At 42.0% G+C, this 144,179-nt stretch overlaps 2 protein-coding genes across 8 annotated transcripts; one reads left to right on the forward strand and one right to left on the reverse strand.

Annotated features, from left to right (window-relative positions):
• Nucleotides 1-21,393: 21,393 nt before the first annotated feature.
• Nucleotides 21,394-54,266, reverse strand: LOC116274437 (translation initiation factor IF-2-like). The gene is made up of 6 exons (XM_031664953.1): nt 54,126-54,266; nt 53,070-53,987; nt 47,490-47,598; nt 43,139-43,334; nt 41,937-42,088; nt 21,394-22,305 (listed from the first exon to the last, which is right to left on the reverse strand). Exons 1-4 carry the CDS (start codon nt 54,264-54,266, stop codon nt 43,312-43,314), a joined length of 1,191 nt encoding a protein of 396 aa, XP_031520813.1. The 3' UTR covers nt 21,394-22,305; nt 41,937-42,088; nt 43,139-43,311.
• Nucleotides 54,076-114,011, forward strand: PAXIP1 (PAX interacting protein 1). 7 transcript variants are annotated; one of them, XM_031664981.1, is made up of 22 exons: nt 54,224-54,345; nt 58,375-58,509; nt 64,106-64,149; nt 66,777-66,840; nt 71,701-71,863; nt 74,547-74,660; nt 81,456-82,091; nt 88,875-89,619; nt 90,114-90,268; nt 94,003-94,098; nt 95,306-95,443; nt 96,023-96,144; nt 96,579-96,763; nt 97,715-97,758; nt 100,160-100,230; nt 101,728-101,830; nt 102,920-103,088; nt 109,220-109,320; nt 110,407-110,541; nt 110,633-110,708; nt 110,790-110,850; nt 113,035-114,011. In XM_031664981.1, the coding sequence occupies exons 4-22, from the start codon at nt 66,782-66,784 to the stop codon at nt 113,048-113,050; spliced, it is 3,189 nt and encodes a 1,062-aa protein (XP_031520841.1). In that variant the 5' UTR covers nt 54,224-54,345; nt 58,375-58,509; nt 64,106-64,149; nt 66,777-66,781; the 3' UTR covers nt 113,051-114,011. The 7 variants fall into 7 exon arrangements, with proteins under 7 accessions (XP_031520840.1, XP_021792161.2, XP_031520845.1 ...); XM_031664984.1 differs by having other exon boundaries at nt 90,114-90,208; XM_031664983.1 differs by having other exon boundaries at nt 71,701-71,824.
• Nucleotides 114,012-144,179: the final 30,168 nt, after the last annotated feature.

Here is a 144,179-nt window from a genome sequence, read left to right on the forward strand (position 1 = left end):
GGGTGGGTTTCATGGAGTCCATTCATGCTAAGACCCCAATCATATCCTAAGGAGTTGGCCATCTGCATGCGCATATCACACACGCAAGGGGGTGATATCTGCCTAGTTCTTCAAGGCACCCTGACCCCTGACAGCACAACCTGTAGGCTCTTCTACAGGTTGAGCTTCTAACATCACAGACATTAAAAGCAGTCATCCAGACTCACAAGACTCCCACAACGCTGACTGCCTCACCTGTCTCAACTGCTTCATTTTAAATCTTCCCCAGACTCAAGACTTCACTTTTGCCCTAACCGCAGTCTCTGTCCAGTAAATGTTCCTTCCCATGCTCACATGTTGGCTTTCCCACGAGAATGCCCATTTCATTCTCCCCTGCCATTCCTGGCATCCTTTGTTGCCTTGGTGTCCCAGTTCAACGCTCAACCTGGGCTTCACTGGTGCACTTCCATACCCAGACGTTAGGCAGCCGGGTGTGGAAAATGTTGGAGCCAGGAGCACTGCTTTGGGTGAGCCGGCTCTCTTATCCAAGAGGACCCAAGTTTAACCATCTCTACAAGTAAAGTTGGACTCCAAGAGTATGTTTCAGATTGTTTTCTGAGGGTCCCTAGTGTCCAGATGTGGAGATTCTGATCAGAATAGCCTTCAAGCGAGCACTCTCACCGTCAACAAGAGCATTTTAGTTTTTGTCCGTCCATATAGGAGTTCTACATAAGATCTTGTTCTTAAACTAATTGAAAACCATTTTCTGGCCGGGCGTGGTGGCTCATGCCTGTAATCCCAGCACTTTGGGAGGCCGAGGCAGGCGGATCACGAGGTCAGGAGATCGAGGCCATCCTGGCTAACATAGTGAAACTCTGTTTCTACTAAAAATACAAAAAATTAGCCAGGCGTGGTGGTGGGCACTTGTAATCCCAGCTACTTGGGAGGCTGAGGCAGGAGAATGGCGTGAACCTGGGAGGCAGAGCTTGCAGTGAGCCGAGACTGTGCCACTGTACTCCAGCCTGGGGAACAGAGCAAGACTCCATCTCAAAAAAACAAAAACAAAAACAAAAAAAACCAAATTTCCAAAATAATCTCTTGTGTCTCTTCCATGGTCAGTGCCATGAACAAGGTTGACCTCACTATCACCAAGCTTCCCCCAGCCATGCTGACTGGCAGGAACCACAGCCCTGATGCTGACTGTGTGTGACAACCTTGAGTGGCCATCACCAACTTGGGAAGAGCTGTCTGAAGACCTGAAGACCTAGCCATAACCACAAGGCAAGAACAGCCTCCTTAGGCAGGAAAAACCTGCTACACCCGCCAAGTGCAGGCCCAACTGGTGGTTCAGTTTGGAATTGGTTCGAAAGACTAATTAAAATAAGAAAGAAAATAAACACTGACTCGGCCCATGGCTACCATAAGTAGTGTCGCCCCACCAACATTTGGCCCCCACATAGGCAAGAGGATAGCTAAGATTTCTATCTAGTAGAGTATTTCTCAACACCTAAATCATGCCTTCCTCTGATGACTTTTACATGTTGATTTTCATTTCTTATCCTCATCCCAAATAGGAACATCACTCCCCCTTCATCAATAAATGACTGAGTTCTGACTCTTGAGCCAAAGAAAGACATTGCATCTGTATCTAACGTTCTAACCTTATTTTTGTCTCATTTAATCTTATCCCATCTTTTCACTGTCCCGCAAGACTACCATCCCCTCATTCATGACAAGTATTAGGACAATAGTAACTTTCTTATTTTTGCCCCTAACTGTCCCTTTTATCTAGATCTTCCAGGAGGAAGCAAACTACATTCTTTGAGGCCCATGAAGCAGTGACTAATGCTCATCTGAATAAAAATGGAGTGAAACCATGAGACTGGGTCAAGGCCTCATATTCTACCCCTGAGAATTATGAGATTTCTCCAAGGTTAAGCTCAGTCACTCAGGAAAATAATGTAATGGCATAGCTAAGTGAGTGCCGTATATGCTCTGAATGTATGTATGCAACAACCATCTGCTGCCCTGTGTATTATTTTGCAGTCATTTTTAACCAAGAATGCAGTTGGCTGCAAGGATGGCAGGTGAGCAGTGATTCCAAAACCAGATAATCTGGCATAACAAGAAGCCTGGGGACAGAAGGCCTAGGGCTAGTGTAGGGGCTTGGTGGTACCATCGTGTGTGTGTGTGTGTGTGTGTGTGTAAAATCCATGCAAATATACATAAAATGCTTGAGAAACTGAATTGTGGAGTATTTAGGTTCAATGTCTCCAGAGTCCCCAGAACTAATGTATTTCTCATAATACTGTATTTCTCATGTATTTGAAATGATTATGTATTATCATTTCAAAAATGCACTTTTTATAGGAAAAGCATTTGAGGTTTCCATAGTTCTTTTATAGAATTTGGTGTGCTTCACCTAGAAAAATAAACCTATGTAAATGAAAGCAAGGCCAGGTTCTGTAGCTTATGCCTGTAGCACTTTGGGAGGCCAAGGCGGGCTGATCACGAGGTCAGGAGATCGAGACCATTCTGGTTAACAGAGTGAAACCCCGTCTCCGAAAAAAAAAAAAAAAGAAAGCAAGCAAGCAATGGCATTACTATGGAGAATATGACATCTCAAACTTTAAATTCCAAGTGCTTGATGTTTTCCCTGCTAGTTCTACCCCGGAATCAATTGTAAAAGGGAGAAAATACTGTGGATCAAGGTCAAAGGCATTTGAACCAGACACAAAAATGAAATAGAGGCTCCGATGCCAGGTAAAGAAAATGTTAGGGGAAAAAAGATTCAGGTGAAAATGTGTCCTGAGTCCCTCAGAAATGTGACACCCAGAAGGTGACACGGACTGAAAACTTCAGCAGCAGTTGCTAGGCCGGAACCCCCAGGGAGAAAGTCAGGTTAATCAAGAAAGGACAGGCCCCTGTCTCCATGCCAGGAAGCTATTAGAAAAAAAGATACTTTTTTAAATGAGCAAAAATACAATAGACACTTCATGTGTGACATGTATAAATATATGGCAAAGCCCTCAACCCCATGAATCAAAGAGATGCACATCAAAATTACAGTACAATCTCACTATTTATCTGCCAGAATGGCTAACATGGAAAAGACTGGCAATACAACTCCCATGGTGGCATGAAGCAGTACAACCACTTGGGAAAACTGGCAGCATCTGTCAGAACCAGACATGCGCATATCCTACAACCCAGCAATCCCACTGCCGGATCTATATCCTATAGAAATGTATACATCCATGCACCAAATGGTACATACGGAACTATTTAGAATCACATATTTGTAATAAGGAAAAACTGAAAACTGCCTAAAACTGAAGAATCATGTATCTGTAATACGGAAAAACTGACAACTGCCCATCAGTAGCAACATGGATAAACCACCGAGGTACCTTTACTCTACAGAAGGCTGTGTTATAGCAGTGTGGATGGAGAGGCCACACCTGTGCAGCAATATGGGTGGACCGCACAGACATCATTTTGATCAGAGGACGCCAGACACAAAATATGACCTAATATGTGATTCCATTTGTATTAATTCAATAACAGGGAAATGACCCTAAAGTATCAGAAATCAGGACAGTTTGTTATCCTGTTGGGGAAACGGTGACCAGAAAAGGAGGCAGGTGAGGTTCTAGTTCCTGCTGGTTACACGGGTACGTTCTCCCTGTGAAAATTCTTTGAGCGGTACACTTATGATTTGTGTACTTTGTTATATACCATGCCTTATCATTATGTCCTGCTTTATATATTATACTTTCATAAAAACTTCAGCAATAAATGCAGCTCAGTAGTGTCCAGTTTAAAATGGTTTCATTCAGATTCATGACCCCCTCCAGCAACCTTTAGCCAAATGAGGAACTCGTGATTATTTTCAACCACTTATTTTAAAATATGAAGAATACTTTGGGAGGCTGAGGCAGGCGGATCACCTGAGGTCAGGAGTTTGAGACCAGCCTGGCCAACATGGTGAAACCCCATCTCTACTAAAATTACAAAAATTAGCCGGGCGTGGGGGCATGTGCCTGTAATCCCAGCTACTAGGGAAACTGAGGCAGGAGAATCGCTTGAACCCAGGAGGTGGAGGTTGCAGTGAGCCGAGATCACACCATGGCACTCCAGCCTGAGCAACAAGAGTGAAACTCCATCTCAAAAACAAAACAAAACAAAACAAAAACAAAAACAAAACAGAAACAAAAAAAAAGAAAAAATTTCAAGCTTCTCGAAACTTTGAAATAATAAAATGAGAATGTGAATATCATAACTCAAAACATTTTGCTACACTATCTTTCTCTCATTTTCACACACACTTGCGTATGTATGTATGTATCTTAGTCCATTTGGGCTGCTATAGTAACATACCATAGACTAAGTGGCTTATAAAGACAGAAATTTATTTCTCACAGTTCTGAAGACTGTGAAGTTCAAGATTAAGGTGCCAGAACATTCAGTGTCTGGTGAGAACCTGTTTCCTTATTTATAGCTGTGCCTTCTTGCTCTGTGATTACACGGCAGAAGAGTTCTCTGGGGCCTCTCTTCCAAGGACATTAATCCCATTCCTATGAGTTCCACTGTCAGGATCTAACTACCCCCCACTACCATCACCTTAGGGGTTAGGATGGCAATGTATAAATTTTGAGGAGACACAAAGACTCAGACCATACCATTCTGCCCCTAGCACCCCAAAATTCATGTTGTTCTCACATGCAAAATACATTCATTTCATCCCAATAGCCCCAAAAGTCATAACTCATTCCAGGATCAACTTTAAGGTTTAAAGTCTAAAGTCTCATCTAATCATCACCTAAATAAAACATGGTAGTCTCAAGGTAGGATTCATAACGAGGCAAAATTCCTCTCCAGCTGTGAATCTACAAAATCAGTGTATGTGCTTCCAAAATTCCATTGTGGGACAGGCCTAGGACAGACATTTCCACTCCAAAAGGGAGAAATAGGAAAGAAGACAGGAATAACAGGAATTCTGTCTTATAGAAATAAAAGCACCAGTTCTTATGGCAGTACAAAAACAAAATGTTTACTGCAGTGTTTGTGGTGACAAAAACTAATCAGCCCTATTGGTGAGCTTTCAGGTTCTGGTTCAATTAATTATGGCAAAGCCATGTTGTGGAATTTGTAATTATTATTTGTTTGTTTATTTTTGAGACAGAGTCTTGCTCTCTCATTCAGGCTGGAGTGCAATGGCACAATCTCAGCTCACTGCAACCTCCGCCTCCCGGGTTCAAGTGATTCTCGTGCCTCAGTCTCCCAAGTAGCTGGGACCACAGGCACCTGCCACCATCCCCAGCTAATTTTTGTATTTTTAGTAGAGGTGGGGTTTCACCATGTTGGCCAGGTTGGTCTCAAACTCCTGACCTCAAATGATCCACCCATCTCGGCCTCTCAAAGTGCTGTGATTACAGGTGTGAGCCACTGTACCCAGTCTATAATTATTTGTAAATTTAAATATATCCATATTGATTTGGTGACATGCCATGATATTATACGGGAAGAAAAAAACAATTTTCTCTTTCACCCTTCATGTGTTCTTAGCTGAGGTTCCACATAACACAACACAAAAGAAAAACAAATGGAAGTTTTAATAACATATATCCCTCCTATACACATGGGAGATACCCAAAGAAATTAGTAAACCTCTACTGATGGTCCCCAACTTATGATGGTTTGACTGAAAATTTTTTTACCTTGGCCAGGTGTGGTGGCTCATGCCTATAATCTCAGCACTTTGTAAGGCCGAGGCGGGTGGATCACCTGAGGTCAAGAGTTTGAGAGCAGCCTGTCCAACATGGTGAAACCCCGTCTCTACTAAAAACACAAAAATTAGCTGGGTGTAGTGGCAGGTGCCTGTAATCCCAGCTACTCAGGAGGCTGAGGCAGAAGAATAGGTTGAACCTGGGAGGCTGAGGTTGCGGTGAGCCGAGATCGTGCCATTGCACTCCAGCCTGGGGGACAGAGTGAGACTCCATCTCAAAAAACGAAAGAAAGAAAGAAAGAAAGAAAATTTCCTGACATTATGATGCTGTCGATGCTGTGAAATCATTCTGTTTTTTACTTTCAGTACAGTGTTCAATAAATTATAAAATATATCCAACACTGGCCGGGCGCGGTGGCTCAAGCCTGTAATCCCAGCACTTTGGGAGGCCGAGACGGGCGGATCACGAGGTCAGGAGATCGAGACCATCCTGGCTAACACGGTGAAACCCCGTCTCTACTAAAAAATACAAAAAACTAGCCGGGCGAAGTGGCGGGCGCCTGTGGTCCCAGCTACTCGGGAGGCTGAGGCAGGAGAATGGCGTGAACCTGGGAGGCGGAGCTTGCAGTGAGCTGAGATCCGGCCACCGCACTCCAGCCTGGGCGACAGAGCCAGACTCAGTCTCAAAAAAAAAAAAAATATATATATATATATATATATATATATATCCAACACTTTAGTGTAAATAGGCTTTGTGTTAGATGCGTCTGCCCAGCTGTAGACTGATGCAAGTGTTCTGAGCAGGCTTAAGGTAGGAGAGACTGAGCTATGATGTTGGTAGGTTAGGTGTATTAGATGCATTTTGGACTTATGATGTTTTCAGTTTACGATGAGTTTACTGGGAGGTAACTTCATTATATGTCAAGGAGCATCTACAGATTTCAAAGAAGTGGCATTGACTTCAGATTTAAATACCATTGTTCTCTGAAACAGAAAAAGAAGGTTGCAGTGGATGGGAGGGAAGCCCACTTAAAGCAATCTGGCTAGGAAATGCACCTTAAACAAGGGAAAGGTTTGTTCTGCGTATTTAAGGTGGTGCCTTTTCAATTAATAAAAAGTCCCTAGTGATTTAGTCATCCTTCTCTTCCTAGTGCAGTGAGGAAGACACCCTTACAACTGGAAGTTTCCTTTGCAGACACAGATATCTCTTACAAAAGCATCACTTCTATTCTGCTTTCCAGTGTTTCCTGGGTCTGCTGCTACTCAAAATGATCAGCTCCATATAATCTGTAGGCATAAAAGGCATATTTTGGGGTGGCACATTCTGGTCTCCTATAGTCATATTTTTGGGTGGAATATTCTGGACCTCATCGTTGTATTAACTGGGGAACTAGTTGTATATTTTTGTAAATAAAAGGGAGCCAAAATCTTTATGTTTTACATATCTGTATAAACAGGAAGAAAGGTATAAAAGATACATACACACACACACACAGACACACACACAGACAAATCGCAGCTGTTGCCTCAAACCACTAAGTTTGACAAATCAGATGATCTTTCCAGTGACTTTGAATCTTGAAAGCTTGAGTATGGAAGAAATGCTGTATTTTATTTAGGCCAGTGTCTCCAGTACTGCTTGTGTAGTTGAGTCCAAAGCTCATACCATGCCCTGCACAACAGCAAGTCAAGGGACAAGGTGCTGGGGGCAAGGAAAGGGACTTTATGTTGGAGAGTGAGCAAGCTGAGAAGATGGCAGATGAATGTCCTAAAGAACCGTCTTAAAAGGCAGGAATCTCAAGCTTCTTTTTATATTGGGGAAGGGGGAACAGGTAGGAGGTTGAGGTCAGGAGACGACTGGTCACCACACACACCTGGGTGTCAGCAGGAGTCCAAGGAAGTTGCAAAATTTGTCTTTGGTCAGGTCACAATGCACCTTACCAGCAGCAAATCCATACAGGTCTACAGCAAACTCAATCCTTGCCTCCTTGGAGGAAAGAATTCAGCCAAGAGGCAGAAGTATGTTTAAGGCAGAGGGAGGGACCAAAGCAAGTTTTAGAGCAGAAATGAACGTTTATTAAAAAAATTATAGGGCAGGAATGAAAGAAAGTAAAGTACACTTGGAAGACGGCCAAGTGGGTGACTTGGGAGATACAAGTGCCCTGTCCAGCCTTTGATTTGGGGTTTTATACACTGGTGTGGTTCTGAGGTTTGTGTCTCTTTTTCCATGATACTTCCCTTCCGGTGGGCTGTCTGCATGCACATGGCCTGCCAGCACTTGGGAGGGGCCCCATGTGCAGTGTGTTTACAAAAGTCGTGCACATGCTCACTTGGGGCATTCTTCCCTTACCAGTTGAGCTTTCCTAGAGGAAGGTCATATGCTGGTTAAGCTCTGCCATTTTGCCTCAGTTCACATGCTTCAGCCTGCTCCTCTAACTCCTGAGATTATACTGGGAAGCCGCTGACCACCAGCTCCAGGTGTTTGCTATCTATTGGAGACTGTCTTTCCCTGGTGCCAGCTGCTACCACTTACCATTTTAAAGAGAGGCAGCTTAATAACCAACTGACCATCACCTAATGGTCGCCTAACATTCTTGGGTGTGGGGGCCTCCCCTGCCCTGCTCTTGTCTGCCTAACTACCTGCTCTAATACACTCCTATACATTTTTAACAGAACATTGCTATTTGTATGTATAGCCTCCTTATCTCCTCGGGGGTTAGTTTTGGGAAGAGACTATAATATGGTTTGGCTGTGTCCCCACCCAAATCTCATCTTGAATTGTATCTCCTATGATCCCCACATGTCGTGGGAGGTAATTGAATCATGGGGAGGGTCTTTCCCATGCTGTTGTCATGATAGTGAATAAGTCTCATGAGATCCTATGGTTTTAAAAAGGGCAGTTCTCCTGCACACACTCTCTTGTCTGTCGCCATGCAAGACGTGCCTTTGCTCCTCCTCCACCTTCCACCCTGATTGTGAGGCCTCCCCAGCCATGTGGAACTGTGAGTCCATTAAGCCTCTTTTTCTTTATAAATTGCCCAGTCTTGGGTATTTCTTCATAGCAGTATGAAAATGGACTAATACAGCCTGTTATCATTCTTGCTTTAAACTATAAACTAAATTCCTCCCATAGTTAGCTCAGCCTACATGTGGGAATGAGGAAAGGCAGTTAGCTTGTGAGGTAAGGAGCAAGATGGAGTCAGCTATGTCAGATTTCTCTCACTGCTACTCTTGCATGCTGGCAGGATCCGTCCCTGGTTAGTTTTCCTCACCTATTGAGAGCTGGCTTTTTTCCTGTTTTTTTTTTCATGCTTGCATCTCCAGTTTTGCATTTTGTGGTGAGATTACATTGCAGCAACAGCTTGAAATCATCGTGGCTTACAATCTCTTCTGACACACATTCCATTTCCATCATGAGCTGCTCCAGGTAGTCACTCAGGGATCCAGGCTAACAGGGGCTCTATCTTCACACATACTTCAACAGTCACACAGGCAGGGAAGGACAGCATGGCAGCCCCTGCACTGGCTCTTATGGGGCCTTCCCAGCAGTGACATGTGTCAACTTCTCTCATTTTTCATTGGCCAAAGAAAGTCAGGGGGCTACACCTGAGGTCAATAGGGTGGGGACATATTCCACAGGGAGGGACAATGATTCCTGGGAACCAGTAACAGCTGACCACATCACCCCATCCATATGATCTTCCTTGATTTGTATAACAGCCACAACATTTATTCCTGATCAATAGAGACCTGTTATGAGCTATCCTAGGAGTCATGACCAATCGCTTAGTTCCCAGAAATTATTGAATTTGCCCAACCAAGAAGTATTTAAATAAAGGGGCAGTTAGGTAAACTTAAAGAGACTCTCTGTTTTAATAATGCCAGAGAACTATGACTCTTTCTCTTAAATTTCCTCCAAAGGAAACTGTGGATATTGGTTGAGTAACTTTGTATAAGGGAAGGGGAACTAGCCACAAAGTTAGAAGGGTTCTGGGATACTGCTTCTGAGCTGACACTGATTTCTGGGGACCCCAGGAGCCAACAGTGGTTCACTAGTCGGAATTGAGCTGTATCGGTAATCAGGTGATAAGTGGAGTTTTGTACAGAATCTGCCTCAAATTAGGCCCCAGCGGGCCCCTAAATCCATGCCATGGCTGTTTGTCTGAACACTGTTCCACTTCAGAATCCCCAACATGAGCTCCTTGGCTGATGTCAAGGCTGCTTAGTTAGATCAAACAATAGGTTCTGGAGCCTGCCTACTTTATTTAGACAGTAAAATAGAGCAGTTCCACATCCTTGGAGAGTCACACAATTTAATGTCACCAGCAAAGCCTTGAATAATGAACACTCATATTTTTATTAATGAAATTTAAAAAATGAAATTCAACATATATACCGAAAAACATACATCATAAGTGAATACCTCCACGTAACACCACCCAGAGCAGAAAATATCACATTACCATCACTCCAGAAACCACCATAATGATCCCTCCCAGTCACTATACCCCAAGAAGTAATCACGATCCTGACATCCAACAGCAGAGATGAGTTTTGTGTCTGGCTTCCTTGTTTAATGTTATGTTAGTGAGATTCATGGATGCTGCTCCACATAGAAGTTGTTTGTTCATTTTCATCATGATATAATATTCTGTGGCACAAATGAATGCTATTTATCCATTCTGTGGCTTGTGGACATTTGAATTATTTCCAGTTTATGTCTACTAAGAAGAATGCTTTAAGAAAATTTGTGCATAAGTCCTTTTGTGGACATGTGTAGAGAGTTCTGTTGGGCACTTGGCTGGGGTGGAATTGCTGGGTCACAGAGTATAGTTACACTGGGCTTCAGGGACGTGCTGTTTACAACAACTCCAGCAGGGCACAAGAGTTCCAGTTCCTCCACATCCTCATTAGCACTAGGTAGTATGATTTTTTTAAAATATCAATCATTCAGGTGGAGGAAATCATATTGCATCTCTCACTGTATCTTCTTGATACCTGATGAGATTGAGCATGTTTTCCTTTGCTTATTTCAAATCTGAATATCTTTATTTGTGAAGTGCCTGTTCAAGCCCTTTTCCATTTGCTGTCTTTTTCTTTTTAAGTGTTCTTTGTATATTCTGGGTTAAAGTGTCCTCTACTAGTTATAGGTATTATAAATATATTATCCTGCTGTGTAGCTTGTCTTTTCATTCTCTTAATAATCTCTTTTTCTAAGTACAAGTTCCTCATTTTAAGGTATTCCAAATTGTCTACCTTTTTCTTTACAGTTACTGTTTCTTTCTTTTTTTCTGAGATGGAGTCTTGCTTTGTCGCCGGGGTGGCGGCAGTGGTGCGATCTCGGCTCACTGCAACCTCCACCTCCTGGGTTCAGGAGACTCTCCTGCCTCAGCCTCCCAAGTAGCTGGGATCACAGGCATGTGCCACCACGCCCAGGTAAGTTTTGTATTATTAGTAGAGATGGGGTTTCGCCACATTGGTCAGGATGGTCTCAATCTCCTGACCTCATGATCCACTCGCCTCTGCCTCCCAAAGTGCTAGGATTACAGGCGTGAGCCACCGCGCCCAGCCTACAGTTACTGTTTCTTGTGACTTGTTTAAGAAATCTTTGCCTGTTCTGATATCATGAAGATAGATTCTGATCTGCTAGTCACTTTATTACTTTACCTTTTAATGTTAACATCTAGAAATCCCCCGGAATTAATTTTGGTGTATATGGTAAGAAATAAGGGTCAAGATTTAATTTTTCCCAAAGGAATATTTAATGGACCTAGTACCACTTATGAAAAGACCACGAACAGCATGTAACCCAACAGGCAGCCGTGTCTCCTTCATCACAGGTTAAGTGACCTGCATAGAGAGTTGTTTCTGGAATCTCTCTCCTGTCCCGCTGGTTGTTATCTATCCTTTTGACAATACCACACTGTCTTAGTAACTATAGCTTTCTAATATTTCTCATTATCTAAGAGCATTAAGTCCTCCAAACTTGTTTTTCTTTAAGATTGTCATGGCTATTTTTAACCCTTTGCATTTTCTTTTCTTTTTTATTATACTTTAAGTGCTAGGGTACATGTGCACAATGTGCAGGTTTGTTACAGATGTATACATGTGCCATGTTGGTGTGCTGTACCCATTAACTCATCATTTACATGAGGTATACCTCCTAATGCTATCCCTCCCCCCTCCCCACAATAGGCCCCAGTGTGTGATGTTCTCCTTCCTGTGTACAGGTGATCTCATTGTTTAATTCCCACCTATGAGTGAGAACATGCAGTGTTTGGTTTTCTGTTCTTGCGATAGTTTGCTGAGAATGATGGTTTCCAGCTGTATCCATGCCCCTACAAAGGACATAAACTCATCCTTTTTTATGACTGCATAGTATTTCATGGTGTATATGTGCCACATTTTCTTAATCCAGTCTGTCATTGATGGACATTTGGGTTGGTTCCAAGTCTTTGCTATTGTGAATAGTGCCGCAATAAACATACGTGTGCATGTGTCTTTATAGCAGCATGATTTATAATCCTTTGGGTATATCCCCAGTAATGGGATGGCTGGGTCAAATGGTATTTCTAGTTCTAGATCCTTGAGGAATCGCCACACTGTCTTCCACGATGGTTGAACTAGTTTACAGTCCCATCAACAGTGTAAAAGTGTTCCTATTTCTCCACATCCTCTCCAGCAACTGTTGTTTCCTGACTTTTTAATGATCGCCATTCTAACTGGTGTGAGATGGTATCTCATTGTGGTTTTGATTTGCATTTCTCTGATGACCAGTGGTGATGAGCATTTTTTCATGTGTCTGTTGGCTGCATAAATGTCTTCTTTTGAGAAGTGTCTGTTCGTATCCTTTGCCCATTTTTTGATGGAGTTGTTTGTTTTTTCTTGTAAATTTGTTTGAGTTCTTTGTAGGTTCTGGATATTAACCCTTTGTCAGATGAGTAGATTGCAAAAATTTTCTCCTATTCTGTAGGTTACCTGTTCACTCTGATGGTAGTGTCTTTTGCTATGCAGAAGCTCTTTAGTTTAATTAGATCCCATTTTTCAATTTTGGCTTTTGTTGCCATTGCTTTTGGTGTGAATTTAGTGTTAACTGGTCAACTGTCATCTCACCCCCCCAAAAAAAACTTCTTCTGAAGTTTGTATTGGGAATGCATTGAATCTTAAGATTAGTTTGAGAACAATTTACATCTTTACAGTATTGTTTTCCAACGTAAGCATAGTATAGTGCATATGTTTAGAGATCTTTCTACAGGTATGTGTTCACGTATTTAATAGTTTCCCTTTTTAAATTCAATTTTTGAATTATTTATTGCTGGTATAAAACATAGTTAATTTATTATGATCCTCTATCCAGTGAAATTGCTAAATTTCCTTACTGGTTCTAGTAGGTCATAGATTCCTCTTAGTCTTCTGCATAAACAACCATGTTATCTGAAGTTAATGACAATGTAATTGTTTCCATGCTAATTCTTTTGCTTGTATATATCTCTGTCTTGTGTTAATCAGTGCACTAGTGGCCAGGTGCGGTGACTCACGCCTGTAATCCCAGCACTTTGGGAAGCTGAGGTGGGCAGATTGCTTGAGCCCAGAAGTTCAGGAACAGCCTGGGCAACATGGCAAAACCCTATCTCTACAAAAAATACATAGTCTGGGTGTGGTTGTGCATGCCTGTAGTTCCAGCAACTCGAGAGGCTGAGATGAGAGAATTGCTTGAGCACAGGAGGTGGAGGACGCAGTGAGCTGAGATTGTGCTACTACACTCCAGCCTGTGGAACAGAGCCAGACCCTGTTTCAAAACAAAAAAATACATAAATTAGCTGGGTGTGGTGGTGTGCACCTGTAGTCCCAGCTACTTGGGAGGCTGAAGTGGAAGAATTGCTCGAGCCTGGGAGGTTGAGGCTGCAGTGAGCCATGATCCTGCCACTGCCATCCAGACTGGACAACAAAGTGAGATCCTATCTCAAAAAAAAAAAAAAAATTTAGTGCACTAGGACATACAGCATAATGTTAAGAACCTTCCCCTCCCCTCCACACACAGCTTGTACAGTCAAGCTACTCCCTGTCCAGTTTACTTCCTGAAGAATGTGACCCAGAGGGACTCCTGATTGGGGTGGGGACACCCTGGAAACTGAGGTCACGGGCAGGAGAGTACCAAAGTGTCTGCAAGGCCTCCTTGTTCCTTGTGTACCTCAGTTTTGTAGCCCAGCAAGAATCTGTCCAAATCTGTGCTTGCAGGAAGCACCTTATGACACTGAGAGTCAGAGGAGCCTTCGCTTTCAGGAGCCTCACTCACAGAGACTCCAAAGGCATTTGAGTGCTCCATGGTGAAATACGGGCCGGCAGCCAAGGATCATCAGCTACCTGGACAAAGTCTCCAACCCCTAAGAGAGGAGCACAAACAGGAAAATACAATTGATGATCAAGAAAGATGATGCGGGAAAAAGAAAAGTTAATGAAAACTCCATTTTGATATTTACAAACAAGAGAAAACATTGTATCCATACAAACAATAATAAAATGCCATTTTACAAAAGGAAAAAAGCTGGGTACATTGGCTCACACCTGTAATCCCCGAGGTGGAAGGATCACCTGAGGTCAGGAGTTCGAAACCAGCCTGGCCAACATGGTGAAACCCCATCTCTACTAAAAATACAAAAATTAGACAGGCAGAGTGGCGCATGCCTGTAGTCCCCACTACTCAGGAGGCTGGGGCAGGAGAATCGCTTGAACCTGGGAGGCAGAGGCTGCAGCAAGCAGAGATCGCACCATTGCACTCCAGCCTGGGTGACAGAGTAAGACTCCATCTCAAAAAAAAAAAAAAAAGGGAGAACACATGAAAATGGTATTCTGGGTTGTTTCAGTCTTTATCTTTTACAGGTACATACTGAGGTATTTACAGATGAAGAACTTTCAAGTCTGGCATTGGCCATGAGTTGATCATTGTTGAAGCAGGATAATAGGTACCTGGTGCTAAAGATTTTAATTATGTCATTTTCTCTACTTTTGTATATGTCTGGAAATTTCCACGATAAAATTTTAAAGGAAATTCAGTAGAAGACAAGTTTTAAATATGTCTGGAAATTTCCATGATAAAATTTTAAAGAAATTCAGTAGAAGACAAGTTTTAAAAAATTCTCCAAGAAAGTGGAATAGGGACAAAATTAGAAAACAAAAGTAGGGCCGGGCACATTGGCTCACACCTGTAATTCTAGCACTTTTAAGAGGCTGAGGCAGGGGGATTATTTGAGGCCAAGAGTTAAAGACCAGCTTGGTCAACATAGTGAGACCCCGTTTCTACAAAACAAATTTTTGTAAATTAGCTGGGTGTGGTGACATGTGCCCATAGTTTCAGATATTTGGGAAGCTGAGGTGAGAAAATGGCTTGAGCCCAGGAGTTCAAGGCTGCAGTGAGCTATATCACACCACTGCACTCCAGCCTGAGAGAGAGAGAGAGAGAGAGAAAGTTAGTTCAGGAAAAAGAAAGATGGTGAAGGGAGAGTCCAGAATGGCAGGTGCACATCAGGCCTAGAAGGCAGCAAGTTCAGATTGGAGCAAAAGCTCCAGGCTCTACGAGAGAGGTATCAAAAAAGATGGCCCTGGTAGAGCACTGGATATACTCACAGGAAAGCTGCACAAAAGACAAAGTCAGGGAAGCAAATTAAATCCAGGGGAAATAATGTTATACAAGAAATGGAGGCCAGGCACGGTGGCTCACATCTCTAATCTAAACTTTGGAAGGCCGAGGCGGATCACCTGAGTTCAGGAGTTCAAGACCAGCCTGGTCAACATGGTGAAACCCCATTTCTACCAAATACATACAAAAATTAACCGGGCAAAGTGGCAGGCACCTGTAATCCCAGCTACTCGGAAGGCTGAGGCAGGAGAATTACTTGAACCTGGGAGGCGGGAGTTGCAGTGAGCCAAGATCGCGCCATTGCACTCCAGCCTGGGTGACAAGAGCAAAATTCCATCTCAAAATATTTATATATATAGAGAGAAATGGAATGGAATATAAACCCAGTATATTTTGTGACCCAGCTATGAATAATAATCTTTACACAGCTCTAATAATAAAACACTGAATATTTATTATATAACTATATTGAGAAGTGAATGGGGGGGGCGGAGTGAGGGAGGTATAATCTGTCTTCATTTTCCATAGTTAGGAGTCAATAATAAAAGTGAAAAATTGAGAAACAACAGCATAAGCATGCTATTTAAAAATATACAAGTAGGCTGAATGTGGTGGCTCATGCCTGTAATCCCAGCACTTTGAGAGGCCAAGGTGGTATCAGAAACGTTTGAATCAGAGCAACTCCAACTTGAATAGGAGCTGGGTAAAATGAGGCTGAGACCTACTGGGCTGCATTCCCAGACAGTTAAGACATTCTAAGTCACAGGATGAGACAGGAGGTCATAAAGACCTTGCTGATAAAACAGGTTGCAGTAAAGAAGCTGGCTAAAACCCACCCAATCCAAGATGGTGACAAGTGGGACCTCTGGTCATCCTCACTACTACACTCCCACCAGCGCCATGACAGTTTACAAATGCCAGGGCAATGTCAGGAAGTTACCCTATATGGTGTAAAATGGGCAGGCATAAGCAATCCACCCCTTGTTTAGCATATCATTAAGAAATAACCATAAAAATGGGCAACCAGCAGCCCTCGATGCTGCTCTTTCTATGGAGTAGCCATTCTTCTATTCCTTTACTTTCTTAATAAACTTGCTTTCACTTTATTCTACAGACTCGCCCTGAATTCTTTCCTGTGGGAGATCCAAGAGTCCTCTCTTGGGATCTGGATCGGGACCCTTTTCCTGTAACAGTGGGAGAATTGCTTGACGGAGTTTAAGACTAGCTTGGGCAACATGGGGAGACCACGTCTCTACAAAAAAATTTAAAAATTAACTGGATGTGGTGTCATGCACATGTGGTGCCAGCTACTCAGGAGGCTAAGGTAGTAGGGAACACTTGGGCCCAGGAGGATGAGGCAGCAGTGAGCTGTGATTGTGCCATTGCACTGCAGCCTGGGTGACAGAGGGGGACCCTCACTCAAATATATATGTATGTGTGTGTATGGATAAGTGTGTGTGTCTGCATATAGATACCTATAAACACACATACACACACATACACTCATATGTACACTCAAAATATATATGTATACAGATACATATACACACATATACACACACATACACATAGATACATATATACATGTATATAAGTATATATACACACATACGACTATATATACCAAAAATATATATGCGTATAGATATATATACGCACATACATACACACATATATATACTCACACTCAAAAGTGTGTGTGTGTGTATATATATATATAGCCCAGCACCTGTAATCCCAGCACTTTGTGAGGTTGAGGCAAGTGGATAACCTGAAGTCAGGAGTTTGAGACCAATCTGGCCAACATGGCCAACGTGGTGAAACCCCATCTTTACTAAAAATACAAAAATTAGCTGAGCGTAGTGGAAGGCGCCTGTAATCCCAGCTACTTGGGAAGCTGAGCAGGAGAATTGCTTGAACCTGGGACGCGGAGGTTGCAATGAGTCAAGACCATGCCACTGCACTCCAGCCTGGCGACAGAGTGAGACTCCGGCTCGGAAAAAAAAAAAAAAAAAAAAAAAAAAAAGCAAGATGGAGTTGGTTAAATCAGATCTTTTTCATTGTCATAATTTTCTCACTTGTATGAATTTTGGTATTTACAAGTAAATGCCAAAGGAAATAACTACCGGAGTTTTTTTCTTTTTTTTAATAGATTGTCTTTCAGATCGGGTAGACTGCTCATTTTTATTGTACATCTTGTACAACTTATTAAGCTTTAATAAAACATTGATTTTCAAAAAACGTTCCAAAGTATGGATTACAAAGCCATCACCTGAAAACAAGCAAGCAATTGATTAAGAAACATTATCAGAGTCAAGAAATTGAAGGCTAGGTGCGGTGGCTCATGCCTGTAATCCCAGCACTTTGGGAGGCTGAGGTGGGCAGATTACCTGAGGTCAGGAGTTTGAGACCGGCCTGGCCAACATGGTGAAACCCCGTCTCTACTAAAAATACAATAATTAGCTGGGGGTGGTGGTGTGCACCTGTAATCCCAGCTACTCAGGAGGCCGAGGCAGAAGAATCAGTTGAACCTAGGAGGTAGAGGTTGCAGTGAGCTGAGATCCCACCACTGCACTCCATCCTGGGGAACAGAGCAAGACTCCATCTCAAAAAAAAAAAAAAAGAAGAAATTAAGAAATTGAAACCACCTTGGCAAAATTCATAACAGTGAGAAAATAATGACAGTGAAAAAGATCTGATCTAACCAACTCCTTCTTGCCTTTAACCTCCAAACTGCCCTTAGTCATTCCTGAGCGTGAGCCAAGCTAGCTTTGGGAGAAATTGAGTTACAGTTTACATGCTAATAGCCATTCCCAAAAATAAACCACCTTTGTAAAACCAATGAAAAGCCACCAGGTGAGCAGTGGGAGGGGGGCCTGAATTCTGCTAAGATGTGGACATAATTAACCAATTACCAGCCATTGTTCCAGAGGTCACTAGATCTGTAACTTCTCCAACTACCCCTATAAATAACGTCACTACTGTAGAACCTAAGATTTGCCTTTTGAGATGTCTTTTCAAGCTTTCGCATTTCTGAAGACCAGATGGTCCCACCCGGACCAGCGACTCCTCTGTGGACCCCACCCAGAAGCAGCTGGCGCAGAACGGCCGTTTTCCACACCTCTATGATTGGAACCCCAACCAGTGAGCATTGCCCCTAACCCCAGCCCCCTGCCCACCAAACTATCCTTGAAAAACCCTAGTGTCTAAATTTTCAGGGAGGCTGATCTGAGTAATAATAAAACCCCAGTCTTCATTTTAACCAGCTCTACGTGTATTAAACTTTTTCTTGATTGCAATTCCCCTGTCTTGATAAATCGGCTCTATCTAGGCAGTGGACCAGATGAACCCACTGGGCAGTTGCATAATTTTAAAATTCTAGTCTTTGCACGTAGACATAATATAAGTCTTCAGTATTAACAAGTAGAAATAGCACCAAATGAGGAGATTGGAAAGCCAAGTTACAATCCCAATCTATGGAAAAATTTATAGAAACTGAAACATACTCTGATGACTATTAGCTGGCAGAAAAGGTACAATTTCACTTTTCCACCCAGCCTAAGCTCTATGTTTAGGCGGAATTAGTGGCTGACATCAATGTGATTTCAGAAATAGCAGTGTAGCAGGCAGCAATCTCATCAACAAATGCAGGTGCTTGAGAAATGAAGCTGTTTTAAAAATTCTTTTTTCTCTCATCGGTGGTATAGCAGAAACTTGAGAACAATCATTCAGGTTTTGTGCCCCTTATGCCATGTCTAACCTTTAATGGTGGGTGGCAGGGTGGGAGTCAGGTAAGGAAGTTATCTTAGCGATTGTTCCCTTCTGGTTTTTTACTGTAAGTCTGAATAGTTAACTATTGCATTATGCTCTTTTCCTGCCCAAATCCACTTAGAATCTGGCACCTTTTTTTTTCTTTTATTGACAAGGTCTCGCTCTGTCACCCTGGCTGGAGTGCAGTAGCAGGATCACAACTCCCTGCAGGCTTGACCTCCTAGGCTCAAGCAATCCTCCTGCCTCAGCCTCCCAAGTAGCTGGGACTACAGGTGTGCACCACCACTCCTGGCTAATTTTTTTTTTTTTTTTTAGAGATAGGGTCTCACTATGTTGCCCAGCCTGTTCTTGAACTCCTGGACTCAAGCAATCTTCCTGCCTTGGCCTCCCAAAATGCTGGGATTACAGGTGTGCTGCACAATGCTTTTTCCTTTGCATCTTCCCTATCACTCTTGGAAACATGGCTAACATCTAACTGCCCCATGGCCTAGGGAACTCTAGGAAGGTGTTTAAGACACAATCAGGGCCAGGCGTGGTGACTCACACCTATAATCCGAGTACTTTGGGAGACCGAGGCAGGTGGATTACTTGAGGTCAGGAGTTCATGACCAGCCTGGCCAATATGGTGAAACCCCATCTCTACTAAAAACACAAAAATTAGCCAGGCATTGCAGCATGTGCTTGTAATCCCAGCTACTCAGGAGGCTGAGGCAGGAGAATCACTTGAACCCGGGAGGCAGAGGTTGCAGTGAGCTGAGATCCCACCATTGCACTCCAGCCTGGGAGACAAGAGTGAAGCTTCGTCTCAAAAAAACAAACAAACAAACAAACAAAAAAACCCACTATCGCCCTATACCTGAAATCATCGCAGGTAATAGTCACAGGGTATTATCAGGTAACATAAAAGAGGGAAGCAGGTGAGTGTTGACTGTTGTGAGCTGGAGAGAGTGTTGGCTCCACCTAGAGGGGTGACAACTGCTCAGCTCCAGACGAGCACTATACAGCAACGTCCCAGATGTCCCAGTTGTTCGAGAAAAGCCAAACATTCAGGTGTCTGTGTAAAAATCCATTCTTTTTTTCTCTTTTTTGTTTTCTAGAAACCATATCACATTTATTCATCATTAAAATAGACCATTTGAAAATACAAATCAAACAGGTGATTACACACGTGTCCAAACCCATCAAATGTACAACACCAGAAGTGTACGCTAATAAAAGCTATAAACTTCAGGTGATAATGATGTGTCAGTGTAGGTTCACTGCTTGTAACAAATGGACCATTCTGTTGGGGGATGTTGAGAATGGGGGAGGCTATGAATTTGTTGGGGTAGGAGGTATATGTGATATCTTCATACCTTCATACCCCTCTCAATTTTGCTGTGAACCTAAAACTGCTCTAAATAATAAAATCTGTTAAACAAATACAAATCATATCATGTTACTCCTCTGCTCAATCTCTTCCGAAGACATCCAAATCATATCTGTTATTTCTTAAAACATAAAAAACATTTATTAGTAGAAACTGCATATGGAGATTAGAAAAACAATAGCCATGTTTTTGAGGTAACTTGTTCACAGTAAAAACTGAATCTTTTATCATTTAAAAAAATCAACTTTATTGGCCAGTCTCAGTGGTTCACGCAAGTAATACCAGCACTTTAGGAGGGCGAGATGGACAAATCACCTGAGGTCAGGAGTTTCAGACCAACCTGGCCAATGAAACCCTATCTCTACTAAAAATACAAAACTTAGCCTGGTATAGAGGCAGGCATTGGTAGTCCCAGCTACTCAGGAGGCTGAGGCGGGAGAATCACTTGAACCCAGGAGGCAGAGGTTGCAGTGAGCCGATATCGCGTCACTGCACTCCAGCCTAGGCGACAAGAGTGAAACTCCTTCTCAAAAAAAAAAAAAAAAAAAAGAACTTTATTAAGATATAACTGAAACACAGCAAAATGTACCCCTTTTAAGTGTCTAGTTTAATAAGTTCAGACAAGTGTCATCATCCATTAACAGCCACACCAATTGTGATATAGAATATTTCTATCACCCCAAAAAGTTGCCCCTGAACTCAGGCAATTGCTTATCTTATTCCTATAACTACAGATTCATTTTTTGCCTATTCCAAAACTTCACATAAGTGAAGTCATACAGTTTGTAGTCTTTCCATTGTATGGATATACCACAACATGTTTATCATTCCTCTGTTGGTGCATTTCATGCTGTTTTCATCTTGCAGCTATTAGGACTAAACAGACCATGAACATTCATGTACAAGTGATTTTGTGGCCATATGTTTTTATTTCTTTTGGGAAAATATACATAGAAGTGGAATTGATGGGTCATATGGTAAACATGTAACTTCATAAGAAACTCTCAGATCCCTTTCCAAAGTAGTTATACTATTTTCCAATGACTCCACCAATGCATGAGAGTTCCAGTTGATCCACACTTTGCCACATTTGGTGTTATCTTAATATTAGCTATTTTGTTGGACATGCTCTAGCATCTTATAACTTCAATTTGCATTTCCCTAATGAATAAAGATGTCGGATAAGTTTCCACGTGTTTACTGAGGTGTTTACATGTCTCCTCCTGTAAAATATGTGTTCTAATGTTTTGTCCACTTTTATAGCTTCCAGTTTGTTGTCCTCTTATTGTTGAGTTTAGGAGTCCTTCATATTTTCTCACTACAAGTCCTCTGTCAGATACATGAATCACAAATATTTTCTCCCAGTTTGTGGCTCGCACAATTGGATGACGATGTGCCTTGGAGTTATCTTCTTTGGTTTATTCTTCTTGGGGTGTGCTTGGCTTCTAGTAGGTTCACATTAGACATCAGATATGGAAAATAGCCATCATTTCTTCAAATATTTTTCTCTCACTACACGTATGTGAGGCTTCTTGATTTTGCCTGACAGGAACTAAGGTTCTGAGGATCATTGTTTTTCAGTTATGTTTAAATCCATGATTCTGTTTGGATAATTTCCACTGTTGTTTGGATAATTTCCATTGTTGTGTCTTAAAGTCCACCGACCTTTTCTTTTGCACTGTCTAATCAGTTGCTACTCCAGTGGTATTGTATTTTCCAGCTCAAAATTTTTCATTTTTTAGATATTCCATGCAAATGGAAATCAAAAGAGAGCAGGAGTAGTTATGTTGATATCAGATAAAATAGATTTCAAGAGAAAAACTATAAAAAGAGACAAAGAAGGTCATTATATAATGATAAAGGTGTCAATTCGCAAGAGGATATAACAATTGTAAATGTATGCACCCCAACACTGGAGCACCTAGATATATAAAGCAAATATTATTAGGGCTAAAGAGAGAGAGCGACCCTAATACAAAAATAGCTGGAGACTTCAACACCCCACTTTCAGCATTGGACAGATCTCTCAGACAGAAACTCAACAGAGAACCATCAGACTTAATCTGCACTACAGACCACAGGGACCTACAAAATATTTAGAGAACATTTCATCCAATGGCTCCAGAATACACATTCTTCTCCTTAGCACATGAATCATTCTCAAGACAGACCAGATGTTAGGCCACAAAACAAGTCTTAAAACATTTTTTAAAAATTAAATCAAGTATCTCTTGGACCACAATAGAAAAAAATTAGAAATCAATAACAAGAGGAATTTTGGAAACCATACAAACTTATGGAAATTAAATAATATGCTCCTGGATGACCAATGGGTCAATGAAGAAATTAAGAAGGATATTTAAAAACTTCCTGAAACAAATTGTATTAGTCTGTTCTCACATTGCTATAAGGACATACCCAAGACTGGGTAACTTACAAAGGGAAGAAGTTTAACTGATTCACAATTCTGCAGTGCTAGGGAGGCTTCAGGAAACTTACAATCACGGTGGAAGGGAAAGCAAGTACATCCTTCTTCACATGGTGGCAGGAAGGAGAAGAATGAGAGCAGAACAAAGTGGAAGAAACCATCAGATCTCATGAGAAGTTATTATCATGAGAATAGCATGGCAGAAGCTGCCCTCATGATTAAATTACCTCCCACTGGGTCCCTCCCATGACACGTGGATATTACGGGAACTACAATTCAAGATGAGGTTTGGGTGGGAACACAGCCAAACCATGTTACAAATGATAATAGAAATACAGCATACCAAAACCTATGAGATATGGTAAAAGCAGCACTAAGAGGAAACTTTATAGCTACAAGCACCTACATCAAAAAATTAGAAAAACTTCAGATAAGCAATCTAATGATGAAATTTAAAGAACTAGGAAATCAAGAGCAAAACAAGCCCAAAAATAGTAGAAGAAAAGAAATAATGGCTGGGCGCGGTGGCTCACGCCTGTAATCCTAGCCCTTTGGGGGGCCGAGGCGGGCAGATCATGAGGTCAGGAGATCGAGACCATCCTGGTTAACATGGTGGAATCCTGTTTCTACTAAAAATACCAAAAATTAGCTGGGCATGGTGGCAAATACCTGTAGTCCCAGCTACTTAGGAGGCTGAGGGAGGAGAATGGCGTGAACCCGGGAGGCGGAGCTTACAGTGAGCTGAAATTGCACCACTGCACTCCAGCCTAGGCGACAGAGCGAGACTCCATCTGAAAAAAAAAAAAAAAGAAGAAGAAAAGAAATAATTAAGATCAGAGCAGGAATAAATGAAATCAAAATGAAGAAAACAATATAAAAGATCAACAAAATGAAAGTTATTTTGTTAAAAAGATAAAATCAATAAACCTATAGTCAGACTAAGAAAAACAAGAGAGAAGACCCAAATCAATAAAATCAAAGATGAAAAGGAAAGCATTGCAATTGATACTACTGAAATGCAAAGGATTGTTATTCAAAGCCTCATTAAAGACTGTTATGAGCAACTATATGCCAACAAACTGGAAAACCTGGAATAAGTGGATAAATTCCTAGACACCCACAACCTACCAAGATTGAACTGTGAAGAAATCCAAAACCTGAACCATCCAATAACAAGTAACAAGACCAAAGCCATAATAAAAAGTCTCCCATGGAATATTCATATTGTTAAAATATCCATACTACCTAAAGCAATCTACAGATTCAATGCAATCCTTATCAAATTATCAATGACATTGTTTACAGAAATGGAAAAGAAAATCCTAAAATTTATATGGAGCCAAAAGAGACCCAGAATAGCCAAAGCTATCCTGAGTGAAAAGAACAAAACTGGAGGAATCACATTACCTGAATTCAAATTATACTACAAAGCTATGGTAACCAAAGCAGTATGGTGCTGGCATAAAAACAGGCACATAGACCAATGGAACAGAATAGAGAACCTAGAAACAAATCCATACATCTACAATGAACTCATTTTCAACAAAGGTGCCAAGAACATACATTGAGCAAAGGACAGTCTTTTCAATAAATAGTGCTGAGAAACTCAATATATGCAGAATAATAAAACTAGACCTTTATTTTTCATCATATTTTTAAAAATCAAGTCAAAATGGATTAAAGACTTAAATCTAGACCTCAAACTAAAAAACTACTAAAGGAAAACACTGGGGAAACTCTTCAGGATATTGGACTGGGCAAAGATTTCTTGAGTAATACCCCATAAACACAGGCAACCAAGGCAAAAATAGATAAATGGGATGACATCAATTTTAAGAGCTTCTGCACAACAAAGGAAACAATCAACAAAATGGAGAGACAATCCACAGAATGGAAGAAAATATCTGCAAACTATCCATCTGACAAGGAATTAATAGCCAGAATATATAAGGAGCTCAAAGAACTCAATAGGAAAAAAATCTAATAATCTGATTGAAAAATGGGCAAAAGATCTAAATAGACATTTCTCAAAAGAAGACATACAAATGGTAAGCAAGTATATGAAAAGGTGCTCAATATTACTGATTATTAGAGAAATGCAAATCAAAACAATGAGATATCATCTCACCCCAGTTAAAATGGCTTTTATCCCAAAGACAGGCAATAAAGAATGCTGGCAAGAATATGGAGAAAGGGGAACCCTTGTACACTATTGGTGGAAATGTAAATTAGTACAGCTGCTATGGAGAACAGTTTGGAGTTGCTCAGAAAACTATAGAGCTACCATATGATCCAGCAATCCCACTGCTAGGTATATATCCAAAAGAAAAGAAATCAGTAGACTGAAGAGATATCTGCACTCCCATGTTTATTGCAGCATTATTCACCATAGCCAAGATTTGGAAGCAACCTAAATGTCCATCAACAAACAAATGGATAAAGAAAATGTGGTACATATACATGGTGAAGTACTATTCAGCCATAAAAAAGAATGAGATCCTGCCATTTTCAACACTATTGATGGAACTGGAGGCCCTTGTGTTAAGTGAAATAAGTCAGGCACGGAAAGACAAACTTGGCATGTTCTCACCTATTTAGGGGAGCTAGAAATTAAAACAATTGAACTCACAAAGAGAGTAGAATGATGGGGCGAGGGATGGTTAATGGGTACTGAAATAGAGATAGGAATAAGATCTAATATTTGATAGCACAACAGGGTGACTATAGGAAACAATGATTTATTGTCCATTTAAAAATAACTCTAAGAGTATTATTGGATTGTTTGTATCACAAAGAAAGGATAAATGCGCCGGGCGCGGTGGCTCAAGCCTGTAATCCCAGCACTTTGGGAGGCCGAGACGGGCGGATCACGAGGTCAGGAGATCGAGACCATCCTGGCTAACACGGTGAAACCCCGTCTCTACTAAAAAATACAAAAAACTAGCCGGGCGAGGTGGCGGGCGCCTGTGGTCCCAGCTACTCGGGAGGCTGAGGCAGGAGAATGGCGGGAACCCGGGAGGCGGAGCTTGCAGTGAGCTGAGATCCGGCCACTGCGCTCCAGCCTGGGCGACAGAGCGAGACTCCGTCTCAAAAAAAAAAAAAAATAAAAATAAAAAGAAAGGATAAATGCTTGAGGGGATGGATACTTCACTTAATCTGATGTGATTATTATGGACTGTACACTTGTATCAAAATATTCCATGTACTGCATAAAGATATAAACTTACTATGAACCCACAAAAATTAAACATTAAATTTTTTTAAATTAAGGAAATCTCAATAAAGTACGAATCAGTTGCCCAAAAATTATAATTTTTTTTTTTTTTCAGACAGAGACTCGCTCTGTTGCCCAGGCTGGAGTGCAGGGACGCAATCTTGGCTTACTGCAACCTCCGCCTCCCAGGTTTAACATTCTCCTGCCTCAGCCTCCTGAGTAGCTGTGATTACAGGCATGCACCATCACGCCCAGCTAATTTTTCGGGTTTTTTAGTAGAGACAGGGTTTCACTGTGTTGGCCAGGCTGGTCTCAAACTCCTGACCTCAAGTGATCCTCCCTCCTCAGCCTCCCAAAGTGCTGGGATTACAGGGATGAGCCACCACGCCCACCCCAAAAATCATTTTTTAATAGTTTCCATTTCTTTCTTCATTATATGTACATTTTTTAAAAAGTCATTGAATAGACATTTTTAAATGCTTATCTGTGAATTTCATAATTTGTCTGATTTACTTTTCTGTTTCAAAGGATTGATTTTCCTTCTGGTTATGGGTTACCATTTTCTGCTTCTTCACAGGCCTAGTAATTTTTATTGGATGCTGGGCATGATAAATGTTGTATCTCCAAATATCTGGATTTTGTGGGGTTTTTTTTAAGACAGTGTGTCTGTACCCACAACAATCAAGAATAATAATAATAAAAAAAGACAGGGTCTTGCTTTGTCACCCAGGCTGGAGGGCAGTGGTGTGATCATAGCTCACTGTAACCTTGAACTCCTGGGCTAAAGCGATCCTTCTGCCTCAACCTCCTGAGTGGCTAGGACCACAAGCATGCACCGCCATGCCTGGCTAATTTTGTAATGTTTTTGTAGAGATGTGGTCTTGCCATGTTGCCCAGACTGGTCTTGAGCTTGTGACCTCAAGCGATCCTCTTGCCTTGGCTTCCCAAAGTACTGGGATTACAGGCATGAGCCACCATGCCAGGCTAAACTTTGTTTCTGTATTTAGAGTACTGAGTTTTGTGCTGGCTGGCATTTACTTCACTTGCACATCAGCTTGATACTTGCAAGGCTGGAAGTTTTGTTATCTGCAGACTATTGAAACCAAAACCTCAACTTATAAAACAGGTCTAGCGTTCAGCAAAAGAGAAAAACTCTACAAATGTGTACAAGTCAAGCTATCTAAGTTCCAACTGCTTTAACAGCAATTTGTTCAATTTCATATATTCCAAAGTAAGATCACAGGCAAAGTGATTTAACAGTAACTCCTCATGAACTCATAGAGAGTTGGATGCTTCTCCAGTATTCATTTATTTTCTAATTTTTACCCCAAACCTACATAATATTAATGTTTCAATGCACTTCTAACAAACTCTAATATGAAGCAGGCAGTTTACTGTATGACACACAGTATGCTTGGACAACATAAGAAAAGAGGTGCATCTGGTAGGCAAAAAACACACACAGTAGGACACTGACCAGAGGAAGGACACAGGTGTGCTTTCTCATTCAATCATTAGTTTACCAAATGAAGTGGGTGGAAAAGTGATGCTTAAATAACATGTTTAGGAAGCTGCCTAAAAGGTGACATTCAATCATGAATGAATGAGAAAGAGGCAGTCATAGAAAGAGCTGGGATCAAAGGCTCAGACATTTACAGATCCTCTAAAAGCAGGAAGAAGGGGTTGCAGTTGTTTTTAAAGATGGCAGACACTGGGCCAGGTGCGGTGGCTCACGCCTGTAATCTCAGCACTTTGGGAGACCAAGGTGGGTGGATCATGAGGTCAGGAGATTGAGACCATCCTGGCTAACACGGTGAAACCCTGTCTCTACTAAAAATACAAAGAGTTAGCCAGGTGTGGTTGCGGGCACCTGTAGCCCCAGCTACGTGGGAGGCTGAGGCAGGAGAATGGCGTGAACTTGGGAGGCGGAGCTTACAGTGACTGACATTGCACCACTGTACTCCAGCCTGGGCAACAGAGCAAGGCTCCATCTCAAAAAAAAAAAAAAAAAAAAGAGATAGCAGACACATGCCTGTAATCCCAGCACTTTGGGTGGCTGAGGCCAGTGGATCACTAGTGGTCAGGAGTTCAAGACCAGCCTGGACAACATGGCAAAACCCCGTCTATTAAAAATACAAAAACTAGTCAGGTAGGGTGGTGCACACCTGTAGTCCCAGCTACTTGGGAGGCTGAGGCAGGAGAAACTCTTGAACCCAGAAGGTGGAGGCTGCAGTGAGCCAAGATCACACTACTGCACTCCAGCCTGCGCAACAGAACAAGACTCCATCTTCAAAAAAAAAAGAAGGATGGCAGATATTGGAGGATATTTGCATGATGGTGGAAATGCTCTCATGAAGAACAGGAGAAATGCATGCTAGAGAGAAGGGAAGATGGAAAGAGCCAAGGCATTGAAGCATTTAGGAAATAGTAGAGTAAAAGACCCATTCAACATTCATTGTTTTGGTTGTCAACATCCCTTCCTCCTTCTTAACCGGGCTCCCCAGTTTCCTCTGGGGAAAATACCTCAATGCTCACCCCATGCACATTGTGTGAAGCACTGGTGGGACTCTCAATTAAGGTGCCTGCAATCCTCCAGCCAGGAACATGCCTCAACTAGACCCTCTGTCCCCTGACTTTGATTCCTGCACTTACTAAATGGTTGGTGTGGGACTGTAACCCTTGGAGGATTTGACTGACTAGTTTCTGACACCTCCTTATCAAGAGCTGCGCTGGTTCCCAGATGTTTCTGGGAACCCATCCATTTAGTGAGATATCCAATATTTCTCAAACTCCCTTTTGGAATAAGTTAGCCAGCATGTGCTTCATTGATATAGAACTGACATATAAGCACCTACCATGTGCCAAACTCTGAGGCAGGAGCTGGAGGATACATTATTGCAAAAATATTAAGGCATCCTCTCTGTTTTCATGGCATGTAGATTTAGCTAGGCGCACACACATTAATTAAATCATCACACAAATACATTAAATGAGAATGGGTCAGGCGTGGTGGCTCACACCTATAATCCCAGCACTTTGACAGGCCAAGATGGGGGGATCTTTTGAGTCCAGGAGTTCAAGACCAGCCTGGGCAACATAGAGGGATCCTGTCTCTGTTAAAACATGAGAGGGGCGGTAGGTGCTGCAGCAGAGGAGCTGAGAGAGCTCAGGGGATTTAACTAAACTGAGAAGTTTCCTTCAGTAAGTGCTTTGCGTAATTCTTTTTTTTTTTTTTTTTTTTTTTTTTTTTGAGATGGAGTCTCACTCTGTTACCCAGGCTGGAGTGCAGTGGTGCGATCTCAGCTCACTGCAAGCTCCGTCTCCTGGGTTCAAGTGATTCTCCTGCCTCAGCCTCCCAAGTAGCTGATATTACAGGTGTGTGCCAGCACACCTGGCTAATTTTTGCATTCTTAGCAGAGACGGGGTTTCCCCATGTTGGCCAGGCTAGTCTCGGACTCCTGACCTCAGGGGATCCACCCGCCTCAGCCTCCCAAAGTGCCAGGATTACAGGTGTGAGCCACCGTGCCCATTCTGAAAGACGACTAGAATTAACTAGTCATGTAAAAAGGGGAGGGAGGAGCATCTGGGGATGTGAGAAAGCATGTTCTGGCATGGGAAGTAGCACAGGAGGTATTTGGAATGACAAGGAGTGTAATACGACTAGAGTGAAAGAAATAACAGAGACAGTGGGTAGGAGATGTGGCTGGTGCAGTCTATAAGGACCGGTTCACTCATAGCCTTTGGGCCACAGAATAGAGGACATCACTGAAACAGTTTAAAGCAGGAGCAACATGATCAGATCTGTATTTTAAAAGTATGGTCTGGTGGGCCAGGCACAGCGGCTCATGTCTGCAATCCCAGCGCTTTAGGAGGCCGAGGCAGGCAGATCACCTGAGGTCAGGAGGTCAAGACCAGTCTCCTGTCGAGGAGGTTGAGACCCCATCTCTACAAAAAATACAAACAAATAAGCTGAGCATAGTGGTGCATGTTTGTAGTCCCAGCTACTTGGGAGGCTGAGGCAGGAGAATTGCCTGAACCTGAGAGGCAGAGGTTGCAGTGAGCTGAGATTATGCCATTGCACTCCAGCTTGGGTGACAAGAGCGAAAATCAGTCTCAAAAAAAAAAAAAATGTGGTCTGGGTCTGCGTGGAAAATGTATTGGAAGGCGAGAGTGAGCTTACCTCACCTAGCCAGGTGAAACGGCTAGGAGGTCACTGTCATAGTCCAGGCTCACAGTGATGATAAGAGTTTGGACTATGAGCGCGTGGACAGACAGAGATGGGTTGTAGACCACCCAAGAGATATTTAGGGCAAAATCATTAGGAACAGAGGGTATAGAGTCCAGGGTGGGTGGGAGAGGTAGAGGCGTCAAGGTCTAAGTTTCTGGCCTGCGTAACTGGATGGAGGGCTCCTTTCATAGATACAAAAAATACTAGAAAATAGCAAGCTTTAGCGTAAAAATTAAGTTCAGTTTGGGGCATATTAAGTTTACAGTGCTTTTGAGCAAGAAGAGATGTTAAATATCAAGTGGAATAGGACTACAGCTCAGAAAGATGTTTGAGCTGGACACGTACTTTTGAGAGTTGTGTGTGTATGGGTGGTGTCTTATTCCATCTGGGCTCTGCTGTCACAAAAATTCCATAGACTGGGTGGCTTACACAGTAAACATTTATTTCTCACAGTTCTAGAGGCTGGGAAGTCCAAGACCAAGGTGCCAGCAGATTTGGCAGCCGGTGGGGGCTGCTTCCTGATTCATAGAGGGCCAGCTTCTCACTCTACCCTCATGTGAGAAATAGGGCAAGAGAGCGCTCTTGTGTCTTTTAGAAGGGCACAATTTCACTCGGAAGGGCTCCACCTTCATGACTTAGTCATCTCCCAAAGACCCTACCTTCTACTACCATCACTTTGGGTGGTTAAGATTTCAACATATGGGCCAGGCGTGGTGCCTCACACCTGTAATCCCAGCACCTTGGGAGGCCAAGGCCAGTGGATCACAAGGTCAGGAGTTCGAGACCAGCCCGGCCAATATGGTGAAACCACGTCTCTACTAAAAATATAAAAAAAACTAGCCAGGCATGGTGGCGCACGCCTGTAGTACCAGCTACTCAGGAGGCTGAGGCAGGAGAGTCGCTTGAACTCAGGAGGCGGAGGTTGCAGTGAGCCGAGATTGTACCACTGCACTCCAGCCTGGGCAACAGAGAGAGATTCTGTCTCAAAAAAAAAGATTTCAACATATGAAATTTAAGGGGATACAAACAGGTAGTAACTGATACTGCAGCATAGTAGACAGTTTTGGAGAGAATACAAAATAAGAACTGAGCCTTTGCTGAGCTGCATAGGGAATGAAATATCTGCAAAGATCACAGAGGAGGTGTGGCCAGAGAGATGGCCAGGAGAGGGTCCTGTCCAGGAAGCCACAGAAGGAGAGTGTTTGAAAAAAACCAGCAAGGTCAACAGTACCATTGGCTGCTGAGGGACCAGTAGGACAAAGGCCGATGTTGTCTGTGGATTTAATAATATGGAGGTCCCTGTGCCCCTGAGAACTGTGTTAGTGGGTCAATGGAAGTCAGATTAGCATGGGTTGAAGAGTTGGGAGTGAGAAAATGGAAACAGTAAATATAAACAACGCTTTTGAGAAATATGACTATGAAGAAAGAGAGAGAAATTCGAAGGAGATTTGGAGTGGAGGGGAAGTCTGGAATGTATAAAGTGGGGATGTTTAAAAGCAGTAGCTTATTTAAAAGCTTTTTGGGGGATTCTATTAAGAAGTGTGGTATATGTAAGGGAGAAGGAATGAGTGACAGGCTCCTGAGGATACAGGCAGATGGGGGAAGATGTAAAGCTCTAAAGTTAGAAGTGCAGTTTCCCTATTGCACCCGGAGGGAAGCCAGGAGGGAAGTTGCAGATGTGAGTGAATTTGTGTCACAGGCCCTGAATCCAAGCTCAATGAGAGAAGCAGGGCACTGAGGCGATATACCAAGAATGTATTTTGGAAACGGAGCCTTATGCAGCTGATTAAACCATCTGAGTGAGGCTGTTGAGTCTGTCTGGGATTGGCACCCGAAGTCTTCAGGGTGGGCAGCAGGAAGGGAAGATAAGAGTGAAGCGGAGGAAGCCAAGAGGGTCTGGGCTGGAACCCTCATCAAGCTCTCACTGCCTCCAGTACTCCTGCTTCGGGGAAGGGGCGGTCCAATGGTGAAGCTGCAGGACTTAAACACTCACCTGGCCCAGGAAGTGGAAAAGCTTCAGGAGGATCCCACAGGAGCAGGAAGAGCTGTGGGCCCAGCTGCTGCTCAGCCCAGGCCCGGGAGCCACAGAAAAGCAACAACATGAGTATGTCGGGGCGGCGCCTGGGGTCTCCGTGCCAGTCTCCAGAACGTGAAAAGAGAATGGCTGCTGCTCCACCTCTGCCTTCCAAATCTTCAACAGGTGTCTCTGTGGCCCATGCTAACCCTAAACCACGCAGAGAAGGGAACTCTGGGAAACGCAGCTCCTACTTGGCTAAATGGACACAATACAATTCCAGCACCATCCTCCCTTTGTTGACTTGGCATACAAAGCCATCACTTTCAGCCATGCTTAACTTCCAAATATAGATGGTAGCAAAACCATGCTTCTGCCACCTATCATAAAGCAATTATCCTTCATACAACTAAAAACATGCTGATTCTCTCCCCCAAAACTGGGTAGAAAGACCCTTTCTTCAAAGTTAGATGCTGCTGCTTCCACTTCTAATTGAGTTGCATTCCCCTTTGGCATCCTGTAAGCCAGACACTGAGATATGAAGTTCATTACTTTACACACCTCATGTCAGATTATAGGAGGATGGAAGATGAGAAAGGAAGAAAATGTTGGCTATACCAACATATATATATTCATAGTGAAATAAGGAAGAAACACCCATAGCTATGACAGCCTTTGTTTCTGCAACTAGTCATGTGGTCATAATTGGAATTTATTAATTTATTTACATTTTGAGACAGGGTTTCACTCTGTCGCCCAGGCTGGAGTGCAGTGGCGCGATCTCGGCTCACTGCAACCTTCACCTCTCGGGTTCAAACAATTCTCCTGCTCAACCTCCCGAGTAGCTGGCAGTACAGGCACGTGCTGCTACATCCGGCTAATTTTTGTATTTTTAGTAGATCAGGGTTTCACCATGTTGGCCAGGTTTGTCTCGAACACCTGACCTCAAGTGATCCACCCTCCTCTGCCTCCCGAAGTGGTGGGATTACAGATGCGAGCCATCGCGCCCAGCCCCTAATTGGTTTTTATAACTACTTTCTTCTGTTACACAGTCGGTATTTCCTTTGCCCAGAGCAAGCACCTGGACTAGTTATAGGTTGTAGTTTTCTACTGGCTTCAATTACAGGGCATAGGAGTAGTGTCAGAGGTGTTGGAACCAGAGCAACTCCATTTTGAATAGAGACTGGGTAAAATGAGGCTGAGACCTACTGGGCTGCATTCCCAGATGGTTAAGACCTTCTAAGTCACAGGATGAGATAGGCGGTCGCCACAAGACACAGGTCATAAAGATCTTGCTGATAAAACAAGTTGCAATAAAGAAGCTGGCTAAAACCCACCCAATGCAAGATGGCCACAAGAGTGATCTCTGGTCGTCCTCACTGCTACACTCCCGTTAGCACCATGACAGTTTACAAATGCCATGACATAGTCAAGAAGTTACCCCATATGGTCTAAAAAGGGGAACCATGAATAATTCACCCCTTGTTTAGCTTATCATCAAGAAATAACCATAAAAATGGGCAACCAGCAGCCCTCAGGGCTGCTCTGCCTATGGAGTAGCCATTCTTCATTCCTTTACTTTCTTAATAAATATACTTTCACTTTATGGACTCGTCCTGAATTCTTTCTTGCATGAGATCCAAGAACCCTCTTTTGGGGTTTGATTCAGGACCCCCTTCCGGTTAACAGTAGTAAGAAGCCCCCTAGAGTTGTAAGAAGAAAGACAGGCAAGTGAGCTCCAAGGCAGCCTAAGATTATTATTATTAGAGGGAATTCAAGAAAAACAGGTCTGGGAAATTGATGTAAGCTCATAGTGGCAATAGTGGCCCATCAAGGCACAGGAGGGGCAGTGTAGAGAAGCATGATTTTTTTTTTTTTTTGCCAGTAAGAGTGAATGTCCTAACAAAATGCTTAATTATTATCAGCCAAATTATTATTGCAAGATGCAGGGTGAAAACAGTCATGTATTCACATCAAATTCTCCTAATTTAACTTCCTTTAGCATGTTTTGCTTTACCAGCTAAAATGTCTGCATGTCTCCCATCTTATCACAAAGGAAATGAGAAGGAAGAAGAATATTGAGTCAAGCAAGGTAGAAGAGAGGATTCAAAAACAGAAAGCCAAGGCCGGGCACGGTGGCTCATGCTTGTAATCCCAGCACTTTGGGAGGCCGAGGCGGGTGGATCACCTGAGGTCAGGAGTTTGAGACCAGCCATGGCCAACATGGTGAAACCCCGTCTCTACTAAAAATGCAAAACATTAGCTGGGCGTGGTGGCAGGCACCTGTAATCCCAGCTACTCAGGGAGGCTGAGGCAGGAGAATCACTATCACTTGAACCCAGGAGGCGGAGGTTGCAGTGAGCCTAGATCATGCCACTGCACTCCAGCCTGGGCAACACGGCGAGACTCTGTCTCAAAAAAAAAAAAAAGAAAAGAAAAGAAAAAGAAAGCCAAGGAAAAAACTGGGAAGCAAGTGTAGAGAAAGGGAGAAAAAAGGATCGTCTTGGCTTCAAGCAGCTCAAGTCCCTGCAAAGTTTCCTGTTTTCGTTTGCCGTTTGGAATCTTCCTTTAGCATTAAAAAGGCTGGGATTAATAATTTTATACCTGAAACTATCTGACTGAGCATATAAGTAACTATTCTTATGATAGAGTCTAAGAGTGACTGCCCAGAATATCACAGGATAGCAAACTGGCAAGCACTGGGGTACTGAGGCTCAAGCATGCTAAGCGCTGATGAATCTTTTTTAAATACTAGCACTAAAAAGAATAAGTAACACTTCTTTCTCTGATTCTACTGAGTGTGTCACGGATAAATGGAATGAGATACATAAATTATAAAACCTAAAATAAGACATAAAATTCCAGTGTTTCTTTTTTTTTTTTTCTGAGACAGAGTCTTGCTCTGTCACCCAGGCTGTTGTGCAGTGGCATGATCTTGGCTCAGTGCAACCTCCGCTTCCTGGGTTCAAATGATTCTCTTGCCTCAGACACCCGAGTAGCTGGGACCACGGTGTGTGCCTCCATGCCTGGCTAATTTTTTTGTGTTTTTAGTAGAGACATGGTTTCACCATGTTGGTCAGGTTGGTCTCGAGCTCCTCACCTCAAGCGATCCACCCACCTCGGCTTCCCAGAGGGCATGAGCCTCTGTGCCCGGCCCTAGTTCCAGTTTTTATGATGTTTCTCTACAGTGGTGTTCAGGACCCGCTACCCCAAAATAGGGCATAGTGAATATTTCAAGCTGCAGGCATTAGAGAAATGGCAGGAAGGAGTCTGACCTTCCCTCTTCTCCCCTGAAGAAGGTCATTAGCTCCTCAGGAAAAGAGAAAAGCTCCTCTTTTCTGCTAGACTCCAGGGAAAAGAGTGCTCTTACTGTCAAGCTCACTGTGCTCAGCTCAGACCCTTTGTCCTCTCACTTCTCCCCTCTGTTGCTCTTCATCAAATCTAGCATAAAAATGCTCAGATTTCACCATTTCTTTGGGTCATTTCCTTATGAAGGCCCCTGTGTCATGTAAGACTTTTAAAATGTGTATACTTTCCTCTTGTCAGTCTGTCTTTAGCTACAGGAGCCCAGCTGAAAACTTAGAAAGGGAGAAGGAGAGATAATTTTCCTCCCCTTCAACACATATCCAACACATTGAACATTTTCGCAGGAATGGAATGTTCAACTCAATTCAACACTATCTGCATATTCCCCTGATTTTTTAAATACTTCTTCTAAAGTTCACATAGCTGCCTCATATAGGTAAACGGATTAAGTAAATTCTCTCACTTAGGTACCAAAATTATTCAAGACTCTGTTAAATCCTCACTGAATCACTGGAATGCTGCCTGGACAAAGCGTTGTAAAAGTAACTGTTTTTTATCTTTGCTTTTCGTAGTTTTATTTTCCTTTCCCTCCACAACTATGGTGCAGATGCTGTCCTCTACACCAGCGTGAGTAACAGGAGCAAGACAACACACCAGTATTCCTAGCAGGCACCCGATGAGGGCTTCTTATACGCCAGTGGAAATAGCAGAAAGTCCAGCCTACCCAATCAATGCACTTATTTATTTATTTACTTAAGACAGAGTTTCACTCTTGTTGCCCAGGCTGGAGTGCCATGGTGCAATCTCAGCTCACCACCACAACCTCCGCCTCCCGGGTTCAAGGGATTCTCCTACTTCTGCCTCCCCAGTAGCTGGGATTACAGGCATGCGCCACTATGCTGGGCTAATTTTGTATTTTTAGTAGAGACAGAGTTTCTCCATGTTGGTCAGGCTGGTCTTGAACTCCCGATCTCAGGTGATCTGCCCGCCTCGGCCTTCCAAAGTGCTGGGATTACAGGCATGAGCCACCGGGCCTGGCCTGCATGCTTCTTTCCTGCGAGCTTCTTTTTGATTCATCCTTTCCCCTCCATACTCTTGACTAATAATATTCCTTTTTTTTTTTTTTTTAAGATGGAGTCTCGCTCTGTCACCCAGGCCGAAGTGCAATGGCGCAATCTCAGCTCACTGCAACCTCTGCCTCCTGGGTTCAAGCAATTCTCCTGCCTCAGCCTCCGGAGTAGCTGGGATTACAGGTGCCTGCCACCACACCCGGCTAATTTTTGTATTTTTAGTAGAGACGGGGTTTCATCATGTTGGCCAGGCTGGTCTCGAACTCCTGACCTCAAGTGATCTGCTCGCTCGGCCCCTCAAACTGCTGGGATTACAGGCGTGAGCTACCGCACCCAGCCGACTAATAATATTCTTACTATGGTCTTTGTCTTTCTAAGAAGTAGTATGATTTTAAATGAGAAAAAATGAACCAATTTACCACTGAGGAGAGAATTACTTGTGAACCCTATTAATGAAATGTAGCACAGTGTTAGAATTTCTATATGGTTGGGCTTATAACATCTTTGAAAATTTGTCTTGAGAATTAACCGGGAATAGAAAGTTCATAGCAAGAAGTGACTCACAGACGCCCTTTTAGATTTGCAGTTTCTAAATTTGCTCTAAGCTTAAAGCTCAAATACTTATTGATGTAAAAAGACTTTTTAAAATGTATATTAATTTATTTAAGGAGCCACACACCTCATTTTGTGACCATTTTTTCTTTGGTGAATATGTTGTTCATTAAAATGGTTAAAATAGGCCAGGCATGGTGGCTCACGCCCATAATCCCAGTACTTTGGGAGGCCAAGGTGGATGGGTTGCTTGAGCCCCAGAGTTTCAGACCAGCTGGGCAACATGGTGAAACCCCATCTCTAAAAAAAAATACAAAAAACTAGCTGGGCATGGTGGCAAGCACCTGTAGTCCCAGCTACTTGGGAGGCTGAGGTGGGAGGATCACCTGAGCCCGGGATGTTGAGGCTGCAGTGAGCCATGATCATGCCACTGAACTGTAGCCTGGGTGACAGAGTGAGACTCTGTCTCAAAAAACCAAAACCGGCCCAGCGCGGTGGCTCACACCTGTAATCCCTGCACTTTGGGAGGCTGAGGCGGGTGGATCACCTGAGGTCAGGAATTCAAGACCAGCCTGGACAACATGGTGAAACCCCATCTCCACTAAAAACACAAAAATTAGCCGGGCATGGTGGTGGACGCCTGTAGCCCCAGCTACTTGGGATGTTGAGGCACGAGAATCGCTTGAACCTGGGAGGTGGAGGTTGCAGTGAGCTGAGATCATGCCACTGCACTCCAGCCTGGGCAACAGAGTGATACTCAGTCTCAAAAAAAAAAAAAAAAAAAAAAAAGAACTTCCTCCCCCAAAATTATTATAACATGTTGAAATATCTGTTTTTTTCTAATAAAAAATGGTTTCTATTAATACCTGTGAAAAAGTCCCTAAAATTCCTATATTTATCTTGCTAGAGACACTGAATTAACTCCTTTTAGATTGGCGCTCTTCTTTTATTCCGTGAGCTTCACTAAACAATAAGCATTCATATTTAACATACGACGAGTACATTTCACTAAGACTTTCTTCATTTTCACCTGTGCTGTGCTAATAAGGCTCAAATTAAACAGCTCCATCCAGTCTCCGCAGCTGGCATTGTACCCCACTGAGTATCGCAAACTGGAAAATGATTATTTGGGGAGGCTTCATAATTATACTAAGATGAAAATCTTGGCAGCTAGGAGATACTTATTTTTCAAGATTTGAGAGAAAATTTAATGAAAGTGCCACAAATATATTACTTAGGATGATAGTTTGCACTTAATATGAGGCCCCATTTCTCAGTGGATTTCAAAGTCTTGACTAATTAATTAGCCCTAATTCCCTTGTTTTCCTGATGGTCAAGCATTCAGACAGACCTCCTGAGACCACAGAGTTATCACAGTGAAGCAGGGAGAGTGCTGTACGGGGTCAAGAGGCTCATTAGTTAGTGAACACCTGTTGGGTTTTAGTCTTTCTTTGTTTCTTCCACTTGCTAGTGTGTGACCTTGGAAAACCCAACACAGGGTCAGCAAACCAAGGCCCAAAGGCTAACTCTGGCCTGCTGCCTGGTTTTGTACATAAAGTTTTATTGGAACACAGTCTTGCTCATTTTTACACAGAGCGTCTGTGGCTGCTTTCACAGTGCAACAGCAGAGTCGAGAAGTCACAAGAGAGATTGTATAAACCACAATGCCTAAAATGTTTTCTATCTGGGCCTTTACAGAAAAATGTTTGCTGACCCCTGATCTAACCTTCCCAAACATGTGTCTCCAGCTGTAAAGTATAATGAAATAGAACAAGGAAACCTTATTAGAATAAGCTTTAAATCTGTATTATGATGATTATCTTTAAAGACGCCCTAAAAGGTGAAAAACCCCTGGCAGTGATGTTAATTCATTCAAAACGCATCCATCCACTCCTTAAAATATTGACTCATCATCCAGGCCTTGATATCAGGCCTCATACTAAATATGGAAGGGAATATGAGTTAAGGGAAAGTAAAACTTGTTTTAGGCCAGGTGCGGTGGCTTACGCCTGATATCCTAGCACTTTGGGAGGTCAAGGCGGGAGGATGGCTTGAGCTCAGGAGTTCGAGACCAGCCTGGGCAAAACAGTGGACCCAACTTCCTTTTTTATTTGTTTGTTTTGTTTTGAGATGGAGTCTTGCTCTGTCACCCAGACTAGAGTGTAGCGGCACCATCCTGTCTCACTGTAACCTTTGCTTCCCAGGTTCAAGCGATTCTCCTGCCTCAGCCTCCTGGAGTAGCCGGGATTACAGGCACCTGCCACCACGCCTGGCTAATTTTTGTATTTTTAGTAGAGACAGAGTTTCACTATGTGGCCAGGCTGGTCTCAAACTCCTGACCTCAAGTGATCTGCCGGCCTCAGCCTCCCAGTGTGCTAGGATTACAGGCATGAGCCACCGTAGCCAGCCTGAGAGCCCATTTCTACACAAAATTGTAAAAGTAGCCGGTGGTGTGTGCCTGTGGTCTCATCTACTTGGGAGGCTGAGGTGGGAAGGTCGCTTGGGCCCTGTGAAGTCGAGGCTGCAGTGAGCTGTGATTGCGCCACTGCACTTTCAGCCTGGGCAACACAGCAAGACCCTGTCTTAAAATCAAAAACTTGTTTTAGTACTGGGTTGGGAGTGGGGTGGTGGTGGTGATGAGATGGCAAAGTATTTTAGAATACAGTCTTTTTGATACTGTAAATATAAGTATTGGGATGAAGGCAAGCTCTCACATTTGAGCCTCCCTCCAGCCTTGTTTGTACTCCTCACCCTGAAAATGGTTCATAGCAGCACCACACCAGCCATTATGTTGGGTGGGATGAACTCTGTCACATGTTGTTGAGTTAGTCATCCTTGATCGAAGCCAAAGAGCTGCCAGTTACATAATTTATTTATATGTATGTAAATCACAAGTCAAAGAGACCAAAGAAATTCTTTCTCAAGGCATCAGAGATGTTTCATGAAATGGGACATCTAAGGTTGGCCATAGGAAGAGCAGGTGCGATTTGCACAGGTGCATGTGTGCAGAGGGTTGCTGGTGATGGAACACAGCCATGGCTGCGGTGGGAAAGTTGTGGATGTGTTTGGAGAGTCAAGTACTGTAATCTATTATGCTGAGAGTGGGAGGACATGGGCCTGGTGTGCTCGGGCTATGGCGTACAAAAGTGGGGGTGTATGATGTAAAGCGACAGCTTAGAGAGTTCTCTGAAAGGCAGGCTAAGGTGATTGAACTTCAGTCTACAAGTGGTGGGAAACTCTGGGACGTTTTAGAACCAAAGCAGTGAGTCAGGATTGTCTAGCTAGTACTTTTTTGGATATTGTGGAACCAGCAGCACTACTTTGCCTGCTATTATACACTGAATAGGGGCAGACCAGGTACGGTGGCTCACGCCTGTAATCCCAACATTTTGGGAGGCTGAGGCTGGCAGATCACTTGAGGTCAGGAGTTTGAGACCAGTCTGGCCAACATGGTGAAACCCTGTCTCTACTAAAAATACAAAAATTAGCCAGGCGTGGTGGCACGCGTCTATACTCTCAGTTACTTGGGAGGCTGAGGCAGGAGAATTGCTTGAACCCAGGAAGTAGAGATTGCAGTGAGTCGAGATTGCAGCACTGCACTCCACCCTGAGGGACAGAGTGAGACCTTGTCTCAATAAAATAAAAAATAAAATAAAATAAAATAAACAGAATAGGGGCAGATATTTTCCAAATGGAATCAAATGGAATACCAGTTTTTACTGTCTCAACTTGAGCCTGTAAAATTTTTTGATAGGAACTTAAAATAGTAGGATTCTAATCTATGACAAATATGGACAGTCATTTCTTCATATAAAGCTTCTTCCTGAAGGTGTCCAACCTGCTTCTTTGTACGTGTCTCCTGCACTCCATCCCGCAACATCTTCCTCCAGGCAGGAGCTGACTGCTAGTCCTGCCACCCCACCATGCTCATTCCCAAGCCCAGGCCTCTGCTCAGGCCTGCCTTCCAAAGGGAACAGGCATCTTCCTCTTCCTGTTGATCTTCGAAGGTCCCTCAAGACCCCTCCTCTAAAACGACCTCCCGAAACATCCCTGTCTCCGTCGCATCCCACACTTCGAATTCCATTACCCTACACAACTTAGGTTGGCATTTGATACACTGCTGACAGGCTGGAACTCAGTCATTCTATGGACGGGCCTTGACTGCCACACAAAGCCTGCATGCAATGCACCTACGTGCTCAGTACAGGTTTGTTCAACTACAGTGGATTTCCTATCATCAGATCACCTTACTGGTCTACAAGCACTGGGCTTGTGTTTTTTTTTTTTTTTTTTTTTTTTTTTTTTTTTTTTTTTTTGAGACAGAGTCTCGCTGTGCTCCCAGGCTGGAGTGCAGTGGCGTGATCTCGGCTCACTGCAAGCTCCGCCTCCTGGGTTCACGCCATTCTCCCGCCTCAGCCTCCCAAGTAGCTGAGACTACAGGCGCCCGCCACCACGCCCGGCTAGTTTTTTGTATTTTTAGTAGAGACGGGGTTTCACCATGTTAGCCAGGATAGTCTCGATCTCCTGACCTCGTGATCCACCCGCCTCGGCCTCCCAAAGTGCTGGGATTACAGGCTTGAGCCACCGCGCCCGGCCTGGGCTTGTGTTTTTAACTATACCAGTACCCAAGCTTTACTCACGTAAGTTCTTGATGGATCAGGGCCTCTCCCAGGTAGTGCTGCTGTGGATAAGGGGCAATGCAGAGACAGGGAAAAATGGGCAACAGTGTCCTGTCTCTGTCCGCGTCTGCCTGCAGAGGCCTGGCTGCTCAAATCTCCGTGCAGAGGCCCTTCTAAAGTGGGAAGAGAAGGCAAAATCAGCCATTTTGTAGATGCAGCCTCATTTTTGCTCTCTGAAAACACATTGCTACATGAAAACATAGTTATCCACAAATTGTTTATATTTATAAACATGGAATAATATGACTTATTGATTTCCTCAAGCCACATAGCTGTTAGGCTTATCAATCTATTATGTCTTCCCAAAAAATGTCATCGGTTTAGTCCACTGACAAGTCTGAGGAAAATCTAAATATTTTATTATGCCATGTATACCAGATGATAGTTTCAGAAACTCTCCTTTTCATTATAATTTAGTATTATTTGATGCGTCATGATTATTTTATTGTCTATAACAGAGATCATGTGACAGGGCTATTTCTTATAGAAGTCTATATTCTAGGATGTATTTTATCCTCAAACAAAGGACATAGCCATTGAGTTCAAATTGGACAGAAATTATGGAGTCTCAAGTCAAGTTTTTACATACATCGTGGTTCAAAACAAGTGAGAAATACCTTTGCAAGTATCTGATATCTCACCTAAAATTCCCCTTAATCTGTCTTATTCCTGCCACTGATCATAAAACAATAAGTGTAAGACTTGGCAATATTCCCTCTCGTCAGAAGCTTTCCAATTATTGAAAATTAAGTAACTCCCCATAGAGGAGAAATCATTAAATATATAGTAAATAATAAGGTTAATTAATTTAACCCCTTCTAATTAGGAAACTAATTAAATCAGAAAATTAAAACTGACACGAGACATTAAACATAAAATTGTCTCTTCCACTTCAACCAATTCCAAAAGAGAAATATATATTAGCTACGAAAAATATAAATCTGTATACTCTGTTCAACCTTAATAAAGTTAGATTTCTCCATATATAACTATTACTTTTAGAGAGTTTACCTCTTTTCTATTTCTATTGTATATGAAATTAAACTCTTTCCTTTCAATGTTTTTAAAGAATGAATTAGAATAAGTCTAAAAAGGAGAGTATAACCCAAACTCTGCCAGTAACTGTGACAATGAGAAAGTCACTTGAATTCCTTGGGCCTCACCTTCTCAACCTTAGTGTAGTCTCTGAAAGAGGTGAGATTGACTCCCGTCATCTTGGAGATGGACACAGAGTTAAACAGGAGCGACAGATCAGGCAGTTAGAGTTGAAGAAGCTGTTAAAATCTTTTCAGGGTGGTATGATACAGAACCAGATCTTGGCTTAGATCTTCATTAATTAGATGGTGAATGGTGAAATGTCTGAGATAAAATTAAAGAGATACTTTGCAAACAAGCCCAACTCTCTGTTCAACCCCAAACTGTCATGCCTGTCAACATTATTTTTGGATATAAATTCCTAACCTCTGGGAAATGTCTCAGAGCAACAACCAAATAAAGAATAAGGTTGTGTTGCTTGATGCCATTACAAATACTTTTTCTTTTTCTTTTCCTTTTTTCTTTTTTTCTTATTAAGATGGAGTCTCGCTCTGCTGCCCAGGCTAGAAGTGCAGTGGCATGCTCTCAGTTCACTGCCACCTCCACCTCTTGGGTTTAAGTGATTATTGTGCCTCAGCCTCCCAAGTAGCTGGGATTACAGGCACTCACCACCATAACTGGCTAATTTTTGTGTTTTTAGTAGAGACAGGGTTTCGCCATGTTGGCCAGGCTGGTCTCGAACTCCTGACCTCAAGCTATCCACCTGCCTCGGCCTCCCAAAGTGCTAGGATTACAGGTGTGAAAAAATGATTTCTCTAAGCTTGAAAATATCTAAGCAGACATCCTGCCAGGAATATTTTTTTACATTGTTCTCAGGCTCCATGCAACTGACAAGCACATGGGGCACTCCGCGGGGTGGGAGTGGGTGAGCGAATATGGATTCCCAAAAGCCAGCGCTGTAAAGCATTTGCTAGCAGAGAATATCTTCAATAGACACTCGGTCTTGCTGACAGGAAAGTGAGTAAGTAGCCCAATTGGTAGGGAATCTCCCAAATTTCAGGACTCTCTTTCTTCAGAATGTATTTCCTACACCTGGGACCGATGAACTCCCACAGGAATTAAGTGTAGCCCATCTAATCGAGGTGTTAGAAAGCACTAGTAGAAGCGGATGGGGCACAATTTCTTCTCCAAAACTTGAATCCTTAATTCATTCAGATTGTAATTACTGTAAACAACTGTGCTCAGTTGGCATGTTAATGCTGCTGGGTGTTTTTAATCAAATGACCAACACAATTCGTGACAACAGTTTTATTTTCACATGCTTCAAAGGCAATAAATGAAACAACAGAAGTCTTCAATCACTCTACAGGCTGGCCACTCCTGACTTAGAAAATATTTTATTTCCTAGATTTGTACTTTTGTTTTAGTCCTAGGACTTGTCCATCTCTATGCTAGACCTACAAAGGTTAGGTCTAAATCAACTGTTTTGTAACAGCAGCAGCTCCTCTGTGTATACACACCTCTTTCTGAGAAGACGCAGGTATGAGTCCCATGCTGGGCTGTCTCCCTGCTGGTTCATGGAATCTGAACAAGTTCAGCTTCTAGACGCCGCCTAATAATGCCACTTAAGCTTGTGCTCAGCTGTGTGTGCAAAGTTCCTGGGAGTAATTTAGCTGCCCCAGACAAATGTAGGTAACACAGTGTGAAGAATCATTAACTTTAAAGAACCAGCAATTGGTGAACGTATTAATACTCTCTGGAAAACTGGAGGGAATTACTTGCCGGGCAAATTAAGCAGTTCTGAATAGTGAAAATCCATGGTCATGTACTAGAAACCATGGCATTATCCTAACTCTTAAGATGCTCTGAGGACTGTGAACCTTGTCTTTAGCCACAACCAAAAGCCAAACAAACAAAAGAAACAAGAGTCACACCACCACTTTTCCACGGCAGTTGCTTGTTGTGTATGGTTCCCCACCATGGGTTGCTATCCTGTAGGATTATAGTTCTTGCCCTGTTCACTGCGGGCTTTGCCTTGTCACTTGCTTTGGTTCTGGCTTGGGTTCTCCAAATTGCCCCTCTCAGAGCAGGGCCTGGGCAAGGGCTTGTGTGCAAATTGTTTAACTGGGAAAGTGACCCCAGGGAGCAGGGGTGCGGGTGCAGGGGGTGAAACAGGGAGGGTGGGATGTGTGACCAAACTGACCACCCAAAGGGACTCAGTGCAAGATCAATGGGGCCCTTTCTGAGGAACCTGGCGAAATGTCTCAAAAAATGGGGCAAAGAAAGGAAAGCTTTCCTCCATGGGTTCTCACCACGCAGTGATCAAGTACCTTCACAGGCCAAGTCCTCGAACCTCCCTCTTGCGCCTGTGAGCGCAGAGTCTTCGATTTGGAAGTTGTGTGTAGCTGCAATGTAATTCACTGAAGTTTAACTGGTAGTGACAGTTGAGGTGGGGAACCCTCCCTACATCCACCCACAGGGATGCCCGTCGCGCTCTGGACCAGCGACTGGGTTGGCCTGCATTCATTCTCCCTGTTCTCAACGGAGTGATCTTTCTCAACGGAGTGACAGCTCCACAGCGTGTCAGGGAAGAGGGGCGTCCATCTGTTACTAGACTGAGAGAAGACACATCGAGAGTAGATGTAGAGGCCCCCATGAGCGCCTGCACTTTGGGCCTGATGCTATCATTGAGTGGAATTTTTGCAATTTCTTCTCAAAAGACACGCATGTGGAGTACAGAAGGGACATACGTTCACGTTTGTGACTGACAGGGAACATTGGTAGAACACACTGCTGTCCTCAGTTATTTGCTGTATTCCCAGGAAGAGGATGACATACCCCTGCCCACTCTGCCGTGACCTGGAGTGACTCCCTGTGGGAGGAACAGATTCACCTCCACATTGACATCAGGTTCGGCAACGAGATTGACTTTCAAATGGAATGTGTGTGAATTCCAAAGAGAAGTTTTATAGCTATTGCATGGTTCTGCCATTCTTCTTTCCCCTTGGTCACCAGAACTGCCTATGCCTTCTGCAGAGGTTCCAGAAAGAAGAGCAGCAAAGCCATGCCTGCCCAACACATGAGTTTCTAGAAGTGAGCTTTGTTTAGGCCACTGAACTTTGGGAGTTAGTTCCCACAGCATAACCTAGCAGTGAAAGCTTACCACTAGACCCACCTGGGCATCAAAAGTCCACTGGATGTGTATATATTAATAGGAAAAAAGAGAAAACATGTAAAGAAATGAAAGCAAAGAACTTAAATAAGTTTATCTTAATAGACTTATTATGCAGTTCTTGGGCACTCAAAGTCAGTTACAAATCCTGGGGTCACTCTTAGGCTGTAACAGTTTCTCATTATTATAATTTTTAGCAGGGCACACATAATACACTGTTTGGCTTAAATCAATTCCAAACATGGTCCGACTTCTTAATTTCTAGCTTCTTCTTGACTATACTTCAGATGTGCTGAATGTTAGTTTGCTAGGACTACTGTAACAAAGTGCCATGTACTGGCAGCTTAACCAATAGACATTCATTCTCTCAGTTCTGGAGGCCAGAAATCCAAGATCAAGGTGCTGGCCAGGCCGTGCTTCCTCTGAAGGCGTTAGGGGAGGGGATGTCCTGGCCTCTTCCAGCTTCTAGTGTCTGCCACAACCTTGGTGTTCCTCAGCTTCCAGACACATCATTCCAACCCTTGACGCGGTCATCACTTGGCACTCTCCTGGGTGTCTGTGTTCAAATTTTCTTCTTCTTATATGAACACCAGTGACTGGATTTAGGTCCTATCCTCATCCAGTAGGACCTCATCTTAATGATGTGGGCAAAGACCCCATTTCCAAATAAGGTCACCCTCACAGGTACCAGGGGTTAAAATCTGAGTTAAGATTCAATATGTCTTTTTGTTTACCCACAACATGAGTAAACAGTCAATCCCACAGCCAGCTTGTCACCAAGTACTTAACTTTAAATAGCTGGTAAGCAAGTTCCTTTTCTGTTTTCACAGCCCCAGAACTATGCTAAGTCAAATGCAACAACCTCCTCTGATGAGGTCCCAAGATCTTCACACGCTAGACACAGCCTATTATTTCTTATTATTCCCCATTTCTACCTTAAATCATCAGTTATTTAATATCCCAAATGTGCACCCATTTGGCAGTATCAGTATTCTGACCTCTTTTCAGTGGTTTCTCCTCTCCCTTCAAGAACTATTCCCCTCAGCCCACTCCATCCAAGAGTCTTCCCCCAGCTGTTCTGGCACACGGGAACCTCTTTTCTAAATCTCTGCTGCATTTCTACAGAATCCCACTAGTGTTAGGTTTGTGCATCCAAATATTTGTCAGTTTTTTGAGAGCAGACACAATATTTTAAGAATTTCTCATTGTCCCTGTAAGATTGTCCTGTCCATCACAACAGGGTCACCACTGGGAGCAGCACACTCAAATTACAATCATCTGAGAAGGTTTATCAAGGGACTACTTACAAAGGTGTAGGCGGGATGCATGGAGAGTGAAGGGAGCTGGGGGGAGAAGCAGGTGAGCCCTCACCACCCGTAGGTCCAAGTGATGAGATGAAGGAAAGATTCCCAGGACCTGGAAGGAGAGAGTTGTATAGAACGGGCTCCTCTGCCAGCTCAAGGCAAGCTGACGAGGAACCTGGGAAATAAACACCCTAATACCTCTTTCCTCCCTCCCCTCACTTCCCAGCCTTTAGCTGGGACTCCCCATTGACCAAATTCAACTAGAAGCCAATGTGCAAGGGATCCTACTTATATAATCTGCTCAGGTCAGCACCCAGGGGCGGAGAAAAAGGTGGAGCAGGATGGAGTACAGATCTGACATGGGGAGTGGGACAAATGGAAGATATCTAACACACCACTCACATACCTCGGAGAACTACCTTGTGTTTGCTTTTTAAAAAAGAATGCTGTTTTTGTTGTTGTTTATTTTTGAGACAGACTCTCACTCTGTTGCCCAGGCTGGCGTGATCTCAGCTCACTGCAACCTCTGCCTCCCGGGTTCAAGCGATCCTTGTGCCTCAGTCTCCCGGGTAGCTGGGATTCCAGGCGTGCACCACCACGCCTGGCTAATTTTTTTGTATTTTCAGTAGAGATGGGGTTTTGCCATTGGCCAGGAGGGAAAAATAATACACTTAATCCTCTATGTATAAAGCCAGTAACCTCAAATTCAACAAATATCTATTGAGTAGCTAAAGGGTATTTTTTTGAAATTATCTTTGAGAATTTTGTGTTATATTACACTCTCTAATCTTAATTTATATAAGAATTTTTTTGAAAACCAAAAATGGCAAAAATTGGCAAGATACCATCAATGTCATTTTCTTTTCTTAGACGTGTAAGAAGACCACATCAACCAGCAGTCTCCTTTGCAGCTTACGGAGGTATCAGGAGACCAGGTCTGGCCAGTGGAAATGGCTGGAGGAATGTGTGCCACTCTTGCTAGCTCAGGCACAGAACCTGCAGCAGGATACTCTATGTGCTTTGTCCTCATCTGTACAGCTGGCAAAGCCCCATGATGACAGAAGCCAAGTCCCATTTGGAAGAAAGCTGTCCGAAGCAAGCCACCAAGGCGTTATGTGCAAGAAACTTTTTTTTTTTTTTGAGACAGAGTCTAGATCTGTCAACCAGGATGGAGTGCAGTGGTGCAGTCTTGACTCAATGCAACCTCCACCTCACTGGTTCAAGCCATTCTCGTGCCTCCATCTCCCGAGTAACTGGGATTACAGGCACGCACCACCATGCCCAACTAGTTTTTGTATTTTTAGTAAGAGATGAGGTTTCACCATGTTGGCCAGGCTGGTCTCGAACTCCTGACCTCAAGTGATCCACCTGCCTCGGGCTCCCAAAGTGTTGGGATTACAGGCGTGAGTCACTGTGCCCGGTCGAAACTTTCAAAGTCTTATTCCACTGAAATGTAGTTACAACATGATCTTAATCCAGGTTTCTCAACAGTGGCACTATTGACATTTTGCACGGGTCCTTTGTCATGGAGGATGGTCCTGTGCGTTGCATGATGTTTAGCAGCTTCCTATCCCCTACCCACTAGTTGTGACAACCAAAAATGGCCCCAGACATTGTCAAATGTGCCATAGGGGCTAAATTGCCCATGGTTGAGAATCACTGATCCTGCTACCGCACTGTCCTCAGAGTGATGGGAGACAGGTATGGGACATCGTTTCTAACCTTAAAGGATGGAACATTATAATACTTTATACATGTATTCATATTTTAAGATGATTGCTTCATTGGAGTACTGTAATTGTTAAATTCAAAACAACAAATGTGCAACAATACAGAATTAAATAAAATATTGCACATTCAAACAAGGGAGTATTATGTATCCATTAAACGATATAGATATTTACTGACATGGAAAGGCAGTCTTGATTTTTCTGAAGTGGCAGAGTATGGGGTGTAATTTTTTTTAGGGAAAGAAATATATTTATATGGGACAATGTCTAGAAGGATTTCAATAGTGGTTGCTTCTGGGTATCGAATTTGGGGTAATATACACTTTTTCTTAACTTGTGATTTCTAGTTTTCTGACACTGAATAGCTACACGACACTGGTGGCAACTGTGCCCTGTAGGTCCACTGATGGAATCTTTCCTACAGAGAAGCAGTGCTCTTTTGAGTTCGCAGTTTCTCCTGCAATTGAACTATGGCCTGTTTGTGCTAGAAACTTGAGTATTCTGACCCTTTCATGAGCATGTTAAATGTTGTCTATAAATCCAAACTAAAGGTTTACTAAACATTAAAAATATCTAATTTTAAGGGATGTATGGCTAGCTGAACTGGAGAGATGAAGACTGAGACTGCTGTATACAATACAGAAATACATTTTTAAAAAGCCAGTTGGAAATAATCTAAATAACTGCCTCGAGTGTCCACCAGTAAGTGCAATTTGAGTTAAATATCCCCAACTCTACTTTTGTTTTTTTCTAATTTTTTATTTTTCCTAGGCTTAGGTTATCTAATTGTGCAAAATAGAAAATGAGAAACATATTACCATATTTACTGAACTAGGATTGGCAGTAAGCAGGCTGTTTAATTCTCCAAAGGCCGATCACCAACAAAATCAACATTCTTTCAATTTACTTGGGGGAAGTCTAAAAATATTAATGCTCAGTGTCACATCTGGAAGTGATGTATGTTTCAAATTAAACAAATGCAAAGCTTCTGGTTAATAAACTGATAGTTATTACACTAAAATGGCTCATCCTTGAAGTGTCACAAAACCAGTAATAAGAATTTTATTTAACTGTGAATAAGATACAGCACTGTCAACACGATATTTTGTTCCTATAACTTTGCATATGGCCATTTTGGGGAAGATAATTTCTATGAGTTTACCACTTGTCTTTTAAAAATTGACTTGCCATCTTTACGTCCTCTGCTAGATGGGTTACTCTTCATGATGTCAGGATGCTAGTTTTTTAGACTGCCTCAGAACATACGTTAGCCACATGAAATTAACCTAATGTAAACATTTTTATTTTTCATTACTGGCCAAGCAGTAGTATTGGAGACTCTCTGAGGTATGTTTTCTTTGTGTGACACTGCCTCCAGGCCTTCCTGATGCTGCTGCCATAAGATCCACTTGTGTGGACCGCCTTGCACAGTTCACATGTGGTATTTTACAAATTCTGACTAGTTGATGGGGTTTTAAATAGCAGATTTATTTATTTATTTAGAGTCTCACTTTGCCGCCCAAGCTGGAGTGCAGTGGTGTGATCTCGGCTCTCTGCAACCTCTGCTTCCCAGGTTCAAGTGATTCTCCTGCCTCAGCTTCCCAAGAAGCTGGATTACAGGCGCATGCCACTATGCCCAGCTAATTTTTGTATTTTTAGTAGAGACAGGCTTTCACCATGTTGGCCAGACTGGTGTTGAACTCCTGACCTCCAGTGATCTGCCTGCCTTGGCCTCCCAAAGTGCTGGGATTATAGGGGTGAGCCACCATGCTGGCCTTACATAGCAGATTTCTTAATCCCAGTTTGCCTTATTGACCATCAGAACCTTAAGTAGGGTAAGCTTGTTCTTTTGAACGTTACAAATTGCTTTCTTAATTTACAAAATAAAACACCTGGTTGAGGTCCACTTCAGGTCTTTTAACATAAAATCACATGCTTAGTTTGTGTTTAACCAAGAAAAACAAAAGGAGGGCCAGGCGCGATGGTTCACGCCTATAATCCCAGCACTTTGGGAGGCCGAGGCAGGAGGATCAAAAGGTCAGGAGTTCAAGACCAGCCTGGTCAACACAGTGAAAGCCTGTCTCTACTAAAAATACCAAAATTGGCCAGATGTGGTGGCACGCGCCTGTAGTCCCAGGTACTTAGGAGGCTGAGGCGGGAGAATCGCTTAAATCCAGGAGGCAGAAGTTGCAGTGAGCCAAGACCACGCCATTGCACTCCAGCCTGGGTGACAGAGTGAGACTCCATCTCAAATAAATAAATAAATAAATAAATGAAAAAGGAAAAAAAAAAGGATAAATAAGTTCTCTCACACAGGTCGATAAAAAGGCATGATCTGTATTTTGGATCTAACATATTTATTACACTGATATGTTCCCAACATAGAATTATTTTTCATAATGAAAAATATATACCAGAATATATCAAATATATTATTAGGTATTAAAAGGTTTCCTGATTACAAAGGATGTCATAAAAATTTTAAGGATGGATGATAAATTCTGGGTTTTTCCTTCAGGCAAGCACTCAGTGTTTTTATTACAGGTTGAGTAACCTTTATCTGAAATGCTTGGGACAAACATATTTCAGATATTTTTGATTTGGGATATTTGCGTATACCTAAGATATCTTGCGGATGGGACCCAAGTCTAGAAGGGAAATGCATTTGTTTCACATACACCTTACCTTACCCACATAGCCTGAAGGTAAGGTTATATATTTTAAATAATTTTGTGCATGAAAGCAAAGTTTTGGTGGCGTTTTTTAAAAAATGTTTTTGTTTTGTTTTGTTTACAGACAGGGTCTCGCTGTATTGTCCAGGCTGGACTCAAACTCCTGGACTCAAGCAATCCTCCTGCCTCAACCTCCCGAGTAGCTGGCATTACAGGTGCCCACCACACCAGGCTTGTGATTTGACTGTGACCCAGTGTCACATGAGGGCACTTCTGGAATTTTCCATTTGTGGGGTCACGTCAGCACGCAAAAAATTTCGAATTTTAGAGCATTTTGGATTTCAGATTAGGAACGCTTAACCTAAGTTTGTAAAAGAAATTTTTTAGCCTTACAATAGGGATGTTTCAGATTGTTCAACAGACAAATGAAAAAGACTAAAAAAACCAGAAAACATTGGAATGATAAATCATTAAGTATATTTAAATGTGTTGTTTACCTCTTGTCCGTACAAAACCACTCATGACACATACAAATGTAAAGACAAAACTGTATTCACCTGATTAACACGAGCCAGCGTTCACTGCATGCTGATCAAGGAACCAACACAAATTTTATCATACACTAAAAAAGGATAGAACAAAGGCCAACTTAAAGCCTGGAAAGTGATCCAATCTGTCATATTAGTGTACCACAGAGTAATTTTGAAAGCCTTTTCTTTTTCTTTATTTTTGAAAAGACGGAGTCTCGCTCTGTCGCCCAGGCTGGAGGGCAGTGGCGCGATCTCGGCTCACTGCAACCTCACCCTCCCGGGTTCAAGCCATTCTCCTGCCTCAGCCTCCCGAGCAGCTGGGATTACAGGCGCGCGCCGCCACGCCCGGCTAATTTTTTGTATTTTAGCAGAGACGGGGTTTCACCGTGTCGCCCAGGCTGGCCTCGAACTCCTGAACTCAGGCAATCCGCCCACCTCGGCCTCCTAAAGTGCTAGGATTACAGGCGTGAGCCACCGCGCCCGGACTTTTCTCTTTTTTAAAACCAATTTCACTAACATTTACTAAAAAATGGTTTTCTGCTTTGCAGAAGAGACTTAAGGCATGTGGAGAAGACACTGCGGGCCTGTCTCAGATTCCTTTAGAAACCAATGCTCCACAGTTTTAGGACTAAGTAATATTCCGATAATCACCCAAGAGTTCCTGGTCTCCGGTTTCTTGTGAGATTGGAAATAAACGTGAAAGGCTGTGTTCGTCATCGTGGCCTTATTTCTTCTCCCAACTTCCGGTCGTGCAGGTGTCTTGGGCAGGTGATGCCGAGGCCACTCTGCCGTGTTTTGTGAATCTTGGCAGAAGGGAGGCGAGCTGTAAATAAAACCATGAGCATTAGAATCGCCGCTGTGTAGTATTAACCTGTTGAGCGCGGGGCTTTCCGGGGCTGGAGCTGCACCGCGGGCTCTGCCGTCTGGGACTCTCCTCCAGCGCGGACCGGACACGACCCCAGGCACCAGGCCGGGCGCGGCCGGGACAGCGGGGTCTCGGGCAGCGGCGGGGCCGGGCGTCCCTCCAGCACGTCCCCAGCTCGGGCGTCGAGGCCTGGCGGAGACCCCAGGACTCGCCGCGGCGGCCTCCAGTGCGCGTCTTGCGTGACGCTGAGGTCTCGGGAATTCCGTCACGGCGGAGCCGGGTCCAGCAAGGTGTAGACCGGGGACCCGCGCCTTGCTCGGCCAGAGCGGCTCAGCCACTACTCCAGGTCCGGCCGCGGCCACTGAGAACAGCCGGGACACCCAGCCCCACTCTGCCCGGGACGAAGAAGCCCGAGGAGGCCGCAGCCCGGCTCCAGCTCTCACTAGCGGCCCCGAAGCCCCGCCCCTCCGCCGCGCGCATGCGCAGCCCCCAAGCAGCCGCGTGTGGTGACGGGAGGGGCCTGCCCGCTCCCCTCCTTCCCGGGACCGGCTCACTCCGGCCCCGCCGAGGGGGGCGCGGGTTTCACCTCGTCCCCCGGGATCCCTCGTTGCAGAGCGGCGGAGATGGAACCGCAAGATCCAGAGCGGGCCGGTGGGCCCCAGCTCTCCCGGAGCCGTGGGTGGCGGCAGAGGCGCGGGGCGTTGCTGGAGGCCGGGCGGCTCCTCGGCGCTCCCCCTCGGTGGCCGGGGCGGGATGGTGCGTCCCGCAGGGCGCGCGCGGCTCCCGCGCTTCGGGCGCTCGGCGCGGGCGCGGGCGGGGGCGCGGAGGGCGGGGGAGCGGACCCCGATTCGCAGGACCCGGCCCGGGCCGCGCGGGCAGTGCCGTTGGCGGGGCGAGCGGGGGCGCCGGGCGCCGCGGGGCCGGGGGCGGGGGGTGGGCGGGGCCGGGCGCTGCCGCGGAGCCTCCCGGGCCGCCGCGATCATGTCGGACCAGGCGCTCAAAGTTCCTGAGGAGATGTTCAGGGAGGTCAAGTATTACGCGGTGGGCGACATCGACCCGCAGGTACCGCGCCCGCTCCTGCCGCGGCCTCCTCCCGCGTCCGCGTCCCCGTCCCCGTCCGTCCCCGTTCCCGTCCCCGTCCCCGCTCCTGTCGCGGGCGCGCGCCGGGCGCAGAGCGTCTGGTCCGCCGAGGCCGCCGGCCTGACTGCGCGGAGGGCAGGGGCGACCGCAGGGTGGGCGCGGGAGGCCGGGGCACGGGGGAGTGCGGGAGGGAGGGCGGCCGGGGCGGCGGGAGCTCTGTGCCTCGGTCCCTAGTGCGTGCCCTGAGCTCCCGGCCTGCGGCCCTGGGGTCGCCGCCCCCCACCCAACGGGCCCCCTTGCTCTCTGCTCCTTTGCTGAGCGGGACTGGCGCCGGGTCGCGTCTCCCCCTTCCCCGCGCCGGGCGTCTCGGCTCCCGGGAGAGCAGCTCTGAGGACGGACGAGGGTCGCCGGGATCCCTAGCCGGGGCAGCTCGCGCGGGGGCCCCAGGCTCTCTCGGCCGGCGGGGACCGTGGCCGTGCCCCGGCGTGGCCGCCTCCGCCACCCGGGCAGCTGCTGTCCTGTGCGGGGCTGAGGAGCGCTCCTTTCCAACCTGTGTTCCTGCACGTGGGGGCTGGCATTCGTCTTCCTTGATTTTCCCAGTTGGACGATTAATTTTACGGTACCCTGGTAACACCATCCCATTACACGTTTAATTTTGTGTAGTTTGGGCTCACGCCAAAGGACATTGTGGGTTTTCCTTATTATTCCTATAATAATACATCTGTTTGATGTCACACACTTATCAGTCCGTGGTGGGAATGCATCTTAGTTGAATATCCTCTTCAGGTTAATCTTCAAAATATTTCCTTCTCAAAAGTTTAACTGTACGATTATGTTGCCTTGGATGTGACATCAGTGGCTCCCACCTTGGAGGATGGGGATGCCCAGTGATCAGATTAGGCCTGGAAGGGCGGAGACTCATATTTAGCAGATAAACTTGGGTGGTGTAGAAGGAATTGTAGAAGGCTGATTGATCTTGGCCTTCTTGAGGTTCGTCCTTGTATCTTAGTAACAACTTTTTTGGATCCTTTTTGCTCTGTAACTTTAGGGTAAAGAGACTTCAAGGCCGGGGTGGTGGCTTACGCCTGTAATCCGAGCACTTTGGGAGGCCAAGGCGGGTGGATCACCTGAGGCCAGGAGTTCGAGGCCAGCCTGGCCAACATGGTGAAACCTCATCTCTACTAAAAATACAAAAATTAGCCGGGCGTGGTGGCGGGCGCCCGTAGTCTCAGCTACTCAGGAGGCTGAGGCAGGAGAATTGCTGGAACCCGGGAGGTGGAGGTTGCAGTGAGCTGAGATTGCGCCATTGCACTCCAGCCCGGGCAACAACAGCGAGACTCCGTCCCAAAAAAGAAAAAAAAAAAAAAAAAAAGACTTATATCTTTGAATTTAAAGAGTAAAATGCTTGCTGAACACGGAGTGATCAAAATGAGTGCCTGTAACAGTATGAGCTTTTTCGAGTATTGATGATGATTCCGCGACCCCCTCCTTTTTTTTTTCTATCCACCATTTTTCTCTTCCGCCTCCTTCCTTGCCTTCATGTTTCATTTTAGGACTTTGGCTCTTACAGGGGAGTTGAACCAAATGTTACTGAAAACCTGGAACAAGTTGAACTGGAACCATATTTACTCGACTATGAATGAAATCTAAGTGCTTAAAAATGTCCTTGGCAAACCGCTTTCATCCGAAACAGTATATTTTCTGAAAAGTTTTGAGCCTGGACATCTGATTCTCTGACTCTTGTGATTGTGAATTATAAGTTCACATGTTGACTATCTAGTATGAGGCAGGCATGGATTAGGTGCCAGGTATAATACAGAGGTGAAGAGGACATGGTACCTGCCCTTGAGCGCCCCTCATTGGTGGGGAAGGGAGCACACATCACAGTACAAGGTGTAGCAGATTTCTCCACTGGGGTGCAGAGTAGACGCCACTGAAATGTCATTTCAGTTGGGTTGTGAGATAAGCAGAAGTTAAGAACACGAAGGAATATTTTCATGTGGAGCTATGTGCTGAGGAATGAGGCATTGGTGTGTTTGGGATACATCAGGATGATCACTATATCTGGAACAGAGTGACTTGAGATAAATCTATTAAGATATTCAGTAGTGTGGAGATTGAGGAGAAGCTATTGGTTTTGGCATCCTCAAAGTTCGTGAAAATCGAGTAAAGTGTTTTTGGTAGAGTGTTGGTGGAAGGGGCTGGATTGCAGGGAGTTGAAGAGTGAATGGAAACTGAGAACAGAAAGGTGAGACTCTTCAGGAAATTTGTCCTGAGAAGGAAACAGAGAAGATGCCTGGGGAAGAGAGGGCTGGGGAGGGATCTGTGTTGCATCACAAGCGCGTGGAAGGATGTGGGCAATTTCCCTGTTTACAGGTGGAGGGAACATAGCTATGGACAGGGAGACTCACGAAGAAGGCAGTAGGATCAGAAACAGACTGGAGGATAGGAAAAGGAGGTGCCTTTTCTGAAGACCAGTCGAATGAGTGAAGCTGAAAATGCTTAGAGGTCAAGGGAAGGAGGAAAGGTTAAAGTGGCCCATGGCCAGCGACCGTTGTTTTTTCACTTATTAAATATTGAGCCTCTTCTCTAGTTCCTATCTATTAGTGGTCAGTAAAGTATTCTGAAAAGGTTTTCTAGCTTGTGGGTCACTTTATTTTTTTTCGAGGTTGGAGCAAAAGTTTAATAAGTGAAAAAAGAAAGCTCTCTGCTGCAGAGAGGGGACCTGGAAGAGGGTGTTGCCCTTGTGGCACTTGAGCTTTGTGGGCACCATGTCACTTTGACAGTTGGTGTGCACTGTCAGCTTAGACACTCCCACCTCTTCTGAAGCGCTTGACCGTCGGCTGTTCCTTAACCCTCACTTCCTTGGCTTGTGTGATACTGCACTTTCCTACCTGTCCCTGAAGTATCAGTTGCTGTGTCTGTTCTCTAGGTCCCCTGCCACTCTGCACCACGACCACCTTCATGCTCATGGCTGTGGCTCCTGTCTGTGTAATATGCTGATGACTTTCTGTCAGGGAGATCCACATCTTTTCCTAGCTGCAACTGGATGCCTCTTGCCAGATATTACACATGGCCCCTCAAAAATGGCATGCCCAAACTAAAACACGTCCTTGCGTCCCCCACCTGCCGGCCTTCTAATGTGTTCCTCAGTGAGTGGTACTTACCACCATTTCAGTATGGACATTGCTCTCGTGCTTATACCCCTTCCGGACACCAAGGCTTGCCGATTCTCTCACTTCTTCCTCCTTTCTGCCCCTCATGACATCCCTTTAGTGGATGCCTCTTTCACCTGGGTTATTGCGCTTGTTTCTTAATGGGCCTCTTGTCTTTAGTCACCAGCCAACCAAACCCAGCCAGCCCACCCAATCCATTCTTTTCACATGGACAGTCATCTTTGTAGGAAATCTGTGCTACTTTTCCTGTGTGAAATCCTTCAGTGGCCCTGCATATACCCCAGAATGAAGCACAGACTTTTTTGTGTGGTGTGTAAGAAAGCCCATTTATGGTCTGCTCTGTATTCACCTGTTCAGTGCCTTCAACACTACTCCCTCTTTCTTGATGTATAGATTTTTGCCTGACACCCAGACGTTCACGAGGGTTCTGCTCACATATCTCCTTTTGCAGAATTTTTCCCTAATTATGCTGAAACTCCACATGCCCCAGCCTGTAAGTTGGAAGCTCAGGAGCGCCATGTGCGTGGCCCCACCGCAGCAGTGATTGTGCTGTCTCCTGGTTTGTCCAGCCCGTCTGTCTTGAGGACAGACCATGTCCAGTACTTGACTCACAATAGCCTCCATTAGTTGGTCAGTGAATCAAGATTTGCTGCTTCTGATTGTCACCAGAAGTTTCATTGGCATATTATTCAGAGTAAAAGGCTGTTAATTTTTATGTGGGGAATATGGTGTGTTTTTATTAAAAATTGCTTTGTGCCCAATAATTATTTCTGTAATTCAAGAGTGCAGTACAGTATTGCCCATTTTAATTTGTGTGGGTTTTCTTGTTTTTTAGGTTATTCAGCTTCTCAAGGCTGGAAAAGCAAAGGAAGTTTCCTACAATGCACTAGCCTCACACATAATCTCAGAGGATGGGGACAATCCAGAGGTGGGAGAAGCTCGGGAAGTCTTTGACTTACCTGTGGTAAAGGTTAGTAGTAAATAGAATTTGTTTTATATCTTTTCCTCACGTATCTTGTAGGCAGTACCTTGAAGTTTCAATATAGCTCTTTTCAGTATCTGCTAAAGTCCTATTTTATTTTTATTTTTTATTTTTTTATTTATTTACTTTTTTGAGCTGGAATCTTGCTCTGTTGCCCAAGCTGGAGTGCAGTGGTGCAATCTTGGCTCACTGCAACCTCCGCCTCCCGGGTTCAAGTGATTCTCGTGCCTCAGCCTCCCGAGTAGCTGGGATTACAAGTGCCTGCCACCATACCTGGCTAATTTTTGTATTCTTAGTAGAGACAGAGTTTCATCATGTTGGACCAGGCTTGTCTTGAATTCCTGACCTGAGGTGATCCACCTGCCTCAGCCTCCCAAAGTGCTGGGGTTACAGGCATTGCCACCATGCCTGGCCCTGAAGTCCTGTTTTATGTGGAAAGTTGCCAGATAACTGTGGACATCTTTAACATCTGAGTAACTTCCATTAGCTTCAGGCCCTTTCAGCTAAACCAAGGTAGAGCATGGTTTCTGTATGTCATAAGTCATCCTAGGTCATCCTTTATGCCTGCTACAGAACTCGTCCCATGTTACCACTGCCTGGAAGTTTTCTGAGCCAAGGAAACCTGTCATGCGAAACAGATCTGATGCCTTGAATCAGATGGGTGTTTGAATTATCATGAGTGTATTTCATTCCAAAAGCAGGCTAAGGCCTGTCAGGAGGTAACTCTTAGGACAGGGTTACTTTCCATCCCCACTGTGGCAAGTTGTCCTCATTTTCAGTCAGCTGAAGGGAGTCCCCCATTAACTATGTTGTTGAACTCTTTTCTGACAAGAGTCACAATGACCTTTAGTCACATTGTCTACCCAGTGGTCATCTGGGGTGTATCTAGCTTGACCTATGGGTAATTTGTTGCAGAAAATGGGGGATTCAGCTGGTGGAAGAATTGTTCAGATTTTGTTTATCCACCTACTGTATTATGTTATAGCTAATAAGTTAGTTGACATCTGTTAAAATGTATGTTTTAAAAATTTGTTAAATTTTGTAATTCCAATGCTTCAATTTTATTTCAGATCTTCTCTATTAAGTATTTGTTTTAAAATAGTTCTATACCACTACCATTTTTTCCCTTTTCATGTTATTAAATGCTTTGCCTTAAAAAAAAAATCTGTATGAAAGTTACCGTGGTTTAACAATAACAGTGTTAGGAATTAAGAAAGATTGCCAGCCTGGTGCAGTGGGACTCACCTGTAGTCCCAGCTACTTAGGAGGCTGAGGTGGAAGGATTGTTTGAGGCCAGGAGTTCAAGGCTGCCATGCACTGTGATCACACCTGTGAATAGCTACCGTACTCCAGTCTGGGTAACACAGTGAGACACCGTCTCTTAAACAAAAAGGAAGAGGGAAAAAAATAGAAAGATTGCCATTAAGTCAAATTGCGAGGCCAGAGAAGCCGCCTGGCTGCTGGGAAGTGGTGACCTCCCCAGTACCCAGGGTCGGAAACTGCCTTGTAGTTTTACAAACTCGAGTTTCTTTTCTTTTCCTTTCCTTTCCTTGCCTTTCCTTTTTCCTTGCCTTTCCTTTTTCCTTGCCTTTCCCTTCTCCTTCCCCTTCCCTGATGGTATCTCACTCTGTCACCCAGTCTGGAGTGCCGTGGTACGATCTCTGTTCACTGCTCACTGTTAAAGTGATTCTCGTGACACAGCCTCCTGCGTAGCTGGGATTACCGGCGTGCGACACCACGCCCGGCTAATTTTTGTATTTTTATTAAAGACGGGGTTTCACCATGTTGGCCAGGCTGTTCTCGAACTCCTGACCTTAAGTGATCTGCCTGCCTCAGCCTCCCAAAGTGCTGGGATTACAGGTGTGAGCCACCACGCCCGGCCACAAACTCGAATTTCGGAAATAAATCTGAAAGTGGATCTGTCTCAAGACAAGCTGTTTATAAACCATACTTGAGACTGCTGTAGAAGTCAGAATGACTATGAATTTGTGGTGGTAATGGTCATGTCCACGCACTAATGGGCCCGGTTCAGTGTGGCCCACTCAGGCTCGCCGTGGGTGCAGACTCCTTTGTGGAGGCTGAGTATCAGCAGGTTTCCTGGTTCGTTTACCCAATGCCCCTTTGTGTGACTTACCGCAGGGATGAGGTCCTGAGTTGGGGCACCCTCTTCTTTGGAACATGTTTTTGTCCCTGGCTTGCTTCCTTGTACTGCTGTAGGAACAGTATCTGTCCCTTCCTTCCCCTTCCTACAAACTTTCTTTCTCTCAGAAAATAGCCTGGAGCTATTGTCTCATTAAAGTGACTTTGCATATCTTATGCAGATTTTATGTGAAAGGGTAATCTTCCTAACACATCCTTGGGGCCTAGGTGATTGTTGCCAGGCCAACTACCAGGGGTAGTTCTTAAACCTGCCTGACCCCAAACCCCCTTTTTGTAATTAATACTTTGTAGCACGCCCCTCATTATCCAGAAATGAATCGATATGTATTCGATTCATTTAAATACATGTATATATAAACCTTTAAAATATGTATATATAAACTGAAATTTGTTGCCTAAACTGAAATGTGAAGGTGAAATAAAAGGAAAGTAAATAATAAATATATATTTCAATGTGTAAACACTTGGGCATGGCTTTTGCTATATGTAGAGTCACTGCCTGTAGCTGCTGCAATTGCAGAATGATCTCATACCCCACAAGTGGGGTTGCCACTGTGAGGTGACATTTCAGAATGGTGATCAATTCCTGTAAAGTTCTGAGCTAAACAAAGCAATCTTCCTTCATTTTACACAGTATTCATATTCCTGGGAAAGTCAGTATATAAGGCTAAGTAGAAATACCCATTACTTGTACAATTAACAGTTAGCTTCTAGGATTATCATCATTTTGCCAAGGTAGTTTACTGTATTCAAACCCAGCTTTTTCCCCCTCTGGCTATAGTATTTTAAAATGAGTGACAGACGTATTTCATCTGTACCCAGTAGCATTCCAGCCTGCTTGTAATTTGTGGCAGCACCTGTATTGTCCAGGGACTATTGCGTTACATTGCAAGGTGATAGAGTATTTCGGAGCTGATCCAACAGTTTGCCTTCACTCTAAGATATTTCAAGTAGATCCTGATATTGTTAGTTTGAACCTTATGGGCCTGTCTTATTTTGGATCCTGCTGCTAATAGTTGAGTCTGAATTCATTTGACTGAAGGCTGAGACCTGGTTCCCTAGAGGCATATCCGTTGGCCTTTACCTTGATAGGAAGTTTGACAATGCATTTTAAAAATAAGGCATCTTTATATACAGTGGCAGTTTATCTATCATTTACATATTTGAATCTTATAAATGTTTAAAACTTGTTTCTTTGAGCACCAAAACTTTTTAAATTATTTTTTTTAATTGAGATATTTTTCTCAGTGGCCTTTGGGTATCATTGGAAATGTTAATTTTGCTGACTTGTAGTGGGCTTATTTTATTTAATTTTTTTTTTTGAGACAGAATCTCCCAGGTTGGAGTGCAATGGTGTGATCTCAACTCACTGCAACCTCTGCCTCGGGGTTCAAGCGATTCTCCTCTCTCAGCCTCTCAAGTAGCTGGGATTAGAGGCGCAAGCCACCATGCCTGGCTAATTTTTGTATTTTTAGCAGAGACGGAGTTTCACCATGTTGGCCAGGCTGGTCTCAAACCTCTCACCTCAAGTGATCTGCCCGCCTTGGCCTCCCAAAGTGCTGAGAAATTACAGGCATGAGCCACTGCGCTCAACCGGCTTATTTTTGTATATTGTTCTTTGCCTTTAGGATAAATAGTTCCTTATTACTTTGCTTTTATAGTTCTCCATTTCTGCTTTATACTGTGGCCTACATCCTAATTTTGCATTATTTTATCTAAACTTAACTGAAGTAGGGCCTCAGTGATTCTACTCTGCCTGGATGGGACTTTATGATAGCCAGCAGTCTTTAAACTGGGGTATCCTACCCAAGCTCCCTGGAGGGAGATTTTCAGCATGTGTGCCACGTGGATGGTTGTAAGGTAATAGATAACATTTCCAGACTGGCCCTTCCTAAAGCTGCCTGAGAACACACCTGTGGTCACAGTGGCCCCTCCCACTTTACATGGAAGAATCAAACCTTCACCCATCCTAATCTTATAATCTTATAGTGCAGTGCCTCAGGCTCTGAAAATTCTCGTGGACAGCAGACGGAAGGACAACTAGAAAGACTGGTTTTAGGGACTCTTCCCGTAGTGCTCAGTCATGGCATCATGAGCAGAGAGGGGTTTCTGGGTGTCGCTGTTGAGAGGAGAGCTTGGTCCACATGAAGGTGTTCTGAATTCAGAAGTGTCAAGGCCAATATAGATTCCTGATGCCCATTTTTAAAAATTTAACTGGAATTTTTCTAGGACTATCAAAAAATGTGAAGATATGTTGGATAAGGCACGTAGATAGAAAAATTAAGTGCCTTCTTTCAGATTTCAGATAACTAATCCAATAACTTCTTTAAAACCTTTGGTAAATGTCAAATCATCATGAAATAATTATCCCAGGCACAGCGGCCAATCTTTATTTTATTTTATAAAATGTTTAATATTCCTCTTCTCACAGAAAATACGCTTATTTAGAGTTATGCTGAAAAATTGTAGATGTCATCTAAAACATGATAAGGGAGGCGTTTCATTGTCGGAAATTTATTTAAGGTGTACGTGACAAAAATGGCTTGAAGATCATTAGCTTGGAATATGAGTTGCAAGAGAGCAAAGACTTCCTTTCTCTTTTTCACTGTTACATCCCCAGCACCTTGCACCATCTCTGCATAACATAGATTCTCAATAAATATTTGATGAATGAATTGATGGGTAGGTAATGAGTATATATGTGTGTTTCAGTTGGCTGAAGTTTCTGGAAGTCAGCTGCCTTCCAGAATGTAGTAATGGGGGCATTACTACATTTTTAGATAGTAATTTTGTGAAGTAGAGCTATCAGGATAATGATTTGTGTAATTATAAAAATTAAACATAGAAACAGGATACTTTTTCAAAAATATAAATTACCCAGAAAGGTAGTAATTAATCTGTTTTATAATTAATCTCAGTTTTTAGAATTTATAAAAAAGATTTTTGGGCAGTTAGAAATCATTTTTATAGCTTACAAACATTGTATCTACTTGACTTCACTAAAACAAACAAACACCTCATGAATTTAGACTTGATTGAATTTGGGATTCAAGAAGGGAGCATATGAGGGGCTGACTGTGCCCTGGATGAGGCGGCAGCGGTGGTGAGGCAGGATGGGTGGAAGTTCCCCTGTCCTAATCGTGGGGTCAGCAGTAATAAGTGTGTAAACCTGGAACTTAAATGTTTATACATAATTTTTTAAAAAATATGGTAGTGCCTCATTCTATAATTGGATTTTTCATCTTGGGTATTAGTAACTAATCTTTGACTATAATATTTCTATTTGAATATTCATACTTGTAATCTGGATGTTTTAAAATAGGTTATAACAGAGACTTTTAATTTCTAAGAACAACACTAGTAAAATAGTATCATGCCACTTGTAAATTGAGAATACTTTTTGATTTAATCTTTTCTTTTTCAGCCTTCTTGGGTGATTCTGTCCGTTCAGTGTGGAGCTCTTCTGCCGTATCCTTTTTTTTTTAGTGGGGGAGGAGGGAAAGGGTAACTCTGGGTTTAAGACTGAAAGAAATGGTAGTTAACGGAGTGAAAAGTGGATTCATTCATTAGGACAGATTGTTTTGTCTACATCTTATATTCCTACTATTTTCCATCCTGTTTCAAATTTTGTGTACCTGATCCTTGTCATTACTCATGTTAAAAGGGGGCTTAGCTGTGACAAGTAGCTCTAGGCCAGGAGCTGGAGGCAGGAGCTCTGGTTCTCTTCAGCTTTTGTGGTGCTAGCTAGATGAGGAATATTTCTAAAATTCTAAGTCTTATTTGAATTGTTTGAAGAATAAATTGGGGAAGAGAAATGAGAAGAAAATTTATAACATGCATTGTTAATCCTTGTAATTGCATTGGGTAGAAGGATTATTGATTCAGTGCACATGTGCTGTGGGTTGAGTATTGAAAATAGAGTGGTGAAGAAGACCATTTCTGTCCTCAGGGAGCTTCTTTGCTTGCATTGTTCGTTCGTGGAGCATTAATGGAAGTGCCCCTGCCCTGGCACTGTGACAGGAGCCAGAAATGATGCATTCTATAGGCCTCCTGTTTATTCTCCTAGGCCTGGTGGCTCCCTTTTCATCCTAAAAGGATGATGCTTCATGGGACTGTTATTTCAAGTGTAACTTGCTTGTGGAAATCATTTCTTTTGCAAGTACCTGATACCATACAGTTGCTAAAATTTTAGACCTGGCAAGAGATTATGTCGTGTGCTCTATTTTATTTTGCAGCTATGCCAGGCAGTTCCCTTGAATGCACTTATTACCCATTGAGTCAATGCAGATGGAAGGAAACTTATCATGAAATATTTATAGAGAAATAGAGAAAACATTCCTCTACAAGCAGTTCGTCTTGGAGGATGTGTAGAACTTTAGCAACTCCAACTCAGAAGTTCTAATATTTTCTTGTACGTAGCCTAAGAGTTGGAGGAAATTAGTTCCTGTTTTTATTTTGTTGTTATTTATTACTTTTATAAGAAGTGAAAAAGACTGGGAATAGAGCTAAGAGGCTGGTTTTGCTGTTCTACGTCATTTATTCTCTATACAAGACTCCTTAAGAAGCTGAGTTCTTTTTTTTCCTTTTTTTTTTTTTTTTTTTTTTTTTTTTGAGACAGTCTTACTCTGTCACCCAGGCTGGAGTCCTGTGGCACAGCCTCGGCTCACTGTAACCTCTGCCTCCTGGGTTCAAGCAATTCTCCTGCCTCAGCCTCCTGAGTAACTACAGGCATACAGGGACTACAGGCATACGCCACCATGCCCAGCTAGTTTTTGTATTTTTAGTAGAGATGGGGTTTCACCATGTTGGCCAGGATGATCTTAATCTCTAGACCTTGTGGTCCGCCCACCTTGGCCGCCCAAAGTGCTGGGATTACAGGCGTAAGCCACTGCACCCGGCCACTGGGATCTTCTTTGAGCTCTTACTTGCCCATCCATAAGAACAAAAGATTGTACCACTGTGCTGCAGCCTGGGCGACAAAAGCAAGACTCCATCTCAAAAACAAACAAGGGAGCCCGGGAGACTCACTGATAGACAGTGTGCTCTGAGATTTGCCTTTGTTAATATTTCCCCAAGTCTTTGGAAGTAGAAAATCCATGAGCTTAGTTAGGTCGGAAGATGGAAACAGATCTTGGGTAATGGGGCTGAAGATATCATTGCAATCTACAGAGTTTTTTTTACAGCCAGGAAGTCTCAAATGTTTATAAGATTCATCTGTATAACTGTATAGGAGACTTCAAATTTGGAATAGAATTTTTAAACTGATATTTTTCTTGATTCACCTATCTCAATCAGTATATTTTTCTCCTATAGGGAAAGAGAAGCAATACTTTAACTCATTTTGAATTCTGCACACTCCAGATTCAAAAAAAGTCATTGTTTGCTCTGAATAGCCTGTGAATTACAGGCATGTAGAGATCATGACTGCCTTGTGTCTTGTTAAATTTGCAGTATGTGATGTGTAGTAAGTGCTTATTAATCATTTTGAATGAATTTTCAAGATCAGCTTTAGAAATAGGAAGGATTTTTGGAATCATATATTCCAACTTTTGTTTCAAAAAAGGGGGAATTGAAGCTCACAGTTGTCTTGCCTAAGTTCACAAAGTTAGCGGAGATAATAAAACTAGAGCTCAGTCAAGCCCTTATGAAGGATTCTTCCTACTGTGCAACAGAGGCAGTCACAACGTTTCATTCTAAAAGAAGCAAGACATTTTAATTTTGCTTTTAAAATAACTGCTATGCCATTCGTGTGTGTGTGTATGTGTATATGCATGTGTGTGTTTATATGTGTGTATATAGTTAGCTAGCTATCAGAGATCAAAGGGCTTCCCCCTGTGAGTGTATTTTGCCCATTTGATTTATGATATAAGTGGAGAGATTGGATTTCAAAATGTACTTTACGGAAAAGCACTCAGTTCTTTCTGTGCCACCCACTGCTCTCTATTCCACTCTGCCCTGTGCTCTTCTTTGTCTATCTTAAGTCTGTCTCTTTCTTAAATGGACTGAGTGGGGACGGAGTGGGTGGGTAATGTCTGTTAGTGAAGTACAGGTTGCACTAATCTTATTTCATTGTAATCTTAATAACTATAAAACAGAGTAAATGGTTTTTCTCCAGAATCATGTCAGATTTTTTTTGGAATCACTGCCTGCCTTTCTCAGGTAAGCATGGTTACAGTTAGTCTTGAGTTATTTATATGTGACACTTCTGAGTTTTTGTATGATTGGATTTATGACCTGTTTGTTAACCAGTTTTAGAGAAGCTATTTCCTAAACTGACTGTATATTTAATATGAACTCATGACACTTAAAATTATTTAAATATTTGTGCTTGCTTTTAAGATACAACGTTTTTAATGAGTGAAAATGGTCTTTATAATTAAGAAAAACAAAGATTTAAAACTTGAATATGAAAAAATATTAAAAATGAAATTAAAAGATGACAAGAAAAATTCAGTTAGAAATACAGGCAAAGAATTTTCTTAATAAATAAAGGGATCATACAGATCAATAAGAATAAAAAAGACCTTAGCAGATAAGGCAGAGAAATGAATTTAGAATCTGTAAAGAGGAATTACTAATAATAAGTGTAACAAAACATTTGATGCACTTTATAATCAAAGACATGAACATTTTAATAGCAATGAGATAAGCGTTTTTGCTCATCGAATTTGTAACAGTGTGTTCAGTGTTGGTGGAGATGCTGAGGACAGACTCCTGCTTCCTGCTGCCAGGAATGGGAGTCAGCACAGCAGCTTCCTAGGAAAGGGGAGCAGTGTCGAGCCTTAAAATACTCATTTTGTTTTCACCTGCATTTCTTTTGTGTTCAGAAACTTATCCCAAGTTAGCCGGGCGTGGTTGCTCACGCCTATAATCCCAGCACTTTGGGAGGCGGAGGCGGGTGAATCACCTGAGGTCTGGGGTTTGAAACCAGCCTGGCCAACGTGGTGAAATGCCGTCTGTACTAAAAATACAAAATTAGCTGGGTGTGGTGGCGCACACCTGTAATCCCAGCTACTTGGGAGACTGAGGCAGGAGAATTACTTGAACCTGGGAGGCGGAGATGGTGGTGAGCCGAGATTGCGCCATTGCACTCCAGCCTGGGTAACAAGAGCAAAACTCCGTCTCAAAAAAAAAAAAAAAAAAAAAAGAGAAAGAAACTTATCCCAAGTCGATAGAAGGAAGGACAGAAGGTGCTCACATTTATTGATAAACATTATTTATAAGATGGTAAAATTGGAAACAATCAGATCATCCACTATTTGGGAATGTTTAAGAAACCTATTGTATATGCTTACACAGTAGTCTAGCTGCTTAGCCATTTTTGAATTCTGTTTTATGAAAGCATATAAAGACATGGGAAACGTTTTAAATGACAAAAGCAGGCCATAGCCTAGGTATGTACAGTATTACACCAACCAAATATATGAGAGCTATCTGAAATGAGGAACCAAAATGTTAACAGTGGTTAGTTCTGGGTATCTGAATATTTAATTTTTTTTTAATTGTATTTTGTTTTTCTAACTCCCAGCTAAGAAAAATCTCAAATCGTAATAAAAACTATTTGAAAAAAATCAAATTGTTACTGTTTAAAGTCGTTTTACAAATTCCGTGGAGTAATTTGTTTAAAATCAGTGGTGCTTAGGAAGGTAAAAGTGCTCTGTAGGATGTCCCATCTCATTTGACCTGACAGTCCTCCTCCCAGGCTGTCGTTTTGGTGCTCATACGTGATACTTTTGAGAAAGTGTTTAGTCATCTTTCTCTATGCACACCTTTGAGAAAGGGGCACATTCAGGTTATTAGGTGAGATGGAAAGAAATTTGGTTATAATCTTGTTTTTCTTTTTGCCTTTGTGATAGAGGATTATGGAGCTGGGTAGTCTTTGGTTTAGCATTGTTAGGTTGTTGGCCAGACTCAACAGTTAATACAAAGAATATCACCTGTCTGAACTTGATCCCTCCTCTGTCCAAGTAATAAGTAAATTTATCTGTGGTTACTGTGTTTTTGTTTGTGTCTCTTATATTCTGGAAGTTCTCTAAAATCCTGTTTTTGTTTTTGTGACATTAATTTGATGGAGATCCTTCAAGTAGCAAAGTTGGCTTATTTTTTTTCTCTTTAACAGGAATTTTGTTGGTATTTATATTTTGCAATGTTTTTTCATATCTGTTATAAGTGTATGTTTACATGAATGATCTTTAAAGTTGGCTAAAATGAGAAAACCTTTTAAATGCTGGGTGCTATGGTTACATGTAATTTTTATTGTTTTCCTCTACTTCTCTGTATGTTCCAAATTTACAATCAACGTATCAGAAAAGTTTTAAAAATGAAAACATTACTACTTATGTATAAACACAATGTACTTTGGCTAAAATGTGAATTTTTCATTTAATTTTATTTGCATCGGTTGGATTTCTGGGTTTCAGAGACTCAGAGCCGACTATCCAGAAATGATTCCAATTGAATGAGACAGGGAGAGAGGACGAAGGGCCACGCTGAGTTTGGGACAGGGACAGGGAGTCCTGTGGGCATTTTTCAGAGATGAAGGTCACAGTGACATGGGATTTTGAAGACTTGATTTGGTGAAATAAATAAGAAAATCAAAAGTATGTGAGTATAAGATGATTATAGGGTTTCAAATGAGGTAATTAGATATTGTTAAATATTAACTATGAGTTTAGCACCAGAGAATATTATTAGTCTTCCAAAGAACTAATAGTTATGTTTATCAGAGTTTATATTTGTAATACATTGTTATATAATACATGTAATAAATTAGGTATAGTATAGACATACATACAGGATACATATATGACCACTCGGGGGGCACAGGTATGACTGTATGAGCTTAGGAAGGATGGCATCAGTCTGGATTGCGAGACGAGGGAGGCCTTGATAGAGAGGATCTAAGGTTTGAGTGGCCCTGAAAGAATGGACAGAATTGGAGGAAATGGGAAGGGAGGAGGGCATTCTGCGTAGAGCAAGGTGGAAGGAGAAGTCAGGAGTCCACAGACGCTAGGTAAGAGGAGACTGGTGTCAGCCAAGGGTGTGCATTTGCACGTAGAAGAAAAAATGGTTAGGCAGGTAGATGGATAGAGACGATGGGAAAACAAGGTATAGGAGTTTGAACTGGCTAAAGTAGGTAGTAGGATGCTTCATCACCCTTTTTTCCTCGTTATTTGATTTTGGGTTACAAATACTTACCTCAGAAAATATGGGAGACAAAAAGCAAACAAAATTAGAATCACTTGTGATCATTGCAGGTAAAACTGGTCCAGGAGCTCTGAGCATGACTTGCAGGGCAGGACAGAGGCTGGAGTTTTGACAAATGGAGATTGGATTCAGGGTAGCAGATACAACATGGGACTTAGCAACAGATGGGACTCAGCAGGTATTGGGGACGTGGGATGCTGTGGTGCAAAGAGTGAGAAGCCAACCCTCACTGTATACCTCCCTGCGCCAGATCCCATGGTGGATGCCAAAGATTATGTCATTGTTTCAGTTGGGGAGCACCAGGAGAGTGGCAGCATCGCTGATGGAGCCGGGAAATAGGGAGGATCCTGATTGGCGAAGGGAGATGGCAACACTGGTTTGAAACACACTTTGGGCTGTTGATAAGATATGGAAGTGTAGGAACTTGGAGATCCTGTGGCATGAAGGAAATTCCCACAGAGCATGATAGAGAGAGGAACAGATAACCGGGAGTAGAGCCTTGGATAGCACGCATTGGTAGAGAGATTTGGGGAGAAAAAAAAGAAGGAGCTTGAAAACAGATGATACTGGAGGAGTAGGATATTATTTTAGAAGCCAAGACAAAGTCAGATTTAATCATTTTTATTTTCATTGCTGGGAAGTAACAACAACCCAGGTAAAGATTTAGAGCATAAATTGATAGAAGATAATTGTACATAGGTGTGTGTGTACATAGGTCCTATTCTGTGACCCAGGAAGTGGCGGAAAAGGATGATAGAAAGTGATACAGGAGTATCAGCTGGCTCAGTGAGCATCACACAGGCTGAGGGGTCTAAGTACATCTTGGGTTCTCAGCTGAGAAGTCACCAGTGTAGTCCCTGTGGGAACAAGAGGATGGATATCCATAAAGAAACAACTGAGTGAGCAAACTGCTCAGAGAACGTGAATATCTTGATTCTTTGCAGTGGAATAGTGTCATTCGATTGCGTGGTCTGGGAAGGGGCTCTGCTGGTGACAAACTGGGCAGAGGCCCTGCTCACCCACTGTCAGATGAAAAGTCGAATTTTACCTTGGTGCTAAACTTACCAAGGGGAGTGGCTGGGTCAATGGTGGCCAAAAGTTTAATTAGTTAGCAAGATCTTTGACAGTATTTTATATCCTTTTAGCAAATTCAGTGGATAAGAAAAATTAGAATCCAGAATTAGCGTGATCTTTGTGGGCCACTTGCTTTACTTCCTGCAGTTCATCACTTAACATGAGGAACTGGAATCCCCAGTGTGTCATGGGGTAAAATAAAAGCACTTCTTTTAAGTTGAGAAAGATTGTTCAAATAGGGATGGGGAAACCCTGGAAATTGTAGTGTAAGAAAAGTGCATTGGGAGCACTAATATTTTGTGGTTGCTAAAAAATGTTATTTTGGTTTTAAGATATATTAACAAACATATGTACAGTGTGCAGCTAAGGGACTTTGATCCAACAAATCCTTGCTGGGTACTTCCTTTGTGACAGGAGCAATGCAAAGGGACACAGATTAATTAAGATGCGATTTCTCTCTCAGTAAACATACTTCTGTGAGGGTCAGACCTTGGGCAAATCCGGTATGTTGCAACGTATGCAAAAATGAAAGTGGGCCCCGGGTACGGAAAGAGGAGGGAGTGCTCACAGTGGTTAGTCCTCACTGATTGGAGACTGTCAGAGGGATCTGCACCTTTTCTGCACACTGGAACACCCATGCGCACACACGCTCACATGCACATGCCAGGCAGGACCCCAGCTTTACAAAAGGACTGTTTCTTGGTGGTTCTCAGTGACCTTCTGTCTTTTCCCCGTCAGGGTGTTGATACAAGCTGGAGCTCTTTGTTGGAGTCTTCCAGAGCTCTCCCAGGGAGAGGTAGGGAAGGGAGCTTGTCCAGCAGAAGTTGGGAAGCACAGAGATCATCTGCCTTCTTCTGACCCGGTATTGATGCAGGCTGAGGCCTCTGTTGTAATGTGCTGGGTAGGTTTTGGGGAATAGGTCAAGAGTGTAATGGAGAGCCTGGCCAGGTCATGATTTAAATCTAGAAGCCTAAAAAGTCCGTTCCATTCTGTATCTCAACAACAGTATTTCTTGACTGCCTACCCATGTGCCTTGCACTGTTCTAGGTACTGTGAAAGATCTCAGAGGAGTTGAGGACATCATGTAAGACTCTTTAATAAGGAGTGTTAGAGTTCATAATCAAGACTGGACAAGGAGAAAATCCTGTAAGCTAGAATCAAGGAGTGTCTTATTGGGGGTGGTGAGGCCTGAAGAAGGAAAAGGGAGAGTGTTCCTGATTGGTTTAAACAAAAGTTTTTATTCCTGGGGGGCACAGACTTGAAATTCTAGTCCTCTGCTCCTGGTTGCTTTGGAGTATAGTTGGGAGGACAGATAAGCAAGCAGATAGTTGTAGAGTGTGAGAAGTATTTAGATTTCTGTCCAGCTTGCTGTGGGAGTACAGTGGTAATGCCACCTGAGCCGAGTCTTAGAGGAGGAGGTCGGAGGGTGGGCACGGCGGGGCACAGGAAAGCGGAACGTGTGAGGACGGCAGGTGCATGCGGGGGCAGGGCTCATGGGCAGGAGGAGGTGGTTAGGAGCCAGCCGGACAGGAAGGGCCTGGACACCACAGGGGAGCCTTTGGATTTTAGCCTTACAGCACTGAGGAGACATTATTAGCCAACATGATAACATTGGTATTTTGGAAAGATGGTTTTTTAAAAAGAAAAGCACTTTTCCCCAATTATAAAATTAATGCTTTTGAAAATTTGGAAAATACAGAAAAGTATAAAAATGAAAATAAAAATGTCCCCATAATCCTGTCACTAAGTAACTATTGTTGACATTTTGGTGTGGAAAGAGCATTCTTAATTATGCTGATGGAGATTCATTAAATGAGCTGGTATGGATGTTCAAAGTCGTTTAATCCAAACGTACATCAGTGAAGAATCTGGGTCATGGAAGTTTTCCAAGTTGACATAAGCGAGTTATTGGAGGCATCGTATTAATTCCAGGTCTCCTCCATTCCTCCCTAGCTGATGTTCTTTCCACAGCAATCTACTGCACCCTGTTGAGGTCTACGCCTGTGACACAGGCCAAATAGGGTATAGGACTAGATTTACTGCAGTCAGTAAAATAAAATAATACTTAACTGAACATATAGGCAAATCTTGGTAATAAAGGCATATCTAGATTGTTTTTAATTTCATTTTTAATAAAGATTATATAATGACTCCTTGGATTAATCTGTATTATCATATAATTAAATCTCAACTCTCCAAATGCTGTAGGATATAAATGTTTTTGTGAAAGCCTCTAATAAAAATAACCTGGTCCAGTCTTCTGAAATGTGACATTGACTTACTAAATTAACAAGATATAAAATAATGATTTGAAAAGTGATTTTTAGAAAGCTAACATGTTCTTGTTACTAGTTATAGAGTAGTGTGTAATACAAAATAATTTCTAGAAATGTTTGTAAAATTGATGAGAGTAGATGAAGAATGCTAGATTATTTGCAAGCTGCATACTGGCAGTTAAAAAGAGATTAACACGCTATTATCAGTACTTTTAAAACATTAACTTGAGACAAAGTTCAGGATTCTTCAACAACTATAATCCTCAACTTACAATAAATTTATCCAGAAAAAATTTACTTGGTTAAATGATTATCTTAGAATTAATGCTTATATTTTTATTTTTCTTAAATGTTCTTTTGCTTTTCAGACTCTAAAATTTCATTTTTTTTTTAGAAATTGTTTTTGACTTTCCCAGCAGTAACTGCCCTTAGAGAAGCACTATAGAACAGTGGAAAGTCCAGTTTGGAGTTAGACCTGGGTGTAGACAGACCTGGGTTTTAAAAGCCAGCTTTTCCATTATTAGGTGTAATTTAGTGTGTTTCCTTATCTTTAAAATGGGGCGAATGATTCCTGTTTCACATGGCGGTTGGAAGGGTTAGCTGTATAGATAAAGCACTTGGCACAGTTCCTGGCACATAGTAGGCAGGCAATAAATGGTAGCTGTTTCTATTGTTACAGTGAAAGCCTGTTTGACCGCATAAGCCATTGTATCTGGAGTCCTTACTTCATCACTGAGCAAGCATAAGAATTATTCCTTTTATGCTTGCCTTCTTTCTTTCCTTTGTTAAGTAATATTTACATTTTCCCCTGAACTTATAAGCCACCATATTTTTATCTTTATTTTTATTTTATTCATTTCATAATTAGTATTTGTTATCCATTAGCATAAAGGCATTCCTAAAATACGATTTTGATATTGCTGTTGTATTTAAACATTTTCAAAAGTGACACAAATGGAAGCTGGAATGGTGTACTAGTTCTTCCTGCTTTTTTTCCCCTGACTGTTTTTGTTATAGACTGAAATAATCCTCCATTCCGCTTTTTGGAATGTGGATATAAATATTTTTAAATTCATTTGGTGACAAGGCAAAAATAAGTAATTATATATGTAAAACTATTATGATAGGAGTGAAATTTTTGTTATAATAAGCAGATAGCTAAGAGCTTCTCTATTTTTTCTACAGATATTCTTAGGTTAATTTTATTAAGGGAGAAACAGAATTGTTGCAATATATTACTAAAGTGAAAATATAGCCATGCACAGATTGAAATGTATGGTAAAAGCCTTCTTTCTAACTTCCCATCAGGTGTCATCTGAAGACAGAAGTGCTCTGTGGGCTTTGGTTACGTTCTATGGGGGGGACTGCCAGCTGACCCTCAATAAGAAATGCACGCATTTGATTGTTCCAGAGCCAAAGGGGGTAAGCATTTCTTGTGCCGCCTTCTTTTTGTATGTCATTTAAGAATTTCTAGTAATCACATGTCTTTTTTGAGCTTCTTTTAAATTAATTATTATATTTCATTTACAAAAGCTGATTATATTGGTTTATATTATTTATATCCAGCTTCATTCCACAAAAGATGTCAGAGGATTGTAAATTGTAAGCCAAATATAACTTCTAAATACTATGAAATTTGGCTTCATTTTATGTGGAAAATAGGAAAATGTTATTAATCTGAAGAATTTCCTTTCAAATCCAGTAAAACTTTGGTTCATTTTTATTTGTTTAAAAAAAATGTATTTTTAGTTCCCGTCACCATTTTTTTTCTTAAACCTCATACCAGGTATAATTATAAGCATGCGTTTAGTGACATTTTTGATATATTTTCTTCTTCATAATCTGGAATATATGAAAATGACTTTTGTCTTGGTAAGCATAGGGCTCTCATCCTTGAGCAGTGGTGTGGCTGTACGGATTTTGTTTCCACAAGCAGAGTTCCGGGATCAGCAGCATCTGCCCTCCTTGGGTACTTGTTAGAAATGCAGCCTGTTGGCCAGGCGCAGTGGCTCACGCCTGTAATCCCAGCACTTTGGGATGCCAAGGTGGATGGATCAGTTGAGGTCAGGAGTTCGAGACCAGCCTAACCAACATGAAGAAACCCCATCTCTACTAAAAATACAAAAATTAGCCAGGCATGGTGGCATGTGCTTGTAATCCCAGCTACTCAGGAGGCTGAGACAAGAGAATCACTTGAACCCAGGAGGTGGAAGTTGCAGTGAGCCGAGATCACACCACTGCACTCCAGTCTGGGTGACCGAGTGAGACTCTGTCTCAAAAAACAAAAAGAAATGAAGTCTGTCCAGCCTCTTCCCAGACCTAGTCAATTGAGCCGAACAGTCAGTGTGTGATCAAGTCCTCTGGTGGGTGATTCTGATGCATACTAAAGTTTCAGAACCACTGTTCTATAGAAAGCATTATATAAAATTTATGATGTGACTCCTAAAATTTAAGTAAAAAACATATTTTCCATGACAATTTAAGTGATAAACAGTATGCTTTGGTTAAAATAGTGGGTTTTTTTTACATTAATGTTGATTTATAGCAAAAATTTATTTGATTTTTGCATAGCTAATTTGAAGGGGAGATGAAACCTTTAACTTTTTTAACTGAGTTGGGATTATAATTTAAGAGGCACTATGTGAACAGAGTGGGTTTGTCAAAGCTGTTTTGAATTGTGATTTGACGTTTTAATTCTAGTGCCTTAATTTAGGGTTTTTCCCACTTCCAAAATATTTTGATGATAAATCCTTAGTAACTCTTTGGGCTTTAGGATATAGTATGTATTTTAAAGTATTTATTGACTTTAGACTAATTTGTACGTGTATAGCTAAAAATGGAATCTTTTAAAATTTTTATATGGAAGGAAAAACAAATCTAAGTCATAAGGTCTATATATAAATACTTTAATTGAGCTTTATTTATCCCAACAAAGAGGCACTTAAAAGAAATCATTTTCTTTGGCTAAAACATGCTTGTGAATAAGACAACAAATATGCTACTATAATTATATTTAGATAAAGCAAATACTCCATATATTTTAAAAGTTGATACTAAACATGACATTATGTATAATGTATTATGCATATATAGAGAGATTATCTTATCTAAGCCAATAGTGGAGTTGTAATATTGTCTTATGTAATGTATTTGTTCTTCATTCTTGATTTCATTTATGGACTGGAAAAGATAAGTCTTTTTTTGCTTTTCCAATTTTAATTTCCCAGTTTTACATGAACTAATTCAACATAGGTAAAAATGAACTGCTATTTTAATGCTTACTGTGTTTCTTCTGCAACAGTAAATATTTGTTAAAAGCAGATTTTGTGTTTGCCAGTAATAAAAATAACACTAATACGCAGCCATTAGTGAGCACTTACTAGTTGCCAGTACCGTGCTGCTTGCGGTGTGCAGTGAAGGAAGTCCTGCTGTCCCCTTGGGGAAACTGAAACACAGACACCCACCATTTCTTTCTCTAACCCCGTTCTGTACACATTACTGTTCCTAAGTAATTTTTTTTTTCTTGAGACAGAGTCTCACTCTGTCGCCCAGGCTGGGGTGCACTGGTGTGATCTCAACTCACTGCATCCTCCATCTCCCAGGTTCACACAATTCTCCTGTCTCAGCTTCCCAAGTAGCTGGGATTACAGGCACGTGCCACCACACCTGACCAATTTTTCTATTTTTAGTAGAGGCCAAATTTTGGCCAGTCTGGTCTTGAACTCCTGACCTCAAGTGATCTGCCCACCTCGACCTCTCAAATTGCTGGGATTACAGGCGTGAGCACTGCGCTCAGCCCTTAATTTTTAAGAAGTCATAATGCCCACATGTAAAGAAAGAGAAAGAGGGCAATTAATAATGAAAAACAACCAGAATTTTTAATGCTCAAGCATAACTACCCTAGAAGACAATGAAGTAGTAAGATATTATATGGGCCAGAAGTGGTGGCTCATGCCTATAAATCCCAGCACTTTGGGAGGCTGAGGTGGGAGGTCCCTTGAGCCCAGAAGTTTGAGATCAACCTGGGCAACAAAGTGAGACCCCATCTTTACAAAAAATAAAAAATTAGCTGGACGTGGTGACTCACACCTATGGTCCTAGCTACTTGGGAAGCTGGGGACGGAAGGATTGCTTGAGCCTGGGAGGTTGAGGCTGCAGTGAGCCGTGACTGCATCATTGCACTCCAGCCTGGGCAACAGTGAGACCCTGCTTCAAAAAAAAAAAAAAAAGATATTTGTAAATGTGTAACTTACATATATGAGCGTATATTTTTATGTATTACAGTCATGAATATGGCAGCTGCAAAAAAAGATTAATCTTGTATATCTGTTGTAATGATGACATAAAGGGTATAAGTGATCATTGCCCTTAGTGACATTTTCCAGTGAAATTCGATTAAAAAAAAAACTGACCAACTTGTAGTAAATTTTTGAATAAGCTAGAAATAATTCCTTTGATTTTTTTTTTTTTTTTGAAAATTAAGTACATACCTCCATACATTTTTAAATATGACTGATGGTACATTACCAGAATGTTTGCAGGATAATTCCTCGACTATGCAGCATTGTCTTGATCATTCTAGGACTTAGCATTGCCTCAACCATTTCCTTCCAGCCAGCTTTTGTGACAAATAACATAGGCTCTCACAAATTTCCAAAACTTCAGGGAGTGGTAACAGCTCTTCTTTAGTGTCAGACTTACTTTCAACCAAGATCACAGGATCAGAAAGTGACAGTTGGACTTCGTGTTCATGTCTGTCTGTTGTCTTTAAGGCAATAGTGTTTCATTCCTATTGGATCCTGGTAGGCCATGTACCCTTCTATGGCGTGGTGTTCCCTGCCTCACCTCACCTCTTCCCTGGTTCTTTCTAACTCACCCCTTGAAGGCTGAGAAGCACCAGTCTATAAAATGAACTGAAGGAGCCATATAATCTGGCATAGTCTGTTTATAAAACCAAAATGGTTTTAAGTTAATGTTAATTATAATTAGCCATTATGTTCTTGATTCATGATTATGTTATGTTTGTGGCTTATGTAACTCAATAACTACAAATATTTGAAAAATTAAATTCCTTTAAAAAGACTGAATTTTTATCATTCCTTTAAATTATTGTATTTTATAATCTATTCAGATATAAATTTGTAAACCTAATAGTGGTGAATTTAAATAGTTTCTTTTAATTTATAAGTTTTATGAGTGCTAGAGACCAGCTGACTATACACAAAAATAACATTTCTTTTTAAGGTAAATGTTTGTTTTTATTTTTTTTAATGAGCACATAGCAAAAGCTTGTGCAAATGGCATAATAAAACTACCTTTTATACTCTTGAAGTTTAAAAGTTTCAAATTGAAAAGAATGAAAGAATTTATAACTTAAAACCAACAGAAACAGGGTATGGTTATTAGTTGTTGGGAAGAGGGGACATGGTTGACCCTTGAGGTCCTTAGCACTTCGTGAGTTAGAAGTTTTGAGGATACAAAATTTAGAATAATTTAGTTGATAAATTGGGTCAGGCAAAGGCATCTAAACATTGTTTTCCTCTTAAATCATCTTTGTTTAAACAGTTACTGTCTTTCAGTGATTAAAAACTACCTATCTTGTGAAAAGCGAGAGAAAACTTGAGTGAAATATAGTAAGACTGTTTACCTAAATGTTTTACTTAGATTTCCATAGGAAATAGTCAAGTTATTTCTGAAATGTGAAATGCCAGCATTCTATACAAACTAGGAACTCAAGAGCCTACTGGATCCCAGCTTTTTAAATGTGAAATTACCTTTTTCATATCCAAATTTTTCAGTGACTCCTCTTCATGGCGATAGTTTCGTTTTTTGGTATTTGCTAAAACAGAATTTAAAATAACTTTTTTTGTATTTTATTATTTCAACAAATATCTTTTTAACTTGGAAAAATAATATGTAAACCATATTACATATAGTCATATGTTATTCAAACAGATGATATTTTTGTATTAATTGGTTTGTAAATATTTTGCTGTGTACCTGGACTTCATAATTTCCTAAAATAACTCAGGTTTTTCTGGGATGGGTAGTCCAGAAATTGAAAATCTCTAGTAGAAATTTATCATCTGGAGAGATTTATATAACATTTTATGCTTTTAAATATTTAAGAACAGCATGATTTTTAGGATAAAGAATAAAACATTTTATTATCAAGGGTGTAGGTAAATTGATGTACTCTTACATAGCTGTTGGAAGTGTGATTGCTATAGCCTTTTTGGGAAGGGAAGTGTAGTTATAGATATGAAACCTTATATCTGTATTTCTTTTCAAACCTCAACACCAAAACCTAGGAATAAGTCATAAAATATAACTCCAGTTTTTCATCGTAGTGAAACACTGGAAACAACTACGTGGCTAATACTGGGGGACGAACTAAGTTGTACAGCTGTGCAACTGAAGAGGAAACTAAAAGCCTTTGAGACTATTGGGGAGATCTGAATAGGGCCTGAGGATGAGGTGAATCATAGTTCATTGTGCTGCTATGATAATTATGGTGATTTAGAAAGTCTTTATCAATTTGAGATCCATAAACAAAGTCCAGGAGAAGCAAGATTTGTAAAAGGGTGACAGACACAAGGGATTTATTCCACTAGTCTCTAATTTGGTCTGTGTTTGAAAATGTACATAAAAAAGTTAAAAACAAAAGCATAAAAGTGTACATATTTTCATAGGAGGAGGTTGTTCACAATATATTAAGTGAAAAAAGAGCATTATAAAGTATTTGTTTACTATGACTATGTGTTTTTTCCTTTGTCCTTTTAATATATGTACATATATATTTATAACAAATAATTTAAACTATACCCTTAAAATGTTAATCGTGGTTCTCTGTAGTCAGTGTGATTATGATTACATTCATTTTCCTTTGCTTAGCTTCTTATTCATGGGTGTCTCCCATGACTAGGTTTTTCTTGTATTTTAAAAAGGTTTAAGAAAGAACAACCTCACAAACACAAGTTAAGTCACTGAGCCGTGTGCAGAGCTCACTGTTTGCAAGGATGTGCATCTCCCAGATGGACAATGCCTGGCGTTTGCCGCCAGGACTGAATGACAGCTGTCCTCCCTGTGCTGCTGCCCCACATCCCTATTGCGTGTGACTCTTATTCTACCCAGAAATTGCAAGTGCCGCCTTGGGGCTCCACAGCAGGACATGGAGTTGAGTTTAGGGCCCTGATTATGTGTTTGCTAGAGAATTGCTGTTATGTGTTAGGCTTTTAGAAGCACAGCCAGATTTACAAACTCATTTATTTTAAAGTTACTTTATTGTCGTATTACTCTTACTTAACATTTTTAATTTATTTCTTCTTTCTTTGTTATTCCTTCCCTTGTGCCTTCCACATTCTGCACCCTTTACCGCAGTAGAGGCCTCTGTTAACTTGCCGTACATACTACTCCGGACACGTCTTTTCCATTGGGCTGTATTTTCTGCTTTCGTTCTAACTGTGCAAATTGTCATCATTTGTGCCCCAGCCAAAGCTCACCTTTCAATGGGGCTTTCCTCGTGTCCTCCAGCTTACCTTGATGACATCACCTTCCAATCTGTCACCGCATCATTCAGCACTGGTTTTATATTGTATTTGCATTCCATATTTAATTTCTTTTTAGAACCAAATTGTGAGCCTTGTTAGGTCAGAGACTTGTTGCATCCTTTGTGTCTCCATCCCTTAGTGCTGCTTGGCATATAGCATGAGCTCCATAAATACTGGATCTTGAATAGAGCTATCCTGTGCAAGTCAGCCAAGTCAGCCACACTCCATGAGTGTATGTGATGCATTGGTGGCACTCTGCCATGCCGTTATTTTACTAACTGTCGTGGAAAAGCAAGCTTCTAAATATTATCAGTCAATAAAAACTTAGGTAGCAATTATTCGCTTCCTAATTTTCCATAGGATTACTAGCTCTACTTTTGTACTTAAAATATCATTTTAAAAAGTTAATTTTAAGCGAAGTCTTTTAAGACTCCTACTGCAGGCATGAGACCTTCCTACGGTCACTGCTGTATGGTTCCTTTTAACTTTTGCCTCATGTCCTCTGTCTTAAAGATCAAACTTTCCTTATGTATAAAAGTGTAATAATAGTTGCTCAACATTTCAACTGCATTCCTCTCCTGAGATTTTTCTAAAATGCATAATTGTAGGAAATGTGATAAAATTCACAGCTTTGTTTTGTGTGTGTGTGTTTCTGCTTTCCTCATAGGAGAAATACGAATGTGCTTTAAAGCGAGCAAGTATTAAAATTGTGACTCCTGACTGGGTTCTGGATTGCGTATCAGAGAAAACCAAAAAGGACGAAGCATTTTATCATCCTCGTTTGATTATTTATGAAGAGGAAGAAGAGGAAGAGGAAGAGGAGGAGGAAGTAGAAAATGAGGAACAAGATTCTCAGAATGAGGGTAGTACAGATGAGAAGTCAAGCCCTGCCAGCTCTCAAGAAGGGTCTCCTTCAGGTGACCAGCAGTTTTCACCCAAATCCAACACTGAAAAATCTAAAGGGGAATTAATGTTTGATGACTCTTCAGATTCATCACCGGAAAAACAAGAGAGAAATTTAAACTGGACCCCGGCCGAAGTCCCACAGTTAGCTGCAGCAAAACGCAGGCTGCCTCAGGGAAAGGAGCCTGGGTTGATTAACTTGTGTGCCAATGTCCCACCTGTTCCAGGTAACATTTTGCCCCCTGAGGTCCGGGGTAATTTAATGGCTGCTGGACAAAACCTCCAAAGTTCTGAAAGATCAGAAATGATAGCTACCTGGAGTCCAGCTGTACGGACATTGAGGAATATTACTAATAATGCTGACATTCAGCAGATTAACCGGCCATCAAATGTAGCACATGTAAGTCACTCAGAAAAAAATTTCAGTATTGGATTTTAGAATTGGATTTCACAGTCTATTTCAACGTAATTTATTGGTTTTGCTTTTTCAGACCAAATAACTTACAAGCAATATTTGTATGAGAACCTGTTTACTGTTGTGTGTGTGTGTGTATATATATATTTATTTATTTCAGGGTCATTGAAAAAAAGGTAACTGTACGTTAAGTTGAAGATTTAAAGCAGGTGAGTAGAACCAGGACATCAGTGATGGCGTACTATCCCTTGAAGGGTTTCTGCTCTTACTTAGTTTAAAATTAGCAATGGCACCAAAGAGAACAATGAAGTTTACCAGCTGTACCTGATTTGCTTATAATGAACTTCATGGTAGTAAGTAAATAGCACAAATTCATGGATTTGTTGAAGAAGCCTTGATTTCAGGTTACAGTTTATATAGCATGGAGCTTATTGATACAGAGTGGATCTTAAGTTTTGTTGCTGTTGTTTTTTGTTTTTTTGTTTTGTTTCGTTTTTGTTCTTGTTTTTTTTTGAGATGGAGTCTCACTCTGTCGCCCAGGCTGGAGTGCAGTGGTATGATCTCAGCACACTGCAACCTCTGCCTCCCGGGTTCAAATGATTCTCCTGCCTCAGCCTCCCGAGTAGCTGGGATCACAGGCATGCGCCACCATGCCTGGCTAATTTTTTTTTTTTTTTTTGTATTTTTAGTAGAGACAGGGTTTCACCATGTTGGCCAGGCTGGTCTTGAACTCTTGATTTCTAGTGATCCACCCACCTCGGCCTCCCGGAATGCTGGGATTACAAGTGTGAGCCACCATGCATGGCCTTAAAAGTTTTAAGTAGATATATTTCTATTTAAGACAGAAAGAAGGTAGTTGAGGTGGTATATTGGCCACTCTTTGCATTTTTCTGGGCACTGGAGATAAAATTGTAAATAAGAAAACCAATTTAGGTAGAGAAGACATACAGTAAGAGGAGAAATATGAACAGACGCACTATTGATGGTGAAAGGTGTTTCGAAGACAATAATCAGGGTCCCGTAATAGCAGGTGAAGGGAAGGAGGCTGTTTTAGACGAGATGATCAAGAAGGACCTCAGGCAGGAGGTGACTCAGATCAGGGTTGAATGACAAGGAAAGGCCGTGCAAAGAACTGAGGGCACAGAGTTCCCAGGCAAAAGGAAGACACAAATGTGGGCATGAATTTGCTGAGTTCTAAGAAAAGAAAGTTAATAAAATTTGAACTGCATAAGGTGAATGAGTTCTAGGAAGGATTTAAAAGGGGCCTTACCATATAGGGCCATAGTGAGGAGTATGGACTTTCTTGGAAGGAAGCCACTGGGTTTTGAGTTGGGGTGAGATGCACTCTGATAGGTATTGTGTAAACAGTGGATCGTAGAGGGGCAAGAGTGAAGCAGAGAGGCCCCATAAGAGGATATAGAGGTGGAGTTTGAGAGAGAAAAAAAATGAATGGGAGGATCCAGCTTTCTGGCCTGAGCAAGTGAAGGAAGTTGATGCCGTTTCAGAGATAAGGGACACTGGGAAAGCTGCAGGTTTGAAGAATCCAAGTTTCTTTTCAGATGTGTTGGGTTGGAGGTATCTGATCCACGCAGGGGCTGTCTGCTACACGGTGGAACCAGAGGAAACAAGGCTGACTGAAGCTATGGAGGTAGATGTGAGGATGTATAGTAGGCGGGACAGAGCAAGAGGAGGGTCTGGGACCAGGCCCTGAGGAGCCCCACCATTGAGAGCCAGCTGGGCTGTTCCTTCTGATGGTGACGCCCCGTCTGCCGCTTCACCTTGTTCTGGACACTTTCATTTCATAATAAAGTTCAAAGTCCCAGAAAAATGGCTCTGCATATAGGAACAGCCTGAAGCAGGATCCAGTATTCTCCACATCCACTTTCAGGAGAAAGGCTTGATGTTGATGAAGTGGGGAAATTCAATATGGCGTAGGTGTAAGGTGATGTTGACAAACAATGACCATTTTATTGGGTGTGATAATAGCAGTGGTTTAAAAAGTGTGTTGAAATGCTGTGGGACAGACAAAATCCTTGTCTCACCTCCCCTCCACCTAAGCAGCAGGTATTAGTAGTACACGATTCTTGGGATGATGGCAGCGGTTGGCTGGCATCCAGAATAAGGTAGAGGCAAACATGCCCTTTAGATGTTGGACAGCAGACAGTTAAGATGGTGGGGGAGAAGATGAGTAGAGAGAGAAGATCATCGGGTTTGAGGAGATTAGATTTTCAAATAGTTGATTAATAGATAGGGAAGACATTGGGTTTCTGGCTTGAGAGGTGGGTACCTGATAAAATGCCTAGCTGGCATTCCTCAAGTCCTGGGTGGTGACAGTGCCTTGTAGCTGAGCAGCAGCTGCCTGTTAGAGAGGGGTTCTCGGGCCTGCTTCGGTGCCCACCACTCCATGCTACCTTGCTGGGTCCTGGAGGAAAACAGGCCTGCCACTGACCATAGGTCTTGGGGGTGGTTGGGAATGTGTGGCTGAGGAAATGGGGAGAAGGCCACCAAGATGAGGAGGTCCAAGAGCTTCTAGGCCAGGGATTGTCCAAATGGGTCCCCATGAGAGCGCTGGGGTCAGCCAAGTTTAGGGAAAAGGTAGATGCACAGAAGGAGCAGCTCCAGCACCGCCCAGTGCTGAGGTTTCCGGCCCTGGTCTCTGCGCATCCATGTCCAGGCAGGTGGGCGGGATAAAGCCACAGGGCACAGTCTCAGCCACAGAGCAGCAAAGTGACGATCACACAGTCGTCCTGAGAACCAGAGGATGTCGTGACAGGTAGAAAGTAAAGGCCATAAAGAATGATAGGCTAGAGACAAAGAGAATTCTAGCATTTTTGACCTCAGACATGAGAAGAGTGATGATAGTGCTGAGGTGGAGGAATTGAGGTGACCAGTCCTGGCAGGAAGACTGGGACCACACAGTGGACCTGTCCTGTCAGCAGTGGGATATGTGGGACATGGGCCATAAAGATCTCTCATAGGGTTGGTGTGAGGAATCATGGATGAAGCCTCTGGCACTTTGAGAAATGCTACTTTCTCACTTCCTTTAGGTGAGAAATTATGGACAGAAGTCATCCATTTGAAATAGGAAATGTTCTTTGCTCTTCATTTATTTGTGGTGTCAAAAAGTGTTGGTCAGTTACTGCTGGTTAGTTACTACTTATTCCTAATATATATGTTTTGGTTGTTTTTTGAGACAGTCTCACTCTGTCGCCCAGGCTGTAGTGCAGTGGTGCGATTTCTGCTCACTGCAACCTACACCTCCCTGGCTTAGGCGATTCTCTTGCCTCAGCCTCCTGAGTAGCTGGGATTACAGGTGCCCATCACCATGCCCGGCTAATGTTTGTTTATTTTTATTAGAGATGGATTTTTGCCATGTTGGCCAGGCTGGTCTTGAACTCCTGACTTCAGGTGATCCGCCCACCTCAGCCTCCCAAAGTGCTGGGATTATAGGCCTTATGTTTTTCAAATACAATGGATGTTGGTTTAAATATAAACTTCCGGCCGGGCGCGGTGTCTCAAGCCTGTAATCCCAGCACTTTGGGAGGCTGAGATGGGCGGATCACAAGGTCAGGAGATTGAGACCATCCTGGCTAACACGGGGAAACCCTGTCTCTGCTAAAAAAATACAAAAAACTAGCCTGGCGCGGTGGCAGGCGCCTGTAGTCCCAGCTACTCGGGAGGCTGAGGCAGGAGAATGGCGTAAACCCGGGAGGCGGAGCCTGCAGTGAGCTGAGATCCGGCCACTGCACTCCAGCCTGGGCAACAGAGTGAGACTCCGTCTCAAAAAAAAAAAAAAAAAATATATATATATATATATATATATATAAACTTCCTTAAGTTTGTATTTGGATATAGAGACAAAATAATTTACTTTGAAATGGAAAGAATTGACTGCAGTAGGGAGTTTGAGCACATCTCTGCAGTGGAAATTGTCCTTAGGAGATAAATTTGGTGTACTCAGCTGTGTGCTCTAGCAGTGGAAAACTGAGAAGGCGCCATCCATTTCTAGTGAGTGAATGGATTTGATCACTAGTGAGAATTGCAGAGGTTTTCTGAGAGTCTTTCATCAGTGCGAGAGAACATAAGGACATTTTACTGCTAGATGTGAGGAAAATGACTTTTTGAAACTTTAGAAATATGAGACAGATTTAGTTGAACTAATGTTGGTTGGGGGGGCGTAACTTACCATCAAAATCCTGTTTAAATTGCAAATTTATAGTGGTTAGAAGCCATGTGGGGTGTATCATAATGCATTCTGTATATGGAATTCAGTAGCTCAGTATTAATGTAATATAAATGAGGATTATGACAGTTGTAATGGAAAAATTTTAACTTGACATTCATTCAGAATTGTTTGTAGTATAGCACAATTATGTAATTGAGCAATTAAGATTCGTTTTCATACGTTCTTCAGGACTAACATGTTTCCAGCCAGAGGCAGATCAGATGGTTGAAAAAGTGATCAGATGAATGTGGTAGGGGTTTTGGGTGGCATCTCGATGGCTGGTCTTGCAGATGCCTCCTCTTCAGTCAGGCCTGCACCTCTTGCTGCCTCAAGTGGAAAAAGGTTCCAGGCCAATGGCTGTCTTCATTTCTAGCCGGGACTCTCATCCTGAATCTCCATCTGTTCTTCTCCCTTAATGGGCCGGGTTAGCAGTGGATGAGGACCCATCTTAACTGAAGCCTGTAGTAGAAACAGCTCCTGTCCCACCCAGGCCTCCCTCAGCCCTCTGAGATCAGATGAAGCACTTTCTGCAGGCAGCAGACCCTGCTGAGTCCTCGTGGCCAATCTGAAAAATAGGAACCTCTGGCCTCTGTCCTGTCCTGATGTCTGCTGCTGTGTTTGTCTAGGTCCTGTGCCCCTTCCTGAGCTCCCTTTCTCCTGGAGTTGGCAGGTGTAGAGGTGCGGGGAGCAGCATGTGGTGAATGACTGGTTCAGCCCTGTCCACCTGCAGACGGGCATTTATTTCTTTACTATCCCTCAGAGTTCCATGGGCTGTTTACATATGAGGGTAAAAAAGTAATACGTGTACAAAATTCAAAAATTCAAATGATACCAAAGGACAGAGTGAACAGTTAAACTCTCCGCCCCCTCCCACCCCTCATTGCTGTTTACCTTCTCAAGAGGCAGCTGCTATTTCCAGCAGTTTGCCGTGTAGGGCTCATGGCTGGTGCCCACCGGGCAGGCAGGTGCCCCACACATGCAGGCCTCTCTAGGGGGTGTTCGCACAGCACCAAATGCTGCTGGGCTCCGCGGGGTGGCATGTGATGGGGTGAATTTTCCCCTCTTCTTTTCTGGATTTTTAAAAATACTTTTAAATATGGAGATGAAACAGTTGTCTTATTCTTTTGTTTCAAAGACATTTTTCTGCTTAGAGGTCCACTCAGGCGTTTCTGAAGTCTTGAGTCTCATAGAGATGTTTCATACATAAGGTGATTTTAAAGATGGTTGTACCTAAGCTCTTGATTCTGACTTATTTCAATTCTAAACGCAATTATTTATCACTAAACCCAAAATCTGTTACCCTTGCAGGTCATATAACCTTTGCAATTTGGAGTCTGTTTAAGTGAAAGATACATGTTAGAAGATGTTTGAGATTTTGTTATAGTTCTGATATGTGTTAAAATCAAATTCCTAGAATTTTGTTTACATTTTAAATGCTTTTATTAGGGTTAAAAGTTATATGGATTGAGTTTAGTAAAATCTATTTTTACTGATTTCCATGACCATAAGAAGTTGGTTTCAAATTTTTGTTGCTTGAGCATGTGGAACAAAATTCATTGTATAACATGTGTCTTTTGTTGTATTCAGTACACTATAGGATATTAAAAAAATAACTTGCTCTTCTTGGTGGGCATCTGCTGGTCACCGTCCTTCTCCTACTCCTCAGTGTACGCAGAACTCTCAGCCTATTCCCTGTCATTGTGAAGCAGAAAGAGCTAGAAAACAAATAGTCTGGTTTGAATTCTTTTTTTCTAGCTTGAAATATTTTTGTCCCACATGAAGAACTCAGTCATTTTTGAGGAAGCATCATTTCCCAACTCTAATGATGAGTTCTTAGTTGGGAAAAACATCACCATTGAAACAGCTCTGGTGGTGTCTTAGCTGGCCTCCTTTTCTGAAGAATGCCAGTGTACATAGCAAGTTGACAGTGGAGCGAAGGGCTCTTGGAGTCACAGCTTAGGTCATGCTGCTTTCATCAGGAAGGTGATTCACTGAGAACCTTTCTTTACTAGACTCTGGGCTGTAAGACGAGGAAATGGGAAGTGGCAGCTGTGGCGAGAAGGTTTGAGGTGAAGCTGAACCTGATTACCAGATGCTTTCACCACCTGTCATTCCTCAGTGCATTCCTGGGCCAGGAGAGGGTCTGCGGAGCTGATGTGGGCGATGGGCAGTGGAGAGGCGCTGCGGACAGTGCAGGGAGCACCGAGGCTTAGCCTCCAGTTGTGCACAGGACTCACACGCCTTGCTCTGGCAAGCACATCAGCCGTCTGAGTCTTTGTCACTTTAATTCGTTAGTTTACTCCATTTTACTAACGTAGTTTCAAATTTTGGTGGTCTCAATATGTGAATGTACTTTATGATATTGGTGTTACAAAATAAATACAAAAGAATATGCAGTATTATTTTGAAGTTTCCAGTCATTTGCTGTGTCTGCTTGGTTGAATATTGTTAATAAATAGGATGCTATTATTCTCATGACTAAGAAATTATCATTCATCTGTTTCGGGAACTATTGATAATGTTTCACCTAACTTGTTTTGTAGATCTTACAGACACTTTCAGCACCTACGAAAAATTTAGAACAGCAGGTGAATCACAGCCAGCAGGGACATACAAATGCCAATGCAGTGCTGTTTAGCCAAGTGAAAGTGACTCCAGAGACACACATGCTACAGCAGCAGCAGCAGGCCCAGCAGCAGCAGCAGCAACAGCACCCGGTTTTACACCTTCAGCCCCAGCAGATAATGCAGCTCCAGCAGCAGCAGCAGCAGCAGCAGATATCTCAGCAACCTTACCCCCAGCAGCCACCACATCCGTTTTCACAGCAACAGCAGCAGCAGCAGCAAGCCCATCCGCATCAGTTTTCACAGCAGCAGCTACAGTTTCCACAGCAACAGTTGCATCCTCCACAGCAGCTGCATCGCCCTCAGCAGCAGCTCCAGCCCTTTCAGCAGCAGCATGCCTTGCAGCAGCAGTTCCATCAGCTGCAGCAGCACCAGCTCCAGCAGCAGCAGCTCGCCCAGCTCCAGCAGCAACACAGCCTGCTCCAGCAGCAGCAGCAGCAGCAACAGCAGATTCAGCAGCAGCAGCTCCAGCAGCAGCAGCTCCAGCGCATGCACCAGCAGCAGCAGATGCAAAGTCAGACGGCGCCACACTTGAGTCAGACGTCACAGGCGCTGCAGCATCAGGTTCCACCTCAGCAGCCCCCGCAGCAGCAGCAGCAACAGCAGCCACCACCACCACCACCTCAGCATCATCAGCTTTTTGGACATGATCCAGCAGTGGAGAGTTAGTAATGGAGATTTTTTTTTCCCTCTCTCCTAAAAGTCTTGTACTCACATAAATGCTTTGAGAGTGTTTGAGTGTGGGGTAAGGATTCATGTCAAAACAATTATTACAACATGGAGAGTGTGAGTCTCATACCTAACAAAGAATATCGTTACCATGGGATAATTATGCTTTCTTTTGTACTTTGGGACATCATATGCTGAAGTGAATCTTGGTGTCCCGTAGAACATCTAGGCTGCCACAGGGACTCCTTCAGGGTATTTAATGGCCAGGCATAAGTTACGTTGGTTTTAGTTTTTAACGATTATTTGATGTAGACAGATAACTAGTATCTTTGTAGCAATATTCCCCATGCACTCTGATTACTGGTAGATATGTCATGGTCAAGACTGATTAACATAACAGAATCACATTGCAAGGCACCACTGTTTAACTTTTGTGCAAGCATATTCATAGGGTTTTAATTTTCTTTTTCTTGTATAATTTTACTCTAGTTCCAGAAGAAGGCTTCTTATTGGGATGTGTGTTTGCAATTGCGGATTATCCAGAGCAGATGTCTGATAAGCAACTGCTGGCCACCTGGAAAAGGGTGAGATTGTGCCTGGAGGAAGGACGACTGTATCTGAAGATGCTTCTTTCTTATGTAGATGTAACTATGTTCACTTAGCTGCATTCACTGAGCTGCACCTACTTGTGTTATAAATGTGTGATGGGCATTTTGATTAACATTCCCTGTGGCCTCAGGCACAGCACTTTTCTGGGCATCAGTTTTCTCAGCTGTTAGATGAAGATGGTAGACTTCTTATTTTTTCAGCTTGGAAATTCCAAGGGGCACTAATTATATGTGTATAATGGGGACGATGGGAATAAGTTCAGGTTTTTGGTGTCCTGGGAGAGGGACCATTAATTTGTGTGGATCTCAGTCATTTCTCTTTCTCTAGAGGTAACTGTTAGAAAATCCCAGAATCTCTAGGACCTCAACTTCTTCCAGCCTAATTGTGAAACTGGAGTTAATTTAATTATTTATTATTTTGCATGGTGGCCTTTAAAGAAAAGAAATACTTTTTCTTGCATTCCCCAAAACAAAACTGAGTCAAAAAAAATTTTTTTTTATAAAAACTGAGTTTAAATGTGCCTCTCATATATCTTGAATGTGCTTCACTATAAACATCTCTAGTGCTTAAACCCCACCTGTGTGCCAAGCATGCTGCAAGACCTAGGGAATATGTGGGAAATCACAGACGGAGAAAACCAAAGAGCAGTGCGAGAGGCAGCCACACAGCTAAGCAGAGGCAGGGTGGCAGAGGCAGGCTGTTGTGAGAGCCTGAGAAAGGACCTTCACCCATCATGTTGTGGGGTGATGTGTTAAGAAAAGACTACTGGGGCCGGGCGCGGTGGCTCAAGCCTGTAATCCCAGCACTTTGGGAGGCCGAGACGGGCGGATCACGAGGTCAGGAGATCGAGACCATCCTGGCTAACATGGTGAAACCCCGTCTCTACTAAAAATACAAAAAAAATTAGCCGGGCGAGGTGGCAGGCACCTGTACTCCCAGCTACTCGGGAGGCTGAGGCAGGAGAATGGCGTGAACCCGGGAGGCGGGGCTTGCAGTGAGCTGAGATCCGGCCACTGCACTCCAGCCTGGGCGACAAAGCCAGACTCCGTCTCAAAAAAAAAAAAAAAAAAGAAAAGACTACTGGGAGAGGTGATTCCTGAACTGCTTATTATAGGATGAGTAGGAGTGAGAATTAGAGGGGAGGATCTTCCAAATGGTGTAGCACAGCCAAAGGCATGTGATTGGGGAAACTGACAGGAGGGTGCAAAGGACGGTGCCTCAGTGGGATCCACAAGGCAGGGGTTGGGGCAGGAGCCAGGGCTGGCATGTCTTCCAAGACCTTGTTGACGCGCCATGTGGTGGAGTTTAGATGCAGGTGAAGTGATCAGCTGTGCATTTCAAGTAGTAAAGGGTTGAATCTGAAGGTGACCAGAGAGATGACTGTGGTTGGCTGAGGAAAGAGGCGGATGGCATGTGCTAGGGTGAGGGAGGAAGGGGGCAGTTCTGAGAAGGACAGCAGCAGAGATTTTTTAAAAGTCAGAAGTGTTTGAAGGCAGCACTGAGAAACTGTCTTGAGAAGTACGACAAAACTCAAAGATACCAAAGTTAGTGGAGGAAAGTTTGGGTTTTTTGTCTTGTTTTCAAGTTAAGGATTTATCCAAGAGGTCTAACATTAAATAGGAGCTTGGGAACAGAGAAAATGAAGGCAAGAACTTTATGAAAGAAAATAGCTTTGCAGCTGAAGGCCATGTGCCCTCAGATAGAAAAGAAATATAAGGAGAGCCGTGATAAGGCAACTGGGAACGTTCACAATGCTGGTAGAGAAAACTGTTTTCTCTCAAAGACAAGCTCACTGGAGGGGAAACGTGGACAGATCAGGAGTCAGGGCGATTTCGGGAGCCTCCAGTCCAGTGCGCGGGGGCCAGCAACGGAGCAGCTTCTTCCATTTTTGAGGGAAAATAATTTCCAACCTAAAATAACCTATAGAGCCTGTCAGTCATAAGACTATGGAAGGAGGATATTTGTACACTAATGGTCGAAAATGTACCTCCCTTATATTCTTCCTTAGGAAGCCACTATGCCAGCAGAGAGTGAGACCTGGTAGCCAGGAAATGAGGCGTTTGACTCAGAGATGACAAGAGAGTTCCTAGGATGGAGGTGAAGGGAAACGCTAATAGATGAGAAAGTAGGTGTAGAGAGAACTAGACCTGGGACCGGAAGAGAGACTTCCTGGAGGAGCAAGCAAACAAAAACACTGGTGGATTCAGGAGAGACATGTACGGCTGACCCCTGAACAGTGTGGAGCCTAGGGGTGCTGACCCCCATGCAGTCAGAGATCTATACATCACTTTTGACTCCCCAAAGCCAGAATTACTAATAGCCTGGTGTTAACCAGAAGCCTTAGTGATAAACAATTAATGCATATTTTGTATATGTATTACCATATTCTTACAATAAAGTAAGCTAAGTAAAAGAAAATGTTATTATGTTATTAAGAAAATCATAAGAAAGAGAAAATATGAGTTACAGGAGACTCGCACTGTCAATTCCACCATATTCAATGACTAAGTCTAGACCATATTTAAGGCTAGGGGAGTATACAGTAATTTGCAGACATACTATAAAACCGCCACATGAACATTTTTCATAGAGTTTGGGAATGAAATGGTGAAAAGTATATAGAAAACTAAGAAAAGGGCAAATTCTGGGGGGCTGGGATAAGGAAGTGATTAGCACCAGGGAAAACCAAAGTTTATACCAGAAAGGAACTCTCGTCTTAGGCTGCCATATTACGCCATGTGGCTGGGCTGCGTTAAGTCACTGATGACTGATCTAAACAAGAGTCTGGATATAACCAAATCAGGAAGGCTTGAAGAGTGTGTGTTATGGTGGGGAAGGGTGTGCACTGTAGGAGGTCGGTAGATGGTCACGTAAACTAGAGAAAAGGAACTAATGTAAAGTGTTAGTTAGAATATATTCATACTTTCGGAAGAAACAGCTTCAAGTGCTGAACGTGCTTCCGGGGAGTGAAAAGCGGGGATTGGCGAGGAACCTGTGGTTCTGTCCTGTGCCTCATTAAACTAGATTTATGCTTAGCCGGAGGAAAAATAAACATGTACATCTTAAAAGTAGGAAGTGAAGCAATCGGTTTTTTTAGGGGGCAGATCTTTTTAAAGTTTATATTTCACCCAATAGGCCGTCAAATTCTCCTTTTTCCTTGTACAATATTTTGAGTTCTGAAGAATGCCCGAGGTCGTGCAGCCGTCACAGCCCGGATGCAGAGCAGTTCCTCCCCCTAGAAAAGCAGATCTGTTTTGAGAAGCGACTGTTGGGATTTACTAATTTCATTCTGATTTGCGTTTTATTTCCCTTTTTGAGGGAGGTGGATCTGCCCACCATAGACCTTTGGCAGTATCTGAAGATCTTTAGTAGTCGCGGCTAGGGGGCTGCTGCTGGCATAGGGTGGGTAGAAGCTGGGGACACTGCCAAACATCCTCCTCTGTACAGGACAGCCCCCACTTACCAGAACCCCCTGGTCCAGAGTGGCAGTTATGCTGAGCTTGAGAAACCCTGGAGTGCATTCCATTTTTCTTCTCTTGTTTCCTGGAAATTCAGATTACATTTAGAGTACTGGAGTTCATTTTCATTATATGGTGCTGGGTAGAAAAGTCTGTAAATAGAACTGTTACATGTCCTTAATACTTTGGGGAAATACATGATATAAATGTATGATAGAGTCTTTTAATAGCTGCCTTATTTGAAATTGGAATTCTCCTCTATTCTGAGTGATTGAAATTGATGACTGCGTTGGTCGGGTCTTTGTGTGTAGATAATCCAGGCACATGGTGGCACTGTTGACCCCACGTTCACAAGTCGATGTACGCACCTTCTCTGTGAGAGTCAAGTCAGCAGCGTGTATGCACAGGTAAGGAAAATAACCTTAGCAGCGACGAGGAGCAAGGTCTGGCATTTTTTATATGCAATCTTAAATGCTGGTGATTGATTGTTATTTTTGGAAAGGGCTTTTTTCTACCTCTGAAGATAGGAAAATTGCTTCTTCCTGTGATCAGTTCTTTGGTGGGATTGATACCTTTTGTGGGCACCGTTGTCTTTGAGCGATGGAGATAGAAAGGGATGTTCCTAGGTGGTGGTAAGAAAGGGCAGACAGGAGGCCGAGGGGAGCAGATCACAAGGGCAGGAGTTTGAGACCAGCCTGACCAACATGGTGAAATCCCGTCTCTACTGAAAATACAAAAATTAGCCGGGCATGATGGTGTGCACCTCTAATCCCAACTACTCAGGAGGCTGAGGCAGGACAATGGCATGAACCTGGGAGGCGGAGGTTGCAGTGAGCTGAGATTTCACCACTGCACTCCAGCCTAAGCGACAGCGAGACTCTGTCTCAAAAAAGAAAGGGCGGACGCTCCCTGCAGTCACCATTCCAGCTGCTCTCTGCACAGTGAAGGGAGGCAGGATTCTGTACTGGTGTGTGACTCTCACATAAGCGTGCAAAGACAGGTCCCTTACAGAGCTTTTCTAAACCTGCCGGGATGTAGGCTTTCTCCTGATATTACCTTCCTGTGCTCTCTGAAGTTTCACTTCTTTTCAAAAAATTATGCTTATTGTAGACAGATTATGTATATGTGACAAATGACCTCCAAGACACCCCTCTTAAAGAGGATAGCCGTTCACAGGGTCTGTTTTTCCAGTAAAAATGTGGAAATACTTTTGAGACTTTTTTTGTTTTCCTGTGGTTCATCTTAGGTGGATGGTTTTTTGTATTTTTTCTTATGTGCAGCCCTCTGTGTTCTTACAGGGCACTTATAACTTTGGTGGTCCTACGTGTTATTTCACTCATCACTAATGTTATTTTTAAGATTGTCGTAGAATTTGTTGCTTTTGTCCTCAGTTGTAGACTCTTGTTTGCAGATGGATAGTAACATTTTTAGGTTGTATTTCAAATAACCAGCTACATGGTTTTAATTTGTTACTTCAATCAAGTGCTAGATGTCATGAAATTCTTTTATGGGGCTTCCAATGAAAAGGGCATTGTAGTTATACAACCATAGAATTTTCTTTAATCCTGCAGCAGAAAAACAAAAACAACACACCTATAATTTTATGTTTGACAGGCAATAAGAGAAAGAAAGAGATGTATCACTGCGCACTGGTTAAACACAGTCTTAAAGAAGAAGAAAATGGTACCACCGCACCGAGCCCTTCACTTTCCAGTGGCCTTCCCACCAGGAGGAAAGCCGTGTTCACAGCATGTAAGATAGAGTCCTCGCGTTCCATTTGTTAAATCATCCTTCGACTTTGGCTAGTAATCACTTGCTAGCACTTACCTGAGGCTCCCGTGCTGGCTTCCGAGTCAGAGCTTCTCTGTGTACTTTTGCCCGTTTTATAAGTGCCTGCTCATAAGAAATAGCTTGCTTTCTTTTAGTTCCTTGTAACAGTCACAACGTTCTGCACATAGTAGATATTTAATGGATTCTCCAGTCTTTGACACTATTTAAAATCCAAAAATAAATCAGATGTCTTGTACCAAAGGCAGCCCCTAGTGGGTGGAACTAATCAATAGTTGTGGGTCCTCCCTCCCAAATGATCTCAGCATTTCATGTTCATTTTTTTTCTTCTTCCCCTTGAGGGCTGTGTGTGTAACCTTTTGACCATTAATACAGTTCTGGTCTTGAAAGTTTTAGAAATGATATTACCAAATGTGTTCCATAATGCCAAAAAAATAGTGAAAAAATATATGTCAACTAAGAAGTAGAAGAAATAGTACTTGGTTTTGTTTTTTTTGTTTATTTTGTGTTTATCTTATTTGCTCTCTCTTTTTTTTTTCTTAGATTATTTCTGTGACTGGATTTGTTGATAGTGACAGAGATGACCTAAAATTAATGGCTTATTTGGCGGGCGCCAAATATACGGGTTACCTATGCCGCAGCAACACAGTCCTCATCTGTAAAGAGTAAGTAAATTTTTGAAACCGTTTTTAATCATAAATTTACACACAATATAGTGGCTATTTCAATAGTTGTGCATTTTTTAGTGTGCCATAGTTTTGTGGTAGAAATTTGTGGAAATCAAAGTCTGTTAAACAAAGTATGACAATGATATAGTAATGTTAGTAGAAATACCTAGAAAACATTTGAATTAATGAAATTTGAATTAACAAAACAGGAATAGGGTAAAAGTAAGACTCCTAGGTGGTTTTGTAATTCTATTTGAGCCTTGAGGTGTATATTTCATTATCATTCAGGGTCACCCTCAACTTTGCTAGGATATGCCTCCCACTTCTATTATGAGAAATTTTTTATTGCCTTTTGTTGGAAATAAATGTACATTTGGACAGTTGACATCTCTAACATTTAATAAATATGTTTTCTCCTCAAAAAATAAAAGACCAACTGGTTTAAAGTATGAAAAAGCCAAAGAGTGGAGGATACCCTGTGTCAACGCCCAGTGGCTTGGCGACATTCTTCTGGGAAACTTTGAGGCACTGAGGCAGATTCAGTATAGTCGCTACACGGCGTTCAGTCTGCAGGATCCATTTGCCCCTACCCAGCATTTAGTTTTAAATCTTTTAGGTAAGCGAAATTCTACATGCTGCAAATCTTACTTAAATTAAATCATTAGCATTACTTCTGCCATCTTTTTATTCATACTAATTACCAGGCCTGGCTTGAGCTTTCTAATCAGTTTTTGACTCATTTCCAATTTCCTTTCTATGCTCTTTCTTCCTTCTCCCTACTCTGCCCAGGATTTTTGTTTGTTTTTGTTTTTGTTTTTTTGAGACAAGGTCTCACTTCGTCACCCAGGTTGGAGTGCAGTGGTGTGATCATGGCTCACTGCAGTGTCAATCTCCTGGGCTTGAGTGATTTCCCCACCTCACCCTCCCAAGTAGATGGGACTACAGGCGTGTGCCATGGTTTAGTATTTTTGTTTGCTTTTGATGAACTCTTAGAGATGGAAGGAGCACTTGAAAGCTTTTTGATAGTCTTGCCTCTCAGGCCAGTTAATCTTTTGTCCAAATTGCTCTCTACCTTACAGAACGTTCCCTGCTTTCCTAGAATTGATGTCTGTCCTCTTTGTCACTGTTGAGCTTTGACTGACTTGCTGTTACATCTTGAATGCCATCATGGCTCCTGTGATAGGCAAGAAGGTTTGTGCCTGCTAGAGGCCAGACTATGTGAAACCCAGACTTGGACACAGGCCTAGAAATGTCTATCCAGACAACCAAACCAGCAGTGGGAGGGTGAATGCCATGGGTTTAGACACGGCATTTGCTTTGTTGTTTGCTGCCAGTGGCCTTAGTGCTACTTCATCCGGACAGCATGTGAAACGAACACAGCAGCATTCCCTCACCTTGCCTGGAAAGCTTTCTTTAAAACTTCATTATAGTACTTACGTTTATCTTTACTAAGTATTGTCAGCTAAGCCACCTGTCTGTTGAGGATTATCAGGGAAGACTTTTACAAAAAGGCCTTTTTATTTGAACAATGTATCTATCATAAAAAATAATGTGTTTCTTTCTTTAGATGCTTGGAGAGTTCCCTTAAAAGTGTCTGCAGAGTTGTTGATGGTATGTCAAATTAATAACCTTACTTTGGCTATTACTGTACTATTAAAATGCAGTAGGAATGTATTTGTAATAAATTAAAAATTAGTAATTTGTCAACATGATAACAAATGAATTATCTACTCCAGTAAATCCTAGGATTGATTTTTCTCTTGTTAGGATGTGATTGTCATTATTTGTATATATACATGTGAGGGGCTCATTTGCTTCAGAGAGCTGTGTGATTGCTTATAGAGAACAGTAAAATCAAAGGTGATGTCTTGTTTTTCGTAGGGTTAGAAAGGCAAGAACTTGAAGAACCATTGGAAGCAATGGATGTGTAACCTACTTGAGGCTACAGATCAGAACTTAAGGAGTCCCGGGTCTCATGATGAGGGGAAATGTTTTCATAGTGTCCTGAGTTGGGAGTCACATCACAGTGCGTGAGGTCTCTGCTTTTCAGGATAGGCCATTCTTGAAGTGTGAGGGCCATTGGTTGTTAGTTACAAGACAGAGAGGTGCTTTCTGCATTCTCTCTCATCTGTCAAGTGTGATGAGTGGAAAATCAGTTGTCTTTTCTCTTTTCCCCACATTCATACTTCCTAAGTTACAGACAGGACTACTTCAATATCACTTTAGACTTTGTCTGCTGTGACTTCCCACTGTTTGGCTGAACATCAGCACTTTGAGAATAGCAGATTTTTTTACTGTTGGCCAATAGTAGTGTAATTTTAAGACTTTGGTTTATGTTCATGTTGTTATATACTAACCTTTGTTTTTAAAAATGGATTTCCATGTCATGGACCCACCAAGTTTTCACCACATTTCTATTGTATACGGAGGTAATTTAGGGTTTGTGCCACTTGAACAACTAGCTGAGGAGAATAGTGTCATGAGGATTAGCAGCTAACACCCACGCCTGTGTTTCTGGTTATTTATCTACTGACTTACTCGGTTTTCAGATCTCATCTGGAAGCTGCTGATAATCATTCTGAGTCTCTGAGGAAGCCCCCCAAGCCACAGTCTTGTTTTCTTCTTGCTAATGATAACGTGATCGTAGATGTATTTTTTTTCCTAGCTTAAACTAGTAGTTATGATTTTAATTTTAAAGACATAACCAGTTTGGACACATCAGCAAAAGCAAATATTCTCCCAGTTCATTTAGCTGAAAGGAATTTTATGGTGGCTTTTAAGCTCACACTGAGAAAGTGGTCATCAGAGTTTTCCTCCCAAACTATATGGCTTATATTCTGAAGTTGTCAGGGGCTCCAGATGTCAGCTTCTCTGGTGGCTTTGTATCGGTAATTAAAAGCTAAAAATCTTAGAGACAAAGAGGCCCAGTTTACCCTTTTTCCCTATCCCACCATTTGTTTCTACTCTTGGTACCAGTGAATGACAATTTGGAGACTTAAATGCGATCTTTGGAAATAGAGAGTTGAGAAATTGTTTTCTTATAAAGACTATAATAAGAAAAAATGTAATAAACTTTCCTGCAAATTATTATAAAGCTTGATTCTCTGTGTGTATGACAGGGCTAATAGATTTTGAATGCTTTCTGTAGATATATTTATTTTGGTTGTCTAGATATGGCAACAATATTTAGAAAAAATAAGTTTAGTTAAAGTAAATTAATAAGATTGAGAGCAATTCCTTCAAGTAATAAAACATCTAGGAAAGACATGGTTGGTCCACACAAGTCAAAGAACCTCTGAGTTGAAACTGTGAAGGAGGAGTGAACGAGGAATAGGGTAGAATGGAGATGCTGACTGTGGTGGGGACCCCACAAGGGAATCCCATCTCCTTCCTGCTCTCTTTGTGCTTAGCATGGCTTCTGCTCCAGGGTCAGGGACTGGAGCTGGTCCTAGTGGATGTGACCATGTTGCTGAGGCAGAGTGTAGGTTTTGGTACCTTGTCTGGCTGTTGGTAGCAAGCAGTGTTGATTTGATTGTCATGTAACATCTTTTGTGAAATCTCATAGGTGAAATTTCTCTTTTAGGAATAGTCTTAGGGCAGAGATATAATTTCAGTCATGTTTTCCACATTCTAAATTGGGACACAGGACAAAATATTTGAAATAAAAACCATTCTGAGAAGTTCAAGGTTGAGGGCTGCATGTATGTAACATGGAGGAAAAAAAGGAACAAAGATACTTTAAGATACCGAAAGGATTCTGTGAATAAAGAGGGAAAGAAAAAAACAAAAAACAAAAACAATACAGAGGTTCACTCTGGAATATTAGCTTCTGCTCCTGGCTTGCATTGTCCTAGTGATCTTTTGAGGTGAAGACTAGTTCTGATGTGGTGAAGAACAACATGATTCTTGTATATGTTTAAGTAGTTTGATTATTCGACACATAAATCTTTTGGAAGCTACTGTATTACTTAGTAGATTGATTGAATTAAAGTCGACAATATTTTAATTGCAGAGTGTAAGACTACCTCCCAAACTGAAACAGAATGAAGTAGCTAACGTCCAGCCTTCTTCCAAAAGAGCCAGGTATGAGTAATAACCTTAAATGTTTTAGTGCTGGCTTTCACAGGTCTGCTTTGGAAAATCGGTGGCAATTGAGGAACGTTTCTAAAATGTTTTGCAGTAAATAGGATTTGAAAGAGTTTGCTTTTTGCTTTACAACTTTATTTCATTTTAATGACATAGGCCAGTATATTTTTTATTTTTTAAAAATTCAGTCTTTTTCTTTAAGCGACATATTATAAGAAGCCCCTCTCCACCATGTAAAACAGAAGCTACAGTGGTGGATATGGGGTGGGAGGTCTAGAGCCCAGCTCAGAGGTACACCGCGGAGCCCCAGGCCTCCTGAGCATGGCTGAAGAACATGCTCTAGGTGCCAAGAGAGCATGTAGGCTGTGACGTCGTCTTGGGTATGCTCCTTGGATCTGCCAGTTCTCGATGAGGACAGAGCAGTGTTGGCCATGGTGGGAAGGAGGATCCAGACCCAAAGCCTTTGGAAGGACATGTGCAGTGCACATGGCATGTTGGTTTTTGGCTTGGAGTATGTAGATTGAGATGCATATCATTTTAGTGTCATGTCGGCCAGCAGGAGTCAATAATGATGTCCTGCCAATCATTTACTTAGTAAGGCATAGCAAATGCAGGAGCAAACCAACAGAGCTTTTATTTTCTTCCTTGATTCTAGAAAACTCTTCTTTCCAAACTGTACATGGTGAAATATAACTGCTTGAATTGTTTTTTGCAGTTACCAGTTTCTTCATCTTTTCTTTCCTGCTCATCCTCTTTCCCTCCTTCCATTCCCCACTTTCAAAACACAAACTGAACTGTTGACTTTTGTAATAAAATCCTAATTATGTGATATTTTTTGAGGCTGTCATCAAATTGCCACAAATAAATTTTAAAATAAATTTTTATTGGACTGTCTCAGAAAATAATAAGCTGAAAAAAAGATCTAAAAAGTTTAAGGGTTATGTAAAAAACAAAAAGGTTTAATTTAAAATGTGTGCTTGAGCAGAGTCGCGTTTTCATAATTTGTGGTTGAAGAGGGCTAGAATGTAAAAGACACTGGAAGCTCTAGCAACACTCGGCTGACCTATAGTGATGGTGAACGTGCAAACAAGGAGTGGCCTGAGTCACACAAGGTTATCTTAAAAACTTGATAGAAAAGAATGAAGTATAAAGCTAGCAAAATCAGTAATGTTTAGAAGCAACTTTGCTTTCTTCTGAAAGCCAATTAAAAAATTAATCAGGAGGGGATTGATGAAGAAGGAAGTATTGATCTTAACCAAAAGTGAATTGGATGCCTCCCTTGGAAGCTTCAGAGGTAGTCTTTTTTGGAAGGTGACTTTATGGAAATGGTGGAAAGAAAAGAAGGACAGATAGCTCGTTGTATTTTTCCTTTAATAATAAAAACCACATGCAGTTAAAACTTGTTAAACTATTGACATCCCTTGTTTTCTAAAGAAAATTTTCATTGTAAGTAAATATGAAATCACCACTATTTAATGGGTATTTCTTCCACAGAATTGAAGACATACCACCTCCCACTAAAAAGCTAACTCCGGAATTGACCCCTTTTGTGCTTTTCACTGGATTCGAGCCTGTCCAGGTTCAACAGTATATTAAGGTGAAATTTCATCTACTTCGTACAAGGATTTTTAGCAGTGTTCCTTTTTGTATATATTTACTTCAGATCAGCAGTTTATTAACTTACATAGTTTAGATAGTCAGGAATATCTTGTTGTAGCAGTCTTTATAGTGCATATTTATGAAGTATTTTTAGTAGTATTTATAGTAACAACTAGTTAAATGTTTAGTGGCTTCCTGCCATGTTCTGTGCTATTATTTCATACTTAAATACTTGCTTTCTTATTAGCACAGGCCAGGAACCATGTTAATAGTCACATGAACATTTGCAAGTCTCCTTCTGTGTCATATTCATAAAGACATCCAGCATGAAGGAAAACTGTCTTTTCAAGTCATCTGATTGAAACACAGTCTACCTAAGATTAGTTTTCTTGGGAAAGGGAGTTTGCGTATTTGTTTAGATGATAAATGGGCACAGGTTTTAAATATACTTTTTGAAATAACAACCCAAAGGATGATGGGATTTTGTTTTGTTTTGGTGAGGGAGAGGATGGTTAAGAGTATAAGTTGACCTGTATTATGGTGGATTCATACATTTCACTCCTGGTTAACAATTATAAATGCTACTATTATACATTTAGAACAAATTAATTTCTCCACCTTGAAAATGTGAGGATAGTTATTAGGAGGTCGCTTTTTTATATGCTCAAATCTTAGCCAGTTTTTATGCCATCATTTCAGAAAACGAAGATAGCAGGTAAATGTTCCTCATTAACACCAGTTTCAGCCTAGCAAGTCTTGGCTGTTTACTCTTCATTGTGAAGTGAGCTGCATCATTCTCATGTCATTTAATTTATTCATGGAGATATGTTATTGATGTTTGATGGAGAATTCGTATTTTAATCTTGATTTGTGTGGATTTAAACTACAGAAATGTAAATGATAAATTCTCCTTTTTATTTTTCTCCTGTAGTTATAGGTTTCATCTTACCTGTCACACTGTTTTCTGTGGCTGAGAATTAGTCATAAACCTTGTCTTTAGATAGGTATTTCTCTGTGTTACTCTCTGTCAGTGTGGCTCTATGGATGCTGAACTTTTTCATTTCTGACCTGTGCTTGTGACCTTTAGAAGCTCTACATTCTCGGTGGGGAGGTGGCAGAGTCTGCACAGAAGTGCACGCATCTCATTGCCAGCAAAGTGACTCGCACTGTGAAGTTCCTGACGGCAATTTCTGTCGTGAAGCACATAGTGACGCCAGAGTGGCTGGAAGAATGCTTCAGGTGTCAGAAGTTCATTGGTAAGGAGCAGCACCAGTAACTTTGTTTTTACTGCCAAATAAACTTTTTTTTCCTTGAATTCATCTCTTTCATCCCAACAAATATTTATTTTTTTAACTGTGATAGTTATTCATTTAAATTTATACATTTTTTTCATATCCCCAGTGATTCCTTTGATTGATGTCTTTGCATTTTACCCTAAGTATAAAAGTTTTGGTAAATTGGACAATATTAGGGGGAAAACAAGCTCTATGTCCCTCTTTTTATTTTCTTGTTAGTATATTTCGTTTGGAATCTGGCTGTAAAATGAGATTTTTCAAAGTGCAGGGAAGTATAATTTTTTTCTTTATTTGGAAAGAGAGCAGGTGTATGTAAATGTCCTACTCAAATACACTTTGGATATCAGTTTATATAAGGAGGGAAAGACATCTATGTCCTCTTGCCCATCTTCCATTGTTCAGAGCCCCAAAAGAGAAATTCTTTTACCAACAGTCACATTTAGAGATGGCACGTAAAAGATAGTTTTTTCTTAGGTTGATATACCCTAAGTGTTTTTAGAACCTTGCTAGGTATAAAATAAGTATAAATTCTAAGCGATTTTTTTCTTCATGGAGGCTGTATAGCCAGGGGAGCTGTGTGCCCTTACTGTCCTGCACAGCAGTGGTGTCACCCTGTGTCTGCGGAGTTGGTGTTTCCAGTGCATCATCTAGGCCAGGCACCTCTCAGCTTCCCCAGCTGTGTCCTGCATCCTCCCCTGGGCCCTGTCTGGGTTGAGCAGTTCAGAGGCACATGCCCCATGACAAGCTTCACCGAATTCTCAGTCTTTTTTCTCATTTGGTCTTTCTGCCCCAGCCACGCTGGCACTAAAACTGAACTCCCTGGCTACTCCATCATGTAGCAGTTATATTGATTACCAGCCCCTGATTTAGAGCATCCACATGCTCATTTTTCTGTGCCAGTGTTTGCCCTGTATTGACGTGTTCTCACACTTTCTCACCTATGCCTCCCTCGCCCCCGACCCCCTAAGCAGAAAGATATAGCTGCCAAAGGGAAGAGCAAGGCCTGTAGGGGGTGCTACTAGGTCCCGTTACACTCTTGTGGCTAAACTCACCTTGTTTATCACTTAACAGACACAAGTCATCATTAAATCCGTCTTTTAAATTTAAAATATTTTAGATTCATGTCACATTTTTGGCCACAGATTTTAAATGTAATTCATGTTTATGAAAATAAATTAGAAGTGTATATATCTTAAAGTTCATGTAGTCTAATTTTATAGATGAGAAAACCCAGAAAAATAAAGATACTTAAGATTGCTGTTTATAGCAAAACTAGAACTTAAGTTAAAATATTATGATTCTGTATCTAAGGCAGTAAGACACAGGAAAGAATAAATCATTAATCTGAAGAAAAAACTAAATCCTCAAGTATGATATTCAGGCAATTCTTGTCATTCAGGTAGTTATGCTCTATAAAGTTGCACAGACACTGAGTTAGTGAATGCTCTACTGTAGCCTCTGGGTAAACATGGGGTTAGGTTCCTGAGAGCCTCTGTTCACTACATTTTCATTAGCCATTCATATATAACCTTGTTTTATGTGTGTTTCTGTTTAAAGACACCTTATTCAATGTATATTGTTAATTCTTTGACATTCAACTCATGATCAGCAGCACTGTAGCTCATGCCTGCATGAAGCTTCCCTAACACACGTGTTTTCTCCATAAGGCACATCACAGCCTTCTTGCACTTAGGGCTGGGGACATTTTAAACAGCAAAATCACCAACATAAAGCACACAGATTTGAAAACAGTAGCCCTAAATAGATCACAAAGAGGATGCTTATTCACCATTTCAGCTGGAACAGGAAGGCAAGGCATGGCCTTGTTCCTCCTGGCTAGGAACGTTCATGTGGATGACTGATTCTTTTCCAGTCCATGTATGTCCACAAATGGCCACTGCAGTGCCACAGACACTGATTGTGGGTTCATAAATTTCAGAGGGGAGGAAAATTGGCAAATACGGAATCTGTGAATAATGAGGCTCGCATGTATTAAGTGGTATTTAGAAATTTTTTTAATTGAAATTTTGAAAATTTTTCGTCACCAAAGTAAAAAGATATTAATGAAACATAAAACTTAACAATGAAAGCAGAAGAAAAACATGGTAGAAACAATTACTACAAACATTTTAGTTTCCAATTTCATATAATGTTATAAAATTTAGAAGGAGATAGTCTACTGGTTAATGGAAATAGTGGGTGTAAATCTTAGCTTCTGCTGTGGGAGCATGGCATACAGCAGCCTGGGTTGGGGGGAAGGCGGGTCTGTAATGTTGCAGCCTCTGTTGGCTCTGTCTGCTGCTTTTGGGCAACACCCAGGCTTGGAGATCTTTATTATTACTTTCTGATTTTGCTTATTCTTTTTCTTTTCCAACCAAGAACATGCTAATTCTTTGAAAATTAGTTTGCCAAGCAGCCAATTTAGTGAATGACCAATTTACTTAATTTTTCAAGTTTCAGTTTGTGAAAATCTGGTTCTTTTATCTGTATATAAAGTTTACAGTTCATATTTGATGGGAAGTTTTGGTTGACTAGCTTTTATTTCTTTATAGCACTGTTAATAAGTGTTTGCTGTGTTATATTATAAACATTTAATATTGAGAAAATATATTTCATGTTTTATCTTCCATATTTTAGGATTTCCTAAGATAATTTTTCCAGTTTATAATTTTTCCAGTTTATAATTATTCTTTTTAAAAAACAGACAATTTTTAGGGCAGTTTTAGGTTCATAGCAAAATTACAGAAAGTACAGAGAGTTCCCGTATACCCCACCCATACCCATGCACACACACTGCCACCCCCACTACAGTCACCATCCCACACCAGAGTGAAATGTTTATTAACTGTTAATGAAGCTACATTGATATTTGGGTCATTGTCACCCAAAGTCCATAGTTACATTAGGGCTTACTCTTGGCCTTGAACAGTCATTGGGTTTTAACAAATGTGTAAGGATGTGATTTTGCTATTACAGCGGCATATAGGGTTGTTCCACTGCCCTAAAAATCCTGTGTGCTCCACCCACTCACTCCTTCCTGCCTTCTGACCCCTGGCAATCACTGAGCTTTTATTCTTTCTGTAGTCTTGCCCTTTCCAGAATGTTACATATTGGGAATCATACAGTATATAGGATTTTCAGATTTGCTTCCTTTGCTTAGCAATATACGTCCCAGCTTCCTCCATGTCTTTTCATGGCTTGATAGTGCATTTCTTTTTAGCACTAAATAATATTCCATTGTCAGAATGTGTCTGTTCAGCCCCTCACCTACACAAGGACATCTTAGCTGTTTCTAAATTTTCTCAGTTATCAGTAAAGCTGCTAAAACATCCATGTGCAGGTTTTAGTGTGGACATGTTTTCAACTCCTTTTGGTAAATCAACAAGGTGTGCAATTGCTTGATCATATGGTAAGAGTACGTCTAGCTTTGTAAGAAACCACCGGGCTGTCTTCTGAAGTGCCCGTGCCATTTCGCATTCCCATCGGCAGTGAGTGGGAGCTCCTGTTGCTCCACATCCTCCTCAGCATGTGCTGGTGTCAGTGCTCTGGGTTTTGGCCATTGTAATAGGTGAGGTCCAGGTTACTTATTATTTCTTTCATGGATTGTGTCTTTGGTGTTGTATCTAAAAGTCATTGCCAAACTCAAGGTCCCTTAGATTCTCTCTTGTGTTATCTTCTAAGAGTTTCATAGTTTTGCATTTTACATTTAGGTCTATGTTCCATTTTTGGGTCAGTTTTTTTTTTAAAAGAGAGTAAAGTCTGTGTCCAGATTCCTTTTATTGCATATGGACGTCCAGTTGTTCCAGCATCATTTGTTGAAAGGACTCTTTTCTACACCTGTTTTGGTAGGTGCATGTTTTTGGGATTTTATATTGATGTGTAATTTAAACAAAATTTGAGACATCGATATTATAATCAATTTCTGGGATACTCATTTCTTTTGTACTTCCATGAAAAGTTTAATGTTCAGGTTGAGTCTTTACATTGCTACTACTAAGTTAACATAACCCTGTTTGAAAAAACCAAAATCTCAATGTCTCATCTGTGACAGGATCGTCTTAGCTGTATTATTTTTCAATGTTACTTTCTTTTCTTTTTAAGACAAGAGTCTCACCAGGTCTGTTGCCCAGGCTGGAGTGGAGTAGTGCCATTGGCTTACTGCAACCTCTGCCTCCCGGGTTCAAGCCATTGTCCTGCCTCAGCCTCCCTAGTAGCTGGGACTACAGGCGCCCACCACGACCACACCTGGCTAATTTTTTTTTGTATTTTTTAGTAGAGACAGGGTTTCACCCTGTTGGCCAGGCTGGTCTTGAACTCCTGACCTCAAGAGATCCACCCGCCTCGGCCTCCCAAAGTGCTGGGATTACAGGTGTGAGCCACTGAGCTCAGTTGTATTTTCTCTATCATAAACATTAACTACTACTTGGTGATCTCACACAAGTTCTTCAGAAGGCATATCAGCCTTCGTTTTTCCCCTAGAAAGTAACACTTCAAATATACCATCTCATGTGTGACAGTACTTTTTTTGTTCGTTTTTTAATTCATCATTTTTTCTTTCTCCAAATTTTAGACCTTTTTTATCTTCTTTCACCTAAAAAGCCCTTCTACCCGCTGGTTGACTCAGGGATTGAATTTGTATTTCTCACCATTGGTGAACAGATCCCTGCGTTTCTGTCATGATGTGGTTGCTCCTGCCCAGCAGTCAGCAGACTGGTCCATACGCTGAGAATGGTTTTTCCATTTTTAAAATATTGCTTAAAAAAGAGAAGAGGAATATGCAAGAGAAATAATACATAGCCCACAAATCCTAAAATATGTGTCATCTTGGCAACCCCAGTTTGCCAATCCCAAATCACTTTTCCTTGTTTCCTGCTTTTGATGTATATATTATTGGGTTTGAGCTGCCTTATTATGCTGTTTGGTTGGTAGGAAATGGAGGAGGAGGAGAAGAAATGGTTTTCTGAATATGAGACATATTTTTAGGAAGATTGAAACATTTTGTGATCTTTAACTTTTGACATATTTCTTAAAATGTTACTATGAAAAGTCTGAAAATCTGTCAATTATTAATAATTGTTAGAGGTCTTTAAAAATTGATAAAACTATCCTTTATAAATTGCTGTATATTTTTATATACTTAAAAGGAATGTATGTTTGGTGAATCTTTAAAGTTTGGTAAATTCACAATTGATTATCAGCCAAATGACTCCAATGTCCTACAAGTCCTTGAGTTTGTGTGTGTGTGTGTGTGTGTGTAACATACATATAACATATATATAACATATAAAACATATATAACATCTTTTTTAATACACACACACACACGGATGGGATTATTTAAAGCTTGTCTTTCTAGGACTGGAGGTTTTAACCTGAGATATGTGGGCTTAGAAAGTTTGTGAACTTCCTAAAATAGTGTATTGAAATCACAGTTGGGGGCTAAAGAGGGGGAGGAGCAGCTATGGGAAGAGGGTTCATATTTTTCAGTAATTTTTTTTCTTTTTTTATACTTTTGTTGTTAAAAAAAAATTATTACTATTATTTTGAGTCCGGATCTTACTTTGTTGCCCAGGCTGGAGTGCATTGGTGCAACGATGGCTCACCACAGCCTCGAACTTCCCAGACTCAAGCAATCCTCCCACTTCAGCCCCCTGAGTAGCTGGGACTATGGGCACATGCTACCATGCCAAGCTGATTTTAAAATTTTTCTGTAGAGATGAAGTCTCACTATGTTGCCCAGGCTGTTCTCAAACTCCTGGCAACAAGCAGCTTTCCTTCCTCGGCTTCCCAAAGTGCTGGAATTACAGGCATGAGCCACCACACCCAGCCCTATTTTTTTCAAGAGTTTAGGACCCCAAATGGTTAATTACCACTGATCTAGGAGAAAAAATACCTGCCTGTCTTTTTTTGGTCTGGCTGTTTTTAGAGGGAAGTAAATGAAATATAATGGTGAGATTTAAATATCCGAAGGTTGTGCAGGTAAATGTAGCTGTAATATTACGTACCTGAATATGGGTGAGAATTTTGTGGGTCACACCTGCCACACTTCACGTGTCCACACTTTTTAGAGTATGTGCTGTTCTGTTTTCCAGATGAGCAGAACTACATTCTCCGAGATGCTGAGGCAGAAGTACTTTTCTCTTTCAGCTTGGAAGAATCCTTAAAACGGGCACATGTTTCTCCACTCTTTAAGGTACACTTTAAGGGAAAAGTAAATCAGTCCAAGTAAGCATAACACATGGACCTGCTGAAGGGAACTACCAGGTGATTTGATGGGAAGTGCACTTCCAGGGGAGCTGGGCTCACCCTGCATCCCGTTTACCACTTGGCTTCCTTCTTGGACATTGCCACTGGAGGTCTTCCTCCTGTGAACCACAGCACATCTCTAGAGAACTTTTCTTTACTATAACGTTTAAAAATAAGTACACAAATTTAATAAATACATCTGTGAGAAATAAGTTGTTCAAGGAGTAGGTTTTTGAATAATTGTTAAGAGGCATGTTCATTTTTCTGCTTTTAATAAATCTTTAGAGGACATTGCTTACTTCATACTATTGTCAATAAATGTATATTCAGCTGGAGAAGATACTTGGGAAAATATTCAGTGTGCATAGATATAATTTAGAACTAAAGATTTTTAAATGTTAGATAAGTGTTAGAACAGTTAGGATTTTTTTTTTGTATCAAAGAACTAAGTAAATCAATAAAGATAATCTGTTCTTTAACCTTCTTAAGGAGTCAACAGGAATTAGAAATGATTTGCAGTTTAAGACAGAATAGTATTTTGTGGTATCCTCAGGAGCAAGCTTTTTAGATAATTAAATCTTAAGTATCAATATTATTTCCTGCTCTGAGTTCAAATAATATGGAGAAAATAAAGAAAAGGGATACAAGCCAGGCAGCATGCTACACCAGAGGCTGTTGCTGGGCAGATAAGTGTGGTGAAATATAATGCTGATTTAAAATTGTATAGAAATTGTGAAAAATATTTGCAATATTATTGCTTATTCACAAAACGATTTGTTTTAGGGACTTAAGTTCTGGTTACTTTAAATCATCTTCAGGCATACTTAACATGTGAAAATGCTTAAATTCCAAATTTACATCGCTGGATTCCTCTTCCACTTCAGACTGAGTGCTAGTAGGAGAATAGTAGCTTCATAATGTCATAAAATTAGAAATTTTGTCAAAAATCTCAGGGCAGAATCTATGAAAATTATGTACTCTAAAAATTAAAGCATTTTAAGAACACAATACATATATTTTCATTTAATTTTAGGCAAAATATTTTTACATCACACCTGGAATCTGCCCAAGTCTTTCCACTATGAAGGCAATCGTAGAGTGTGCAGGAGGAAAGGTGCTATCCAAGCAGCCATCTTTCCGGAAACTCATGGAGCACAAGCAGAACTCGGTGGGTAGAGCGGAGTCCACCAGCGAGTCCGTCATTGCCCTGTATCAGAATCAGTGTTCGGTCACTGAGACACTCATTTTCTTTTCCTTAGAGTTTGTCGGAAATAATTTTAATATCCTGTGAAAATGACCTTCATTTATGCCGAGAATATTTTGCCAGAGGCATAGGTACGTTTCCCTGCTTACGTATGTGAGTGTGTGTGCACACAGCAGTGGATCTCTCTAACAGTCTGTTTCCACCCTGTTCAGATGTTCACAATGCAGAGTTCGTTCTGACCGGAGTACTCACACAAACGCTGGACTATGAATCATATCCTTTTCAAAAGAGAATAAAAAGTAGATGGGTTGGATATGAAATGGATTTCCCAGATTAATAAGGCAGTACCTTTCCTGTTTTGCAAGCCATTTTTCCTTTCTTTGCTATCGTGATTTATGCAGTGAACAATTCTTTTCTCTTCAGAATATTCATTTGAGTTGCTAGTGAAAACATTCTCTTAACTTGCTGAGAGTTCAGTTTTAATAGGTGATGTTAATTAGAAAGGATCTGTGCTGTCTAGTTTATGGAGGTATTAAAGTATTTGACAATTAGATAAAATAGAAAATAATTGCAAAAATAAATACATGTTTCTTTTTATCAGCTCATTTTTGAGTTTGTAGTTTTCAAAATGAAATTTAGTTCGTATATAGCCTTTGTACTCAGGAACTCTGGGATGGGAAATAAATTCTACTAAATAGAAGTGGCAGAGTGAATACTTTATCAACGTGTCAGGAAAATGCAAAGTCAGTCTTTAGAATAATGACACGCTTAGACTTTTTTCTATTTCAGACATTCAGAAAAAAATAAAGCTCATCATCTGTTATTTGAATTCCTATTAAAAATCTCTGAATTATTATTTTAATGTATGAACAGCCCATCAGTGAAGCAAAACATGCCTTACAGGTCATTATGGGGAAATTCTGTTTCAACTGCCGCTTCCCAGTGCAGAGGGCCTTCTGCCAGGGTTTCTCAGGACTTCTCCCTGTGGCTCCTGCAATGAGGCTGGAGGCCGAGCTCCTCCTCCCTGTGAGGGTGGGAGCCTCTGCCACCTCTGACCAGTGTCAGCCTCAGTGGACCATTCCTGACGCAGGGGAATTTTGTGTTTGGGATAGGACTGCTTCAGTAAGGCACAGAGGTCAGAATGATACCATCCTTGCCGAGTTTTTTTCTCTTTGTGTGTGCCTGTTTCATCCAGGTAATTACATTTAAGTATATTTACATTTAAATACACTGACATTCATCCAGTTAATTACATTTATCAAACATTTTCCTCTTAACCCTAAAGAGCTTATGGTTATAATAGTAGACAGAAGACCTTGATATCACTGAGAGAAAAGCACTTTGAAGAAGTAAAATGTGGCTGGACGCGGTGGCTCATGCCTATAATCCCAGGATGGGAGGCCAAGGCAGGCGGATCACCTGAGATCAGGAGTTCGAGACCAACCTGGCCAACATGGTGAAACCCTGTCTCTACTAAAAATAGAAAAAAATTACTTGGGCATGGTGGCGGGCACCTGTAATCACAGCTACTTGGTGAGGCAGGAGAATCACTTGAACCCGGGAGGCAGGGGTTGCAGTGAGCCAGTATCACGCCATTGCGGTATAGCCTGGGCAACGAGTGAAACTCTGTCTTTAAAAAAAAAAGAAGTAAAATTTGCCTCAGTCCCAGAAGCCAATGTCATGTTTAGCCATAAATAGCCTGTCTAGTTGGAATGAGGCTTGGTGCAGAAGTGCTCTTATCATTCATCTCAGAGCTTGGTGTATTCCATACCGCCATCTATTAGAAAATTATTGCAGGAGCTACTGATAGGAATGATAAGAGGCCTGTTAAATTTTTACAGATACGCTATAAGCATTTGGTTTTTATACAATATGTACTCTTGCATGTTTTCCAGACTTTTTTCTGGCATTCATATTTGTATTTGTGAAAGCCTGTTCTATACTACATTTACTTTCAGAAGAAATTGCTTTAAAAGTTATATGGGTGACTTGTAAGTATTACCTTGGGGGCCTTTTTTCATATCCGTAACTTGATTAATTTTGCCCAAAGCGGACGGTTTAGAATTGCAGAGGTCGGCACCTGCTCCTGAAGGTATAGGTAGGAATCAGCTGTTTGTATTGGGGCTTTGGGGATGTCAGCTCTTGGGGGCTGTGTGGTGTACACGTTAATTAAAGGACACTTCAGCTATTGCTGGGCCTCAGCTCTGGCCGCATGATGGATCCCCTGGGGAGCTGGCACAGGTGCTGATGTCCCTGGGCTGAGCGAGCCTGTGTGTCAGGGCTGAGGCCCTCCTGTGATGTGGGTGTGCAGCAGAGCGATTGGTTTGAATGGGTAAGAAAGAGGCTGCAGCATTCCTACAAGGGTGTCCCTGAAACTGGGTGATGAATGTTGGAACCCTTGGTTTCATGTTTTTCTTTTGCCTTGTGTTTGAAAGTCGTTTTCCTCAACAAGCCTACATATAAGTTCAACTGATGGCGTCTAGGCTGCAGTGCGTGTGGACTCCTGCGGTACGGGGCCAGCTGTCTGGCTGGCAAGGAGCTGCCGCGCTTCCTTCACGTGCTCTTGTTTTCCAGCTGCTTTCTTGGGGGATCAGACTGTAAAGCAGGAAGACAGATATAATAAATATACTGCATCTTTTTAAGATGTGCAATTTTATTCTGAGGAAACATAAATTATGTTTTGTATTATATGACTTTAAGAGCCCACATTAGGTTTTATGATTCATTTGCCAGGTTTTTAAATGTTTTCACAAAACTGTTATGGGACTTCAACTAGAAATAAAATGGTGTAAATAAAGACCTTGCTATCTCTAAATTATGGATGTTAAAGATTTGAAATGTTTTGTACTTTGATTATTTTTATTTCTTATACTCTGTTTTCTTTTATATTGATATCTTGCCCACATTTTAAATAAATGTACTTTTGAACTTAGAATTGAGTAATCCTTTATTATTCCACATTTTTTGTATAACTTTTATAATTTACATCAAACTGGATCACATTTTAAGTAATTTCAAGACAAAATATTTTCCAGTAAATTTTTACCTCAAGAAATAATTTCTAGAAGCCAGCCCCTTTTTTGTCACCGTAATAAACTCCATCCCAGGCAGGGGCGGATTCAGATTATTTTGCAATCACTAAACACAGGCGCAACCAGTGAGAGCCAGTGACGCTACGGAACTTCCATCTATCCCGCTTCTTTCCAGACCCTGTTGCAGTACACGTCTTGTTGGATCATAGGTGTAATAAAATGGTAGGAGACCGTCAGTTTATTAAAGATGAGCAGGGCAGTAACTGCTAATATCTTTAGATCGTGCTGACCAGTGCTGTCACAGACATTCAGAGCTGTTTTTTAACAAACATTGTGCCTCAAAATATGTCTGCTTTTAAGCTTGTATTTTTGTGCCTAAATAAACTTAGAGATACTGACTTCTCTCTGAGTAGATGTGGAACTGACCTTTTCCCCTCATGTACCACAGGTAGAATTGGTGTTGCTGTAAAATATTTTAGATTCTGTAGAATCCTGGAAGTGCAGAAGCGTTTCATAAATCAGAATTTTCATTTGCAAGTATTCAAAGTACTTCCCTACTACCTAGAAGCTTGAAGGCAAGTGACAATCATTACAGAATAAATGGGCCTTCTGGGTAGAGTATAATGCGTCTGTTAATCTTTGGTGGAGACAGGGTGTTTATATAACCAACATACAAATATGACTGATTTGATTAACCTTTCAATTAGTGCTTTTTTTTCAAAAGCTGCCAAGAAATAATCCTTAAAAACTCCAGGAGCTGTCTAAAGCCAACTGGCTTGCACAGCTGTTAAGCATTGATTTGGTGACTAAGAGGGACTTAGATAAACATATAAAAATAAAAAGATTTCAAGTAAATACTTCTTAGAAAAAAATGATTAGATTGGACAAATTATTTCTTACATGAAAAGAAAATCTCATTTAATCCTATTTTCATCTGGCTCGGTGTCATCTAATAGAAATATAATGGGAAAAACGTGTAATTTAAACATTTTTAGTAGCTACAATAAATGTTTTAAAATTAGTTATAATATGTAGACAATACATCCAAATATTGCTTCTGCCAGAAGTAATCAATATTTTTAGAAATTACTGAGATATTTTTACTGTTTTGAGGGGTGCCAAGTCTTGAAAATCCAGTGTATATTTTACACTTAGACGACATCTCATTTCTGAAATTTTCATTGGAAATACTTGATCTGTTTAGATTTCACACCACTTAGAGTTGAAAAAGTACATCGTGTATGTTTATAAACTCAAATTATTCAAAACGTAGTTAAGTGGCTTCCAATAACCGAATTAGTGCCAGTTTTTAAGTTAACATAAAGTGCAATTAAAAATGCAGGTCCTCCCTTGGACAAGGCACTTCTCCAGTGTGCAGTGAGCAGGGCGGCTGATCACTGAGAAGACGAACAGCTGCCCTTCACTGTGCTGCCACCTCAGTTTACCCTGAATTCTGTAACACTGGCAAGTAAGGAATGGCAGGCAATGTGTATGCCAATGATGAAGACAGAGATATTCCATCCAGATCATCCCAAGATTGTTTCTTCGTGTAGGATAATTAAAGTTATCTACATGATAGGTCACAACAAGTGTATTTTTAATCTATCTAGATGCTAGGTATTGAGAGGAAACTCGGAAGAAATAATGAGTATCCTAGCTCCAGGAGTTTAGCCTCATTAGGAAAAGTTAAACAACATAATGTCAATCCAGCAAATATTTGGTAATTTAAGAAAATATTTGAATAGTAATAGTTGCACAACTTTAAGAAATGTTTTAGCACAGAAAATAAATGAAGATAATTGTATCCTCAGCTCTTTAAACCTCAGTGCTGCTCCCCATGCAGCTCTCCCAAATTACTTTGTTGAATTTTAAAAAAGTGCGTAATTACGTACTAACTTTGTAGGAAGTTTAGCTGCCTCCTGAAATGGACCACGTGTGTCCCCGAGGAGTTTCTCTCGCCCACCGCCGAGCCACTCCATCTCTAAACTTCAGTGTTGCTGGGCTCACTCCTCAGCAGTTTCCACCCTCCAGGGGTGCAACTAAACACAGGTCATCCCTCCTTATCTCCAAGGTTTGTTCCTCCAACCGCAGAGCTGTTCGTATCTACCCGTCCCCTCCCGCACTCGCTGAGTTCATTTCTTTTCCTCTTGTAAATGTTAGCAAGGTTTACATTTGTCTCCTTTTCTCAGTCCCTTTCCTTTCAGGTTGCCCTCTGTACTGTTCAGGAGTAATTTTCCTGAAATAAGATTCTGTTTCTCATATTAATGCTAAAAAGAAAACAGAGTCCAAGATGAGATGTTCCACATCTTTTTTTTTTTTTTTTTTTCTTTTTTTTTTTTTTTTTTGAGACCAAGTCTCGCTCTGTAGTGCAAGCTGGAGTGTGGTGAGATGATCTCGGCTCACTGCAACTTCCACCTGCTGGGCTCAAGCGATTCTCGTGCCTCAGCCTTCCAAGTAGCTGGGACTACAGGTGTGCGCCACCATGGCCAGCATCTTAATCTTTTGTAATGTCACCATCCCAGCCCCTGACTCCCATTACTCACGTGGAATCAGATGTGATTACCCAACCCTGCCAAACACTTCACAGGCCTCTCTCACTTTATATGCTATCTCCTCCTATTAGAAGAACTCCCATTCCTACATGGCAAGCTTTCCCCTCATTTAGACTGTAAGGCCTTCCTGATCTTTGCAAACATTCTAGTTTCCTCCTCTTTGTGTCCTCAGCCCTCTCTGATACAATGGAATAGATGTCTTAGAGCTGAGTGGTTACTTGTTTGCAATCTGTTTCTCTCTGCCTTAATAAAGCCTCAGAAACAGATTTAGGCCCTCTTCACCTACGCTATCTGTGGTAGGCAGAATTATAGACCGCCAAAGATACCCTAGACCAGCAGTCCCCTACCTTTTTGGCACCAAGGAGAGGTTTCATGGAAGACAATTTTCCCATAGATTGGGTTGGGGTTTAGGGGGAGTTTCAGGATAAAACTGACCTCAGATCATCAGGCATTAGATTCTCATAAGAAGTACACAACCCAGATGCCTGGCAGGTGCAGTTCACAATAGAGTCGTGCTCCCATGAGAATCTAATGCTGTCACTCATCTGATAAGAGGCAGAGCTCAGGCGGTAATGCTCACTCACCCACCTCTCACCTCCTGCTTGCTGTACAGCCCGTTTCCTAACGGGCCATGGACTGGTACTGGTACGTGACCTGGGGGCTGCGGATCCCTGTCCTAGACCTAATCCCCAGAACCTGTGGCTTCTATGTTAGCTTAGTGGCAAAAGAAACTTTGCAGGTGTGATTAAGGTTAAGGACCTTGAGATGGGAATATGAGCCTGCATCATCCAGGAAGGCCCGAGCAAGCCAGGAACCCCTCAGAGCGGAAGAGAAAGGCAGGAAACTGGGTCGGAAAATAGGACCTTAGTCCTACAGATGTGAGGAACTAGAGTGATTTTATTCCAATAAGACCCCACCAGACTTCTGACCTACAGAACTGCAAAACCATAGATTTTAGTTGTTCTAATTTAAGCCACTAAATTTGTGGCAATTTGTTACAGCAGCAATGGAAAACCGACAGTATCCCAAATTTTTGTAGACTGCTTGGCATTTAATAAGCATTTGCTCAAAATGTGTTGAACTAAAATTATCATGGAGGGAAAATAAGGAATAGTTTTAAGCTTTTGGGGGGGAGGGAGGGATAGAATCAAAACTATTCCAGAAAGATTAATTTGAAAGTAGACACATTGAAGGCAGGTAAGTGAACAAAACATGTTGGATTCATCTTTAAAAGAAGTAATAAGACCTGGAGTTAGGATAGACTTAGGGAAAAAGGGGGTGTTTCAAAGGAAAACATTGCTTTGTGCATGATTTAAACTAAAAATTTTACATTTGGAGAAAAGAAAGTAGTCATATCGATATAAACAAGGAACTTGGTAAGGCAGCCAGAGAGAATTTTATAGTGAAATTAAGGCTGCAATTTGGGTAAGAGGTGTAGGCTGAGTTCCATTACTGGGGAGTTGTCATAGTAGCATTAGGTAATTGTAGGTCAATGCTCCCTAATTACCCTTTGTACTGCCAAGGACTGGGGCTTGAAGACCACTTTTCAGTGGTCAGTGAAAGATACCAAAGGAATGGTTGGCAAGGTGAGGTGAGAATCTTGATGGTATGAGACCTCAAGTTTCAGGGAGACATTTGTATCTATGGCAATATGGTGGACACAGCTGTCTTGACTAGTACTCCTTCTGAAAATGAAAAATGCTAACCTTAGGTAGATATAGAAAATAAATTCATGAGCTGGCAAGACAGGAGTACTCAGGCCAAGAACTAAGTAAAGAAGAGAACTCAGGGACTAGCTAAGCACTGAGGCCAGTGCCTTGAGAGCATTTGTCCAAGCAGCTGAACTTGAGTTTCACAGCCTCACTGTGGAGAAGGTAAGTGTTCAGGGCCTGTCCAAAGTGAAGAGTCAAATAGAAGATCCTCCTTCCCTAAGACTGGAACCCCAAAGGGCTATACCCCGGGTATAAATATGAAATAGAAATAAACCTAAATCTGCCCCCAACAACCCTGGGAGTCACTGCCAGTCTTGAACCTTAGGGCTGCCGCACTAATTCACAATACATAGATGGTCCAAAAACCCCTCAAGCTCAGAATTTAGGCTAGTAACACCCTAAAACAATTGCATAAGGAATTACAAATCCTCCTTGGAGAAACCCCCCTCCCCGTCTTGGACTAAACACATACTTATCCCACAGAGAAAGCAGCAAGAAAGCAAGGCATCATGAACAAAAATGGACACACACCAGACATAGAAATAGGAAATAGAGCCACATAATTTGGAATTACGAGAGAACACAACAGAGTTAGTATCTCCTGAGACAGGCTTAAAATGTTAGCAGGAAATAAATAGGAAGGATGACCCAGCAGATTTGAAAAAGTATCAAAAGGAACATGTGGAAATAAAATATAATTAAAATATAAAACTTAATGGAGTAGTTCACAGGTGACATGATCTTATATGTAGAAAACCCTAAAGATACCACCAAAACAAAAACACCAACCTGACAGAACTAATGAAGCAGCAAACACAAAGTCAACACAAAAATCAGTTGTGTTTCTACATACTAACAATGAACAGTCTGAAAAGGTAATTTAAACAATTCCATTTACAATAGCATTACAAAGAATAAAATACTTGGCAATAAACTTAACCAAGCAGGTGAAAGATACATGTGCTGAAAACTACAAAATATTGATGAAAAAAATTAAAGAAGATAACAATAAATGGAAAGACATCCCATGTTCATGGATTGTAAGACTTGATATTGTTAAGATGTCAATACCAACCAAAGCAATCTCTGGTTTCAATGCAATCCCAATCTCAATGACATTTTTTCCAGAAATAGAAAACTTGACCATAAAATTCACATGCAATCTCAAGAGTGAACAGCAAAAGTGATCTTGAAAAAGGAGAATGAAGTTGGAAGTCTTACTTCCTGACTTCAAAATATTATAAAGCAACAGCAATCAAGACAGTATGATGTTGGCATAGAGACTTATTGACCACTGAAATAAAATAGAGAGTCTAGAAATAAACCTTTGCACATATGGCCAAATGATTTTTGGCAAGGGTGCTAAGATTTTCAATGGGAGAAAGGACAGTCATTCTATCAAATGCTACTGGAGAAACTGGAAACCCACATGCAAAAGGATGTTGCTGGAACGTTACCTTTCACCATGTGCAAATGAACTCAAAATGAATCAAATTCCTAGAGCTAGGAACTAAAACTATAAAACTCTCAGAAGACAACATAGAAAAGCTTTATGACATTGGATTTGGCAATGACTTCTTGGATACACCACCAAATGCACAGACAATGAAGGAAAATATAAATTGGGCTACACAAAAATATAAAATGTTTATATATTAAAAGACAACAGAGTGAAAAGGCAACCCATCATATGGGAAATAATGTTTGCAAATCATATATCTGATAAAGGATTAATATCTGGAATATATAAGGAACTCCTATGACTCAACAACTAAGAATTAACTTGATTAAAAAATGGGTAATTGATGTGAAATAGACATTTCTGCAAAGAAGACATATAAATGGACAATAAGCACATGGAAAAAAAAAGCTCAGTGTCACCAATCATTAGAGAAATGTGAATTAAAGTCACAATAAAATACCACTCCATGTTGGGAGAAAGGTTTATGGGATGCCTGCATAAACTGGCCATAAAAATATGAGACAGTAAGTTGCTGAAAACCACAAGAGGCCTCTGAACAAGAAAGCCTTCTTATCGCCATTATGTTCCCATGCTCTGAGCAAGACTTGCTCTCTTATCCATAAACACTGTGTTCAAGGAGAAAGACACTCCTTTGAAGCATTAGAATGTGGTTAGATATGCAGGCTTCTAGTTAAGCCCAGTCCCACCGCTAACTAAAGATAAACTATTTGAGCACAAAGGAGATTTACTTAAACCGCCACTGCTATAGATTACGTGTATGATACACTGTCTGCCTTCCCCCGTTTCACTCCTGAACATCTGCTTCTCAGCTCTAAGTGATTGTACTCAGTAAATAGTGTGGAGACCAGAGCTCTGAGCCTTTGCAGCCTGCACATTTTGCACTGGCCCCCTGGCTCCCCACCTTTCACTCTTAACTTGTCTCTTCTCATTCCTTTGTTGCCACCAAACTTTGGGTACCCACAGTGGTGTTGAGACTGGACCCCAACAACTCCACACTCATTAGAATAACTACTGTCAGAAAAAAAGCAGGAAATAACACATGTGGGTGAGGATTTGGAGAAATTGGACATTTGTGCACTGTTGTTGGGAATGTAAAATGGAAAACAGTATGGCATGCTCTCAAAAAATTAAAAATAGTATTAACATATGATTTAGCAATTCCACTTCTGGGTATATACCCAAAAGAATTGAAAGCAGGGGCTCCTTAAGATATTTGTAAGCCTATGTTTATAGTAGCAGCATTCACAATAGACAAAAGGTGGAAGCAAATCAAGTGTTCATCATTAGATGAATGAATAAACAAATGTGTTCCGTTCACACAAGGGAATATCATTCAGCCTTAAAAATATCATTCAGCCTTAAAAAGGAAGAAAATTCTAACACACACTACAGCATGGATGAACCTTCAAAATATAATGCTAAGTGAAAGAAATCAGTCACAAAAGACAGATAATATATGATTCCACTTGCATGAGGTTCCTAGAGTGGTCAAATGTATAGACACAGAAAGTAGAATGGTGGTTTCCAGGGACTGGGAGAAGCATGGAGAGTTATTTAATGGGCATAGAGTTTCAGTTTTAAGATGAAAAGAGTAATGGAGATGGGGTGGTGATGACTGCACAACAATGTGAATGTACTTAAAAATAACAAACCTGTACATTTAAAAATATTTAAGATGTTAACTTCTGTATTGTGTATATTTCATCACAATTTAAAAACAAGGAAATGCAGAGCCCTAGTTTAGCCAGTGAACTGGTGACAAGGAGGTTGGCCAAGGGGAGATTCTGTTGTGAATTCATATTTTGCTCTTCCACAGGACTTTCTTTGTACTTCTCTTGTGTTCAAAACCTGATATGGTCTGTCTTTGTGTCCCCACCCAAATCTTATCTTGAATTGTAGTCTGAATTGTAATCCCCACGTGTTGGGGCAGGGACTTGGTGGGAGGTAATTAAATCATGGGGGCAGTTACCCCCATGCTGTTCTCATGATAGTGAGTGTGTTCTCATGAGATCTTATGATTTTATAAGGGGCTTTTCCCCTTTTGCTCAGCACTTCTCCTTTTGGGCACTATGTGAAGATGGACATGTTCGTTTCACCTTCCACCATGATTGTAAGTTTCTTGAGGCCTCCCCAGTCCTGTGGAAGTGTGAGCCAATTAAACCTTTTCCTTTATAAATTACCCAGTCTCCAGCAGTTCATTATAGCAGTGTGAGAACAGGCTAACACAATAAATTGGTACCACAGAGAGTAAGGTGCTGCTATAAGGATACCCAAAAAATGTGGAAACAACTTTGGAACTGGTAATAGGCAGAGGTTGAAACAGTTTGGAGGGCTCAGAAGAAGACAGGAAAATGTGGAAAAGTTTGAAACTTCCTAGATACTTGGAGGGTTCAGAAGACAAGGAGATATGGGAAAGTTTGAAACTTCCTAGAGACTTATTGAATGGTTTTGACCAAAATGCTGATAGTGATGTGGACAATGAAGTCCAGGCTGAGGTGGTGTCAGATGGAGGTGAAGACTTTTTAGGAACTAGAATGTAGTTGACTCCTGCTATAGTTTACCAAAGAGGTTGGTGGCATTTTGCCCCTGCCCTAGAGATCTGTGGCACTTTGAACTTGAGAGGGATGATTTAGGGTATCTGGTGGAAGAAATTTCTGAACTTTAGGAATTTCTTTAGAATTCTGCTTTGGAATTTTGCCTTCTAAAGCATAGCATTCAAGAGGTGACAGAGAATAAAGTTTGGAAAATTTGCAGCTTGACAATGCTGTAGAAAAGAAAAACTCATTTTCTGGGGAGAATTTTATGCCAGTTGCAGAAATTTGCATAAGTAATGAGGAGCCAAATGTTAATAGCCAAGACAGTGGGGGAAACTGTTTCTAGGGGATGTCAGAGACCTTTGCAGCAGCCCCTCCTATCACAGGTCTGGAGGCCTAAGAGGGAAAAATGGTTTCATGGGCCAGGCCCGGGGCCCCTCTGCTGTGTGCATCCTGAGGACTAGTTGCAATGCATCCCAGCTGCTTCAGCTCCAGCTGTGGCTAAAAGTGGCCAAGATACATGCTCAGGCAATTGCTTCAGAGGGTGCAAGCCCCAAGCCTTGGCAGCTTCCACATGGTGATAGTCCCTTAGATGTGCATTAGACAAGAATTGAGGTTTGGGGACCTCCACCTAGATTTCAGAGGATGTGTGGAAACACCTGGATGTCCACGCAGAAGTCTGCTGCAGGGGTGGAGCCCTTATGGAGAGCCTCTGCTAGGGCAGTGCTGAAAGGAAATGTGGGATCAGAGCCCCTACATTGAGTCCCCACTGGGGCACTGCCTAGTGGAGCTGTGAGAAGAGAGTCACCATCCTCTAGACCCCAGAGTGGTAGATCCACTGGCAGCTTGTACTATGCACCTGGAAAAGCCAAAGACATTCAAAACCTGCCATGAAAGCAACTGGGAGGGGGGCTCTACCCCACAAAACCATAGAGGCAGAGCTGCCCAAGGCTGTGGGAGCCTACCTCTTGCATCAGTGTGACCTGTATGTAAGACCTGGAGTCAAAAGAGATCATTTTGGTGCATTAAGTTTTAATGACTGCCCTCTTTGATTTCAGAGTTGCATGGGGCCTGTAGTCCCTTCATTCTGGCCAAGTTCTCCCATTTGGAACAGGAGTATTTACCTAATGCTTGTACCCCCATTGTATCTAGGAGGTAACTAACTTGCTTTTGATTTTACAGGCTCATAGGTGGAAGGGTCTTGCCTTGTCTCAGAAAAGACTATGGACATGGGCTTTTGGGTTAATGCTGAAATGAGTGAAGAGTTTGGGAAACCATTGGAAAGACATAAATGTGTTTTGAAATGTGAGAAAGACAAGATTTCAGAGGGGCTAGGGTGTATAATATGGTCTGGGTCTATGTCCCCACCCAAATCTCATCTTGAATTGTAATCCCCATATGTTGGGGGAGGGACCCAGTTGGAAGTAATTGAATCATGGGAGCAGTTACCTCCATGTTGTTCTCATGATATTGAGTGAGTTCTCGTGAGATCTGATGGTTTTATAAGGGGCTTTTCCCTCTGCTTGGTGCTTCTCCTTCCTACCGCCATGTGAAGAAGGATGTATGTGCTTCACCTTCCACCATGATTGTAAGTTTCCTGAGGCTTCCCCATCCCTGTTGAACTGTCAGTCAATTAAACCTCTTTCCTTTATAAATTACCCAGTCTCTGGCAGTTCTTTACAACAGCATGAGAACAGACTAACACAAAACCCAACATCCACATACAGAATTAAATAACAAGCCAATGTACCTCTGTGTATGTGTGTTTCTCTCTCTCTCTCTCTCTCTCTCTCTCTCTCTGTGTGTGTGTGTGTGTGTGCATGCTTTTTTTCTGTGTCTTTTTATGAAAACAATTTTGGCCTAGAAAAGATTTAAAATTTACCACGGTAAAAAATAAAAACCACCACCCATAATGCCTGGAGAAGGATATGTGAAGTAATGGAGGAGGGCCCTCCAAGAATCTGTGCCTCCATAAGAGAAGGGACACAGCATAAGCTGTCAAAATCCACTTTTTCAGAACTCTGGAAATTAACAACAGGATTGGAACAATTCAGAGTGTTTGTTCAAGAAAATGGCTGAAACTCCATAAACAGCAGGCTTTATGGAATTTTAACTTTGCCTCTTCCCCACTCCCAACCCCTCAACCACCATCACCTCTGCAGCAGCCTTGAAAAAGAGCAGCCTTGGAACCATGGTAGTGTTGAAAACCAACAGCCTAATGGACTGGACTACAGGAGCAGGACAGCTTTGGAGCCCCAAAAACCTAATTCCCAGAGAATCATCACTCTTTGCCCTGGGCTGGCAGCTCCTATTCAAGTCCCACTCACAGGGCTCACCTTTATTTGACCTGATTCAGATCTCCCAGTGAGGAAAGCCCCATCCCAGAGTGTTTGTGAAAATCAATCAGCACTAACTGTTCAACATCCCAGCTGTCAAAAGTGGTGGTGCCACTTAGGGCAGATAAGAAATTGGACATAAAACTTACAAGGAAAGTCTCAGGACAGAAATGTTCTTAGGGGCTTTGAAAACCTCCAACTTATTCCTGGGGTATTAGAAGGCCTCCTGTGTGCATGGCTGCATGCAGGCCCAAGAGAGACCAGGAAGGCCCTAAGTACTTACTCCAGCGGCTCTTGAGGATCTGCTCAAGCAGGAGGGAAGGCTAAGGTGGAGTTGTGAATTGCAGGGACATTGAAGACTTACTCTAACAAACAGCCCATGAGCAAGGGGAGGCTTACTGGTTGAAGGCATTTAGGGAATTCTCTGTCCAATTATTGGCTGACCACTAAGCTAACCAAGTAAATACTTTAGTGGCTGCACACCAAAAAGAACACAGACTTTACAAAACCAATCCAGAAATATCACTAAACAAAGAAATCACCACCACAACAGCAATCACAAAAACAGCAACAACTCTAATTTCCAGGGTTGATATATTATTTAAAGTGTCTAGTTTTCAACCAAATTATTAGGAGAACAGGCAAGTATGCCCTATAAACATAAAAAAAGTAGTCAAAAGAAATTGTCAGGGGGAGATTCCAAGATGGCCGAATAGCAAAAACTCCAGTCTACAGCTCCTAGCATGAGTGAAGCAGAAGACAGGTGATTTCTGCATTTCCACCTGGGGTACCAGGTTCATCTCACTGAGGCTTGTTGGACAGTGGGTGCAGGACAGTGGGTGTAGCTCATGGACTGTGAGCCAAAGCAGGGCAAGGCATCGCCTCACCCAGGAAGCACAAGGGGTCAGGGAATTCCCTTTCCTAGGCTTCCAAGGGAAGCCATGACAGATGGCACTTGGAAAATGGGGTCACTCCCACCCTAATACTGCACTTTTCCAACAGTCTTAGCAAACAGCACACCAGGAGATAATATCCCGTGCCTGGCTCAGAGGGTCCTATGCCCATGGAGCCTTGCTCACTGCTAGCACAACAGTCTGAGATCGAACTGCAAGGTGGCAGCGAGGCTGGGGGAGGCACCCACCATTGCCGAGGCTTGAGTAGGTAAACAAAGTGGCCGGGAAGCTCGAACTGGGTGGAGCCCACCACAGCTCAAGGAGGCCTGTCTGCCTCTGTAGACTCCACCTTTGGGGGCAGGGCATAGCTGAACAAAAGGCAGCAGAAACTTCTGCAGACTTAAACGTCCCTGTCTGACAGCTTTGAAGAGAGTAGTGGTTCTAGTTTGAGATCTGAGAATGAACAGACTGCCTCCTCAAGTGGGTCCCTGACCCCCAAGTAGCCTAAATGGGAGGCACCTCCCAGTAGGGGCTGACTGACACCTCATACGGCTGGGTGCCCCTACGCTTCCAGAGGAATGATCAGGCAGCAACATTTGCCATTCTGCAATATTTGTGGTTCTGCAGCCTCTGCTGGTGATACCCAGGCAAACAGGGTCTGGAGTGGACCTCCAGCAAACTCCAAGAGAACTGCAGCTGAGGGTCCTGACTGTTAGAAGGAAAACTAACAAACAGAAAGGACATCCACACCAAAAACCAATCTGTACATCACCATCATCAAAGACCAAAGGTAGATAAAACCACAAAGATGGGGAGAAACCAGAGCAGAAAAGCTGAAAATTGTAAAAATCAGAGCTCCTCTTCTCCTCCAAAGGAACGCAACTCCTTGTCAGCAACGGAACAAAGCTGGATGAAGAATGACTTTGACAAGTTGAGAGAAGAAGGCTTCAGAAGATCAGTAATATCAAACTTCTCTGAGCTAAAGGAGGATGTTTGGTCCCACCAAAAAGAAGCTAAAAAACCTTGAAAAAAGATTGGACGAATGGCTAATGGAATAAACAGCATAGAGAAGACCTTAAATGACCTGATGGAGCTGAAAACCATGGCATGAGAACTATATGACGCATGCACAAACTTCAGTAGCCGATTTGATCAACTGGAAAAAAGGGTATCAGTGATTGAAGATCAAAGGAATGAAATGAAGCGAGAAGAGAAGTTTAGAGAAAAAAGAGTAAAAAGAAACGAACAAAGCCTCCAAGAAATATGGGACTATGTGAAAAGACCAAATCTACGTCTGATTGGTGTACCTGAAAGTGACGGGGAGAATGGAATGAAATTGGAAACACTCTTCAGGATATTATCCAGGAGAACTTCCCAACCTGGCAAGGTAGGCCAACATTCAAATTCAGAAAATACAGAGAAAGCCACAAAAATGCTCCTCAAGAAGAGCAACTCCAAGACACATAATTGTCAGATTCACCAAAGTTGAAATGAAAGAAAAAATGTTAAGGGCAGCCAGAGAGAAAGGTCGGGTTACCCATAAAGAGAAGCCCACCAGACTAACAGCAGATCTCTTGGCAGAAATTCTACAAGTCAGAAGAGAGTGGGGGCCAATATTCAACATTCTTAAAGAAAAGAATTTTCAACCCAGAATTTCATATCCAGCCAAACTAAGTTTCATAAGTGAAGGAGAAATAAAATCCTTTACAGACAAGCAAATGCTGAGAGATTTTGTCACCTCCAGGCCTGTCTTACAAGAGCTCCCGAAGGAAGCACTAAACATGGAAAGGAACAACCAGTACCAGCCACTGCAAAAACATGCCAAATTGTAAAGACCATCGAAGCTAGGAAGAAACTGCATCAACTAATGAGCAAAATAACCAGCTAACATCATAATGACAGGATCAAATGCACACATAACAATATTAACCTTAAATGTAAATAGGCTAAATGCTCCAATTAAAAGACACAGACTGGCAAACTGGATAAAGAGTCAAGACCCATCAGTGTGCTGTATTCAGGAGACCCATCTCACATGCAGAGACACACATAGGCTCAAAATAAAGGGATGGAGGAAGATCTACCAAGGAAATGGAAAACAAAAAAAGCAGGGGTTGTAATCCTAGTCTCTGATAAAACAGACTTTAAATCAACAGAGATCAGAAGAGACAAAGAAGGCCATTACATAATGGTAAAGAGATCAATTCAACAAGAAGAGCTAACCATCCTAAATACATATGCACCCAGCACAGGAGCACCCAGATTCATAAAGGAAGTACTAAAGACCTATAAAGAGACTTAGACTCCCATACAATAATAATGGGAGACTTTAACACCCCACTGTCAACATTAGACAGATCCACAAGATGGAAAGTTAACAAGGATATCCAGGAATTGAACTCAGCTCTGCACCAAATGGACCTAATAGACATCTACAGAACTCTCCACCCCAAATCAACAGAATATACATTCTACTCAGCACCACATTGCATTTATTCCAAAATTGACCACATAGTTGGAAGTAAAGCACTCCTCAGCAAATGTAAAAGAACAGAAATTATAACAAACTGTCTCTCAGACCACAGTGCAATCAAACTAGAACTCAGGATTAAGAAACTCACTCAAAACCACACAACCACATGGAAACTGAACAACCTGCTCCTGAATGACTACTGGGTACATAACAAAATGAAGGCAGAAATAAAGATGTTCTTTGAAACCAAGGAGAACAAAGACACAATATACCAGAATCTCTGGGACACATTTAAAGCAGTGTGTAGAGGGAAATTTATGCACTAAATGCCCACAAAAGAAAGCAGGAAAGATCTAAAATTGACTCCCTAACATCACAATTAAAAGAACTAGAGAAGCAAGAGCAAACACATTCAAAAGCTAGCAGAAGGCAAGAACTAACTAAGATCAGAGCAGAACTGAAGGAGATAGAGACAAAAAACCCTTAAAAAAATCAATGAATCCAGGAGCTGGTTTTTTGAAAAGATCAACAAAATTGACAGACCACTAGCAAGACTAATAAAGAAGAAAAGAGAGAAAAATCAAATAGATACAATAAAAAATGACAAAGGGGATATCACCACCAATCCCACAGAGATACAAACTACTATCAGAGAATACTGTAAACACCTCTATGCAAATAAACTAGAAAATCTAGAAGAAATGGATAAATTCCTGGACATATACACCCTCCCAAGACTAAACCAGGCAGAAATTGAATCCCTGAATAGACCAATAACAGGCTCTGAAATTGAGGCAATAATTAATAGCCTACCAACCAAAAAAAGTCCAGGGACCAGATGGATTCACAGCCGAATTCTACCAGAGGTACAAAGAGGAGCTGGTACCATTCCTTCTGAAACTATTCCAATCAATAGAAAAAGAGGGAATTCTCCCTAACTCATTTTATGAGGCCAGCATCATCCTGATACCAAAGCCTGGCAGAGACACACAAAAAAAGAGAATTTTAGACCAATATCCCTGATGAACATCGATGCAAAAATATTCAATAAAAAACTGGCAAACCAGATCCAGCAGCACATCAAAAAGCTTATCCACCACGATCAAGTTGGCTTCATCCCTGGGATGCAAGACTGGTTGAACGTATACATATCAATAAACGTAATCCAGCATATAAACAGAACCAAAGACAAAAAACCACATGATTATCTCAATAGATGCAGAAAAGGCCTTTGACAAAATTCAACAGCCCTTTATGTTAAAAACTGTCAATAAATTAGGTATTGATGGGATGTATCTCAAAATAATAAGAGCTATTTATGACAAACCCACAGCCAATATCATACTGAATGGGCAAAAACTAGAAGCATCCCCTTTGAAAACTGGCATGAGACAAGGATGCCCTCTCTCACCACTCCTCTTCAACATAGTGTTGGAAGTTCTGGCCAGTGCAATCAGGCAGGAGAAATAAATAAAAGGTATTCAATTAGGAAAAGAGGAAGCCAAATTGTCCCTGTTTGAGGATGACATGATTGTATATTTAGAAAACCCCATCGTCTCAGCCCCAAATATCCTTAAGCTGATAAGCAACTTCAGCAAAGTCTCAGGATACAAAATCAATGTGCAAAAATCACAAGCATTCCTATACACCAATAACAGACACACAGAGAGCCAAATCATGAGTGAACTCCCATTCACAATTACTTCAAAGAGAATAAAATACCTAGGAATCCAACTTACAAGGGACGTGAAGGACCTGTTCAAAGAGAACTACAAACCACTGCTCAATGAAATAAAAGAGGACACAAACAAATGGAAGAACATTCCATGCTCATGGATAGGAAGAATCAATATCATGAAAATGGCCATACTGCCCAAGGTAATTTATAGATTCAATGCCATTTCCATCAAGCTACCAAAGACTTTCTTCACAGAATTGGAAAAAACTACTTTAAAGTTCATATGGAACCAAAATAGCACCCGCATTGCCAGGACAATCCTAAGTCAAAAGAACAAAGCTGGAGGCATCACGCTACCTGATTTCAGACTATACTACAAGGCTACAGTAACCAAAACAGCATGGTACTGGTACCAAAACAGAGATATAGACCAATGGAACAGAACAGAGCCCTCAGAAATAATACCACACGTCTACAACCATCTGATCTTTGACAAACCTGACAAAACAAGAAATGGGGAAAGGATTCCCTATTTAATAAGTGGTGCTGGGAAAACTGGCTAGCCATATGTAAAAAGCTGAAACTGGATCCCTTCCTTACACCTTACACAAAAATTAATTCAAGATGGAATAAAGACTTGAATGCTAGACCTAAACCCATAAAAACCCTAGAAGAAAACCTAGGCAATACCATTCAGGACATAGGCATGGGCAAGGACTTCATGTCTAAAACACCAAAAGCAGTGGCAACAAAAACCAAAATTGAGAAATGGGATCTAATTAAACTAAAGAGCTTCTGCACAGCAAAAGAAACTACTATCAGAGTGAATAGGCAACCTACAGAATGGGAGAAAATTTTTGCAATCTACCCATCTGACAAAGGGCTAATATCCAAAATCTACAAAGAACTTAAACACATTTATAAGAAAAAAATCAAACAACCCCATCAAAAAGTGGGCAAAGGATATGAACAGAAACTTCTCAAAAGAAGACATTTATGCAGCCAACAGACACATGAAAACATGCTCATCACCACTGGCCATCAGAGAAATGCAAATCAAAACCACAATGAGATACCATCTCACACCAGTTAGAATGGTGATCATTAAAAAGTCAGGAAACAACAGGTGTTGGAGAGGATGTGGAGAAATAGGAACACTTTTATACTGTTGGTGGGACTGTAAACTAGTTCAACCATTGTGGAAGACAGTGTGGCGATTCCTCAAGGATCTAGAACTAGAAATACCATTTGACCCAGCCATCCCCACTGGGTATATACCCAAAGGATTATAAATCATGCTGCTATAAACACAAAGGCACACATATGTTTATTGCGGCACTATTCACAATAGCAAAGACTTGGAATCAACCCAAATGTCCATCAATGATAGACTGGATTAAGAAAATGTGGCACATATACACCATGGAATACTAGGCAGCCATAAAAAAGGATGAGTTCATGTCCTTTGTAGGTACATGGATGAAGCTGGAAACCATCATTCTGAGCAAACTATTGCAAGGACAGAAAACCAAATACTGCATGTTCTCACTCATAGGTGGGAATTGAACAATGAGAACACCTGGACACAGGGTGGGGAATATCACACACCGGGGCCTCTTGTGGCGTGGGGGGAAGGGGGAGGGATAGCATTAGGAGATATACCTAATGTAAATGATGAGTTAATGGGTGCAGCACACCAACATGGCACATGTATACATCTGTAACAAACCTGCACGTTGTGCACATGTACCCTATAACTTAAAGTATAATAATAATAAAAAACAAACAAACAAAAAGAAATTGTCCCAGAGTAAGCCCAGATATTGGACTTATTAGACAAAGACATTAAAACAGGTATCAAAAATATGTTCAAAGAAATAAAAGCACTACACCTAAAAAATTAATGGAAGGTATGAAAGTGATTCCACACCAAACAGACAAAAAATGTCATTTGGAAATTATAATGAACAATATAGAAAATTTTGTTATATATATTCAATAATAAATCTGTCTGTCTATCTATCTATCTATCTATCTATCTATCTATCTATCTATCTATGTTGGACCAGCAATTCTACTTCCAACAAAAATGTGTACACATACTCAACCAAAGACATACAATGTGACTTCATTTATATAAAGTCCAAAACAGGAGAAACCAGTGATATTAAAAATCAGAGTTTTAGTTATTTTTGGGGTGGAGTGTGAGATTAGTGATTAGTAAGGGTGCAAACATAGTTTCTGGGATGCTGGCAGTGTTTTCTTCACTTGGTTGGTGGTTACATGGGTGTAATCACTCTGTGATAGTTCATAAAATGCTGTAATGTATATACTTTTCTGCTAGCTGTACTTCAGTAAAGAGTTAGTCAGGACAACAACAAAACCCTTCTGTTTCTAGTATCTCAGGAATTGGAAAATTACAGTCCATGGGCCAAATCTGGTCACCTGCTATTTTTGGAAATAAAATGCTAATGCGACCCAGCCAGTCATTCATTCACATATTGACTATGGCAGCTTGCACACCACTACAATGCAGAGTGGATTTCATGGCCTGCAAAGCCTACAATATCTACTACCCAGCCCTTTACAGGAAAAGTTTGTCGACCAGTGCTCTAGCCAGGCCTTGTTCCCATTCTTCAGATTGGCTCTTTCAAGCCTTCATTCTCAAACTCAAATGCCAATCTGACTTTTTTTTTTTTTTTTTCTCCCAGCAATTTTGAAGTAGGACATGGAAACTGACTGGGGTAGATGTTGTAGAGAGCAAAGCTGGGAGGTCACATAGAATGGAGGGCTGAGGCTGCTAAGCATCAATAAACACGATAGGATGTGTGCAGAGTGCAGAACGTCTCATGTACAGAAACGAGGGTGAGTCAAGCCTGCAGGGCACAGGCAGGAGACCAAGAGCTCTGCAAAAATGCTGGAAAATCGGAGCAGGGCATCCTCCCTCTGCTTTCCAGGACCTGGGAGGCTCAGTCCTCTATTCCTGCAGCTAGAGTCATGAACTTTCCCCAGCATAAACCCCAAACCCTTATCTTCGTAATTCTTTGAGTGGCACGCCTTGTTACTGGTGATCGCTAAGAGGAACATGGTGTTCTTCCGGCCAGGGAGAGGGCGTGAGGAAGGCAGTGCTCTCTAACCAACAGTAAACAAACAAAAATCAAAATACGGATGCTTTGGTTGTCAAGAAGAAATGAAAAATTCACATTAAGATTCAAATTTTTTTTTCATATCAAGACCTTCAATAAAAACCAATTTCAGCCAGGCATGGTGGTGTGCACCTGTAGTCCAGCTACTCAGGAGGCTGAGGCAGGAGGTTCACTTGAACCCAGGAGTCTGAGTCCAGCCTGGGCAACAGAGTAAGACCCCTTTTCTAAAATAATGAAAAATCTAACAATAAAATTCTGAATAATTTCAGAATGACTTAATCGGATTAGCCTAATCTGTATATTGAGAGTAGTAAAGGTAGGTTTTGTTTTGTTTTCCTATCAGGAATCTCCTCCCCTCTCCCTCTCCCCTGTATATACCTGGGAGTCTGAGAATGTATTTTAGTGCTACCATGGGAGGAAGGAGAAAGAATGAGTAAATGGTTCGTAAAACCAAAGAAACCCTGAAGGTTCAGGCCATTCTGCCCAGTGGGCCCTGTGGGACTTCGTGGGGCTTGTGGTTTAGGCTTCAGAGCCTTGGGGCTTCTGGGGTTTCTGTCTATATTATTCCTGCCTGGATGACATACTGAGGTCTTCACCACTGGAGAGGGGAGGGCTGGTGGGCCGGAGGGGAGACCCTGTAGAGGAGTGCGGCGTCTTTCTCTGCTGTCTGTCTCAACCCGCCATGTTAGGAAACCAGGAGGAAGTCCTGTCTGGAATGAAACAGGCGCCTAGAATGAAGAGGGTAAGGACAACAAGGTTTAAGACTGTGACACCTGTTGCTTAAAGAGACACGTTTAGGTGTGTAGCCTGTAGATCCCAAATGTCCATTTTGTAAAAGTTAGTTGTTGTTATTGTTTCACTTTGTTGTTGTTGTTGTTTGTGTGTTTTGAGACAGTCTCGCTCTCTTGCCCAGGCTGGAGTGCAGTGGCGCAATCACAGATCCCCGCAGCCTCAGCCACCCTGGTTCGAGCACTGCTCCCACTTCAGCCTCCCGAGTAGGCGGGGCCACAGGTGTGCACTGCCATGCCTGGCTAAGTTTTCTTTTAATTTTTTGTAGAGACAGGGTTTCCCTATGTTACCTAGGTTGGTCTTGAACTCCTGGGCTCAAGCAATCCTCACACTTCAGCCTCCTAAAGTGCTGGGATTACAGGCGTGAGCCACATGCCCAGCCTGCTGTTATTGCTTTGAAGGAGTTCGGGAAACGCCACCCCCATGGCACCTGGGAGTGCTGATCCCTGTGAGCTGAGGGCACTTGGGGATCAGCGGGTGCAGGCAGAGGTTTCCTCTGAGCTCCCCTTACCTGCCTGAAGACGGACTCTCCAAAAGGAACTCAGGTGTCATGAATCCTCTCCCCAGGAATCTCATCAATCTGGGAAGATTAACACAGATCACAGGAGAGGACACTGGAGGTGACATCAGCCCAGATGACTAAAACCTGTTCCGGCGGGCGGCTCTGAGATGTTTACGACCTCAGAGACACTTCATCCACGGAACAGCACAACGTTTACTCACCAGACATTCCCTCCTCAGGCTCTCCCATCACTTGTGTTCTCAGCTCCCCTGGAAGCCCCAGGAACTTTGATGTAGCCTTCCACGGACTCCTGCCACTTCATCAGTAGCTGGGGCCCTGGTACCAGCACAAACTGCTTGCATCCAACTGACTTCACCAGACATGTGGGCGTCTTTGGTAAGACTGCTCTCAGGTTCTGAATCTCCCAGGTTTGGGCTGAGATTCAGATTTTATTTAAGTAAACGAATTTCATGCTCAATGGGGGTGATATTGAAGCTACCATTTAGGGCTTTAAGGGAGGAGTTTCGTGTGTTATTTCGCTAAAGATTCTGCTATTGGCAGGTTTGTGGTTTCACTTTTCTATTAGGTTTTCATTTATCTTACTTGCTTAAGTTTGTAACCTTTTCTCTCATTTGACATTTGGTTAAAGAGAAAGCAGTTTTCTTTTTAAAAGGAGAAAGTGAATGTTTGCGGCTTAAGCTAAATTTGTGGCTTTAAACCAGCCAGGCTTTGGATCTTGGTTAACATTGAGATTTAAAGCTTCTTCTTGAGTGACCAAAAATTTGTAAAAGGCTTGGAATGAGGAAGTGATAAGCTGAAGACAAAACGCACTCTTCCTCCCAGCTGAAAGGCACCTTAGGCAACAGAGGTCACACAAGGGTGTGGAAGCTCACAACAAACCCCAGAGAAGAACTCACAGGGAGAGCTGCTTAACCCCCAGGGCACACAACACGCAAGGGGCTGGTCACCCAGTGCCTTGAAGCCCCAGAAATGTCTGGGTTTCTCTGAGGTAGGTACAGGGAAGAAGCTACTTATAGGTGACACCTCCAGGAATAATGCCTACTGAGCAGCACACTGGACCCCAAACACTTTTCCCTTTGAGCCTTTGGGCATTTTAAAAGAGAATCCAAATTATGAGCAATTATCCATCTATAACCAAGACCTCATTAAGCAAGGATGCACCTTTGGAAACGCCAGCGGGGTTTATGTACAAGACTTATGGCGCCACCTCCTGTCAATAGTTGGAGAAATGGTCTTATTTGACCTAAGGAGATCCTAAATTACGGTGATCAAAGAGGAGTATCTTTGAAATGCCTAGATTAGTTTATTCATGTGCACAATTTTAAAAAGCCAGCCATAGAATCAAATAAAATAATTAAGAGAGTTACTTCCAATGGCACCCAGAAGCATCCAAAAGAGGTTTTGACAGAATTCTTCCCTTAGAGGAAGAAAATAAAAAGCGCTCTAAAGCCATTACTGAATTTTAAAAAACACTGACATGGCGTCTTCTCTCCCTGCTGCCCTGTCTCTCTAAGCCTCCTCATCAGAACTACCCAGCCCGGATTGGCCTTCTCCTCCTCCTCCCGCCCCTTGTCCTGCTCCCACTGGTTTGGCTCCATTTCATCCAGCATCTGGTAGAGGGGAACCTGCTTTGTTTATCAATCATGGACAAACTTACAAGCATAGTTAAAAGAATTCTTGATCTTCACCAGGTTCCTACTGCTTTTGCTAGGAAATTTGAATTAAATATCCAAGCTTATGACCCTAGCTGTTCTGACTTCTAGCAACAAATTCACACGTTAACAGCAAAAATTAAAGCTAAAGGCTGGCTAGACAAAGCTCATTGGAGAAATCTCTTAGGCATCTTCACAAATGTTCAGAAGAGGACCGTAGACAGGCCTGCAGAACAGCAAAGGCTTTGCATCGGGCCATCCCCTCAGTTTTTCAGAGTAGTCAACTGGAACAAAATACAATATCAACAAAATTCAGATGAGTCAGTAATATACTTTGAGGGCTGTGAAAAAAGTTTTAAAGAATATTTAGTTTTATCTGAAGAAAGTTGTGCTAATCATCGAAATGATACGCAACTCTGGTTTTATAAATGGGTCAGATGAATTAGCACTAACAGTGAAAAGACAAAACCTGAGTAGGGCTACTTCCGATACTCACGATTTGGTCAGTCTTATTGACCGGCTCTCTGATACCTTAACTGAAGAAGAAAGAGAGAGGGAAGCCAGACAAAAGGCCGAGGCTAATACAATTATGACTTTACAACTAAAACAACTCTTCACACAATTTTGGCCTTCACAATATCCCTAGAAACTCCCTAAAGGACCTAACCTTCCACTTTGCAGTTATTGCAAAAACCTGATTACTTTAAAAAGAATGGCCAAAAATGAACAAGGAAAGAGTGTCAACCAGTGGAGGCAGAAAAGAAAACAGGGGTGCTCCAAGGAACTTCAAGGGGCCTTTCATTTCCTCCTTACTAACACTGGGAGAAATAGAAATTATTATAAATGGAGAACTAACACAAGCACTTATTGACGCTGGAACCACATTATCTGGAATTAATCCCGTCTTGTTACAAGGTCCCATTCCTTGCAGTAAACAAACAGTTCAAATGGTGGGCATCACAAGACTCCTCTATTGGCATACAGACCTCAGCCTGTAACCTTTCAACCGCATTCCTTACAAGGAATTCATGCCCTCCTCTTTGTTCCATCAGACCCCATCCATTCAATAGGAAGAAACTCCTTAGGATTATATGATACCCACATTTCTTTCTCCCAAAGGAAGGAAATACATTTGAAATTAGATTATAAAACTCAACTACGAGACACAACAGATATTTTAATAAATTTTTCAAAATCTAATCCAATTGCAATCTATATTGCCATGAAAGACAATGAATTATTGCTTAATGAAGAATTATAAAATGTACTAAAGACAGTACCTGATCCATTTGGCAAAGGTCCTCCCTTGATATAGAAACTATCATCTCAGCTACTCCAATAAATATTCAAATATACCCATGGAAACATCTTCAAAATATAAGACAATACCCCTTGAGAACTAAAGCTCTAGGAGGGATAAAGCTCATAATGTCAGATTATATAGAAAGATGACTGATCATTCCTTGTACAAGCCATTGTAATACCCCAATCCTCCTGGTAAGAAAACCAAGTAGTAGAGAATGGAGGTTTGTAAACAACATGGCAATCCCATGGCACCCTGCACTGCACAAGCCTACATGACTCACAGCCATTCCATCTAATGTGGAATTCCTTATAGCCATAGACTTTTGTATTGCATTCTTTAGCGTTCTTGTAGACAAAAATAGCCAATTTCTCTTTGCTTTCACTTGGGAAGACAGACAATACACTGGGTCACACATGCCCCCAAGGATATACTGAAAGCCTGACTTACTTTTCAAAAATATTAAAAATAGGCCTCTCGGATGTTAATTTCCTGGAAATGCATGCCTTAATCCAGTAAATAGATGACTTCCGTCTTGGAGAGCAAACAGGCTTCCGTGAATGATGGGCTACCTTTATTACAAAAGGCAGCCCTAAGAAAACAAAGTCTCTAAAGAGAAACTTCAATTTTGTCAAAAACAAGTGAAATACTTAGGCCACCTAATATCCAAGGAAGGATGTTTTATTAATTCAGACAGACTAGAAAGGATCTCAGCTTTTTACAACCAATAACAAAGAGACGGTTGAGTGGGTTTTTAGGACTGGCAGGATATTGTGGAAATTGGATTCCAAATTTTTATTTAAAAGCCCAATCTTTACATGCCCTCTTTTTTTTTGTTTTTGAGACAGAGTCTCAGTCGGCTAATTTTTGTATTTTTACTTGAGACGGGGTTTCACCATGTTGGCCAGGCTGGTCTTAAACTCCTGACCTTCAGTGATCCACCCATCTCGGCCTCCCAACGTGCTGGGATTACAGGCATGAGCCACTGCGCCTGGCTTCTTTATATGCCCTCTTAATAGAGACCTTTTAACCCTCTAGGCTGGATAAAAGAAAATCAACTAACATTAGAAATGATTAAAAATGACCTTGCCAATGCCTCTTCTTTGGGGCATGTAAATTATAACCGCACATTTTCATTGTTTGTACATGAAAATGATGGAAATGCTTTAGATGATCTGACTCAGAAACATGAAGGCCAAAATAGACCTGTAGGGCATTACAACCAACAACTAGGCCCAGTAGCAAGAGGATTGCCTCTTTGCATGGGATATATAACAGCAATCACTTTGTTCATTAAGGCAACCCAAGGAACTGTGTTGGGAACTCCCCTTACTATTTTTTTGAGATGGAGTCTCACTCTGTCGCCCAGGCTGGAGTACAGTGGAGCTATTGTGGCTCACTGCAACCTCCGCCTCCTGGGTTCACGCCATTCTCCTGCCTCAGCCTCCCGAGTAGCTGGGACTACAGGCATCCGCCACCACGCCTGGCTACATTTTTTGTACTTTTAGTCTACTAAAAGTACAGGATTTCACCATGTTAGCCAGGATGGTCTCGATCTCCTGATCTCGTGATCTGCCCGCCTTGGCCTCCCAAAGTGCTGGGATTAGAGGCATGAGCCACTGCACTCGGCATCCCCTTACTATTTTAATCCCTCATTCTGTGGAAGCATCACTAAACTCACACTACACTGCACATTATTCAATTAGTAGATGAGCTTCACATGAGTTTTACTTCTTTCAGCTTCTCCTATCACCATCTCCAGGTGTAACCTAAATCCCAACACTCTTCCGCCTTCATTTTCAAACTCACACCACACTGGACATTATTCAATTAGTAGATGAGCTTCACATGAGTTTTACCTCGTTCGGCTTCTCCTATCACCATCTCCAGGTGTAACCTAAATCCCAACACTCTTCCGCCTTCATTTTCAAACTCACACCACACTGGACGTTATTCAATTAGTAGACGAGTTTCACATGAGTTTTACCTCTTTCAGCTTCTCCTATCACCATCTCTAGGTGGAACCTAAATCCCGACACTCTTCCGCCTTCATTTTCAGATGAGACACCGCATGGCCACATAGCCCCATGACTGGCTTCTCTCTCCTCGGACCGACTTGCAGGAGACCCCACTGATTAATGCTGATGTTGTTTGAGTTATAGGCAGCTCTTATTTAAAGGATGGATCGGGGACTTACCGAGCAGGTTACGCAATAATAGTATCTTCAACTGAAGAAATAGTAAGGCTTACCTTCCAGAAGCCGCCTCACGTCAACAAGCAGAATCCAATTGATCGGCGTTTGTCAAGCGGCAAAAGGAATAATTGTTGATAATACTCATTCCTAATGTTCAATAGACAGGCTTTCAAAATAGCTCATGATTTTGGAATGCTATGGAAACAGAGAAGATTTTTCACCTCTTCTGGTCAATCCATAAAAAATGGACACTTCATTTCACAATTGTTGGAAGCCATATTATTACCAAAGTCGCTGGCCATAATTAAAATTCCAGGCCATTCCAAATCAAACACTCCAGAAAGCCAAGGAAATCAGCTAGCTTATAAGGTCATAAAAAGAGTTACTATAAATGTATCTAAACAGGAAAAATGATCTTTAGTAATTTTAAAAGAAACACCTGCATTTGTATAAAATTAGCTCAATCTGGGCTCCAAAACCAGAACATAAAAGTTGGAAAGCAAAGGGGGGAACATACTCCCCCAAAGATGAGGTATGATGTGGACCAAACAACATGCCTCTACTCCCTGCTGAATTTTGTTATCTTTTTTTTTTTTTTTTTTGAGACGGAGTCTCGCTCTATCACCCAGGCTGGAGTGCAGTGGCGCAATCTCGGCTCACTGCAACCTCCGCCTCCCGGGTTCCCGCCATTCTCCTGCCTCAGCCTCCTGAGTAGCTGGGACCACAGGCGCCCGCCACTGCACCCGGCTAATTTTTTGTATTTTTAGTAGAGACGGGGTTTCACCGTGTTAGCCAGGATGGTCTCGATTTCCTGACCTCGTGATCTGCCTGCCTCGGCCTCCCAAAGTGCTGGGATTACAGACGTGAGCCACCTCTCCCAGCCTGTTATCATTTTTAACCTATGCACACGACATAACTCCCCAGAGCCTGGCAGAGTGATTGCTTGAGGGAAACACTATTTTGGAAACCTTTTCTGACTGTAGCGCACAGGATGTACAGTGGTTACTTTTGCCCCCAGAATAATCCAGAGAGGCCTCTGTCACAGTATGGCAATTTCATTCCATCCAGTTGCCACCCTCACAAATGTACAAATACGTTTTGGTAATGATTTGCATGTTTCCTCTTTGGGTGCAGGTGTTTCTGTGTAGAAGAGCAATGGCCTTAGGGTGAGTACAATTCTCTTAGAAAACATTGTTGCAGCCTGGGGAGTGTCTCTGCAGCTTTGTAATGACAGAGGCACTGGGCTCACTGGACAAATCATCCAACCAGCAGGTTAAATTTGGCCCATTTGCCAGCATTTCCATTGTGTTGACCACCCCCAGTCATCTGGATTAGTGGACCACACCAACAGAATAATCAAAGCTCCACTGGCAAAAATTAACAGAGGTCTTTCAGATTCCTTGGCTATAAGCTCTTCCACTGTTTCTGCTTAGTCTGAGGTCGATCCCTTTTGGAAAACACCAGTTATCTCCAAAATTACAACAGGCAGATCTACAGCCTTTAATAGTAAAGGAGACATATTTAGCTATTGCAATGGCTTAATGAAGCAATTAAGTAAAACTTATGAATTGGTAGAAGAATCTTTTCACAGTGAGCTCCTGGGAGAAGAAAATTTCAATGACTATGGGCTTGACCCATGAGATTTCATCTACTGGAAACAATATTTCTTAAATAACTCTCTTCAACCAAAATGGTATAGACCTTATTGAGTACTGGTTTGCTAAACTTTGTGCTGCTAAAGTAGAAGGCATAGACTCATGGATTCACACTTCTCATCTAAAGAAGACTATTAGTTCGTTCTTACATTGCTGTGAAGAACAACTTGAGACTGGGTAATTTGTAAGGAAAAGAGGTTTAATTGGCTCTTGGTTCTGCAGGCTGTACAGGAAGCATGGCTAGGGAGGCCTCAGCAAACTTTCAATCACAGTGGAAGGCAAAGGGGAAGGAGGCATGTCTTACATGGCCAGCAGGAGGAAGAGAACACAGAGGAGGTGCTACACACATCTTTTTTGAGATGGAGTCTTGCTGTGTTGCCCAGGCTGGAGTGCAGTGGCGTGATCTCAGCTCACTACAGCCTCCTCATGGGTTCAAGTGATTCTCCTGCCTCAGCTTCCCAAGTCGCTGGGATTACAGGTGTGTGCCACCATGCCCAGCTAATTTTTGCATTTTTAGTAGGGATAGAGTTTCACCATGTTGGTCAGGCTGGTCTCGAACTTCTTACCTCAGGTGATCCGCCCACCTTGGCCTCCCAAAGTGTGGGATTATAGGTGTGAGCCACCCTGCATGTCAGTGCTACACACTTTTAAACAACCAGATCTTATGAGAACTCACTCACTATCACAGAACAGCAAGGACGAACTCTGCCCCGTGATCCAGTCACCTCCCACCAAGTCCCTCCTCCAACATTGGGGATTATACTTGGACATGAGATTTAGGTGGGGACACAAATCCAAACCATATCAAATGCTGAGACTCTAGGTTGGACTCTTTCCCCAGAAGGCGACATCTGACTCAAAATAATTGACGCCAGGCAGAGAAAAAGATGGCATTTGACATAGACAGCTGAAACCCAAAATACTAGACAAACATTTAATACTAAGTTGTTAATCCATGGAGAAGATTTTCTTTTTTCTTTTTTTCTTTTTTGAGACAGAGTCTGACTCCGTTGCCCAGGCTGGAGTGCAGTGGCGCAATCTCGGCTCACTGCAACCTCCGCCTCCCGGGTTCACGCCATTCTCCTGCCTCAGCCTCCCGAGTAGCTGGGACAACCGGCACCCACCACCATGCCCAGATAATTTTTTGTATTTTTAGTAGAGACGGGGTTCCACTGTGTTAGCCAGGATGGTCTTGATCTCCTGACCTTGTGATCCACCCACCTCAGCCTCCCAAAGTGCTGGGATTCAGGCGTGAGCTACTGCGCCCAGCCAAAGATTTTCTTTTATAAGCTTCCACTGAACTTCCTTCTAGTATCCTTAGTCCTTACGTGATGGCATGACTGTCAATCTCTTTTTGCAGTGGGTCCCAGACTATGCTGGTAGATTACAAAATGATGCTTGCTGGGTATGTGGTCCCTTTCCAGTGGGTCTGGCCTACCATGGTGGGCTTTTCTCTTCCAAAGGCAAGACTGGACAGAATGTCAAAAATTTATCAAAACTATCAGACGGGACACAAAATCAGCTTGATGTCCTTCACACTAGTCTGACTAAGGATAAGGTTCACCATTGACCTATTGATGATGCTTTACAGAATGAGGAACATGAGAAAAGCTTCTTGGTAGAAGACACCAGTTTATTGGCTTTTACTCAGGCCCCACCCCAAAAGAAAGGGAAAACAATGATACCTACTTGACAGCAGGATTTCAGGATGGTATAATACAAGTTCAGGGTGGGTTTACTTAGCTCACCTCCTTTGTTTTTTTTCAGATGGAGCCTTGCTCTGTCGTCCAGGTTGTTGTGCAGTGGTGCGATCTCGGCTCACTGCAACCTCCACCTCCCAGGTTCCAGAGATTCTCCTGCCTCAGCCTCCTGAGTAGCTGGGACTATAAGCGCGTGCCACCATGCCCAGCTAATTTTTTGTATTTTTTTTAGTAGAGACGGGGATTCAGCATGTTGGCCTCAAACCATGGTGGTCTCAAACTCCTGACCTCAGATGATCCACCCACCTTGGCCTCCCAAAGTACTGGGGTTACAGGCATGAGCCACCTCACCTGGGCTCATCTCCTCTTATGACCAGCTGAGGCAGCATCCCCCTTTGTGTTGGGAACAAAAAAAAAATCACACCAAAGATAATGGCCCAACTGCGTTAGAAATATGGGAAAGATACCAAAAATGCAGTATGCCTGCACCCTTGTCTTACGAAGGACTGATGGGTCTGCCACCGATTAGACACAAGGACTGGTATTTATTGGTTATAGCCCCAGATGGAACATCGCGGCTGTGTGGCACTAACATATGGCCATTGTTGCCCCCAGGACGGTAAGGATGATGTTGCCTGGGTTATGCTTGGGCACAAGGCTGTGTAGCTCATACCCTGTCAAAACCAGGACATTCTCCTCATTTACAGTCTTGTTGGGTGTGTTCTGTGTTCCATTGGTGTGGTCATTTGGCTTCTGTCGTCCTACCACAGCTGGGTATTGAGGTTGTCCTTTGGCACATAGAGGCCCTAACCAGTTGTGCACAAAAGACCCTAAGTGACAGCTGCATGGGTATTTTGTTATTAAATCATGAAGTGGCTGTCATGAGAAAGGCTGTATTACAGAGCCGTGTGGCCTGAGACACACTCAGCGTGGCCCGAGGAGAAGCAGGTGCCATCATAAACACTGAATGTTGTGCCTGTCCTCAGATGAATCGTATAACCTCACAAACGCATGACTCACATAAACCAAATAATCAGACTTTCAGATCGAAGACCCTCCCTCTGGGACTGGCTGAGGAGTTGTTTTGGCTCTTGGAGAACTTGCTGGCAAAAGCGCTGCTCGTCCTAGGAATCAGCATCATGGTGGGTTTCGTCCCAGCACCGCTATAGTGTTTGTCTGCCACTGAGTCAACGTGCAGCTAAGAGAACTAGAACCATGATTGTTCAGAGACTTGCTGTGATTGAAGAGGCAGCTGCGCAGCCTGACTCAGGCTCCAGGACTGCTCTCCCTTTGTTCCTTTGAAATTTCATCTTGGTCCCTTCTAGTCCCCCTTCCTGGGGAAGTGACTTCGGAGGAACGAGACCTCCTAGCAATGTGGGATTTGATAAAATACAGGGCCTGAGCATGATTCCTCTGCAATACCAATACGGCTTGGACATTTGTCCCTTGCAAATCTTAAGTCGAGATTTGATCCCCAGTGTTGGAGGTGGGGCCTACTGGAAGGTGCTTGAGTCATGGGGATGGATTCCTCAGGAAGGGTTTGGTGTCCTCTAGGTAATGAGTGAGTTCTTGCTCTACTGGTTCCCACAAGAGTTCCCCAGAGAACTGGTTTTTCAAAAGAGCCTGGCACCTCCTCCTCCCTCTCTTGCCTGCAATCTTGCCACATGATGTGCCAGCTCCCCTTCCCTGTGTGCCACGAGGAGAAATTTCCTGAGGCCCTCAGGAAGCAGACACTGGCACCATGCTTATTGTACAGCCTGCAGAACCGTGAGCCAAATGAACCTCTTCTCTTTATTACCCAGCCTCAGGTATTCCTTTATAGTAATACAAATGGACTAAGACAAATGCTTTCTCTGAACAATTTTCAGGGAAAGGGAGAAATGTGAAAATAAAATAAGTTTCAGGAGCTTCTAAATGTATTTTGCCAAGGGGTAAAGTTAAGGTCCT

This window comes from Papio anubis, chromosome 4 (genome assembly GCF_008728515.1).
Source record: "Papio anubis isolate 15944 chromosome 4, Panubis1.0, whole genome shotgun sequence".
Taxonomy (NCBI): domain Eukaryota; kingdom Metazoa; phylum Chordata; class Mammalia; order Primates; family Cercopithecidae; genus Papio; species Papio anubis.

Bases quoted from the DNA above. Each gene is read 5' to 3' on its own strand.
- PAXIP1 (XM_021936469.2), top strand. From the start codon at position 54,265: ATGTCGGACCAGGCGCTCAAAGTTCCTGAGGAGATGTTCAGGGAGGTC. The intron at 89,620-90,113 runs GTTAGTAATGGA...ATTTTACTCTAG, and splicing joins ACATGATCCAGCAGTGGAGA to TTCCAGAAGAAGGCTTCTTA. The intron at 100,231-101,727 runs GTATGAGTAATA...TTTCTTCCACAG, and splicing joins CCTTCTTCCAAAAGAGCCAG to AATTGAAGACATACCACCTC.
- LOC116274437 (XM_031664953.1), bottom strand. From the start codon at position 54,266: ATGATCGCGGCGGCCCGGGAGGCTCCGCGGCAGCGCCCGGCCCCGCCC. The intron at 53,988-54,125 runs GTCCGCTCCCCC...CCCGGCCTCCAG, and splicing joins GCCGGGTCCTGCGAATCGGG to CAACGCCCCGCGCCTCTGCC. The intron at 47,599-53,069 runs GTGATTATCGGA...CTCTCCTTCCAG, and splicing joins CGGAGACCAGGAACTCTTGG to GTCCTGGGAATCTTTCCTTC.